Below are 114,128 nucleotides of genomic sequence, written 5' to 3'. Positions count from 1 at the left end.
TCCAGTTGATGGCGTCTTTCAAGCACAACAGTACAAAAACAACAACAATATACAATCTAGTCTAATATCTCATATACAGAGAATACAAGATTACAGAAATTATATATACACACACACACACACACTTGGGCCCAGTGACACAGTTTGGACAGTGACACAATCTTCATGATTTGCCACAATGCATGCCACTGCATTGGATTTGAAAAAACTACAATAGAATTGAAGTGCAGACTTTAAGATTTATTTCAAGAGTTTAAACATGTAGGAATAGTAGCTATTTTTATACAAACAAGTAAATGTAATGTAATCAGAAGGTTGCCGGTTCAAATCCTGATCCTCCAAGGTGCCACTGAGCAAAGTACCATCCCCACACACTGCTCCCCGGCGCCTTTCATGCCGACTGCTCACCAATGGTTGGCTTCTTCAGGTGTTTTTTGGCAAAGTCAATTCTGGCCTTTCTATTTTTGAGGCTGATTAATGGTTTGCACTTTGTGGTGAATCATTTGTATTTATTCTCATGAAGCCTTCTATTTATGGTAGACTGATACTGATATACCTACTTCCTGGAGAGTGTTCTTCACTTTATGTTGAGTGAAGGGGTTTCATTTCACCATGGAAAGGATTCTGTGATCATCCTCCACTGTTGTTTTCCCTGGATGCCTTTTTGACAGTCCAAGCTCACCAGTGCACTCTTTTTTTCTCACAATCTACAAAACTGTTCATTTGGCCACTTCTAACATTTCTGCTATCTCTCTGACAGATTTTTATTTTTTTTTTCCAACTTCAGGATGTTCTGTTTCACCTCCTTTCGAGACCTCCTTTCACTGCATGTTGTGTGTTCACAGCAACAGCTTTCAAATGCAAACACCACACCTGGAATCAACTAGGGTGGTAGGGTAGTAGTAGCCTATGAACCAGAAGACCCAGGTTCAAATCCCATTACTACCTTTCTGTCCCTGAGCAAGACACTTAACCCTAAGGTGCTCCAGGGGGACTGTCCCTGTAACTACTGATAAGTCGCTCTGGATAAGGCCGTCTGATAAATGCTGTAAATGTAAATTTAAATGAATGTAAATCAACTCCAGACCCTTTAACTGCTTAATTGATGACAGATTAATGAGGGAAGAGTCCATGCAGGCTGTTTTTTTTTATTTTTATTTTGTCCAATTACTTTTGGTCCCTTGAAAGAGGCAGCTACTTAAAAAGCTGTACTTCCTAAACCCTTGCTCAAATTTGGATGTGAATACTCTCATATTACAACTGAGAGTCTGCACTTTAAGCCCATATATATAATGGTATCCTGAATATTCAAGATTCAAGAGAGGTATATTGTCAGTACAACAGTTGACACAGTACACCGTGTATTGAAGTGCTGTTTCACACAGACCCCCCATAGTGCAATCGTAAAAGAAAGAAAAATATACATTTATATACACACTAAACTGTACTAACTAAAACTTTAATAGTGTACAGGACTATAAAAGAAAAGTAAAGTGAAGGTGAAGTCATTGTGATACACTGCAGCACAGCACATGGTGCACACAACGAAATGTGTCCTCTGCTTTTAACCCATCACCCTTGGTGAGCAGTGGGCAGCCATGACAGGTGCCTGGGGAGCAGTGTGTGGGGACAGTGCTTTACTCAGTGGAACCTCGGCAGATCAGGATTCAAACCGGCCGCTTCCTTAACCGCCAGGCCACCACTGCCCCTAAAAATGGGAGACCAGCTAATCAGGTAACTGAGAAGCTCCACATGTTGCAGTCCATGAGCATCATGTCCCTGGCTACACTCCTGGACCCACAATTAATAGGATTTTTCAGCCAAACAAAAGTCACTGAGGCAATAAAACGACTAACTTCCGAGTGTGCTACTGTTATACGGTCCAAACAAAGCAGAGGAATTCCCCCAGGCTTCCACCTCTCATGATGTCACTGGAGTTATTATTTTAGATTTTGAGATCAATTATTCCTATTAGAACACTTACTAACATGATCTGTGGTTTCCTCTTAGGTAACAATCTGTGGCATTGTTTAAACACCAGCGTCATGGAGGCACGGGAGACACAGAATGTAACAGCAGACGCCACTGTGGAGGTCCAGCGCTGCTTATCAGAGCCAATTATAAGCAGGCTGGAGTACTCTGGAGTACTGGGAGAGGCAAAAAGGACCCCAATTTGTATAATCTTGCTCTTGCGTTTTTCTTCTGTGCCATATGAAAGGCTCTTTTTTTCAAAGGCCGGAGAGGAATTGCTTAAAACCAAAAATTTTTATTTCTGAATAAAATGTAATAAAAATTCCCCTGTTCTGTACATCATTGTCCAAGTTACACGACTTGCCATATCATTTAATACTACCATTTTGTGAAAATATCAACACAGATTACACTGAAACATACGTGATCATTTATTTAGAACAATTAAAGCATTTCACTGTATATCATACCGTGTATGACTGTGTATGATACAAATAAAATTAGAATTTATTTGGTCATACATGGTTTGTAATTATACACCTGGCCTTTAGGTGGTGTCGTGTGCACATGAAGCTTCGAGAAATTAACCCTTTCTCGAACCATTTGGCTCAGGTGGTGCGATGCCTCGTTAGGCTTCATCTCACCTTTACTAGTAAATTGCTTTTAGTTTAGTCTTTACATTACAAATGTTTTTTTATAAGTTATCATTTTCGTCCCTGTACAGGTTTCCTGCCGTCTCCTGTCGCTAGATGGCGGCAACGTGGTGCTTCTTCTCTCACAACTAGAAAAACAGAAGAAGAAACTGCGTCAGAACGTAACTGCGCATGCGCTGCCGCGTCTTCTCCAGTCGTCACGTATAGACAGAAGGAAGGTGAGAGCTACCGCTTTGATCAAATTGGCTTTTTGACGTTATTATTTTATTTGAAACCTTTGTTAAACGGCACATGCAGTAGCGTTAGTGTCCAGAGCCGTGGGAATGCTGGTTCTGCGGTTGTAACGGGGTAGTTACGTTAACCCTGGTGTAGAGTAAAAGTACACGTAAGCATAGCTGCAGCGCTGGACTTGGTTTTGTATGAGATCTTGTCGGCTGCTGAGATGTAAGATGTAGAGATGTAAATATCTCTAATAAATAGTAGATGTTAGAGTTGAACATTAAAAAGTCGTTTTTACAGCGCTGCCGCTGTATTATGAATTATTATAACAGCCAAGCGGGTTTTTATTTCATATGCGGGTACAGGCAAAATGTCTGATATTTCTGTTGATTTCTCCAGAAAAGAGGTTGATAGATATTCTACTGTACTGAATGATTAACCCCCTGCTTCCCTCCCTGCTTCCCTCTGCCAGATGAGACTGCTTTGTTGGTGGGCTCTGGTGGGTCTGGTGGGTCTGGTAGCTGGAGAGGACGGCGCTCGCTTGCTGGCCTCCAAGTCGCTGCTGAATCGCTACGCTGTGGAGGGGAGAGACCTGACCCTGCAGTACAACATCTTCAATGTGGGAACCAGGTACATTCCATCCTCCTCCACACTGCAGAGGCCTTCACTGGCCAGGACCAGACTGAGAAGAAGCGTGTAATACTCTTTCTGTCTTTGTCCCTGTTTTAGTGCCGCTCTTGAGGTTGAACTCTCAGATGACTCCTTCCCCCCAGAAGACTTTGGCATTGTCTCTGGAATGCTGAATGTCAAATGGGACCGTATCGCCCCGTATCCTCTAAAACTTTCCCAGCTGTGCCCAAACTGATCCTTTTTTGTTTAGAAGATCTAAATGCAACATTTTACTTAGTTATTGATTTGAACAAGGTCCAAGTCCTGATGTCTTTCCCTAACGCCTGCCTCAGTGCCAGTAACGTCTCGCACACTGTGGTGTTGCGCCCCCTGAAGGCCGGCTACTTCAACTTCACCTCAGCGACCGTCAGCTATCTGGCTCAGGAGGGTGGCCAGGTCGTGGTGAGTCCATCGTCCTCCAGGACACAGTAATCAAGATCTGCCTGCTAGCAGAATGTGTGACAGGCGCTGCTGTTCCCTCCCAGGTGGGTTACACCAGCGCACCAGGTCAGGGAGGAATTCTTGCCCAGAGGGAGTTTGACAGACGTTTCTCGCCTCACTACGTGAGTATGAGCTCACCTGAAAAGTCTGAATCCTGTGAAGGTTGAACTTTGAGCTGAATTCTCCTCCTCATCTTCATGCAGCTGGACTGGGCTGCGTTTGGAGTTATGACCCTCCCCTCCATTGGAATTCCACTGCTCCTGTGGTACTCGAGCAAGAGGAAGTACGACACGCCCAAGGGGAAGAAGAACTGAAGATGGAGCCCACAGTTCTCTCAGGGGTTGGGGCAGGTCAAAAGTGGCAGCGTTTTTTTTTTTTTTTATTATTATATATATATATATGTATAATGGAATTACCCATATTGGGGTAAAATGATTGCAATGCTATAATAAGTTTGGTGTCAGAATCATGTTTGTTCAGTTCAGACTGTAACAGAATGACCTGATTTCACTTCTGACCATTGTTTCCTCGAAATAAACTGTGGTTTTTATTAACATTGTGTCTTTGAGCTAATCCTGAGCAGTAGAAAGTGGTCGTTGAAATATATAAGCCGTGTACTTGAGTTAAAGTTGAGATACACAGTTTAATTTTACTGCAGTAGAAAGATTTTTTTCCACCTCAGAATTCTACACACAACACCCCATAATGACAAAAGTTTACTTGCGGTTTGGTAGATTTATTAAAAATTAGAAAATCACATGTATATAAGTATTTTCAGCCTTTGCCATAAAACTCAAAATTGAGCTCCTGTTTCCCCTGATCATCCTTGAGTCCACCTGTGGGGAAAAAAACAGTTGACTGGACACAAAGACAGAAGCCACTCCTTAGTAAAAGGCACATGGCAGCCTGCCTGGAGTTTGTCAAAAGGCGCCTGAAGGACTCTCAGACCATGATGAATACAATTCTCTGGTACGATGAGACGAAGATTGAACTCTTTGGTGTGAAATACACCCATGTTACACCTCTTCTTACCTCCCTCCACTGGCTCCCGGTAGCTGCTCGCATTGAGTTCAAATCCTTGATGCTTGCCTACAGGGCTGTAAATGGAACTGCGCCCTCCTACATCAACACACTACTACCTAGATACACTCCTACACGCTCTCTCAGATCAGCAAACGAAAGGAGACTAAAAATTCCTTCTTCACGGGGTCTCCGATTCCAATCATGTCTGTTCTCCGTTGTTGTCCCTGGCTGGTGGAACAACCTGCCCTCCTCCACACGACTAGCCGAGACTATCACCACTTTTAAGAAGAAGGTGAAAACCCTCTTATTCCAAAAATATTACAGACAAATCTAACACTTACACAAGCACATGCGTACACATTGCACAAACAATACAAAAATGTATAAATACATTATAATTTTTCTTAGTCTAGCACCCAACAATCTCCGAGCATGCTCTTCAATGACAAGTCTAAGCCTTATCAGGGCTCTTAGTTTGTAGACTCGATATTCTATAGAAATCGAACGAGAATTGCTGGTGTCTTCCTATTGTAAGTCGCTTTGGATAAAAGCGTCTGCTAAATAAAGTAAAGTAAAAAAAGTAAAGTAAAGTGAATGCCAGGTGTCACATTTGGAGGAAAGCAGGCACTGCTCATCACCAGGTCAATACCAACCCTACGGTGAAACATGGTGGCAGCATCATGCTCTTTCAGCAGGAAAAGGACCCTAAACACACAGCCAAGATATCAAAGGAGTGGCTTCAGGACAACTTCTGAATGTGAATGTGAATTGGACTTAAATCCGATTGAACATCACTGGAGAAATCTTAAAATGGCTGAGCACCAACACTTCCCGTCCAACCTGATGGAGCTTGAAAACTGGCCTGTGCCAAGCTTGTGGCATCATATTCAAAAAGACTTGAGGCTGTAATTGCTGACAAAGTATTGAGCAAAGGCTGTGAATACTTATGTACATGTGAGTTCTCTTCAATTAAATTCTCTGTAGTTGAGTGGTTATCTCACCAGCTGCATTGTCACCTCCTGGTGAAGATTTTTGGCCAGTGCTGGCCTAGCATGTAAGGATGCACCTTTCATGGCTGCCCACTGCTCACTAAGGATGATGGTAAAATGCAGAGGACACCTTTTGTTGTGCATCACAATGACAAAATCAGTCACTTCCTCTTGAAATGTACTGGAGTTAAAGTAAAAAGTTTCTCCAGATCGAAATAGTTTAGTAAAGTACAGTAGCAAATTACAATGACTTCATTACTGTCCACCTCTGAGAACAGTACAGCAATTTGATAATGCAAGTGTGTTGTGTGGAAGGTTAAAACAGCTCTGATCAAGGTTGCTTTCTTATTTTTATAAATCAATTATTTATCAACCTAAATTTTATATTGTTTCAGTTCTACAGAAACTCCACTTTGCTTCATGTATATAAATGTCCCTGACTGAATAACAAGCATTCTTTCTGAAGAATGCATTAAAAAAACACAAATCCTTTATTTAAAATGAACATCCATCTAAATCAATCTTTTGTACATTCATCTGAAACAATCAAATACAAATATATAATGATAAAACTCATTTTTCTCACGTCAATATTTTCTCCTTCAAAACCACAAAAAGTACAGGCAATATTAATTTTTCATATCAGTCACCAAGACAGGAAAAGCTCCAGTATCCCGATGAAATCATAATAGAAATTTGTATTCTGTAGAGCTGTAATGAGCAAGCAATATTGAATAGGTTAAAGAAACTCATTGATTTGTTTAAGTATTTCCTAGGTTCTGTTTAATATTAGTGTTAACCAGATAATAACTTTATAAGTTTATAGATAATGCTTTTCTGATCACTTGATAATTTGACACTAACTCTCACAGGTTCAGAATTTTCTGCTATTTTCTGCAGAAATTTTTTTAATTCAGCTATGACTTAGTTGTATGAATATGATTTAAATCATAAAGCATGAAAAATGTTGATTCATTCTAATCTAATAATTATAATATAAAGCATGTTAATTTATGATGATAAATAAATGATAAAATGTTTCTTCACAGGCTGTAACCTGGTCAATGTTTGGGGTTGTGGGAGGGTAAAGGTGGTCGAACTCTTGACCTCTCTGGAATCTGTTCATAGATGCCTGAGGGATCATAGGTCGTCGAATGCTGCCAGTGGGGATTTTGGAGGGGTACTGAACTCTAGAGAGAAGGAAAGTATTTTTTCAAAACTCACATCAAGTGTTGAAGAAGGACTAATGAGGATGAAGATTACCTGCATGCTGAGATCCCGTGGGTACCCACAGGCATACCGGGGGGGTGGCTGGAATGGCAGGTTTGATGTGAACCTGGCTGAAGCAGGTCGTGTTTGGTTGAGGGTGTTCATGACGGGTAGAGACTCAGGGGCGCAGCTTGGGGTGTGTCTGCTTCCTCTGAGGTTGATTTCTGAGTACAAGTGATGTCCTGTACTGTCACCTGAACACATGAAACATCAGATCAGAACTTTGCATCTGAGGTAGGAACTCAAATAAACAGAAACGACTTGGTCGGAAGACATCTTAGAGGCACAGATCCAGGCTCCTCTCTTCTCCTCACCTCTTACTCCTTCCACTTCTCTTCGTCTCCCTATGGCATAAAAGTCGGCCTCCTGTCGTGAAGCTGTGAAAAGCATCTCCTCGTATGTGTGCAGGGGCTCCAGTTGCCAGTATTTCTGCTCTGCTGAGGAGCGTAGAGATGAAGGTGCAGCATGGTCCATCGACTGCTGGTCAGAGCTAGTCACTGTGGTGGTGGCGAAAGGTGCTGGAGCGGTGTGGGGGGTGGAGCGAGGAGGTTTGTTCACACGGGCGTAGGGAGCATCGGTCAACTCCGTGTCCAGTGTGGAAGCTGCACCACTACTTCCAACCTTCAGTATGGAGGCACCTGGATTCAGAACCTGGTGATAAAATCACACCAGTGCTCCTCAGCACACATTTGTTTGATGATGCTTCTATAGGAGTGTAGCTTTAATGTCAAATTTACCATCAGTGATCAACAATTGCTTATTTAATGAGAGAAATAAAATAGACTGACGGATTCTGAGTTTTTAAGTGAATGTTATCTACAGATTGGTTCCTAGTGAACCAAATGAGGGATGGCAGAAAACTGTTAAAACTGTTAAATTTCTAACCAGGTCCAGCTCAAAGGTTTGCTATTTGGGAAGAATTCATTTGAATATTATGTTACCTGATCACATGCTTGAAGACCACACATCATGGTTGTACATGTGATTCATTGAATTTGAATTATTTGGCAATAGATCTTATGCAGAAAATAAATAAAAAACGTGTTCCTGTCTGATTTGATTTGAAATGGAACATTTACAGCTTGCAGTAGTTTCTAGATGTTCTTTTGTTAGTAAATAAGTGAAAATGGTGGATTCTTTTTCAATAAAACCAAAAAAAGGCCAGTTTACAGCATGTTCATGTGGTAGGCGTGAGAACATGATCCTCACCTCCACACTAGGGCTCCTTGTTTCAGCAGTCTGCTGACTCTCAGTCAGGGAAAGGCTGGTCTTCAGCACCTTTTTCACCACGGCATAGTCTGCTGTTGCTGTGGCAGTGAGCACCTGAGTGGAGCCGGGAGCCTGCATTAGTACAGGAATCACCTTGTTGATGGGTGGAGCTGGATCAAGGCCCAGACCTTTCTGTCCATCTCTGCTGTCTCTCCCTCCCAGACTGGCATTGCCATTGCTGAATACAGTACTCTGCACAGGGTGGAGTCATCGTTAGTAAAATTACACATACTTAAAATCCTTCTTCCCTCAGCTTCCACTGAAACGGACAGTAAATGTAAACAGCGGATTGTCTTTTCAGCCGGAAATAATTTGTGATGTCTAGGATGTCTAGGAGTCCCTACATATGTACACACACACCTCCCCACAGGGCACAGTCAGCTTTTCATTGAAGGGACCCACAGGATTGTGGGTGTAATAGGTGATGAGTTCATCCAGGGTGCTGTGGCGAATGTCCTCTCCGGTGATGAGGTACCTACCATCCTCCTCCTGCTCAATGATGAAGTGGCGACAGCGGTCCTCACCTCTGTACACAGAAGTGTCAGTGATGGAGAAGGTTCTGAACTGACCAAATTGTCGAGTGGGACCTCCTACCTGTATGACAGCACAAAGCCGATCTTGGACTCACTGAGTCGGAGGAGGAATGATCCCAGAGGATGATCTTTCAGCATCTGCTCCGCTTCCCTGTGTGTGTGTGCAGATAAGCATGAAGAATATAGAAAGTGTGTGAACAGGATTCACCGGGTGCCTGTATTTGACTTGTTTTACCTGCGTGTGGTGAAGCCGTGAAGCCAGCTGGGTAGTGTGTGTGTGTGTGTGTGTAGTTGGGGCAACTGACTCCTCTGGAACCACAGCAGAGTTTGAACCTGGAGTGATGAGGGGAGGGACTCCACTGACAGCTGCGTCACCTCCATCTGACAGACAGAAAGAACAAATGGTGAAACGGTGCTCACAGTTAAATGTGTCCTCTGCTTTTAACCATCACCGTTAGTGAGCAGTGGGCAGCCATGACAGGTTCAGTGCGTGGGGACCTTGATCAAGGGGACCTCAGTGACACCTTGGTGATTCATGACCCAAACCCACAACCTTCCAATTATGGGTTCTTACTCATTAGGCAACCATTGCCCAAATAAGAGAGTTAGAGAGGAGACAGAAGACCAGATACAACATGAATAATTATACAATGAATAAAAAACAGGAAATATAGTCTTCAAGAGGATGTGGAGAAGTTGATGACAGGGGTGTGTGTGTGTATCTTTGAGAGGAAATGGGACTGTGTTTAAAGGTTGAGGTGGAAATGTACATCAGCAGCTGCTCCTACATCCTCCATTTTATGATGTGAGAAAAGAGTTTAATTCTCCATCATCTCACTTCATCTTGTCTAATCCCTGGTTAGGAAAAATTTGTTCATCACTGCTGGCCTTATATTCTGGGTTCTCAAATTTCTCATGGTCCTAACTGGCCCTCAATGTTTACCATGTTTTTCAGTCTGACAACTGGCAAGTATGTGTAAAAGTGCTGATGAAATGCTAATATCTGGCAATTTAATGGTTAGCCTAAAAATGATTTTAGATTTTTGGAAGCAATCAATCAGTGAGTTAATCAATCAGTCTGCTGTATTCTGTCTGTCTGTAAACTACAAACCAGCAGACTCTGAGCAAATAGCAGAAGTAGTGGTTCAGCTGAAAGCAGTGAGAAAGGCGAGGCCACGAGGGATAATCTGACACTCTGGGCATTGTTTCAGTTTTAGAAGTAGCAGTTTAGCACAGTGTGTATGGGGTAAAGTGCATGACATTCAGCATCTTGTATACATGAATTGCAAAAACCGTAAGACTTTTTTAAAGCACATCTGTTCTTAGCACAAAGGTTGCTCAAAAATTATCCAGCAGACAGAACTGAACATTAACATGTTCCTTTCTAAGATGCAAGACATTGGGATCAGGGCCCTAATAGAAAATAAGCAGGCTCACCATGGTCTGAACCCATCTGAACCTGAATCTGGTTTACTGTGTGGCCTCAGATGAACTCAATATTTAGACTGACTGTTGATGGTTGGCATCCATTTATTTCAGATCAGTGTTTTGTGTGAAACCTTTGTGGCCTTTACCTCCAGTGTGTTTGGTTTGGCTGCTGGATTTGGGGTCTGTGTCCTCTGCTGGGCTGTCGGCCGGCATTTAATGCTGCGTCTGGGTTTGACTGGAGGTTTGTTGGTGTGTTCTGGATTAGCCAGGATGCATGGCATTGGAAGGGGTGTCAAGCCCATCTGCTCCTCAGCATCTGCAGCAGGACAAAACACCACGCAGGAATATAGGTGTCTAGGTGACCATCAATATGGAATATCATTAAAAAAGCATTTCATGAAATAAATCCTGGGATATTTCTAGGTTCTGAGCAACATGAACACTTTGCTTCCATCTGTCTCTGTCTTCATCTCTGGCCAGCTGCTTGTGAGTCACAGCAGGAAGGAGTGATGGGAGCTCTAGATGATTTCTACTCTCAGTAAATGTTTCTGTTACTTGCTCCAAACTGCTTAAATGTTCTCTTGTCTTGTTTTCTCTGTGATGTGTGGCATGTGTGTGTATAATATATGCATACAAATATTTGAAATATTCCATGAGGGAACTATGAAAAACTGAGATGTTGCCATGATGAGGAGAACGTTTCACAAAATCAGCTGATCTGCTTCTACAGTATCAGACATACATTTATCTGTTTCAGAAGAGGAAAGCCTGCTTTCATGAGCATGTTCTCCAAAGTTAGAACATGTTTACCTGATGATGTTAATGTGAAGTATAAACAGAAAATTTGCTCACCTTTCATCATTTGGTTATCAAAATCCATCATAAAGCATGCGTTTCAACAGGTTCTTCAGCAGGTTCACTGTGTCTTTGTTTTCTGAGTGTGTGTGTCTCTGACAGAGAGAGTGCATCTGTGTTCCCTTAAGTGACTTATTTTTCACGCCTCTTCACTAAATATCCACCACTTCCTCATTTCTGCACTTCTGAGGTTGTACAAGCGTCATGTTTTCAACTGTCTTCCAATAGAAGAAGAAGGCAATAGTTAAATGATTTTCAGCCGCAGAAATTAAACTTGATACATTTTTACCATTTATAAAATGGGACACAGCTTCTCTTAGCTTCTCTGTTCACAGTTAGTTATCATAAGATGAAAACTAGTACGTTCTGTATGTGAGAGTCTGGTCATATGAACACACCCCGGAAGAAAGATCTCAACCACAGAGAATGTGAAGAGATTAATAAATGAATAGCTGGAGAGACATTTTATTTTAAATTGATCAATATTATTTTTATATTCAGAATCAACTAACTGACGAGGCAGCCCTATTCTCCATGTCTTCAAGGGAAACCGGGGCTTTCTGACATTTCTAGTTTATTCAGGGAAATGTAGCTGAACACAGGAAGCTGACTGAGGCAGATATCATCTCTCACCAGGGCTTACAGTCTCACTGGCAAAAAGCATAAACATAATAATGTAATAATTACACCGTTATATAGTTAATAACATGTCATTATATTGTTGGTCTGTTCATTAAACTCTGGGTGATATTGGTGCATATGGTGGCATTGTACAACTGGTACAGAAATATGTGGTAATACTTTTGTGTAATAGTGGCCTGGTACCCTAACTAGGGCATTCTGAATTAGCTGGAGTTTACTCATGCAGTGATTCATTGAAGTAATCTAACCTTAAAGTAATACATGTACGGACCAACTTGTCTGCATCGTGCATTTAGATCATATTTCTTTGTAATATTTTGAAGGTGAAAAAATGATATCTTAGTGATATCATCTACATGCGAATCGAATAAGAGCTGCGTCAATAAGGACATCTAGATCCTTTAAATCTGTACTTGGTGAGATAGATAGGCTAGGCTAGATAGGCTATCCAGAGTTATAATGTAGTCAGATGACTTACGTCTGGTTGCATGAGGCCCAAGTACAAGAGTACAAACTCTATTTTACCATGTGAAGCTGAATCCACAAACTGATACCGATCAGTCAAATATGACGTGAACCAGGAGAGGGCTCTTCCCTTAATCCCAACAACATTCTCGAACCTGTTGATGAGAAAAGCATGATCAATAGTATCAAATGCTGCTGCGAGATGTGGCCCTGATCATATACATTATATAACATGCAAGTGTTATGGACAATGTTAAAAGTTTGAAAAGATTTAATTATTATGGGTTGCATGGTTTATGATTATTGTTTAAATTAATTTTTGTTTGAAATCCAATGTATACATTTATACGTGATTTATAGTTAATCTCGAATGTAAGGATTTATTAGACTGGGCTAAAGCGCTAATTTCAGGCAAAACCAGAAGGAGCTCTACCACAAAGATGACCTTAATGTGGTGTGAGAAGTGGTTAAACTTGGAAATTACAATTAAGGACTCTGCTGGTTGTGTTAATGTAGAGATTAATCTAACCTGTTTGCATTTATTTTTGTTGTCACAAGGTTTGAAATATCATAAATGATTAATTGATATTGAACCAAAAGTTTTAGTTTTGCAATATTGTTTAGTGTTTAATAGTGTTTAGAAGATTCATCCAGGTTTCTGAACCTTTGGCCATTCAAATTGAGCCTATTGTAACTTTCACTTGCACATAAAACAGAAAAAAATCCAATTTAAGTTTAATAGCTGCACAATCATATTAATTTTATTTCAACATGTCTGACATAAGCACTGAAACCTGCCGTAATGCGCAACCACCTTCTCAAGCTGAAGCTACGGATACTGAATCCGCAGCAGAAGGGCCACGAAGAAGTGAAAGAGTGCGAACCCTGACAGAGAAGGGAAGAAAGCTTCACGAAGAAAGACAGAAGCACATTCAATTTAGATATAAAATTGTCTATGAAAAGTGGAGGTGTCATGCTCGGTGTCATGCTCGAATAGGCAAAGAATTATTAAGAGATGGTGCTTCTGAGGATCAATTAAGTGATCTTACTGAGAACATAAAATGTACCTGTGCTGATGTAGAAGCCATTTATGAAGAACTGCGCCAAGTACAAACCCCTCATCCAGACCTGCGGCGCATAGTTGATTCATGCATATCATTCTCAGCTTAAAGGACATAAAGTGGATATAGATGAAGAACCTTGGCCTGATGTTGGATCAATCCTAGACTCCACAGGTTCTGTCTCTAGGCCAGTGTCTCGTCGATCAAAATGTAGTTCTACCCACTCTAGCATCCATTCTGTCAAAGGAATAGAGGCTGTTGCTGAAGTTGCTGCAACTCTAGAGGTCTTGGCAGTATTGGAGGAACAAGAAAGGGAAGAAATAGAACTTCAAATGCTTGAGGCTGAAAACCTAACCAGACAGCAAGCAATCCAAGACAAACGGAGACAACTTGCATGTCTGGAAGAAGTAAAGAAGCTTGAGTGAGAGTCTATGAAGGAGTTGAAGAGAATGTTGAAACCACTGATTTGTTGAATGGTATTGAAGTATCAAGCCCCTCGTTTATTCCTCAATCTCCAGCAGTGATGAGTCAAGTCCCTTGTCACAATCAACTACCACAATCTCCTCCAGCCCGAGTGTTCAGGCCTGAAGAGCTGAACAACTCAGATCTGGTTGCTGTATTAGCAGAACATTTACATTTATGGCATTTATCAGACGCTCTTATCCAGAGCGACTTACAATCAGTAGTTACAGGGACAGTCCCCCTGGAGCAACTTAGGGTTAAGTGTCTTGCTCAGGGACACAATGGTAGTAAGTGGGATTTGAACCTGTGACTCTGTAGTCTTCTGGTTCATAGGCAAGTGTGTTACTACCATCCCTAGTGGGTAACACACAGAAGCTATAAGTGCTAATCGTCTCCCAACACCAGAGCCTGCAGTATTTAGTGGAGATCCCTTGAAATTCAAGTACTGGCAACTATCCTTCGAAACATTAATAGATTGGAAAAATATTCTGTTAGAAAAATGTTTTGGAGACCCATTCTTAATTGGGAAGTCCCTCAGAGACAAGCTGCATGCATGGCCAAAGATAAACGTTAAGGAAGCTGGCGAGCTAAGAGAGTTTATGCAATGTCCCAGATTAAGACACTGGAAGTTCTTAATGACTGTATTGAAAGTCAAAGAATTCTGCTGAAGTTGCCAGATTAGTTAGTTTCCAGCTGGAATCGTAAAGTAATGGAAGTTAGACAGACAACAGCTGAGTACCCTCCATTCAAAGTGTTTGCTGATTTCCTGTCAACGGAAGCAGACCTCGCTTGTGACCCTATATCCTCAATACAAGCACTGAAGGTGAGAGACCAAAACATCCACAAAGCAGAATAATTCAAACGAAGACTCTGACCACAAGTGCAATGCAGAACAGTGTTCCATCATGTGTGTTCTGCAAAAGGATAGGACACATCCTTGATAAGTGCCGAATGTTCGCTGAAAAGACAGTTCAGGAACGTGTTAAGCTGTGCGCACAGAGAAGCTGTGTTTTGGATGTTTGAAGACTGGCCATCACTCAAGAAGGTGTGATATCAAAAGCACATGTGAAAATTGTCAAAAGAGACATCCGACATGTTTGCATGATGACAAGTTTAAAGAACGCCATATGGCATTTATCAGACGCTCTTATCCAGAGCGACTTACAATCAGTAGTTACAGGGACAGTCCCCCTGGAGCAACTTAGGGTTAAGTGTCTTGCTCAGGGACACAATGGTAGTAAGTGGGATTTGAACCTGTGACTCTCACATCCCAACTTCTGAAACAGCTCTAAAATGGCCACATCTAAAGCAGAAAGGATTCCACCACAGTTGGACTGCAAAGTTGGCCTTCTCATTGGCTACAACTGTCAGCAAGCTCTTCTTCCAAGAGAGATACTGTCTGGTGAAGACAATCTCGAACTTTGTACAGAATCTACAACAGAGTGAATAAAATAGATGTATTCATAGTTGGGGTCCTAGTGAACCGGAATTGATCTCTTCATCGATGGTAACTTGAAAGCACGTTGTAAGTCGCTCTGGATAAGGGCGTCTGGCAAATGCCGTAAATGTAAATGTAAATCATCCATATGCGCAGTGAACTGATCTTGGCTGGAGCATTGTTGGCTGCTCACATCTAGTAAGTGATGATAGTGATACAATAAGGATCAGTCATAGAACTATAGTGCAACAATTGACACCAGCTGTGCATCCATCAGTTCAGCTAAAGAAAGAAGTACACTTTGTGAGCAGAACTCAAGTTAAATAGATCAATCCATCTGCATAATTAAAACTCTTGAGTCAGATTTTACAGATCATTCTACAGATGATGATCAAGTTTCTCAGGAAGATCTGCTCTTCTTGTCTAAAGTAAAGGCAGAAATAAAGCAGAAGGAAGATGACAACTATGAAATACCCCTTCATTTCAAAACAGATAAACCTAATCTTCCTGACAATAAATAGTGCGCAATTCATAGGCTCATCTCATTAGTGTCGACTAAAGAGAAGTGGGCAATATTACAAGGATTATGTAAACTTCATGAACAACATCATAATCAGAGGAGATGTTGAGAAGGTGTCACAGTTTGAACTGGATAGCCAACCAGCATGATATATTCCACACAGTGGTGTTTACCATCCCCTCAAACCCAGGAAAATCCGTGTAGTTTTTGATTGTTCAGCATGCTATCAAGGAACTTCTCTAAATGATCATCTCTTGACTGGTCCAGATCTAACTAACACATTAGTTGGAGTGCTGTGTCGATTTAGAAAAGGTCCAATAGCCATAATGTGCGACATTGAAAAAATGTTTCACCAGTTCCATGTTGTGAAAGAACATCAAAACTATCTGAGGTTCCTCTGGTGGGATGAAGGTGATTTAGACTCCAAACCCTCGGTGTACAGAATGAGGGTACCCCTCTTCCAACTTTGGACTCAAGCATCTAGCCTTACAGGGTCATGGCAAGTTCAGTGAAGAAGTGATCAAGTTCATACAGAGAAGCTTCTATGTGGATGATGGCCTAATTAGTGTAAAGACACCTGCTGAAGCCATACACTTGGTGGAAGAGTCAAGAGCTCTGTGCAAAACGGGAAACTTATGGCTGCACAAGTTCATATCTAATGATAAAGGTGTGATTGCAGCAATTCCACCACAGGAACATGCTCAAACCAAAGATCTAGACATGGCTCTAGTAGAACTCCACATCGAGCGAGCACGTGGAGTTCAATGATGTGTCGAAGCAGAAGAATTTCAATTTAGGATTGTGGTAAAGGAAAACGCACTGACAAGGAGAGGGGTTCTCTCAACTGTTGCCTCAGTCTATGATCCACTAGGATTTGTGGCTCCATTCATATTGGTTGGCAAACAGATTCTTCAAACACTGTGCAGAGATAAGGTAAGCTGGGATGAGCCTCTCCCTGAGCATGTTCAGCCACAATGGGAGTTGTGGCTTAAGGAACTGCCTCATTTAGCAGCTCTAAAAATTCTAAGAAGCTACTTTCAATCAAACATGGGCAAAGTAACACAATATGAGCTTCACAATTTTTCTGCAAGTTTCAAAGGCTACGGTGCATGCTCATACCTTAGAGTGAGGAGTGAAACAGGACAGACAAGCTGTTCACTTGTCATGGGAAAAGCAAGAGTAGCTCCTACCAAGCTAAAAACTGTCCCAAGACTTGAGCTATCATCAGGTGTGACTTCAGTTTGTATAGGTGATATCATCAGAAGGGAACTTGAGATTAAAACCTGAACAGTGGAGACATATCAGCACTGAAAATAATCCTGCTGATTGTGCCTCCAGAGGATTGAGTGTACTTCAAATGCAAGAATCTAACTGGCTGAATGGTTCCAATTTTCTTTGGCAGTAAAATCTTCCACTGGAAGAAGGAATGGTGGGAGAGGTTGAAGTGGCTGATCCTGAGCTCCGCAAGGCACACATTCACGTGGTAGAGACAAGAAATTTGAATTCAATGGTCAACCATTTCACTAAATTCTCTTACTGGTCTAGAGTGGTGAGAGCTGTTGGCAGACTGAAGAGATTCATCAGAGAGTTTAAGGGACTTCAGTTAAGAACTAATGAGTCAACCAATTTTGAAGAACGAAAAGAAACTGAAATCTTCATTATCAAATCCGTGCAAGAAGATGAATTCGCCGAAGACATAAGGAAAATCAAAAACCAAAAGGAACACACTCTGAGCAAGCACAATAGGATACGCCAGTTGAATGCTTTCTTGGATAAAAACAATGTCCTCAGGGTGGGAGGACGGCTATCTCAGTCAGCCTTGCATCACAACGTCAAGCATGCTGTGATACTTTTTTTGAAGAAATCTCATGTGTCAGCCCTGCTCATCAAACATCATAATGAGCACCATGAAGGAGTTACGTGCAAACGGAATATGGATTCTAGGATGTGGAAATATGGTCTCTTCACACATTTACAATTGTGTAAAATGTAGGCGATACCAAAAAACAACAAAGGTTCAACACATGGGAAACCTACCCGACGAGAGAACATCTCCTCCTTTTACCTATTGTGGACTTGAATGTTTTGGCCCCTTTATAGTAAAGGAAGGAAGAAAGGAAATGAAACGATACGGATTGTTATTCACTTGCTTATGCTGTAGAGCAATGCATATAGAGACACTCGAAGATTTGACAACAGACGCATTTCTGAACGCACTTCGATCATTTATAGCTACTCGAGGACCAGTGCGTCAGTTAAGATGTGATAGAGGAACAAACTTTATTGGTGCCAAAAGGGAGCTTTCTGAGTTGCTCAAAGGAATGGATCAAGAACGTCAGAGGGCACTTGGTTGTGAATTTGTGTTTAATGTTCCCTCAGCTAGCTAGATGGGTGGAGTCTGGGAGCGCCAGATTCGAACAATCCGAAGCATCCTGATATCTATGCTCGACAAGTCTGCTAGCAGACTTGACACAACGACTCCAAGAACATTTCTCTATGAAACAATGGCCATAATTAAGGCCACTAAGTGTTGAGCATCTTCACGATCCTACTGGCCCAGAACCCCTTACTCCCAACAATATTTTGACCATGAAATCATCGATTATTCTGCCACCTCCTCTATCTGCACAAAAGGTGGAGAAGAGTGCAGTTCTTGGCCAATGAATTCTGGCAATGATGGAAACGAGAATACCTGCTAAACCTCCAACAGAGACAGAAATGGCAGAAGACATCACGAAACATACAAATAAATGATATTGTAATGTTACAAAATGACAGTGCACCAAGAAATGAGTGAAAGCTTGCAAGGGTCATAGAAGTCCAACCCAGTGCGAAAAATGAAACTTCTGCTCTGTGAGACTACATTTGATAAGGGCAAACCAATCACTAGATCAGTACACATTGAGAGGCCTGTTCATAAAGTAGTTACCTTACTTGAGGCCAACTAAGTCGTACACATAAGGCTACATGAGCTACATTTAAAACAGTCTCACATTTCATTTATTTCACTTCCTTCTTTTTGTTATTTGTTTGGGTTTGAGGAATATCTCTCATTTTTATGTCAATGATTGATTTGGTGGGAGCGTAAGTGTTATGGACAATGTTAAAAGTTTGAAAAGATTGAATTATTATGGGTTGCATGGTTTATGATTATTGTTTAAATTTAATCCAATGCATACATTTATATGTGATTTATAGTTAATTTCAAATGTAAGGATTTATGGGTAAACCAAGTCTCGCAAGAAAAGACACGAGATCCCTCACATGGACTGCAGGTGGGCAGATGTCTTGCACGAGGCTCTGCTAAAATACAAGGTTAAGTTAGAGCGAAGCTGCAAGGTCTTATCTCTTTTCAGGACAAGTGGCCAATTAAGTACTTATGTTCGTATTGAATATTTGTATCATGTAATTGTTAACGTGTTCTACTGTTTATTTAAATACAGTTCTCACGGCACAAGGTGCATGGCGCAAGATACAGGAACATCACACAATAAGAGAGCCGACCTGTGTCTGTGTTGTTTTGAAGAGAGTAACATAACAATTAAAACATGACCACTCCCTACTTTCAGTACATGTGTTTTATTAAAGAGCTTAATGCATTACTGAATCATCATATTTACATTTTTCATTGATTACATAACACCAACATTTCATGCAGCTCACAAATATATTCTAATGAATACATAAAACATTCACTCATTCACTCACACACATGCAGTGCTTGTTTAGTTTTCTCCAGCTGATTCGTCATGTTATGTGCCTGAATGTAAGTAGTCTCAGTAACACTGATCACAGCAGGTTGTTCCTCCTCACAGGTTGATGGTTTTCAGCGTGATAGCTCCCGTAGATACTGCAAGTTCCTGTTTCCTTGATGACGTCTCAGGAAACCACAGCAGTCATATCCCAGAGCTGAGAACATACATCCATATATCAGACAGACATCTCAACTTTCTGCATGATATGAGAATACATGAGCCACACTAACCTTAAGGATTTTGTCAAGCCCAGAGGTCAGCAGCCAGCTGCGTGTGGGCTCGTAGTGCACATGTACCACACTGTGCTTACTGTCATGGAATGTAGCCGTGGGTGCACGTCTGGTCAACAGGCAGAAAATCGACAAGTTCACCAGTCAACCCTTACACACAATAAAGCTAATCATTGTTTTGTGTTATTACCATTTGCCATAAACCAGCAACATTTCTACACATGTACGGAGGCAATGATTTTGTAGGATTATATTAAGGTGGACGATCGATCAACTATACAAACAGGTGCTAATGATAATCAATTTTAATCTAGTTGAAATAAAGTCATTTCTGAAACAGAAAAAGCTGTGCAGGAGGCATAAACCAGCCAAACTGCTACCAAGTGAGGTTGTGGAAGACTGGTTCATGACATCAGGTCATACATCATGGCAACAAGACGCAAGCCAGATACTGCAAATCAAGACTAGACTGGAGATCCAGGACAAGAAGATGGACATCTGATTTAATCCAAGGTCTGGAACTGATGTGAACTGATGTTTTGTGAACTACCCTTGCCATCCATCCCCAAACAATGGGATTTAGATCGGGAACACACGACAACGACGTGGCTCTCCTGCACAAAGTCCTTCATCAGTTGGGGCATTCGTGGCCTAGCTGTTAATGAAACGGACCGATAATCAGGTTGCAGGTTCGAATGGGAAGGGAAGATAACTGATATGTATTGAGGTGTACCATTGAGGTGCAACTGAGCAAAGCACAGTCCCCACGCACTGCTCCCCGGACGCCTGTCATGGCTGCTCACTGCTCACTAAGGGTGATGGGTTAATCATAGAGGAGACATTTCAATGTGTCTCCGTGTGCTGTGCTGCAGTATATCACAATGACAATCACTTCACTTTTTTTTCATCAGGTGGCCAGTTGTCAACATTAAAATTCCCACTGATTTTTCGAACAGACAACACTGCTGCTACATCTCTATATAGCCAGCTGTCTTTTGACACTCATACACAACCTTCAGATCATGATTGAGGCTCCTCCATGATGCTATTCATCAGGATCTTCTTGCCGTGCTACTAAGGCTGGAAACTATTTCAGCATTTTCATAAAATTAGACTTAACTTTACATCAGTACTTATTCAAGCCTCCTTTTATATGGTTGGGAGTTATACAAATGTAACAGCCTCTAGATGCAACCTATAGCCTTTTATGAGTGTCTGGACTATTAATTTGACCTCTCTTCAATACACAAATCTGTCCAGAACAGTTAAATTTGATGGCTGCTGTGTGTAGACAGCCTGTTTCAATAAAAAAAAAAAAGTAAGAAGACAGTGACGGCCATTCTTGAACATTGATTGTACTTCTCCCTCTGCATGAATGTCTTTGTAGATTTAGTACTGTGTTTTGTGTTGTTGTCTTGTTGGTGATGACAACGGTGTACCCAATTTTTTCAAATTTAAAATCACCTTGCTTGTGAGAGACTTTGCACATTCAAAGAAAAAGCCTTTTTGCCTTTGGTTTCAGGAGGTCATTGCATTTTTGAATAAAATGCTGTTTGAGACTACAACCATTCTCCCACATGCTCCCTTCCACTGGCTTCCTGTAGCTACTGCGACTGCCATCTCTAATTCATATACTCTTTTATGTCTTGGCTACACGGTAGCGGAATGAACTTGTGGAATGATTTTTTGAAGAGCTGAGACACTAAAGATCTTCAAACGTTTCCTTCTTCAAAAATACAATTTACCAGGATGAAAGTACAGTATATGGATGCTACACTGAGAAAAGAAAAAAAAAAAGATTTTGATACGTTACAAATGTCAAAAGTTGCTAAAGTCACATGACGGTTTGCCTACTTGTTGTGGCAGTGGTGGTGGGGCAGTTGGGGCAGAGGTCACATTTCGTGTGTGCTGTGCTGCAGTGTTTCACAATGAAAAATAAAAGATGATTTGATTAATGAACCGGTTGATGTGTGTACTTACTCCTGGTCAGTGATGGAGTCATTGCAGCGGTCACACACTCGGACAGGGAACTCAAAACCCATTAAAGGAATGCTGGAGCGTTTAGACGAGCATTTGCCACATACTGCCTTCCCACAGCGCCGACAATGGTGCTGCAAACCACACAGACACACACACACACTATTTCAAAATCCTCATTTTTGGCATCTAGGATGTAACTGCAGCACTGATGCTTGCAGGTATGTGTGTATACCTGTCTAAGACCAATCTTCTTACTGTCCCACATCTGTTTGAAGTTCCAGAAGAACGGCTGCTCACACTTCTGACACAAGTCACTGTCCAGCCACTCAGGAGTCTAAAGTTACAGAGACTGATCAAACTGGGAAGACAACAGCAATGCAAAGATCCTCATTCCTTGCCTGACCCACCAATTATTAATAAAAACTATTATAACTATTATAACATCTGGAAGGAATTCTGCAAGTGCTCTGTGAACCAATAAAACCCTCTGTGTCTGTGTATGTATTTCCCATTTATACCAACTAACAGAATCATTTCACTTTTTGCTCTATAGTTCCACCTATTGCACCAGTTGGACCAGCTGTTTCAGCCCACCTCCTGTCTGTTCACATCCATGTTCCAGACGACGATTCTTCCATCTGAGCCACAGGAGATGAGCTGCCGGGTGTGTGGAGCATAACACAGGCCCTGTACTTTATCACTGCAACAAACACATGTGTGCACTGTACTCAATTTCTGAGGACCTGATGAAATAAGTGTCATAACATGTATTTTATAAAACATTGAAGAGCCTATATACAATTTCAGACTTTCATTCTTTTAACTCCACATCAGGAACATGAAAAAAATCTTTATATATTATCTCATACACTAGCTTATTTCCTAGTGGACACCAGACAAATGTCCTCACACTTACAAAATGTTGAATGGTTTGTTCCTGTGAAAACACACCTGTGTCCCTGCAGCTCGATGGCTGTGCCCTTGCGTCCTCCAATGTCCCACATGATGATGGAGTGATCAGAGCTGCCGGAGAAGAGAACCCTCTGTACCGGGTCCCAACAGAGAGCCGTCACACTTCCTGGAGAGAAACGCACGCACACACACAGAATACAAGTGAATATGTCTGTTTCCCACTCTCACACACTACTGCGAGCATAAACTGAGTTTACCTGTGTGACCTCTGAACGTAGTGACGAGGGTGCAGACACCTTGTTCCAATTTCAGTACAGTCACCTGACCAGACTGATCCCCCACAAACACATGCCTTGTCTCCACGTCAAATCTTATACACACACACACACACTCAGGAAACATCACACCACTTATGTGTATGAGGGTGGCTGCCCTGCGGGTCCCCTATTATGAAAATGTCACAGATTATTTAGCTTTACATTTACATTACATTATATTTACAGCATTTATCAGACGCCCTTATCCAGAGTGACTTACAATCAGTAGTTACAGGGACATCCCCCTAGAGTGTCTTGCTCAGGGACACAATGGCAGTAAGTGGGGTTTAAACCTGGGTCTTGTGGTTCATAGGCGAGTGTGTTACCCACTAGGCTACTACCACCCAGGCTACTACCCCCACTTTAATTTTCGCCACAGAACCTCATGGCTGCCAAACAAGCAAAGCATTGCAGTTGCTCAGTGAATGGATGTAAAAATGAGCACAAATGTTTTTTTTTTTTTTTTTTTTAGGTCTGTCACGCGACATATTATGACTCATGTGACAACAAAAGTAGAATCATGAATCACTGACTACATTCTGATGCTCAACTGGAGTAAATGGATGCTCAGCTATCCACATAACATATAATGTCCAGTGGTTGGCAAAGCAGGGCAGTGGTGGCATAGCGAGTATGGAAACGGGCCTATAATTGGAAGGTTGCAGGTTCAAATGCCAAGGTGCCACTGGGGTCCTTTGATCAAAGGCACCGTCCCCACACACTGCTCCCCAGGCGCCTTTCATGAATACCCACTGCTCACTAAGGGGAAGGTTAAATGCAGAGGACACATTTCATTGTGTCACCGTCTGCTGCGCTGCAGCGTTTCAAAATGAATCACTTCACTTTTTCATTTAAAACTCAGTGGTGTAATAACAGGTTATAGTTTATATTACTTTGTCCCTTCATGTTTTTGCTACAAACTGTATGTGTGTGTGTGTGTGAGAGAGAGAGAGAGAGGCTGTAAAGGATACTCTAGTCCCGACACCCATGCTGCCATGCGGTAGGTGCCCTGCAGATGCCCACTTTCAGTGCAGTGCCAGCTCAGGAGCTTGTCCTGGGCGGTGCTGAGCAGCCATTCCATCTCCAGCACAAACAGCACCACTGTCACCCGGGCATGGTGGGCTGGCAGGGTTGAAATTTTACATAAATTATATACTGGTTTCACATAATAGGATGCTTCTAAATCAATGCAAGCTTCACATTCCACTTACACCATTTATATTTCTATATGTGTTTAAATCTCAGAAAGGAACACAACTCTATGAACATAAGAATCATGTGTCAACCAGCGAGTGACATTGCAGAATCTTACCTTGATAGGTCTGAGCAGGGGTCATCTTGTTGTAATCCTCTGATAAGATGAACTCCTAAAGAAAACAAACACAGACCATGACCTCAGAATGTGGTGTTATGACCCCGACCGGCGCAAAATATAACGAATACACCTCAAGGATCAATAGAGCCCGTAATAATGCTGGCAATAATTCAGACAGGTTTGCAGACTCACAGAGACAACGCCGTTGTCCATCCCCACGGACAGCCGGCGAGTCTCGGGATTAAAGCACATGCAGGTGCACGGCGCTGAGAGGGAGGACAAGAAAGCGCGACCGAGTGAGCAGTAACAGTGACATCCACGTTATCGTGATTGTATTCAAATATGGGAAAGCTGACCTGGCATCGACTGGTACACACTGGGCCAGTACTGCCCACTGTCCCTCTTCAGCCAGACACGGACGGTCCTGTGCGTCACGTGCAACATGTCACATCAGTTTAAATGATTTGTTATTATTCCTCCGTCAAACAGTGCAGTGTTTACAGTCGTGACCTGTCCTCGGAGACGCTGATGACTCCGTCCTCCTTCGGTATGATCACTGCCATGGTCACCAGCTCCTGTGAGCCCTCCAGCCTGCTCAGCAGCAGCGGGGTGCGCGCCTGGGCTCTCGGCTGCCCCTCTGTCGCCATGACGGACTGGTGTCGCGAACCCCTGGTGCCCGGTCGGCGGCGGCGCTACACCTGGCGGGGACGCGCTGTCACGCCGTGTCATCTGACTCCTGACTCCTCCTTCTTCTTCGTCTGATTGGAGAATTACGCCAAAACAGAACCGTGTGACAGCGACATCTACTGACTGGAGGTGTAAAATAATATGAAATTACACAATATATTGACCTGAAATGAAAAATGATATTCAATCACACAATCATTGACTAACATGAACCTGAAAAAATACATTAAATGACTCCAACCTTCTAATAGCCTTAAAATAAAAACAATTATTCAATTACACCACCATCTATTAACCTGGAAAATATTTTAAGCGAAATATTTTTTAATTACACAGCAGAGCACAGCAGACGGTGAAATGTGTCTTCTGCATTTAAGTATCACCTTTGGTGAGCAGTGGGCAGCAGTGTGTGGGGATGGTACCTCAGTGGTCCAGGAGACCTCAGTGGCACATTGGCGGTTCGGGATTTTAACCTTCTTTATCCACTAGGCCACAACCGGGATCACAAACAGTAAACTGGAGAAATATATTTCAGGTGAACAAAAAATGGCTGTTTACGAGTTCCAGACACGCACCTGCAGAAGGGGGCGCTAATGCGCCAAGCGTCAAGGCTACGCGGTGACGTAGAGCGTCTGAGGGCGGGGTAAATCCTAGTGCTCAGTTTAAAAGCAGGGCAGCAGGCTTCTTTTCTTCAGATCCAGTAACAGAGTAACCCGGCGAAGTAGATAGTGTCACCATAGAAAAAAATGTGTGCGACAGACTTTATTTAAAAAGCCCAGTGAGATTAGTAACACAATGCCCGTCATAGTGTTCTTAATAGATACGTCCGCTTCTATGAACCAGCGCTCGTACTTGGGCACCACCTATCTGGACGTAGCGAAGGGAGCAGTTGAGACGTTTCTAAAGGTACAGTACCCACTCACACGCTGTTCTTGTCCTCATCTGCTTGAAAGTATATTGACAACGTGTCCCTCGTTTCTGGCCACAGCTCAGATCCCGGGACTCCACCAGCCGCGGAGACCGGTACATGCTAGTGACTTTTGAGGACCCCCCGGCGGCAATAAAGGTAAGAATTTACAGCCATCCTCCATGGAAGTCGTGTCATGTTTGTCGCCTGAGGCCTGTAGCGCTCGATTTAGAAGAATGGGAAAGCGCTGGTGTTTTTTCTGAAACATGGCCGACGTTTTCTCCACATCTTGAGCAGCACAGCACCACCTAGATGAAGTTCAGCGGCGTTAATACAAATCGATGCACTCAGCTCCTCTGTAGGTGGCAGTCCCTGCTGGTTCTTTGTCGTGGTTGCACTGTGTCTGTAGATAAGCCGTGTAAGGAAACCAATCACTGCACCTCCAGCATCGCAGTCCTTAAACTACTGTTAAAGGTTTGCAGACGACACCGTTGTCACTGAACTCATTCAGGATGGGGACGAATCTGCATACCGGGAGGAGCTTGAGTGGCTGCTACTGTGGTGCAGTCAGCATAACCTGGAACATGCTCAAGACTGTAAAGATGACAGTGGACTTCAGGAGATGTCCTTCAACACTGCTCACAATCACTATATCAGACAGCTCAGTCTTCTGTGGGGATCTTCAAGTTCCTCGATACTGCCATCTCCCAGGACCTGAAGTGGGAGCTCAACATCTCCTCCATCCTCAAAAAGACCCGGCAGATGATGTACTTTCTGAGGCAACTGAGGAAGTCCAGTCTTCCACTCCACCCTCTTACACAGCTGAACTGTCATGATGCAGTTTATGTACACTTGTGGTATTATTTCAGTATAAGATAATATTTTATATATATATATATATATATATATATAAAATAAAAATACACACACACCATCAACTGGAATCAAATTCCTTGTGATTTTACTCACATTTTTGCCCAATTAACTTGATTTTGACCTTATTTGTGCTCGTCTCTGCTCTCCCAGGCTGGATGGAAGGAGACCCACAACACATTCATGGAGAAGCTGAGAAACCTGCAGGCTGCTGGTTTGACCACAGCTGGCCCAGCATTGAGGACCGTGTTTGATTTGCTCAATCTCAATAGATTAGTGTCTGGAATAGACAACTATGGACAGGTATGTCTGGGCGCTGCCCCCTGACCTCACAGTGCTCCAAGCATCCTGCCAACACCGATCCCTCAGTCCCTGTCCTGTCCTGTACTGTACTGCACCACATGTTCACAAGCACCTGGTCCCTCATAAACCTCCAGGGAGCGCTACCTGCCGGACACGTACCAAATATCCACCTCCCGCAAATTCCCTCTGCTGAATCCAGTCGAGGTTGTGGAAATCACAGAGGATCCCATCATATGAAATAATATCAATATATTATGAGGATGATATCACAATACTGCAGATTTGGTAACATTTGATAGATTACAAGATCATATCTTAAACATCAATCGTGATATGTGCTGTCCTGAAAAGGAAATGGCTTTATACAGCCTACCGCAACACTGATCGTTGCCTGTCGTTCCTCTCTTTGTAACACAGGGGATTAATAATTAAACTTCACACACTGGGATTCAGTAACAACATACCACCAAAGAAAGAATAAGCCAACCATTACATAGAACATCTGCCAGCATAATGCTGGATTGTGATTATTAAGAGCTTTATATTTCTGTTTGGTACAGAGGTTAACACGAGCTGGGTGTGTGTGTGTGTGTGTGCAGGCCTGCTCCTGCCCATTCCCTAAATGCTCATAAAGTAGTTCCAACTTGGATTTTGTTTACAATATTGTGTGTGTGCGTGTACGTACATACCTAGGGGCGGATCCCGTTCTTCCTGGAGCCAGCAATCGTTGTGGCAATCACCGATGGCAACAAGCTGGCCAGTACCGGTGGAGTTCAGGATGAGGTCAGGATGAGGGCAAGACCTGTTTTATGATCTGTCACCCCTACCTTTCGCTGCTTAAAGTTTCTTCATGCTCCCAGCTGCACCTGCCCCTCACCACGCCACTGCCAGGCAGTGAGCTGACAAAGGAACCGTTCCGCTGGGATCAGCGCCTCTTCTCGCTAGTGCTCCGCATTCCAGGCCATGCGCCCCTAGGGCCAGAAGCATTAGGAAGTGTCCCATCAGATGACTCTCCGATCACAGCAATGTGTGAGGTAACTGGAGGTGAGAAGGTCAGCACATTTTTTTATTGGATTTATTCATCTAATTGAGGTCACAATCTCTGATTTTACGCTTTCAGCCATATGAGTGAATGTGTGGTGGGTGATTGATGCGAAACCCCCTTCCCTCTACAGGCCATATTTCAGCCAGACGCTAGCCTGCATGCTGTTCCTCTGCAGTTCCTTGTCTATCTCCTGCTTGTATTTAATTATTTAATGTCTGACTTTGACCATCGTTTGCTGTCTTTCACTCTCTCTCAGGGCGTTCTTACAGTGTGTTTTCACACAGGATGCTGAACCAGTGTCTGGAGTCTCTTGTGCAGAAGATCCAAAGTGGGGTGGTCATCCACTTTGAGAAGACTGGCCCAGACCCCCTCCCAACAGAGGGTGAGGGCAGAGGAGATGGCACATGTTTAAAATAAGTAGAATTATTGTTGTGTGTGTGAGTGTATAATCATTCATTGTATCTTTGTGCTGACAAATCATTACACATCAACAAAAATGGTTTTGTTTTTCTTCTTTAAGGTCCAGATAAATACCAAATGCATGGCAAATGCTTGCTCTGAAATCGTATACCCATTGTGTGCTCCACTGGGTGAACAAGTTGTGTTCATTTGTCTTTTCCTGCCCTTTCTCTCTCTTGCTGTATTTTGTAGAGGGAGTGTTGGAAGCCAAGCTGGGACCTCAGCCATGGCACTGCTGTCGTAGACTGATCTATGTGCGCCCTAATCCTAAAACAGGCGTTCCTGTCGGACATTGGCCAATACCTGAGAGCTTTTGGCCCGACCAGAATTCCCCTACACTGGTAAGTGTGCATGTGTATGTGTCTGTGCACTGCCATGTTCATTACATCGGTGTTCAGAATAAATTATATTTAAAAGGGTTTCTGCACCCTATCACTGCAGAAAATGTTGAGGCTCCATCGTTGATTATATTTTTGTGTATTCTTTATAAAGAATGATTATTAAAATTTGTACCTGACCATATATATATAAGTAACCGATATTATGATCACTTCCTTCATCTATCTGGTATTTGAACATGTTTATTTGCATTTTAATTAGGGGTAGGACTTGATAAAAAATGATCAAACTTAATTAATTGCACAAGAGCATTTGCGACAAAGTGCACAAAGGGTTTTAGTGGGTGACAGAATCAATAATAGACATGGACATTAATATGGAAAAAGACAAGCACTATTAATTTCTGGTAATGCATTTAAACTGAAAAAAAAAGTCCCTGGCTAAAATTGTGCAAACTTAAAAATAACTTTATATTGAACTACCCAGTAGTAAGGTACTACATACATATCACACTTGTTTATAGTTCTGACCAATTATGGGGATAAAGTAATTTGGCTTATCAAAATGTCCCCAGCATTACATAGAGAATTGTCCTGTAGTTTGTGTTAAGGCTTTCGTTAGCTAGCTTTTTTTTTTTTTATGAAATTTGCCTCAATGCATTGACAAAAGTTTTTTTCTTTTCAAATTAATTAACTGCAATTAAAGCATTAGATTGCCACTCACCACTAATTTTATTACATTATTACCAGTTATGGGAATTAATGGTACAGATCATATGAAGTATTGTACCGTGTCCTTTTTGTGTAGCCCTCCCGTATAGCCCATCCGCAGATCCTGTTTTCCTGTGTCGATTCTGAGCCTGTGGTGGTGGATAAAGTTCCCTTTGACAAATATGAGCTGGAGCCATCACCCTTAACCCAGTACATACTGGAGAGGAAGTCGCCACACATCTGCTGGCAGGTACATACATGCAGAGATATACACACCCAGGCAGAAATAAATGAAATTATATGTTGCTCTGTACAGGTATTTGTTGGGAACCGTAGTAAATGTGGCAACCTGGGTCTTATTGAAATGTGGTTCTCTGTGCAGGTGTTTGTGAGGAACAGTAGTAAATATGGTGACCTGGGTCTACCGTTTGGATATCTAAAGGCCAGTACTGCACTCAGCTGTGTCAACCTGTTTGTTATGCCATACAATTATCCTGTTCTGCTGCCATTGCTTGGTGGGTAAACAAACACACACTCACACACGCACTCTTGCTCTCATTCACAAAATAAGCACAATAAGAGTTACAGTTTCCTATTATGTAAAAAAGAGAGCATCACTGAACGTGACATGAAAAACTTTTCTTCACTAGAGAATGTAGTGTAGTTCACATGAAGTTTTTAGTCAGGCATAGAAGCAGAATTCTATGTGAGGTTAGGTTATATAGTACAGTCATGGTCAAAGGTTTGAAATGACACAGAGTTCTCTCCTTCAGTGTTTTCAGTTGTTTCTGTGGTGTATTGAACTATATTTACCAGCATTTCTAATGACAATTACATCAAGTTCATGCAAAAATTCAAATGCTGTCAGTCAACCTCTGGGCCTATTCCTTTATAATCAGTGCTTGGGAGTTTGTCCAAATTTGTGGGTTTTGTTTGTCTCTTGAGAATTGACCACAAGTTCTCAATTGGATTAAAGTCAGGGGAGTTTCCTGGCCAAGGACTCAAAATTTCAATATGTTGAATGGTCTCAGGATACTTTACTGTTGGCACGAGACAGGACTGTTTGAAGCACTCACCTTTTCTTCTCCGGAAAATAATTTTTCCCAATGCCCCAAACAATCGGAAAACGACTTAACCCCAGTCCTCAGCAGTCCAATCCCTGTACTTTTTGTAGAATATCAGTTTGTCCTTGATTGTTTTCTTGGAGAGAAGTGGCTTCTTTGCTGCCCCTCTTGACACCAGGCCATCCTCCAAAAGTCTTTGCCTCACTGTGCATTCCTGAGCAAGCTCTGCACTGGTAAAAACCCCAATCCTTCATCTGAAACATCTTTTGGAGATGGTCCTGGCACTTGCTGGACTTTCTTGGCACCCTGAAGCCTTTTTCAAAACTTTAACCTCTCTCCTTTAAGTTTTTGATGATGTGATAAATGGTTGCTTTAGGTGCAATCTTAGTAGCGGCAATATCCTTGCCTGTAAAGCCCCTTTACGCAATGATGACTGCACATGTTTCCTTGCAGGTAACCTAGTGGTGGCCTAGCGATTAAGGAGGTGGCCCCGTAATCAGAAGGTTGCCGGTTCAAATCCCGATCCGCCAAGGTGCCACTGAGGTGCCACTGAGCAAAGCACCGTCCCCACACACTGCTCCCCGGGCGCCTGTCATGGCTGCCCACTGTTCACTCAGGGTGATGGGTTAATTTCACTGTGTCCACCGTGTGCTGTGCTGCTGTGTATCACATGTGACAATCACTTCACTTTAAGGTAACCATGGTTAACAGAGGAAGAAGAATGATTTTAAGAATCACCCTCCTTTTAAAGCATCCAGTTTGCTATTCTAGCTCAATCAGCATGACAGAATGATCTCCTTAATTGCGCTGGTCAACACTCTCACTTGTGATCCTCTAAGTAACACTGAATGATCTCAGCAGGTCCTTTTGTGTCAGGGCTGAAATGCAGAGGAAATTTGGTATTAAGTTCATTTTCATGGCAAAGAGTAACTTCTAAATCATCTGATCACTCTTCTTAACATTCTGGAATATATGCAAATTGACAGAAAAAATGGAAGCACTGAGCTTTGTGAAAACCCGTATTTGTATCATTCTCAAAACCTTTGGTCATGACTATATCATAAACACAATATTGAATTTGCTGAGGATACATAACATTCATATTTCTATCCACACACCTACCCAAACGCACTTACTGGTTTTACTGTGTGTGTTCCTAGATGATCTGAGTAAAGTTCACAAGCTGAAGCCCTCACTGCAGTGGAGACAAAGCTTTGAGAGCTATCTGAAGACCATGCCCCTCTATTACAGTGGGGTGAGAGACTTCATACACTGTGTTGGGAGGGTGTTATAATCATAATCAGCTCTCTGAACCATCAATACTGTTTTTGTGCAGCCACTGCGTAAGGCGCTGAGGATGATCGGGGCTCTGAATCTATTGCCTGACCATCAGGAGTATGGCCTGAGCTACAGTGTGGGTTCCTACCTCAAAAAACTCAGCCAGCAGGTAGAAAGTACTGCCGTGTACAAGATTAATTATGAAGTGAAAGCAGTAACAGCTGCTTTTATGTTTATTAATATGGTATTTTGTAGACTTCATGATATACAAGTTATCTGAGGTCACTGAGGTGTGCTTGTATTGTCTGTAGACAAAAGTAGAAGTGGACAGGGTAAACTCTGCTGTGGGTCAGAAGACACATCTGGAGGTGCACATCAGACTTCGCCACCGATGGAGAACCTCCTCAACCTGCAGCTGGAATCATATTAGTCAGCGCATGCAGAGTTTTATGGGCAGAGCAACATTGCCATCCGAACTCACCACAGACGAGTTCAGCAACTTCCAGCTTAGTACAAACAACAAGGTGTGTATGAACATTGATTCAATATCTATTTGAACCTTGTTTACTGCATTTGTCACTACTGAACTCCTCCCAAAAAAATTTTTTTTTGTTATTTATTTTTTTACTGGTTATTGGGACTTTCAGTTTATTTCTTTCAATTTGGCTTAATTTTCTCTTCTCCAGAGTGTAATACTGCAGATGATGAGCAACCCCTACGATGTTCCTAGAAGGCATCTGCTGGACCAGTTGAGTCGAATGAGGCGTAACCTTCTACATGGCACCGCTTGTGTTCTTGATCAAGGTGATTCTTCTGTTGATCTCAGCTTGTTCTGCTGGGGTTTTAGACTCCACCTCCCCAACCCCACTGTGATCAGTTCTCACTGTTCACTATAGTTGTTTTTGGCAGCCTGTTTTAATTTTAGTTTTAGTTTATTCTTTGCATCAAGCTGCAATTTTAGTCCTTATTAGTCTAGTCCAGACTCATTTTAGTCTAGTCAAGTTTCAGTCGACTAAAAGTCTGAGCATTCAATCCCAGTCAATATACAAGTAGAAAAGACAAAAACCTTTTCTTTTAGTCAAAACCATTTGATAACTAAAACAAGGTTATCTTATTATATAATTACATAATACAGATGATTTTCTGATTTTGTTCCATGTTTTTTGGCTACTTCCACTTTTCTTCCTTTCTTTACAATGTGGAAGTGGAAAAGAAAACTGAATTTGTGGGTCAAATGGGATACAGGAAAGAGAAACCATGATGTAATAACGTAATTAAACAAGAGGAAATAACATCTCATCACATTTTCGTCAATAACATATATTTTGTTATCGTTATCGTCATATGATGCTCATTTATGTCACATCTTAGTCACGTCAAAAAGGTTTGTTGACAAAGATATTTTGTCATTAATTTCATTTATTAAAACAACACTACTGTTCACATAATTTAATATTCCTCTACTCATATTTTATTGCAGCCAACTGGTGAACTGTGAGGTCTTTGACACACACTGTGTTATTCCGTCATCTCTGATTATTAGGTCAGGTTGGCTTATATCATCTCTCCAGCTTGCAGGGTCACTGCAGACTCTTCCATCGACAATTCCATCTTCTCTCCTCCTCTATTTAATTTAATCCTGTACCACCTTGTCTTCCTCCCCCCAGATCAGATCCACAGTGTTCCCATAGCTCAAATGGGGAACTACCAGGATTTCCTGAAACACAGTACCGCCCTCCTGAGAGAGGTAGACTCTGACCAGCCCAAACGCTTGCACACCTTTGGAAACCCCTTCAAACTGGACAAGAAGGTACAAACGAATGTGGCTTCTAAAGTAGTGGCATCACTGTGCCATTTAAAAAAAAAAAAAAAAAAAAAAAAAAAAAAACCTTAATACTGAAAGTGTTTTAAAAATGCTTTTAGTGTAGGTACTAGGCTTAATACATGAATGGTAAACTGTCCCCATATGGTTTTTAAATGTATAAAGGAAAAAAAATGCTGATAATGATATTTTGAAAACTCCTCAATAGATATGTGATAAATAGTATAACCCCAGAAGACCTGCTGAATACCTATTTTTTCTCTGTCTGTGTGTGTGTGTGTGTGTAGGGCATGATGATTGATGAAGCTGATGAGTTTGTCTCAGGTCCTCAAAAGGGAAAACGTGCTGCAGATCATAACCTGCCACCAGGTGGTGGCCCCAAACGCAGAAGATGCATGAGCCCACTCCTTCACGGACGCACTTACATGTTTCCCAGAGGTATATAAGACACATGCACATAGGGATGGGTTAACCGATCTGTGCACTATAGAGTTCAAAATTACCACCAATCACCTCTCCATAGCTCAAGAGGGCAACCATGCTGAGGCTCCACATGTCACAGTTTACTCTACACTGAATGAGCCATCAACTGGTTCAGAACATCTGGAAGAATACGTTGCAGTCCAGCAGCATCAGCTGGGAGCTGAGGTTTATGATGAGTCTGAAGATGAACGAAGTGAGGATGAACTCTGCCTGGCCATTGAGGAGCCAGTGGTCCCACTGCGCTTCCCATCCCCCACCAGGTTGAAGAAACAGAGGAACCGAGAGAACCAGGAGATCAACAATGAGCTTCAAGTATTAATCACACGAGAGATACGCAAACCTGGCAGATGTGAGATGCCACACACACACACACACACACACACACACACAGTGTATTTTTTTGGTTTAAATGCCATTTTTTCTGTTGCTTAATAGAAAGGGGTGGTAGTAGCCTGGTGAGTCCACAAAGACCACAAAGTCGCAGGCTTTTAAATCCCTCTTACTACCATTGTGTCCCAAGACACTTAACCCTGAGTGTCTCCAGGGGACTGTCCCTGTCATTACTGATTGTAAGGCGCTGTGGATAAGGGCATCTGGTAAATGTTGTATTTTATTTCCTGGCCACATTAAATTATAATTAACAATTTTTGCAATGTAATAGAATACATATATTTATTGTGATTTTTCCAAGAGAAAGTTGCTCATGAATTTCAGGCTAGTCAGGATATAACGGCTGGTTCATGCCTGTTGTTTCTGTGGTGAAGGTTACCTAGTAACGCACAGCTGATGGTGACTGAATGCTTTGGACTAGAAACTATGAATGGGTGAACTGAATACCTGATATTGTCTGGACAGCAGGTCCTCTGATGCCAACCAGAAGACACAAAATGATGTGCTTTGTGTGTGTGTGTAGGTTATGGGAAGATCTTCCACCTCCTGCAGCAGTTGAGAGGAGGTCTAGACACACAGCTATTCTTCTTGCACAGCATCATTAAAGAGGCTGCCAGGTACTCACGCTCACCAATGAACTGTTTAGTTTGTAAAAGACATTTGATGTGAGAAAATGCACAACTAAAAGGTTTTTCTGTAACCCTACGTGTCATATACGTCCATTAATGCAGTAATGTCTGGTCTAGCCCGTAATCTGAAGGTTGCCGGTTCACTGAGGTGACACAAGTACTGTCCCCACACGCTGCTCCCTGGGTGCCTGTAATGGCTGCCCACTGTTCACTCAGGTGATGGTTAAATGCGGATTCATCTCACTGTGCTGTGCTGAGTCACATGTGACAACTAATCACTTTCACTTCCCAGAAGTACATGGTTTGAGACACGTGGGTCCTTCTGTCATGGAGCACATAAGCCTGTGTAAATGTCCTTTATTCTGTGAAAGTAGTGAAGAATGAGGAAAATGTCAGGTCTGGAAATGTGTCTAGTGATGTGTTTTCAGAGGAGATGCTTGTCTGGATGTGGTACGTACTTAAATGCAGAATAGTCATTTAATGGTACTTATATGCTCTGTGTGTGTGTGTGTGTGTGTGTGTGTGTGTGTGTGTGTGTGTGTGTGTGTGTGTGTGTGTGTGTGTGTAGGTTTAAGAAGCGAGTTCTGATTGAGAAGCTGGAACTGTTTATGGAAGAGATCCACACTCGGGCCACCAGCATCTCTCACCTTGAGGCAGTGTGATATGGGCCTCGACCACACCCATTTCACATAATCATATGCCCTTGTCCTCCAACTGGAACAGAGCCGAGTGTCCAGTCAGGTCCGCAGGATTCACGTTCAGGAAAAAGTCAGGGATTTTTCCTACTTTACTAAATTCAACAAATCAGCCCATGTGCACATTGAATGGAATTATTATTTAATGGTGCCAATGTGGCCATTTTGTATGTACACTACAACAATAAACTTTATTTTACCTTGTTCTCTGCTGCATGTCAATATCAGTATCAGAAAATGAACATTTTGTACAGTTCTAGTGAGAAAGTAATGTTCTGTCTGGCAACTGGCATTTCATCAGGCTTTCTTAACCCACTCCATTTTAGACCTTGAATTTAATATTTATCACTTAAAACATTCAAGTGTATTAGTGTTATAAGTAGGGCTGCACGATATATCGGAAAATTATCGTTATTGCGATAATAGTATACGCGATATCTGTATTGCAAAGAGTTGCAATAAATTTATGCTACATCCACAATCGCATACAATATACTATTGTGACGAGCCGTCGCCGCGAGGTCAGGAAAGGAGAAATCGGCTCAATCATGAGGGTTTCGGAATAAAGTTTTTTATTGAACGGAAGCCAGTAGGTGGCACCAACAGCCAATGCCTACTCCGGCGTTATAGTCGAAACATGGCCAATCAGATTGGCCTTTACTATCTTTATACCCGCCTCCCAAGGAGGTGATATAATGCTATTGGCTAGAACGGGCCATGTAATGTTTACATGTTAATATGATTTTTTTATTTATGTGAATGTTGACTATGTGTTTCCATTACATACCAATTTATTTGAGGCCTGTACACTTTGTTTAATAGTATTTTCTTATTTCATTTTTGTTTAATAATTTTTTTATATATATAAAAAAACAGGCAAGGCAAGGAAATATTTTGTTTAAAAGATGCTCTTGTTTTAAGACACTCTTGATGAGTGTATGGTTACATGTAAATAAAAAAATAATCTTTGAAAGCAATTCATATTGTGTTGGCAGGTCTATGGTAACAGCAAACCAGAAATCAGAATATCTGCTATAAGTCATTCATAATGTTTTGAAGTCTAAATATTTGCAACTTCCTTGACATATTGTTTCTTTTTAGCCTGAATTAGATTTAATTAGACCAGATGAATATATATTACCTGTTTATTTTTGAATGGTCATTACATATATAAATGTTTTTTTTAAATGGTTAATAATAATAATTTAAAAAGCATTTCTCTAGGGAAATGTTATATCGCAAGAAATATTGTTATTGCAATATTCAACAACAATATTGCTTTTTTTTCCCAATATCGTGCAGCCCTAGTTATAAGTGAGTGATTGTGATACTCTGCAGCTCAGCACACAGTGACACAAGGAAATATGTCCTGCTTTTAACAATCACCCTTAGTGAGCAGAGCCTGGGGAGCAGTGTGGGGACGGTGTTTTGTTTAGTGGAACATTGGCGGTTTGGGATTAAAATCAGCAATCTGGTCCACTTCCTTACCCACTAGACAAACCAGTAAACTAGAATATACACTAGACCTAGTATGCACAGAGCACACTATGAATGTTTTAAATGATTTTCATTTCCACTGTAGTTAATATATTAAAGTAAAACCTGATAGAATAATAAATTAGTTCAGAATTGTAATCGTTTTCTGTAATATATTCTTGCAATTGTTGTAAAACAGGTCAGGTGTGGCCGTATCTGTGTGTATGGCCAGCAGCAAAAAAGCAGACAAACAGCAGTGCAAAACAAAACTCTGTATTAAAACATTTTTACAGATATGTACAGATTCAGAGCAGAACCAGGTATAAGTGAGAACTGGTGATGTGGTATTTTCATTGGACTCATACCGGCTGGGCTACTGGATTCACCATTCGGCCCATGAACAAGATGAGGCCTACAAGGGACGAAGAGACAATCTGAATAGTCACCACAGCCCAGTTAGACTGTCAGAGACACACAAGTGTCCTCTGCTGCTCACCTGTTCGCAGCTGGCGCAGCAGGAAAATGAAGGGCCTGTCAGCTTTAAACAGCGGGGATCTGGAGCGCTTTAATAAAACCATGGCTAAGAAGAGGAGCATGTAAGACACCGGTGAAATACACATATTTACACAGTTGCATATTTATTCATCTAGGTCCTTCATCAGATGTGTGTGTTTTACCTGCTGCTGCTGTACCTTTGCTGCCTTCTTCTGTCACCTCTATGCGGGCCTGGTGTAAAGCTTGCGTCACATACAGACCCTGTTCTACACACACACACACACAAACACACATACACACACACACACACACAGAACGACTGTGTTATTAATCTCAGCTTGACACTCTCAGTGTTGGATGGAATGGCTTCTGTTTGTATAACCATGGTTGTAACCAGTATAATACTATCCTGCTATTACTACTGCTCCAAAATACCGAATTGATTATCTTCAGTCACACAACACATAAATGAGGAGTTCTGCAGATCATTTCGGTGCATGCTACACATGGACTCTAAAACACAGAATTTCTCTTCTAATAGAATCTAATGAGTGAATAAACATACATATTTCACCTACAAAATATGGGCTCCTGCTAAAACTCCTGTATGTATTTATAGATTGTTTATAAAATATTTTGCTATAAAAGTAACAAAAGAACATGAATGCATCAAGCATTTAGTTCTACTGTTATCCGTATGAATTCTAAGGTTTCTTTTGGGTGCGTGTGTGTACCTGAGATTCCCCTGAAGTCAGCTGCCGTGGGATCGAAGGCATCCAAAATCCCCAGTGACATCAACAGAGCTTTCAGGTCAAATTTCTGCTGCAGCCTGAATCTGAAAGACAGTAAGTAGTTGTACATCCAGAACCAGTTTAGCAGGTCAGCTCCCATCAGGCCCAGCTTCACTCACCTGGGCAAAAACACATCCATTTTCGTACGCCGTAGTCCACCCTCCCACAGTGCTATGGTGTGACTGCTAAGATGGGACTCCAACATAGAGAGCGGTGTTTTGCGGTCATTTGGCAACACCAGCGTGAGGCTTACACTGTGGCTGTGGTAGGGCATCTCCAGGACACTGTAGGTCTGTTCTGAGTTCAGCTGAAATTGACCTGAGGAGGAACAAATTCCATGAGATTCCCTCCATAATGGACATTTACCAAACACGCTGCATCAGGAAAGCCACCAGCATTGTGAGGGACTCTACACAACCCTCACCCCATTCACTTTTCACCCTCCTACCATGTGGAAAAAGGTACTGATGCATTCGTCACTCACTGTCAGACTGTGCAACAGCTTCATCCCACAGGCCATCAAACACCGGAACAGTCAGGGACTTTCTACTCCGAACCGTCAAACACACTACCTCTTATGTTCAGAATGTATCTCTTTTACATTTCTATTATAGCAGTATTTTACTGGTTTAAAGTACTGTCTGTCTGTTCTTTGTTGCCTACATTTTTGTCTTTAATTGAATGTTACGCTTGCACTGCCAGTGTCCCCTGTTTATATAGCCCAATTTGTCGATGTCACTCTTTCTGTCAGTATGTAACTTTGTTTAAATGTAGCAAAAGGTTTAAGAGAAACGTTGTTTTGTTTTACTATGTACTGTCTAACATGTATGTTGCTGAAATGACAATAAAGCTAAATTTAAAGACTGTAAAACTCAGAAAATCATCATGGGCAGAGGTTCTGGACCCAAACGTCTCTATAGGGGCTGGTCTCTGTAAGGGCAGTGGTGGCCTAGTGGTTAAGGAAGCGACCCTGTAATCAGAAGGTTGCCGGTTCAAATCCTGATCCGCCAAGGTGCCACCGAGGTGCCACTGAGCAAAGCACCGTCCCCACACACTGCCCCTGTCATGACTGCCCACTGCTTACTCAGGGTGATGGGTTAAATGCAGAGGGCAAATTTCACTGTGTGCATCGTGTGCTGTGCTGCTGTGTATCACATGCTGTGTATCACATGTTACAACTTCACTTTAATCTGGAGTCCCTGCTGGAGTCAGGAGGGTGTGTACAGCAGTACAGTTGGGGTGTGTAGAATTGGGCAAGACGTTATGCTTAGTACTCAGCCTTCTTAAAATGTCAACCATTGACTCCAAGGTCCTACTGGGAAAGAATGATGGAGAAACCTGGAGGAACGGTCTACAATCCATAAGACCACAAAGTCACAGGTTCAAACCCCACTCACTACCATTGTGTCCCTGAGTAAGACACTTAACCCTGAGTGTCTCCAGGGGAACTGTCCCTGTAAATACTGATTGTAAGTCACTATGGATAAAGGCGTCTGATAAATGCTGTAAATATAAATGCCTCAGGAAGAGGTTTGCCCAGAGATTAAAGCACCTGACAATGTAGGAGTTGTGTGGTTAACACTATTCTTCAGTGTTCCATGGAAATTGGGTTGCTCCACATACTTAGAAAAGTTGACCAGAGTGTGTGCTTCTCAGCCTCAGCAATTGTGGAGACTTCACCCAACCTCTAATGCAGGAGGAACAATGCGGTTGTCATCCTCATCAGGAAACAGTGGACCAACTCTTCACTCTTGCACATGATGTGTTTTTTAACAATTCATGAGGAGAAATTCATGAGGAGGAATTCATATCTGTAAACTATCTATAAGTTTACCTTTAAACACAATTTCAACATATACTATATAATTATATAACTTGTATATACATATACAATTTGTCTATCTTGTGAAAGTGTTTTTTTTTTTATCATTGTGAAACACTGAAGATCAGCACACAAACAAAATGTGTCCTCTGCTTTTAATCCATCACCCTTATGGGTTAGTAGTGGGCATTCATGAAAGGTGCCCTGAGAGCAGTGTGTGGGGACGTTTGAGCAGTTTGGGTGTGTGTATGAGTGTGTGATAATGAAATGTGGTCATACCGAAGTTTACATCAGTGGCCTGGTACATCATGGGCACCTTGGTGTGTGTTCCATGGGGCAGGCTGAACGGCAGTGTGTGTGTGTCGCTGTGCAGGAACTGTTTCTGCCACACACCACGGAAACCCAGCAAACTGAGGAAGACCAGTCCAGAGTCCGTCAGTCCACGTCCCAACTCAGGCCAGGGCTCTGCACCTTTTTATACACACACAGACACACACACACGCACACACAAACAGCAATGACAAACAAGAAATAACATGTTTAGAAAATACACACACTGATATACATGTATACACACTGAAACACAAACAGAATACTCATACTAACATGTGTTCACAAAATGCACACATTAATGTTAATGAGCTACACACACAAATACATACTGACAGAAAAGTTCTTCATTTGGATTAAAGAGAATGACTGATCCTTCTGAGCACTGAAATACTACACATCCTGTGTGTGTGTGTGTGTGTGTGTGTGTGTATGTGTGTGTGTTACTGCCTTACTTACTCTCACTGCTGTGATTTGTCGAGTTTACACTCAGGGGGCCGGTGTTTCCCCATTTCAAAGCACGCTGGATAAACTCTGGGTGGAGCTGCAGTCCTTCCTGGACCAGTAGGGTGCTGCTCATCTCCACTTTCACACCCTGGCTGGAATTGCCCATATCTGATTGTGACTGGAAGAGGTCTTGCAGCTGAGCATCTAAGAAGACCGGGGGAATCATCAATATGTGGCTCCACATGAACATTTCCAGAATTTCCATGGCCAAAACTCACTATTAGCATCATATCCCAGGAGTCCTTGCAGCTGAGATAGAGTGTTTCCTCGAGCAGCAAGCTGAAGTAGGCCCAGGCCCAACCAGATGTTTGCTGGAGACACAACCAAGTTGGAGTTGTTGTCCGTCTCCATAAGCGAATGGTAGAGGTTCACTGCAAACTCTGTGTGCAGCTCACCCAGACTGCTGCTGCTTTGGCTGCCATCAACCAACCACAGACACACCAAGAGCGGCATTACCACTATGCACCGCATTGCCTCCCTGTGGCACGTGGGATCAGAGGTCAAAGTTATGCTGCAGAAACAAAGTAGAGGAAAGTGAAACTGAAGTGATTGTCATTGTGATACACAGTACAGCACACAGTGCACACAGCGAAATGTGTCCTCTGCTTTTAACCCATCACCCTTAATGAGCAGTGGGCAGCTATGACAGGTGCCCAGGGAATTCGAACCAGCAACCTTCTGATTACAGGGCCACTTCCTTAACCGCTAGGCCACCATGGGTGGGCCATCACCAATTGGTGAGACAAATATGGCAATTGTCTAGGGCCTCGAGAAGGTCTGAGAAAGTTCTTATGATGCAAGGTTGAAACCATGCGTTCTGCATTTTAACTGGTACAGATTAAGGTGGGACACCCACCGTCTGAGAATCTTTACTAAAGGTCACAAACTACTGCAAACATTTACAGAGAAGAAAGACATCCAGTCATCATTCTGAGCCAACTGAACTTTACTGATACAGTCAAATATGTTGTTTCTACCAGCAAATCATTCAAATAAATCTCCTCAAACATGACACGTATGACCACATTAATATCTCTCATTCTTTTTTGTTATTTAGGCAAATGAATTTCTCTGTAACAAACCCAAATGAATACCACAGCCTGGAGCCGGTCCTAATTTGGTTAGGTCCCCAACAGTGTCCCAGGCGCTGGGTCCCGGGTGTCCGCTCCGTGCGCCGTCGTGCGGGTGTGTGTGAGTGTGTGTGAGTGTGTGTGCCTGCAGGCTGAGCAGCAGTGCGGGTCATGGGACCGCGTTTAAAAGCGCGATCCCCGAGTGCGCGGACTCCGGCGGCGATGTCCGTACCACTCGGTCAGGAATCCTGCAGCGCGGCGCTGTGAGGAGCCAGGCAGAGGGAGGCAAAATCCGCGCTCGCTCGCACGCACGCGCGCACGCGCGCGGTCGGTGGGTGACTCGGTCACACAAACTGTCTGTCGCGGTGTCATCCCCCCAGCAATACTCGCGTCATAAACTTTGTAAAGTCACCTTCTGGATACAAGAACACAGATGATCCAATGCATCTAGGAATAGAGAACATCATTTCTGTGTGTGTGTGTGTGTGTGTGTGTGTGTGTGTGTGTGTGTGTGTGCTAGAATGCTAGAAACAGCACTGTTATGCCAGGACCATGCTGATGTATTTAATGACTGCACATTGTTGTAGGAGAAAAAAAGTGAGGCAGAGAGGATTCTATGCAGGATAAAAGAGGGAGATTCAGATTTGGAGCTGATGAGAGGGATGAGTATCAGGGATGAGTATCAGCCAGGGATAGAGGAAGGTATTGATGAAGAAGGAGAGGAAGAAGATGCAGGAGAATCTGATGAGACAGGCTCAGAGCCAGGGAGGGAGCAGGAAGGTCGTACTATGTGTAACTCCCATTAAATATGCAAGTTACCTAAAGATATGCTTATGAAGTTGGTCAATAGAAAGTCATTAATTATTGCATTAATCCAAACTTATATGAAAAAATTAACTGTTCCTCTGTTTGTTAACTTGAATTTCTTTGGGATTTTCTTCATCCATCATAATAGATTACACCAGTGCTACCTGGGATTCTGGGATCTATCAAGATGACCCTAAACCCGTGAATACAGTAGTCTAACCCAATACCTTCCACAGTACATTGATGACAAGCTCTTTGAAGATCTGGCAGCTTTTACAAAGACAGCTGCAACCTACAGGAGTGTCACTGAATACTACTGGCCAGGAAATCAAGATAAGATTTTCTTTGGCATATCAGTACACAGGGCCTGCATTGGCTAAAATGTTTTGGGCTAAAAAAAACTTTAGTTCCAGTTATTAGCAGGAAAATGACAAGGGATAGGTTCTACAAGCTGAGAAGCTCACTCAAGATTGTCAATGACCTGGATGTAACTGAAGAATCAGACATTCTTTGGAGTCAGACCATTGCTTGACCGTGTGAGGCAAGGTTGTCTCAGCCTTCCAAGGTGTGACAAAGTGTGCGTTGATGAGCAAATCATCCCGTTCACAGGCCGCTGCCCAGTCAGGCAGTATGTGCCAGGAAAGCCAAACCCTACTGGCCTAAAGGATTTTGTGCTTTCCTCGCCAAACGGTCTGGTCCTGGTCCATGCATTTCATGCATTGAAATATAATTTCAATGCATGATGCAGAAAAGTTGGTCCATGCATTTATTACATCAAGGTTAGATTACTGCAATGCATTACTGTCTGGATGCTCTAGTAGGTGCATGAGTAAACACCAGCTAGTACAGAATGCTGCAGCCAGAGTTCTAACTAGAACTAGGAAATTTGACCACATCACCCCAGTCTTACAATCACTGCACTGGTTACCCATCAAATTTAGGATTGACTAATAAATCCTACTTTAGACCTATAAAGCTCTAAATGGTCTCGCCCCGCAGTACCTGAGTGAACTTTTGGTTCTTTACGAACCGCCACGCCCCCTTCGATCAATGGGTGCGGAGTCACTATTGGTACCAAAAGTGCAGAAGGTCACAGCTGGGAGCAGATCCTTCTCCTATAGAGCTCCGCAGTTGTGGAACGGCTTGCCTGTCAGCGTCCGGGACTCAGACACAGTCTCGGTGTTTAAATCCAATCTCAAAACCTATCTGTTTTCTCTGGCTTTTGTTAAAAAAATAGACCCTCATTTCACTTCACTTTGACGCAGTGTCAATTATAAAGTCCAGTTTGTCACAGAGTCCCCCTGTTAGACACAGACAAAGTTAAATTCACCCACTATAACCACATATTTTAGTATTGGTCGTACAGTGCAACCGTCTGCCGCTGCTTCTGTTTGTTCTCTCCGAGACACGGTATCAAGCGCCCAGACTACTGGCAGACCCCAGTGAAGAGACCAGCAAATAAATCCTGGTTCCTGACAACTGCTTAACAAGGACATATCATTCTAAAGATATAATCTGCTACTTTTTTTCATTTTCTAAATTCAGTTCTATTTTCGCATGGAAATCGTATTGTTGTCCTCTACAGTGGACATGCTGTGAAATTAAAATAAAAAATATATTAAAAAAAAAAAAGTTTAGGCCCAAATAGATAGGAAACCACACATAAAAAAGAAATTGTAAGACATTTTTTTCTTGGGATCCTTTCTTTGGGATGGAGTGCATCTGGAAAGTATTCACAGTGTATCACTTTTTTCACAACCTTATTCAAAAATTGATTAAATTAATGTTCTTCCTCAGAATTCTATACACCGTAAACACCCCATAATGACAACATGAAAAAAGTTTACTTGAGGTTTTGGCAAATGTATTAAAACTAAAAAAAAATTCATAAGTATTCACAGCCCTTGCCAAAAGGCAAAATTGAGCCCAGGTGCCTACTCTTTCCCCTGATCATTCTGTAACATAGCAAAATGTGGAAAAACTGATGCACTATGAATACTTTCTGGATGTACTGTAAATACAGTAATACAATATCAGGGTGTAGACAGGATATATTGACCTGGTGGTATAGGACCTGAGATGTGTGAAGACCTTTTGTGTGCTATTCTGTAAAATAGACAATCATTGTGTATTTGTGTTTGTGTTTTTTTTTTATAAATTCACCTGAAAATGTATTTTTATTTGGAGCAAATAAAACAGTTCCCTTAAACCGTTAACTCAGACATGCATCGTTGTTCTTAAAGAAGACCAGACTCACCCACTTACAACCAGGCAAATAAGAGAGACCTTCCTCCAGGTAGATTTAGATACAACAGGCCAGGTATTAAGTAGTCCAAGAAACAAACATATAAAAATATATTTTGAAGATTCCTCTAGGCTTTCATGACCGAGGGGGAATGGAAAAGATGGACACAGAGGGTAGGGGAAAAAGGAACACAGTTTATTGTGGTACAGGGAAAATCAATGGGGTTAAACAATCAACCACGCCTTGCACTGAAACAGGGTACCCTCTGGTTCTGCTGACACTGTTGCTTGCTTGCCCTCCTTCACAAGTCCTACGCCTTCCACGTGGTAACGAGAACTTTCCAGGTCTCCTGCAAGTGAGCTGTCCAAGACACACAAAAGATCCTGTATATACCAGACAGAGGGAGACATGGGGAACGGGGAACCCTCTGGCTGCGTGTTGGAATACCGCTCTGCCCCATCCACGGCACAGCCTGGTTAAATTGAAGTCCCAATCACGCAGGTGGAATCAGCATCAGACTGGCGTGGTCACTCCCCAGTGATCCCCAGGGGAAGCCGAACATCACACAGGTAGAAGAATGTAAGTGATTCTTCTTCAATTTCCCTGTTTCTCTTGATAATGGGCCCAATTCTGTGGAGCTTTCTTGGTTATTTCTGACAGGCATGATTGACAGCTGTTATACACCCAACTGATTTAAACTGAATCTTACACCCTCACTTCCCTTACACCCTTGTTCACAGCAGCATTAGTGGACATCAGAAATCTCATCTCAGGACCAGACATGCAAATAGATTAATGAAGCCTTCTCATGGGCAAAAGAACGAAAGTGATATTTACAGAACATTCCCACTGCACTGTCATGTATGTAATGCCACATAAATATCCTCACAGTATCAGCTTTGTGTGATTCATGTGGTTTATGTGACCAAAACAATTCTTAATAATTTTATGTGAACTTTAATAATTCAAATGTTACATGTGTGTTATGATTGACATGTGTACTTCAGTCCATTAACATGCATTTCTAATTGTAAATAAACTGAAATAGAAGACGCATGGTGACTGTGATCAGATTACAAATCTGATTAAGTCACTGGCCAATGAACATATTTGTACTGAAATTGGATGAACATGTTTCAGGTCAAGTCACATTTGCAACCAATTTCAACAATTCTCTGTTTTCACAAGAAACGTTTAGCCAGCCTTGCACACCACTGTAATTCCCTTTATTTGCTGATTCTCTACTCTCATCGTGCATCCTGAATGCCAGCTCCTGACAGCCAAGCACAGAAGTCTTGATTGATTATATGTCTAACCCCGCCCCTGCCCAGACAACTTAAACTTGCACATGAACTCACATGTTCTTTGCATTTTTCAGGTCTATTGTATGTCCTGTCAAAGTTACCCAGAAGGTTTCATCAATAGTCATGATTACCAGATCATTTCCACAGTCAGTCAGTTCACCTTGTCATACAAGAGAGCACCATCATGCACAGCTTGCTATTTTTTTTTTTTCATTTAAAGAATTATTATAACACCAGAAAACAACACAGACTGAAGCAGTTTGTTTTGTGACTGCAAATCCGCATAAGACTGAACTCAAATCTCCATAGCGTTGGCCCATACTTAACACATGCTGTCAATCAAAAAATGGGTTCTACCCTTTAGGCAGCTCCTCCAATCATCATGCAGCAGCCCTGCGTCATGGCCCGCCCACAGACGACGATTTTTATTGCATTTATCGAATAACCGTCCAGCTTTTCTTCAGAGCCATGCCAGGAAGGTCCAGTGACGCTGTGATACAGGTTGTTTTAATGTCCTGTATAAAACACGACAGTACATATATGAGTATTTATTTTCCGATGCTGTGTGCTGTGCTGCTGTGTTTCACAATGACAATCACTTCACAACAACATTAGAGGAAGCGGCACTTCGCTTGCAGAGCAACCACCACTGGTCTGAACTGCCACTTAATTTAGCTGCTGGTGTGTATTTTGTTGCATGGGCAGATGTTGCCACCTAGAGGCAAACAACATTCCATAATGAGCAAGTTTTTTATCTCACCTGAACAGAATTTCATTCCATAAACCCAACCCTGCACTGAATCTGCTGTTTCTTTAGATAAAGTGCATTTACATTACATTTTTACGGCTTTTATCAGACGCCCTTATCCAGAGCGACAATCAGTAGTTACAGGCACAGTCCCCCTGGAGCAACTTAGGGTTAAGTGTCTTGCTCAGGGACACAATGGTAGTAAGTGGGATTTGAACCTGTGACTCTGTAGTCTTCTGGTTCATAGGCAAGTATGTTACATACTAGGCTACTACCATAAAAGTTCATACTTCAGAACCAATCTGCCACATTGCTGAGGATGATCAAGTGTTTATAAATACCAGTGACCATTAACAAATATTATGCAGATATCATGTGCAAATAACAAATACATTTTTGTTTATTAAATTGTGTGTATTTCAAAATGCCTTTGTGTATTTCACTATGTTAATAAGGTAGGCAGTGTGTGTGTGTATGTCCATGCATGAGATCTGTACGGGCCTAAAACTATTTCAGTACAATTATACTTGAGTCCAAGACTAATTTACTCATCAGTTATTGACCAGTCAAGAGCTTCTGATCTAAACATGAAGTTCAGACAGCAGAGCACTGAGCACATATAGAACCTTATTGGGTGGTAGTAGCCTAGTGGGTAACACACTCACCTATGAACCAGAAGACCCAGGTTCAAATCCCACTTACTACCATTGTGTCCCTGCTGTATGCTGAATGCTGTAAATATAGATCCTTCATCCCTCATTTCTGCTGTCTCAGTTTGTGTGTGTGTGTGTTTGTGTTTGTCCAGACAGATCAAAACTGAACAAATTTTTATTGTGAATTTACAACTGGGTTGTGTGTAAATTTTATTAAAATACTCGGACCTCGGACCTTGTGTGTGAATATCTGATGTCAAATATAAAACTCTGGTTCCTCATCCTCAGCAGCTGCGTGTCCCTGTTTCCCTGAGTGAGTGTGTGTGTCCACAGCACTATCCTGCAGGTGTGAGTGTGTGAATGGGTGAGTATCAGTTTTTTTTGTGTCTGGATGTGTAAGTGTGTATGTGCTGCTGAGTCCGTTGCTTCCTGTGATCTCTGATCCACTGCTGTTTATGGGTGGAGCTGAGTAGAGGCTGGGACTTTGTCCCTTGGGGAGGAAGCTGATTCCGGTTTTGGAACAGAGCGGTTGTGAGTACGCAGAAACCACGGACAAGTCCAGGTTGCCCCCGCCCACATGCTCTCCAGTGTCCACGTCTGTTTCCACGGCACCCACCAGTGTAGCCAGGTCGAGGCGGAAGCTCGAAGCTTCACCCACTGAAGGTAGTGAGCAGAGTGACTGAGAGCGATGTCCGGCTAACCCAAGCAGACAGGACTCCACCTCCGGCTCGGTATTCTGAGAGAGGGGGCGGGGTCTGGTCAGGGGGAGGGTATGCATATGGGGATGGGAGGATGAGTTGCGGTTGTATCTACGCATACGATAGGAGAGAGGGCCTCGGCCATAGTGCGGGACAGCCGGTGCGCACAACGCGAATGGAGGGGAGGAGTTTTGTGAAGGGGAGGAGTCAGCAGATAGTTGTGCGATGGTGTGTCTGCGGCCACATCTTGCATCCTGTACCTAACAGGTATAAAAACAGAAATCAGATGGGAAAGTGGCATTTACAACATTCATATCCTACATACACTTAAACTAATTGGCTGTACATTCATTTAGTCATATATTGCTACTGAATATCATTCATTGTACACAGTGCACCTCAGCTCAGTTTGTTCCAGTATAATGTCTGCATGGACAGTGTGAGTATCAGTATTGGTCGTACAGTGCCACCATACGCTGCTTCTGTTTGTTTTCTCTGAGACACGGAATCAAGTGCCCAGACTACTAGCAGACCCAGTGAAGAGACCAGCAAATAAATCCTGGTTCCTGACAACTGCTAAACGAGGACATAGCATGAAACAAACCAGAGGGTCACCACAGCCACCACCACCATTACAACTACAGCTTCAGGGATCTTCAAGTGGACCAGTAACATCATTATGGACACGTAATCTAGACCATGGCACTGGACTACATTCAACCCTACAACTGTAGGACTTATTATTATATCATCCCCAACCCTGCACTGACACCATTTGCAGGCTCACTCTACCCTGGAAGGGGGTCCCTCTCTGTATCACTCCTTCCCAAGGTTTCTTCCTTTCTTTTTTTTCCTCTCTCCTAGAGTTTTTCCTTGTGTGCAGAAGGGTCAAGTGTGGGGGGTGTCAACTGTAGGGCCTGTCAAAGCCCATTGAGACATACTGTATGTGATTTTGGGCTATATAAGAAATAAATGTTGTTGTTGTTGTTGAACACACACACACATATCTGTAGACTTGAAGCACAACTGAGCAGAGCTCTCCTTCCTTCTAACTCAGCAGGGCACACTTGTAATGAGGGTGTTGCCTTAGCAACTAACACTTCGGTGATCTTGGTAATCTGTGTCAAACAGACCTGACCTCTGTGTGTCTGTGTGTGTCCACGAAAGTGAGTCATGTGGAATTAATCAGTGTCTACTAGTGTTAGCTGATTGCAGCTAAGCTCCAATCAGAATAATGGACCCGTTCTGCCTGTCTCTAGGAGAAACAAAGCAACTGACCATTCTACATTCAAAGGCATTACAAAGTCCTAATGTGTTATAAACTACTGATGCAGGGTCTTTCCTGAGCTATTTACAAGATTGCGTAGCTTCTTGTATGAAAGTTATCTGAGCTGTCATTTTGTTATTTTGCCTATGATTATCCTGGAAAATGTACAAATCCTTTAGTACTATGAACCAAGTACAGATCCTAGTCTTGGTTTGATCTGACTGGGTGTTAAATCCAATAAGAAGAGAAAATGGGATTCAGAGGATTTGCAAAGAGGATCTACACCTTTTCCCCTACCTGATCACTAGCATGGAATCTGGAATCCTGACAAAGAATCCTTCAAGAACTATGCAAACCATTACTGTCAGGATAACCTTCTGACCTTTGAACTGTTTGAACTGAACATCCAGCACATTTAACCATGCTGTTTTGAGAACCTGTGGAGGTTTTGACGACAGTGCATCACAACAGCAGTCTTGCCAGATACCTGATTGTTTCAGATCATCATGACATCCTGAAGACAATGTTTCACAATTTCAGAAATGATACAGCAATATGTGCATTATGTGTGATAATACTTACTATGCAACCCTTGGACAACATGTTCAAGTTACCACTGCAGAGAATAACAGTGGATCCGACATTGGTATGACCCAGTTTTCCGTGCTAGAGGCCAAGCAATCACCTACTTACTTTATTCATCATTATAGTGCCATGTTGACAGCTACCAATCTGTCAAATAGCATCTTGCTAAGTGACATTCAACCAAATTTTACCTTGGATGCATGTATATATAATTAACATCCAATTTTATGATGAGTCTATGTAAACATCTGACCTTCTTATGGAGTTTTTAGTTTTATTCATTTTTCAGTGCCTTGTGACTTCAGTCAGTAAATAAGTTCTACTTTCGTACTAGTGGGCTAAATTCTAGACTTTAGACAAGAAAACCTAAAACCATAAGAGTCCATCATCTCTGGTGTGGATAAAGGTAGTGAGGTTGGGGCTGTGTTCAGTCGCACTCTGACCTGCAGGAGAATTTTGTTGTGATCGTAGTCCTCTGTCTGCCAGCGCTGGGGGCTGATGGGAGTGCATGGGCGTGGCAGAAGGGGCACAAGCCTGCCTACATCCCCCACTCGGAACTCCATTACTGCATTCTCGGTGGCTACAGGGTTGTGTCCCCTTGGTAGCTGTTTGAGTGATAGCTGGATCTCAGTGTCTGGATTGGAGTAGACCACACAGAAGCAGAAGTCTTCCTTGCGCTGCGCAAGTCGACGTCTCCGTAACAACAGCTGGTAGAAGCGCACCATGTCTTTGAAGGTCTCATAGCGGCAGTACACAGTGAAACGTACAATCTCCTTCCCATAATGCACCTGCCGGACAGCCCACAGGGGTGTTCCTGGTGCCAGTGTATAAAAGTCCTGGCAGGCTGGGGAAACAGGGCTCATGCCCCAGCATCCAATTGGCTCGCTGTGATGGTAGCACCACGGCGCCCGGCACAGGATTCGGCGGAGACGCTGCAGGCTGTCCTTCCCCTCTTCCTGCAGGAAGACAATAACAGCCAGTGCTGGCTGTCCAGTGAGGTGCGTGGCCGGTGGATGAGGGCGGGGGCCCCTCTCCGATACCCGAAAGAGAGACAGATCCGGATGAACCCAGGCCAGCAGCTGGTCTGCTGCATGCTGGAGAGAAGAAGCCTTTCCCGGATCCGCAATGATGTGGACCGAAACCAGAAACGGGTCCTGTTGCTCCACCACTGACAAGATGATAAATACACAAACTTTACAATTGGCGAATTTACTATATTTAACATATTTATTTTTGACAGAAATATACCAGTTATGAAATGCTGCTGGGGCCATACCATGAATTTTATTATTATTATTATTTTTTTTTTTACTTATTGTGACCATGTGACCATGTACTGTTCTTTGTGACCACTGTTTCATTGCACTAAAAAGCCAGAATGTAATATGGCACTTAAACAGAGAACCAAAGTAACCATCTCAGAGTCCAATACTGTCCACTTTTGTAGACTTTCTCCATGGTCTGTCAATGAGTGCAGCCAAATCTGAGTTCAGCCTTGTGTCTGATATATGGACCTTTGGAGAGGAAACTAGGTAGGTCTCTTATATCCTGTCATACGTGTTTTACAACACATTACAGTAAGGGGAGATTATTGCACTACAGTATGTGAGGGCAGAAAATGCTGAAAAGATGTTTTTTGCAGGACTGACATGACCAGGTGGAGGATGGCAGAGGTTTCTTTTCAGAGGACCAGGAGAGGGAGGATGTGAATTTGGTTATCTGGTGAGTAATGGAACACCAGCAAATCTTTAGAGGGATAAATACTGTCACAACAACTGACCACATGCTCAAATAGCACAAGTTCACAAGTAGAGTGGTAGTAGCCTAGAGGGTAACACGCTCGCCTATGAACCAGAAGACCCAGGTTCAAACCCCAATTACTACCATTGTGTCCCTGAGCACGATACTTAACCCTAAGTTGCTCCAGGGGGGGACTGTCCATGAAAACTACTGATTGTGAGTCGCTCTGCATAAAGTCAAAGTGAAAAAAGTCAAAGTGAAGTGATTGTCACATGTGATACACAGCAGCACAGCACACGATGCACACAGTGAAATTTGCCCTCTGCATTTAACCCATCACCCTGAGTGAGCAGTGGGCAGCCATGACAGGCGCCCAGGGAGCAGTGTGTGGGGACGGTGCTTTGCTCAGTGGCACCTCAGTGGCACCTTGGCAGATCGGGATTCGAACCGGCAACCTTCTGATTACATGGCCGCTTCCTTAACCGCTAGGCCACCACTGCCCCTGAGGGCTGACAAATGCCGTAAATGTAAATGTAAGTTCTCATTTTGTATTATGTTTCTCTTGGAGTATTCTGAAGTTCCAGTGTATTTCTACAGGGTATTCTTGAAGTTGAAGCTTGACCTGTACTTCTTGAGCTCATCTTTGAACCAAACTAAGGAAAAGGGAATATCATTGGCTAATGGATGATAATTAAGAAGAGGAGGGAATGTGCTGCCATCATGCTTGGCCATTCCAGCACCTTCACCCTCAGTTCAGTAGCAAGGCAGTGTGGTCGTCTTGGAAGCTTGTTTATCATGTGTAGTTTCTGCTTCAGTACATCACAGTACAATAAGTTGGACTTCTGTTGTCAGCAGTTTAGACATTAATGTCTGAGTGTTTAGCTATTTTGAATTGACAGTAAATTAACACAAGCTTTACACTGACTACTTTACATTGTATCAAAGTGTTATTTCTACAGTGTTGTCCCAATGAAAGATGTAATAAAATATTTAGAAAAAATGTGAAGGGTGTACTCACTTTTGCTAGATACAGCCCCAGGGAACAGTAGATTGTACCAGGGTTAAAGCTTCTTGTGAGTAAAGGAAGAGGGATCTCATCCATCCTACGTTCTGCCTCTCTCTGGGGGTGAGTCTGGTTTCATTTGTTGTTGAAGGTCAGCAGCTCCGCTGCAATGGTAAGAGAAAACTGTGTCCTTATCGCTCTCACACGTCCTTATTACTAAATCTGGCACAAACCAAAGTCACTCAACAGGGAACAGAGCAGCATTATGGGACTGAAACAAGGACTTCCTTAGTCCTCTGTGTTCACCCCTTTACCTGGGCAGGAACTAGCAGAGACACTAATGGAGACCAGAGGCAGTGTGTGTGTGTGTGTGTATGTGTGTGTGTGTGATTGCACTGCCTGCGGTACATTTGGGATCAGTGCTGCAGGATTAACGATCTAATATTGGACATAATCCTACTGAACGAACACACACACACACACTATAATGTATAGCTGTGCTAATGGAATATCACTTGGCTGATGACTGTTACCATGGTTACTGCTGTGCTAGTGACATGGACCAGCTTGAAACATGCTGGGTATCAATATCTTAAATGTCATCTGTATAAACAATATAACTTAAGGTTCTAATTAATTTATTAAACTTATGGATCATAATCAAGACATCATACCTTCATAGGTTCATTACTTACGGCTAATTGATGTCACCAAAAATGAACTCCATTCTTGTAGAAGAGGAGTGGACCCCGGATCTACCCCTGGGGATCCAACACAGAACCTGTTGCAGTCTGAAACGCTGCATAATGTCTGTATGTCCTCCTCAATTCAACGCAATTCTCCACAACATTCTGCCGAGCTGCTTCTAATGCCGCACACACACACACACACACACACACACACACACACACACACACACACACACACAATCACTGATGTTACTGCTTGCTAATCTGCTCATTGGCTGTAAGGCCAGCTATCTGCATGATGTTGGCTGACATAAATCTCCATGCCAGATGCTCCAAGACTTAACACCAAATGAGTGAATTAAACACAACGAGTCCCAAACCCAACTTTTGCCAGTGTGACCGACAGCAGGGGACAGGTGACAAGTATACAGCCATCTGCCCCCTGCCTGCTACTGTGGTAAGGAGGTGTGTGTCTTGTGTATAAAACGTATCGAAAAACAAAGTCTCACCACTGAACCTAACCAACTCAACATTTTAAACGTTAAATCTGCGTCTGCTCGAACAACCATCACAAACACACATACACACACACTGCTGAATGAGAGACGGGGAGTTTCTACTCACCCCGCTGTCTGCTGCCGCGACGCCCTCTGCTTCGTGTGTGAGCGAGGGAGAAGGATGGGAGGAAAGTGGTAGGCTGCGTCACGGTGACGTCACTGGACAGGACACGCGGGTGTACCTCTCATACTGCACTGCAGAACCAGTTCCACGGCCCACGCTGGTCCAAGTCATTTTTATTACGGCAGTGATTGACAATTAGTCTTCGACGTTCACCTTTGTTTGCATGGATTAAAACTACAGAATAAACTGAATAAAGTACAGTTTTTGCGTGCATGTTTGTGACCAAGTTTAGAGAGTGATTAATAAAGCATTTACACACAGGAAAAAGCTGAGAAGTTTCTGGAAAATGCATTTCATAAACCAAACTGAAAAAGTGAATAAAAAAACACGTGACAGCTGACTTTTTTTAAACTGCAAATACTACTAAAGAAAATATCCTGTGGAAATTCTTGTTGAAACACTGGATGTTTGCTCCCAATCTTGCATTTATGTGGCTAATTCCACAATTGTGGTGTTGAAAATGTCACTTTTGAATATATTTCATTGGCAGTACAATTTAACAGTGATCAAACACTGGTGTTTTCTTATCTTATTATATTTTTATGTGATACTGCTAAAATGAACATTGCCCAGTTGGTCTTACAAATGAAATAAATGACACCAAATAGACTCATTACTCTGGATTTAAGCAATATTTACTTTGACTCTTCTTTAAATTACCCACTATGGAAACTCCATAATTCTCCGACAATATTTTGAGTCGTTGTGCTTAAATCTTAAAATGACTACGATCATACATGAAAATGTCTCATTATACAAAATGTTGGCCTGTTGTTCCTCGTGTGACCCAAGTGTGTTTCTGTTTGATTGTTGAATAATTAATTTGTCGTAGCATCTCCAAAAATATACATCATGAAAACAATATGAATCAATATTATATGAAACAATATTCTTAGCATGCAGTCAGCTGAACTAATAAATGAGAGAGTATGCCTGTGCGTGTGTGCGCGTGTGTGTGACAGTCATTCAGGAAATTCTCCCCGTGACGCACGGTGAACGCGCTTCTGTCCCAGGCGCCTATTGGTCGGGGAGGGTGACGCCTCCTGCCCGGGGCTCCACCCACGTCATCCGTATAAATCCCGTGAGCGGCGTGGTGGAGCTCAGACCGGGTGTAGGATGGCGCTCACCTGTCACACCAACTTCAGTGTTCCGCTCGTGGGGGCCATCGACCAAGGCACGAGCTCCACCCGCTTCCTGGTGAGTGACCGATGACATTTAACCCAAGGAGTTCCCCCAATTCACTAAACTGTAGTACTATGGCACTTTAATAAAGTTTAGTAAAGATAACATGATTCAAATTGAGTAAAAATTAATAATGCTAATGTAATGCTAGTTTCATACAAATGAACAACCATGCATGTTATGTCACATGTTAATGGGTCTGTCAGATGCACACACCATAAACTTTGATTTTGAAAATGTTGCTTTGTTGAATTGGAGGTAGAATGTAAAACACACAGTGATGTGAGTGAGAATGTGTACACACAAAATAAAACAGAGTGACTCACACACAAACACACACACACCCATGCTGACACTCTCATTCTCAGGAAAGAAGCTGTTCAGTAATTAAATGTCTAAACAACAGAACACACACACACATAAACTCACCTACACATTAACATTTGCAGCATTTATCAGATGCCCTTATCCAGAGCGACTTACAATCAGTAGTTACAGGGACAGTCCCCCCTGGAGCAACTCAGGGTTAAGTGTCTTGCTCAGGGACACAATGGTAGTAAGTGGGATTTGAACCCGGGTCTTCTCGTTCAGAGGCAAGTGTGTTACCCACTAGGCTACTACCACCCTCATTAACACACACACACTCTCGCCACACAAAAAAAGTGTGTGTCTCATGCTCTATACACTACAGAGTCAGTTTAAAAAAAGTTTTTCATACTCTTCTATAAAAGATCTGTTCCTGTCAGAACTCACTATTTATCCAGTACAAATACCCATCCAGAGGTATACATGTGTGTGATAATTCAGCTATGTGTGATACGAGGTATCTTTGTGTGGACCTGTTGAAAAACTCTTGTATGTGTTTGTATATGGTTTGTTCATTAACAACAGCCCCTCTGTGTGTGTGTGTCTAAAGACAAAGTCCAGTGGTGGAGATAAAACTTTATTAACCTTTGACCTCATAGACCATTTGCAGGTGAGAACAGCAAACAAATTCTATTATTAAAAGGGTAATATCAGTTTGTCCGAGTCTTTTTCACGACGGTGGGTAAATTAGGAGCAATTCTTGCTCCTTACCTGGGTTAATCTCCCATTCATTTCTGTAAGTCTGATGGTGTGATGTTGCGTATGTTTACTCTTTGCGTCTTCTGTAATTGCAACCCTGCCATGCAAATCTGCGCTTAAACAACTCATTAATATGTTACATCTGGGGTGTCAAACTCAATTACACAAGGGGCCAAAACTTTTGGAATAACGTTCGGCAAGACAACTGAAGCGCTGCATTATGGGATCTGTAGTTTGTGTGTTATCAGGGCTTCATATCACCAGGCCATAATAATAGATCTATATTAAATGACCTTGCGAGACGGATGTGGCCTGTGTCACCTATGTTTGTCACCTATGTGTTACATTGTGCATTGACTGGCTATAAAGGCACATGAGACAACTGCACATAAACATATGACATACATATGTACTCTGTTATAAAACAAAGGGGTAAAATTATTGTACATGTACATTGTACATCATGCAGAGGGTAAAGTTATAGTACAAATACGATAATTGTTGGACATCTGGAAACACCTTGGTGATTGGATATTTGTAGCTGCATAAAAAGACAGATGAGATTGAATAAGGCATATGGGCTGAGTCAGTGACAGTAATAGTCATTTAAAATCCAGAAACAAGCACACAGATCTCACTAATGGTGACTTAATGGACCCAGTTGTCCTGGCCTGAAAAGGTGAGTAGAATTCTATTATTGCCCCCCTAAATTAAAATACCTCATGTCATTTTGGAACTGTAGATTTTATGGTTCTGAATTTTTGTTGCCAGTTGTCTGTAGCTGTGCAAATCAGTCATTCAACACATTGGGCACAGACATATTGAAGGAGCACCTGTGTAAATGCTTATTCACATGTGTATGTATGTGTGTTTCAGGTGTTTAATGCTCAGACATCTGAGGTGGTTTGTCAGTACCAAGTAGAGATCAGACAGAGTTTCCCAAAGGAGGGGTGAGTGTTTCCGGGTCAGTAGATTTCTGTTGGACAGCATCCATCACTTCACACCATCTAGTCACCACTGCTGTTATTATTATTGTGGGACACATATAGCATATCAAAATATACCAATTCTGTGACCATCACTATATTGTAAAACAATCATATACATCATAAAACAAAATATGCGCAAAACGTTAAAATGAAGGAATTCTTTATTTATCACACACAATCTGAGAGGAAAGTATGAAAAATATGTGCAAAGTCTTAGCATTTTCATACTTAGTCATTTACATCATAACTGAGTGCCATTAATAAGCAAAAAAAAAATGTTGGTGAGTCAAATTTGCAGGGACTAAATTAATTGAGTTACCAATTTTAGCGTTGGCATATTGATTACCATTTTGCCAGAGCAAGTACAATGACTTACTAACAAACACATTTATGTTCGCCCATCACCACGTGCCAGTTCTTGTGTATGTACGTGAACAGTGTGTGACCCCCAAATGTTTACATAAACTCGAATCCGCGACACGACAGTCAGAACAACACTACACATCAGACTCCACAAACACTGCACATACATACACACAAGTTCTCTAAGTTCTGATAGCTGCCTTTAGGTCACGGTGAAGATGTGACACTGAAAAAATCCAGTTTAAAAAAATTAAGTTTACATACCTGTATATAATATAATAAGCATTCATACAGATCACATAACATGGAAACATATTCTGGAAGCCATGTGTGAACTTACCTTGGCTCTATCTTGCTGTGTGTGGCTAAATAAAATCTCACACACACACACACACACAGAAAAAGTGACCATTTTTGTAAATTAAATTTTTCAATTGATTTACTTATTTTTTTTTTACAAACTGCCTTTCCTTCCCCATCATCCCAGGGTACATAAGTTTATTTACATAAGCTGCCATGAATCCCCACCAACCTTTGAAAAACAAACGTGTCAAAGGTGACATGAAAGAAATAAAGTAAGCTGTGCTGTGAGTAATTAGGCTGTACAACAAAAGCAAAAACCATCCTGTTCTAGGTTTCAGGGCTCTCCTGATCAAATCTGAGGTATATATAATCATCCTAAATGGAACTGTTTATCCAAATGTAAAATCCTGTTACCAGTAGGTGACTCTTTGAGTATTCTGGGTAAACTTTGCACATACATCAATCCTGTGAAGTTTGGTGCAGACTGGGTATTGTATGATTGACAGCAACTTCCTCTTCTATGGCAAGTCATCAAAATTCCCTGCCATTCCACGGTCAATCCATACCATGAAAACTCACAACTTTTACACACCATCATTGTCAAGGCCTTAAGACTCTTCACAACAAATTTCAGGTATACACTAGTGAGGATCAATGCAGCGTAGAGTAAAGTGTAGCATTTCCTGTTGCCACTAAGTGATGCTTTGACTATTCAAGAAACTTCAAACATACTTATTTATGACCACACCATTATCATACATGTAAAGTTTGGTCTAGATTGCATTTTGCATGTGCGAATGACAGCAACCTCCTGTTATATGGTGAAATTTGCCGCAATGCTACAGACATGCCGTCCAACAAAAACTAAAATCCTTCACAATTTAACCATGGCCATGGCCTTAAGATAAGTCACCAAAAATGATGGTTCTGATAAAAACTCTAAGAGGAGTTTATTAAATTCTGATGCATGGAAATGAAAAATAATGACAAGTGGCACCTTTAAATCTAAATGATGAACTTCCTGTTGGGTTTAGGACACCAAGAAGCTCTGACATAAGCATGTCGAATTTCACATATCTGCTAGGCCTGTTTGAACCCTCAAAATTCTTTTCAGGTAAAAATAATATTAAGAAGAATTCAAATGGTTTCTATAGGGTCCTGTCGGACCCTAATAAACACAAAAGCTTCCAATAGAAATGTAAGTTTACATTAGAAAATGAACCCACAATGAAGAAATGTATGTAAATATGAAAATAAAATAAATATAAAAATAAGTTATTCATGGCTACATCAGCTACATTCAGTTTTAAAATTGTCATGCTTAAACCTGTATGTAGTGAGTCCTTCAAATGTAATGAGGTGTCATCAGGCTGCAGGGACTGGTATCTAGGAGAAGCAGTTTATTTCCAGCCTGATCAGGATGAAACATTTTCCATCTTTTCTATCTGTTCTGTTTCTGAGGCCCATTACTATGAAACTGTGTAAAGGGGTTTAAATCCACCCCATAAACACCAGTACTCTGCGTCTGTGTGACTGAAGTGGCAGCAACTGGCATGATTTACTCATTTTCTAATGATCTAATTAACTGCTTCTAGCTGGGTGGAGGAAGACCCACAGGAGATCCTGCAATCGGTGTGTGAGTGTGTGGAGAAAGTATGTGAGATGCTCACACACATGAACATCTCTACTGATCTCATTAAAGGTATGTTTATTGGTATTTGTGATGGTATTCATTTGTTTTTTTGATTTGTGTTTGTATGTTGACTCTTGCTTCCAAATTCATAATCTCTAGAGTGGCATGAATACAGAAAAAATAATTTATGTCACTTCCTGTTAACTACCTCTTATAGCTGAGACAGAAATTTCACAAAAACTCATTTGAATTTCTTTTAATCACCGTAAACTAGTATATCATTAAAGCAGATAAGAGCAACAACAATTAAAGTGAAAAGAGAAAAAGTCAGTGAGTCTATTTCATGATGGAGGGCAATTCTTACTTCTCATCTGGGTTCTTGTGTTCATATTAAGATGGGGCTGATATAGACCATCTCTCCTATACCTGTGTACCACCCATATGGGCTTGTGACCAAGTGAGGGTGGAGTTATTCTTAAACTGAAATAAATTAATATTGCAAACTCAGGAGAGATAAAATGGGTGAACTCAATTTTTTTTAAGTGGATAGAAATCTATAATACAGTGAATGTGTTCTTGTGAAGATTTGGAAAATATGGTCTTAAAAACATAACCTAATCTATACATTTTCTGTTTGATCGTTCCATGGATGTTGATTTTTCCATTTTCATTATCAAACATATTTCTTGTTTCCTTTTTGTAATTTTAGCCATTGGAGTGACAAATCAGAGGGAGACCACTTTAGTTTGGGACAAAGAGACTGGACTGCCTCTCTACAATGCTATTGGTGTGTACCTGAGACATCATTCTGGGTGGGATCCAGTCAGTTCATGTTTCATGTTTCTCATAATCACACATGTCTGAATAAGGGCTCTCAGCCATGCACATCAGACTTTTCCAGGTAAAACACGTGGAAGTGTTAAATGAGGCAGGATGAGTGGCCTTTATAAATTAGGTCTGCATGTCAGTTTGAAGGTTTTAAAAAAGTTCTCTCTGCTCTTTCAGTCTGGATGGACCTGCGGACACAGTCAACAGTAGACAGACTAATTAGTAAAACCCCTGGAGGGAACAAGAACCATCTGAAGGTGAGAATAGTGAACAGTGAAAAATGTATATACATATTATTTGTGTTCATGATAGCAATATTTACTAAAGATTTAGGCTGAGGTTTTTAAGGACATGTCTTCCATGACAGGCTGGTAGTATGTTTAAGATGCGTGGACACCAAATGCATTGGTGACATTGGTCGGGACAGATGAAGTCCATTTACCTTGAAACCTGTGCTAGATCCAGTTGCTGCCATTTCATGGTCATACCATTTCTACACCCTTTGGTGGACACCCTTGTTAACTGCTTGTCTCTGATCTGGTTCTCTCTATCTGTCCATTTGTGTCTCACCCAGAGTCAGACCGGTCTCCCCATCAGCACATACTTCAGTGCCGTCAAGCTGAGGTGGCTGATGGATCACATTGAGGAAGTTGCCCATGCAGTTGATACCCACACCGCCATGTTTGGCACTGTGGACTCCTGGCTTGTCTGGGTATACACCAACATACACACCAAATGCTTGCTAAAGTTGTCTGATATTGAGTATTACTTGTAATTCATGTTAGTCTGTGTGTGTGTTCTCCTCCAGTGTTTGACGGGGGGTGTGGATGGGGGAATTCACTGCACTGATGTTTCTAATGCCAGTCGAACCCTTCTATTTAACATTAACACTTTACAGTGGGACCTGGAGCTGTGCTCGTAAGTTCTCTCTCTCTCTCTCTGTCTGTCTCTCTCTCTCTCACACACACACAAACACTCAGACACACAAGCCTTCATCACATACACCCAATGTAAAGTCAGGCAGGTGGGTGGTGTTCGATGGCAGTTTGGGGACGAACCTACTTCAGTAGCTGCTGCCTTCTCCAGCCCAGGTGAATGACCAATGGGAAGTCATTGCCAGCACGGGAGAACATGCTGAAACACACACACTCACACACATACACAGGAATAAAGAATTGATTATTCCACATTTATACTTCCCTTGTCAAATATCTCAATCATCCATAATCTGAGAGTTGCTCTAACTGCACATCACACACAATTTAGAAAAAAAAACATCAGGAAATTCATTTAGTAGGAGATGTCTTCATCAAAGTGGAAGTGTTTAAGAAGAACATAAACTCTGGTATGAAGTGGCAGAGCATGATGTGTGAAAATGTTGGCTGTGTGTTTGTGGGGCAGGTTTTTTGAAATCCCAGTGGAGATCCTGCCTGAAGTGAAAAGCTCTTCAGAAATATATGGCTACTTGGTAGGTATTCCTATGAACCGATGTGAATTAGAACAACTTTTTGAAATGGAGAATGTTGAAATGTTCTCTCACCTAGGCATCAGGATCTCTGACTGGGACCCCCATCTCTGGGGTCAGTATTCATTCATGTTAAATATTCATTCATTAGCAAAACCTGTACATTGGGTGTGATTGTCTGACACTCTGTCTGTGTGTTTCTGCTGAAGTGTTTAGGAGACCAGTCAGCTGCTTTGGTTGGACAGATGTGTTTAAAAGATGGTCAAGCAAAAAACACGTAAGGACAACTTTCACTTCACTTCAAAGCTATGAAATTCTTCATGCTGTCATTCAGTTTTTGTCATGTCATTTTCAGTCAGCTGATTGACCTCCAGTCTTTGTGTCCATGAAGACACAACTATCCCAACTCTGAACAGTTCACGTGAAACCAGGGCTTCATAGTGAGGGCTATTAAACATGCATAGAGGGTCTGAAACGGGTGTGTGTGAGAGGCTGAAATAGTTTGACTGGTGGAACAACGCTCCCAGGAAACATTCACAGCTTTCACTGTTTTCCTCTCCTACAGCTACGGAACAGGCTGCTTCCTGCTGAGGAACACTGGAACAAAGGTAGATGGATAACACACACACACACACACACACACACACACATACATAATCTGGGTAACCAACAACGTCACTGCCTACTGACAATTTAGCAGCATCTGCTCTAATTCAGCTTTGACACATTTGTTAATGTGCATTATCTTAGTTTCTTTCAAATTACCTGAAATATAAGAATGTAGATGTTTACAAAAAAAGTCATTAAAATATTCTGTAGACATCTTTATGCTTTCAAGCATTCTGATGGGTGAACTAAATAATGTGACAACAAGGAAAAACTTTGGCCCTTAACAGCTAAAGCTGAACAATAAGAGCTTGAATGCTTGTGAGCTATATTTAAAAACTGAAAAAGAAGCTAAGAGAAGAATTCTGTCCCAGTCTGGTAGCCACATTAATCCTTCACCTCAGGATTATCCATGGAGGGGTTGTCTTTGGCGTGATATAGGGCTAAACATTCTGAAAAAGGTTCATTTTCCTCCAGGTTCTGGAATAATCTTCTTTACATATGGTGGCTTTGTTCCGTGCATTCTTTTTCTCAGCCTGTGATGTCAGACCACGGTCTCCTCACCACTGTTGCCTACAAACTGGGTCCAGACAGACCAGCCTGCTACGCTCTAGAGGTGATCACCCACATCTCACTCATCTTCTTGGTGCTATGGGCTGTGATGTAAATGCGGAACTGGGACTGACTGCCTCTGCAGGGTTCTGTGGCTATAGCAGGGGCAGTAGTGAGGTGGCTGAAGGACAATATGGGAATAATCCAGTCATCTGCAGAGATTGGTAAGAACATAAATTTAGCATAAATGCATTGTTTTACATTACATACATACATTACATTTACATTTTTAATACTAATTTGATTATTTGACACTGACTGCTCATTAATCATATGGGTCATTCTGACTAAACTCAATGCACCAATGCACACAACAATTTCAATTGAAAAACTATAAACTGTATGAGCTTGGCCAGAAGAAATATGATGAACTAATAAGATGTCCACTAGGGCTGAATGAATTACAAAATCTAATTGTGATTTATTTGACATATATTTAAAAAAATGATTATGTTTTCAAAACATGTTTATAATATGCATTAATAAATGTGTTTGTCTCTTTAGAGAAGCTTGCAGCATCTGTAGGAACATCATACGGCTGTTATTTTGTTCCAGCGTTTTCTGGGTTATACGCCCCATATTGGGAACCCAATGCAAGAGGGTGGGTCTCTCTCCCACACACACACACACACACTCTCTCTCTCTCTCTCTCTCTGTCTGTCTGCTGTATTAAATATGTATATGTGTGTGTGTGTGTGTGAGTTTCAGTATTATCTGTGGTTTGACTCAGTTCACCACTCGTAACCACCTGGCCTTTGCTGCTCTTGAAGCCGTCTGCTTCCAGACTAAAGAGGTAAACATGAAATTAAAATATATAAACTAAATACTGAATACATACAAACATATACACATACAAAATACATATAAACTCCCAACACATTTCCTTCTCATACACAACTCAACTCAACGCTTTGTGAAAGGGAGAAGTAGTAGTTACAGGGAGACTGTCCCTGTAACTACTGATTGTAAGTCGCTCTGGATAAGGGCGTCTGGTAAATGCTGCTGTAAATGTAAAAGACTCAGGGGGACTCACCAAGGGTGGGGGACCAGCCCACCGCAGGGTAGACATACACACATACAACATTCATTCCCTCACTCACACCTATGGATTCATAGTTGCCAAGTCACCAAGTGTATATGCCTTTTGATGACTGGAGGAAACCAGAGAACCCTGAGCAACCCACGGCAATATGGGGAGAGCATATAAACTCCACACATATAAGGTTTCTTGATTTCTGTAGGTTCATTTTCCCTGGAGAGGGGTGGAGTAATTTAATCTTTATTTTTATATCTGATTTGGGAATATATATTGTGTGCTAGATGAAGACCAGTAGAGGGAGCTTTAGTCCTGTTCTTAAATATGTTTGTGTCTGTTCTTTGATTCGTTTGGTCACATAGGAACCAAGACACAAAAAAGACAAATTATCCTGCTCTGGTCAGCACTGATTAATATTTAAAAAGTGTTGCCTGCATTATTGAACATATTGCAGACTGCATTGTTTAGCTATTAAGAAATCCAGTTTCATACATCTATTAAGTGTTTAGTAGAGAACATGGTGCAGCACTCAACAGGTCCAAGTGGGTAGATATTAGCTTGTGAGGATGTAGAATTTAGTGTAGATGATTAGCATAGTCAGACCTGATGCTCTTGTGCTCTTATGTTTTTCTCTCTGTCACATGTTCACACTGAAAGATTCTGGATGCCATGAACCAGGACAGTGGTGTTCCTCTCACACAGCTCCAGGTGGATGGCGGCATGACCTGCAACCAGCTGCTGATGCAGCTGCAGGCTGACATCCTCTGCATCCCAGTGGGTAGGAAACTATATGTACATGTGTAAAGTATGTGTTGTTGGTAACACTATGGCCACCATTTTCAAACTTTTTTGCTAGTGTAAGGTCAAAGACAAAACCAGAACGAATGGCTTGGTAGCTATTAGTCTTGTAGTCAAGACCTAAAACGAGACCAAGACTATGCTGAGGGCCACAGAATTGAATTCATATTACTTTCATGGCTGCCCATTGTTCACTAAGGGTGATGTTTAAATGCAAAGGACATTTCATTGTGTCACCGTGTGCTGTGCTGCAGTGTTTCACTATGACAACAGTGTCACGGGGGTTCCACAAAACACAACCAGGCACAAATGGGCAATTGAAAACCACACACGCGTGCAATAGAAAAATTATTACTTTGCCAATGCTCATGACGCTGTCCTGGGCCACAGCCCATGTCAAAACTGAGTTTGCGGACATTTTTGGACATAGCTGACTTTGCTATGATGAAATGTGTAATGTGTGTGGACATTGTCAGTTGAGAAAATGTATACAATGTAACATTTTAAAAATTGCAGCATCTGGGGCAGTGGTGGCCTAGTGAGTAAGGAAGCGAACCCGTGAGTGGAATTGAATCCCAAGTCACCAAGGTGCCACTGAGGTGCCTCTGTGCAAAGCACCGTCCCCACTGCTTGTCATAGCTGCCTACTGGTCACTAAGAGTGAGTGGGTTAAATGTAGAGGACACATTTGGTTGTGTGCTTGCTGTGTTTCTCTCTGACTGGTTGCATTTGAATTTAGGTGCGTAATAAATAATGATACTGCTCTGCGAGGATGAGCTGTTTTCTCTTTTTTTCCTCATCCCATCGAGACCGCTATGTCTGAGACCAAGACTAAACCCAGACCAAATAGAGTTTAGACCAAGACAATGCCGAGCCCAAATAGATTTGAGATCAAGACAAGACTGAAACAAAATAGAGCCATGATCAAGCCAAGACCGAGACCACAAATACACTTGAGAACTACATCACTAGTATCTGTACCTTGAAGTAGAGAAATTAACTTCCTTTGAGTTGGTGTCTTTCATTAAAAATGTGAGGAGCCTGATGATTTATGACTAATACAAGCTACTTCCTCATTCTGGATTTAAACTTGAAAATGTCACATGCACAGACATCAGTAGAAGCCATCTATAGTGGTTAAATGTCAGGTCATTTCAAATTGATTTCTCTAACACTTATTGTGACCAATAACCTGTAAATCCAAGGACACCATCTATAGATGGCCTTAAGGCCAGTGTTCTAAGGCAACACAGCATTTCAGAATAAGAATATGATACCAAGTCTCAGACATGATGCTAGTAGTGTGATGGTCTGGGACTGCTTTGCTGTGTCAGGACCTGGGGCATGTTACAGAAAGCAGGTTTAGGAAACTCTGGGAAGAGTTTTCAGTAAACCTGCTTTCTGAAATAGCTTGCTGTTTATAACCTCAAGCTGAAGCACACTTGGGTTCTGCAGCAGGAAAATTATCCAGAATGCACCAGCAAGTCCAATTAAAGGGTTAGAAGGTGTAAAAGGTTTTGTCTAGTCAAAGACTTGAATCCAATTGAGATGCTATGGCATGATCTTAAAATTAAACCTTTGAATGAGACGGAACTAAAACAATTCTTGATAGAAGAGTTGGTCAGAATCCCCCCCACAGTGACGTGAAAGACTCCGAAAGAATGCAATTTGTTGCAAATGCTTAATTGTAGACGTTGCTGCTAAGGGTGTTGAAACAAGTTATTAGGTTTATTTACTTTTGTTTATTTGAAATTCTGAAAGTTGTGAATTTATTTAGAGATGTCTTTTGCAGAAATATTTTTTTATATTTTCTGTGTATTTGCTGATTTGATGTCCCTCTGACTCCTGTCTGCATTGCAGTAAAGCCAACTATGTCTGAGACAACAGCACTGGGAGCAGCCATGGCAGCAGGCTCCGCTGATGGAGTGTCTGTGTGGAACATAAACACAGAGCATAGTGTCACCACAGAGAGATACCAGCCACAAATCAACCCTAACGGTACACATTCAAATACACCAATACAGGAAAGTGTTTAAAACTTTAGATAATGCTTTCATTAAACATGAATTCTCTTAGATTTTCATGTTTGTGTGTGTGTGTGTGTGTGTGTGTGTGCACCAGAGACTGAATTCCGCTATGCCAGGTGGAAGAAGGCTGTACAGAAAGCCATGAACTGGGAAACTGCAGAGAGTGGTAACGGAATGGTATTTACACAAAAATACATTTTTTTACACACACGCACACACACCACATTCTGTCACTGAAAAATGACAAAGTACATTTTGGAGAAATTCTGGAAGTGTACTGTCAGAATTAGTGGAACTGCCTAAGTAGCTAGACAGCTAAGTTCTTTTATTCTATAGTTGTCTACAGTTACTCCAAGGTTGCAGCTGCAGAAGGAGATCTGTGACTTTTTCAGGTAGATAGCAAAAAAAAAAACATTTGCAGTTATTTAATAATTATTGAGTGCCATTTATCATATTGCAATCACATATCACAATATGACTTTTTTTTTCCACCAAATCGTGCAGAAACCAAAAAACATTGCAAACGCCCCATAGTGGTGGGAATAGTGAAAAAGTTAAATACATTTACATTTACAGCATTTATCAGACGCCCTTATCCAGAGCGACGTACAATCAGTAGTTACAGGGACAGTCTTAGGGTTAGGTGTCTTTCTCAGGGACACAATGGTAGTAAGCGGGATTTGAACCTGGGTCTTCTGGTTCATAGGTGAGTGTGTTACCCACTAGGCTACTAACATCCCATATCTAAAATTTTCACTTTATAAATAGTGAAAAAATGGATAAAATCTACACTGTAATTGTAATGAATTATGTTTATGTATTTGTATATGAATTAAGAACAATACATATACAAATTTGATCTGTTTATTAACTTAACCAGAAAAAAAAAAAATCTGACATTTAAAAATTGCTTTTAAAAAATTCTAAAAGTTTTCATTTAGAGGTTTGTTAAAAAAGTAACATTTAGAAAATTTGTTTAAGATTATATTTTCCATACATTAAAAATAGTATTACTATAGCAATGTTATGTTTACTACACTTCTCTCCCAGGGCAGTGTGAATGATCCCGTAATTCACTGCTGCAGAAGGAATTCCTCATGAAATTATGGTGTTCTGTGTTAGAAGATGGTAAAACACTGACATCCTACCTTCCACCAAATGAGCGCAATCTGGAATTGAGTGCTGGTGTGGACATCTGCTGTGAGGTCAGAGGTCAGAGGCCTCTGAAATGTGTAGGGCTTGTAGCCAGATGAATAATGATAACTGTTTTGTATTTCAACTTAAGAAATTGCATGTTTTGTAAAGCTACTGATTTGTCAGTATTGGAGTGTGATTGGACTACTGCGGTTGATTGTCATCATTCATGCCATTAAACAAAATGTTTTATTACAAATATAATTTTTCTTTTTGCACAAATAGTTATTCATACTTACCTAAATAACATTATTACCTTATGTTAATTTTGGGAATAATTTAGCTTTTACATTTCTTTCAGTGTTTCTTCAGTGTAAGTCGTGAATAGTTGAAGATCAAATGTGAAATTGTTGCTGAACGGCTTGTCTTTTTTAAGTTATAAAATAAGTATTACATTTGAATCAACCCCATTCTCACTAATCAGTCTAAAATAAAATATATGCAACACCAGGGCGATTAACTGTGATGCCCTGTGCAGGGCAGGATGTCAACTCGTCCTCAGCTTGGTGGACTGGTGCTCACGCTGCCATCAATGTCTTTTCAGCAGACAGACAACACAGGAGAGTCAAAAACCTTCCCTCCATTGTATTTTAATTACCATTTCTTTAAGATAATCATCATTCTAGATTATCCTTAGCCTGACCTCATATTACGGTTTCATAATACCAAGGTGAGTAAACCAAATGAATGATAAATAATAAATAAATAAAGTGAAGTGATTGTCACATGTGATACACAGCAGCACAGCACACGGTGCACACAGTGAAATTTGTCCTCTGCATTTAACCCATCACCCTGAGTGAGCAGTGGGCAGCCATGACCGGCGCCCGGGGAGCAGTGTGTGGGGACGGTGCTTTGCTCAGTGGCACCTCAGTGGTACCTTGGCGGATCGGGATTCGAACCGGCAACCTTCTGATTACGGGGCCGCTTCCTTAACCGCTAGGCCACCACTGCCCCTAACTCACACAGTTATCTGGGAGAATGAGTTAGTTCCCTGTCCAGGCTGTCCGTGTCCCTTCTTACACCAGGTGGGCATCCCCATTCTTGGTCTGCTGGAGTCAAGACTCCCTGGTGTGCCTTCCAGGACCAGTGATCTATGTGTGTGGATCCACTCCAGTTTGTTAAATAAACACTCTTTAAAACTGCAGATATTAACTGCAGATATTAATGACGTTCATAAAGCCTTAAGGGTGTTTGTCCTTTTTTTTTTTTTTGTAGCGCTGTATGTAACATACTTTCTAGGTATTTTCCAGGATGATCTCATCTACAAGATGAATTAGTAATTGAAACGATCCTTTCATAAAATGTGTGTTAAATTACACTAATTCAATGCGTTCCTATATGTGTGTCTCGAACCCTTTGTGGCGGTGTGTCTTCAATTTGAAGCTCCAGCATTCTGTCATTGACGTCTTGCACGCTCTGCAGTTGAGTCAGTCGCCATTGCGCAACTGTCTCTCACTCCCATGTAACATCTTCTTCTGCCTCTTGTAGCAGATGTCTGAAGCATCCTTGGAACTCCCTCTGCTCCTCTCTTTTGGCATCACCACTTTCTTTTTTGTCTGCGTAGTTTCTCCTTTCTCTTCAATTGTTTCTTAAACAATAAGCATAAACACCTTTCACAAAGCTAACCAATAATGTTTAATCTTTTAATAAAAATTCCACAACACCATCCAGCACGGCAACCTGTTGCTCACACAAGGTCACATCCACAGACAGGAGAACTTGGATTCTATCTTGTGCCATTGTTCAAGAAGAAGAAAATTCACCTCAACAGAAGGAACAGAAAAGAGGATGACAGGATTGTGGGGTCGAGGGAGCACTTGCATCAGATTCAGGACGCAAATTTGTATTAAAAGCGCATTCTCAGGAAGGTCTGAAAATAACTAAAAACAATATTACTTGGAACAGACTAAAAAGTGCTATAATGTGATCCCACCGTGTTCTTAACACTCTTAACATCCACCTGGTGTAGCTTGAAAGAAGGGACAAGGACAGTCTGGACAGGGAACTAACTCATCCTCCCAGTTCACTGGTCCAGTTCATGTCAAGTTGCTGATCACAACTTGTCCAGTTCATGTGGAGCTGCTGTTTATTTCCATGCTGGTGAGAATAATGTGAGTGCTGGTAAACCTCAATGCAGGCTGGAGAACATCCTCCTTGCGTGGTACGAGGTGTTGCACACATACCATAAAAGGACAAAAATAAAAGGTTTTAATAAAAAGTGGGTTTTGTGTTTATAAGATAGAGATTTTACAATCTACAAAAAGTAAAGATGTCTGACAGGTTTTCTGTGGTGCAATGGTGATTGTACGGATGAAGTACTACACAAACAGCATTCAGTGTACAATATACACCAGTATTATGCAAATTGCATTTAAGTGTTTTTTATTATAATTAAATTCATGGATCACGGGTCACTAAAATTAGTCTTGGAATCCTGTGTTAATTAGTTTTAGATTAGTAATTAGTGATCCTAGGTAAGGAAAATGTACTGAAGGAAAATGGGCTGTTTCTAAAGCAGCCCATTTTGTCGCCCTGCCCACAGACACAGCCGAGGAACCAGTACTATAAGTAAACCAGGATACGTGACAACTGCAAAATACCTCGGCCCACGTCCAGCAAGCACTGGACCTCGGATTCCATGAAGGGACAAGCTGACAGATGACCCCGATCTGCCAAAGTGCCACTGAGGTGCCACTGAGCAAAGCACTGTCCCCACACACTGCTCACTAAGGGTGATGGGTTAAATGCAAAGGACAAATTTCACTGTGTGCTGTGCTGCAGTGTATCACAATGACAATCACTTCACATTCACTTCATCACAATCACTTCACTTTCACTTCACTTCATCACAATCACTTCACTGTACCACCCGTATTGCAGTCTGCAGAGGAGTTTTAAGGTAGAACAGACAATTCGAATAATTGGATAACTTCATCGCCACGTTAAAACGAGCGAACTTCAAACATGAATTCCAAGCTCGCCATCACTGCAGAATCCCGAGCTGCTGGCTGCGCGGTGTTGAGAAGGCGTCTGGGTGGAGACGGGCGGGAAATGGAAAGTGAAAGTCTGCTCTTGTTAGTCAAGATGTCCGCGGCGTCGGTCCGCTGTGTTCTATGCAAAATCGCCGAGGAGAACGATGTGACCGGAGCTCTGGCCACCAAAGAGGACGTGACGGCGCATCAGAATTGTCTGGTGAGTGGATCTGCTCTGAACGCAAAGACACCAGATCTGGTCACCAAAACCCTCATAGCAGCGTGGGAGCTCGGTACATAACGCAGATCAGATCAGCCGTAGGTTAGAACCAGTATGGGGTTTTAGTAGCCCGGTGGGTTCAAGATTCAGGATTTTTATTAGTCACATGCATAGTTATAGCAGTACAACATGCATTTTATTGCAGTACAACACGCAGTGAAGTGCATCATGAAATTGAAAGTGAACGTGATTGTCATTATGATTCACTACTGTCACTACTGCTTTTAACCCATCACCCATAGTGAGAAGTGGGCAGCCAGAACAGACACCTGCTTCCTTAACAGCTAGCCCAACACTGCCCTACTGAACTGCTCTACTTTGAAAGTAGTAGTTATTTAAATAAATAAAGTAGAATAAAGTGAAATATTATTGTATATTGTAATGTCACAGTGCAGCGCTTTGAAATGAATAGTTATTGTTCAAATGTGCCTTATGATGTTCTATACTAATCACAACCCTGTTTCACATTCCCCTGAGAACAGGTAACATGAACCTTGGTCTGGTTACTACGCAGGTAACTTACCCAGTAGAGCATTTCATTAATTCTCTGAAACAACATTCACCGTGACAGGTGACAGATTTACACTTGGATTATACTTTGTAGGGCTTGTGCACCGAAGGTGCTCACATCCCAAACTTTCCTGCTCTTCTCATTAACACATCCAATTCACCCAAAATGCGTCCTCCTTCATCGCCATGTCCAGCCCACCCGTGACATTGAGTCATTTGGTGGTGGTCCACAGCCCTCACAGTCTGTTGCTAAATTTTCATGCAATTGTGCTGCTCATATGTGGAGATTTGCAAGGATCCAGCTGAAGTGCTGCAAAAACCTTGGTTTGATTACCGACTAGTTCCCATACATTGACAAGGTGAGAATTAATATACTGAAATGTCAATTTGAAAAGTGTATTATGAAATTTGTTTTTTGTAATGATGACCATAGTGTTCTATAGCTAAAAATCATGTAACATACTATCACCTGCTGGTTAACATTAGTTGCATTCTTTTATTAAGACAGCTGCACCTTCAAAGACAGACCACTATATTCAGGAAACCAGTGCCTGTGGACCAACGTGTTGCAATAAGCATATGGAGACTGGCCACAAATGTTGAGTTCAGAACCATCTCCCATTTATTTGGGATTGGTCAGTCAGTTGCATTGTTAGTATTACCAACCAAGTAGCCTTTTCATCAGAACCCCCTGAGCAGGAATTTGAAAGCATTATCCAGGGTTTCAGAGACAGGTGGGGCTTCCCACAATGTGGAGGAGCTGTTAATGGCACTCATATTGGGATTTTAGCTCCGACTGTAAACTTTGCAGACTACAACCGGAAGGGTTTCTTCTCTGTTCTGCAAGGTGTGGTTGTTCATTGACTTTTGTTCTGGGACATTAATGTGGGTTGGCCGGGCAAGATTCAAGGTGCAAGAATTTTTCAAATTCATCCTTGTTTGAGAGGGCTCAGAATATTACCTTGTTCCCTCAGAGAGGTTTGAAGGAGTGGCTGTGCCAGTGGTGATTTTGGACGATGCTGCATATCCATTACTGCCATGGTTGATGAAACCATATCCAGAAAATCAGCAAATAACCCCTGCACAGACTACCTTCAACAACCGCTTCGGCAAGGCATGAATGACTGTGGAAAGGGCTTTTGGCCTCCTAAAAAAAGGTGGAAATTCTTAATGGAGAGGTGTGAGTGCCACATAGACAACATAAACACAGTAATTGGCACCTGTTGTGTGCTTCGCAATTTTTGTCAAGTTAATAGTGAGAAATGTGAGGACAATGCTGCTGAAGAGGAAAATGTGAACAGTGGATGGAATCCTCTTAATTAAGCCACTAGGTGAAATGCCACCAGAGATGCATGGTTCATATTTCTCAAATCTGTAGAGCGATTTCAGGAGGTTTTCATTTCATACTTTTGTGTCATGCTGCTACTATATTCAGTGATATGTATTTATTCTATGTACTTATTGGTTTATTGTGACCTATTTTTGTGCGGTTGTCATATTGTTAATTTCAAGAACAGTGCAGGAGTTATTTGCTAATAACACACAAAATATAAGATAATGCACAAAATTCAAAAACAGACACACTTTCCACAGAAAAAAAACAGTACTTCACAGAACACAACCATGTGCAGTGGTGAAACAAAACAAGAAAACAAATAAAATACAAAGTGCTATATATCAAGGGGATAAAGGTTCTCTCAAAATGCTTGCAGTATACTTTCCTTCAATTTGCAGACATACCTGAGTGTCATTATTCAATTATTCAATGTTATCATGCTCAGGGTAGGGTCATGATGTCTCAGCATGGTATGAATACTGCAGATGAGGAGGTGTAGGAGGAGGAGATGGATTCAAACAGTCTGTTCATGGTTTGCATGAACATCATATTTGTTTCTTGGTCTTCATCCAGTTATCAAGCATTTCTTTTTCTTGCTGGTAACACAGGCTTGCTGCACACATTCTTTATGATGTTGTTTCTGCATGCCTAGAAAGGCAGTCATCATGTCACTTCTACCTTTCGCTTCCTCTTTTTGCCTTGTTCTGAAGGTATTAGCTCAGGTTCAGTCTTATCTGTTATGTTCTGTGTCTCATCACCACGGTTTGAATTGAATCTGAATTGAGTGATGTAACTGTTGAAATAAAAGCAAAATATTCATAAATTTAAACATTTTAATAATAACAGCAATTTAACATCCCTTATGAAAATGTCACTTTTGTCAATTTGTGGAAACCAAGTAACCATGGTTTCTTGGTTGGATTCATAGTAAAACCTTGTATAATGTACTTTATGGACATGCACATACTAAATCAACACAATAGCTATTAATTGGAACTGGTATGTATGTTAACGTTATGAATCCAGCGATCTTTGCGGATGGGATTCCAGCACATTTGGTTGGGTAGATGGTTTACTGCCGATTATGCTGTTGGCAGCGTCATATCATTGGAGTTTTTTTTCGTCTGCAGAGCTGCCAGATTTACGGAGTGCATCCAGTACCTTTAAATGCTGGCCCCACAGTTTTTTAACCTAGTCTTGACACTGCTGTTCTGATATCCACGATGAAGAAGATAATCCTGGATTTTTTGTGCTCTCATCTGCCCAAATTTCCAACAAACATTGCACCTCACGTCGTGTTCCACGCTCCATAATTTTGCACACTTTCATTGTTGTACAATAACATCACGGAACCATTTTGCGAAGGTCTGTTAATCACTGATTGTGATTATATATTTTACTGGTTTTCACTTTAAGGTGAACCAAAATGTTATGTTTGTACTTGAGAGCTGATCTTACGGAATATGTTACAAATTACATTGAAAGCCTCCCAACACATTAGACTACTGTGCTTTTTGAAATGTATTTGATCGTACACTTGTATTCTTTGATTTTGCACTGTTCAAAGACTCATTGATTTATTCAAATTATCACAACACTATCTGCCTTTGTGTGTGTAGCTTTTTGCTTCAGGTACATATTGTAGGAACACACCAGATTTTGATGACCTGTTTGGCTTTTCTGTGGAGGATGTGAAGCGTGAGGAACAAAGAGGCAGACGGCTGGTAAGACACAAATACACACACACACACACACACACACACACACACACACTCTCACAGTCATAACTCAGACATGATTATTAGGTAAGGCAAAATGTGAGTTTAGTTTAGAGGTCAGTGTCACCACATAAGCTTGTTTATTTTTATTGTTCAACATTTATATGAAATGAAGAATTGGGTTAACTTTCTGATCTTGAGTTGTAGTTGTCATTATGTAGGAAGGTAATATATGTGTGTATAATTGTGTGTGTGTGCCGCCGTGACATGACATGTTCTGTACAAATGTATGCAGATGCATGTTTTCGATGTTTTGAGATCACTCTCTTGAGGGCAGTATTTGCATGTCCTGTTTTTGGGTGATTCAGAAATGTACATACATTTTCTAAAACATAATCTGAATGCATGATTCTTTCCATATACAATATTAAAATACTAGGAATAATAAATGTTGATTAGCTTGCAAGGTTTTTTTTTTCCAACCACAGCTACTTCTGTGATGCAGAAGTGCCTGTTTCATTAAATGTCTTCACATGCTGCTAAGCTTGGTCACTTGCATGACACCGTCTCTGCTGTCTCTTCCAGGGTTAGCTTAGCATTTCGTAACAGGCTCTCCCTGATCCTCTTATCATGGATACCACAAACTTTCAGATGTCCAAAATTACAGTGTTACAAGTTTTTTAAAACTGTCGCAAGGCAATCTGAGGCCTCTCATGAAATCACACAAAGAGTGGTGCAGACAATGATTTAGGCATGCAGTGCAGTGGGTAAAGAAACCATAAAACCAAGGAAGGCCCTTACCTGTAAGCCTGGGGAGTACAACTATACATCCAAAACCAGGAGGCAATTACGGTTTGCTTCAGCCTCTCCAAATTGGACAATGCGGCATCACCCTTCTTTAAGAAATAGAACTACCATGGCCCAGAGCCCCTGGCTGCATATATATGGTGTTTTTCTTCAGTGAGCACTCACTCAGTCATGCACTCATACTTCTCTTTGTTTGCAGCTTCATCAAACTCAAACGTGTTAAAGGCTTTCTGTTTGCTGTACAGTCCTTAAAAGATCCCCAGTTGCCATCTATATTTTCCCACCAGTTTCAGTGCCTCAGTTGGCTCCTTAGTTCTTTTACTCCTGGTAACATGTACTTTTTACTGACCTGTTTAGGTAATGTCCATTTCCTGTCAGGAGAGGACAGCCCACAGTGCACATTTGGGGGCAGTGGTGGCCTAGCAGTTAAGGAAGCAGTCCCGTAATCAGAAGGTTGCCGGTTCGGATTCTGGTCCGCCAAGGTGCCACTGAGCAAACCACCATCCCCACACACTGCTCCCTGGGCGCCTGTCATGCCTGCCCATTGCTCACTAAGGGTGATGGGTTAAAAGCAGAGGACACATTTCGTTGCAGTATTTCACAATGACAATCACTTCACTTTCAGTTTCATCAAAGCACAAACTAAGCAATGAGGTTGAAGGAACTGCCTGAAGAGCTCAGAGACGGAATTGTGACAAGGCACAATTATAATTTAATATTTGTTGGTAGTGTAACTGACTTAACAAACTAATTAATAATTTGGGCCTGTCAGCATGACAGACCATTCACTATTGTGCTGGGAATATGCTTTTGGCTCCCCGAGGATAAAAAGGCCAAAGGCCTCGCTGAGTCCTACGATCTGACATATGGGACGAGTTGGTGCCGCCAACGGGGGTTTGTAAAACCCGGAAAACTGGTAAAAAGGCAAAAAAGGACATGTGTTACATTCAAGGCTGCCACGCTAAGAATGTGAAATGCACAGAAACAACGGAGAGGTCAGGCTGAAGGCCTGTTTGTTTTGGTAGGTCGTACCACAAAATCGGGTTCAAAGTGTCTTCTATGTATTATGTTCTATGTAGTGCTGCATGATTAATCGCAATCGTAATCGCGATGTCAGTCTGTGCGATTACATGAACGCAAAAAGCTGCGATTTAAATGATTAGTACATGGATTGGATCGCCAACGTTTCACTCATTCTCTCAAAGTTTGGGAGCTGACTGAAGTCTCACGTCAGTCGAATGTGACGTGTTTGGTCACATGACTTTCGGTTCAGTTCAATGGAGACCTCAGATTCGTGACTCGCATAGACATCTGGGTAGACGCCGCATGACGAGCTGCATCGTACGTCAACGTCTCCGCCATATTGCGATAGGCTCTGCTATGGAGAGAAGTGCATAAAAATGCCTCACTCTTGTGCTGCTTGGGGCTGTACAAACCGCTGTACGCTCCAAACCAGATCCCGGGGATTACATTTCATAGTTAAGGCTGGACAATTGTTTTGAATATATTTGGCATTATAAAATCACGTTTTATAAGTCTTAACCTTAGCTAAGCTAGGCTAAACTAGCGAAGTTATGCATTCCTGTGTTCAAGTCAGCCTCAACAATGTTTTGGTTAAACGTAAGAACTATAATACGGGATTTTATAATGGCCAAATATAATCAAAACAGTTGTTTAGCCTTACCAGGGTTTGTCGTTCGACAGTAATGTAAAGAGTTTTTTGTGATTATTTAATTTTGTAGAATATTGTATGAAAGCACTGGGCATTTCAAGTTGTTATAAGTAGTTTGTATGTTTCACTTTGAAATTAAACATTTCACTATTAGTAATTTGTATGCGACTTTTCATTGATATACAAGCAAGTGTCCTTTATCATATCGCAATCGCAATATTGATCTCAATAATTGCAATGTCTTTTTCCCCAAATCGTGCAGCCCTAGTTCTATGTTCTGTCTACGTGGGAGAGGTTTTCAGGTAAGAATTTCATTGTGCTCTGTACACTGTACTTCGTACATATGACAAACTTGAACCTCAAAGTACGGTTTACTATTGTGCTGAGGAAGAAGTTTTCCGCTCTCTGTGACCAGCCGTAAAAGCTAGTGACACAAGATTCGAGGCGAGGCCAAATGTTTTTGATGTTGTCTCGTAGATCTCGCCAAGACCAACGTTTTGACATATGAGTTGTCTCTGTCTGATTTACAGATCACGCACAATTTTGGGAAAAGTTTATTTATTTATTTATAAATTTATATTATTTCAGACTTTTTTCGGCACTTAATGCAGTTTGCACCGAAGCACGCACACCGGTGAGTTATATATAAAAAATTTGTACTTTATTGTGTGAGGTGTGCTATTACTTTTATAAGCGATCGGAGTGGGCGTGGCCGAGCTATATACGTATTAGCATGCTAACATGCTTATTTTTCAACATTATCCAAACATCACCAAATTTAACGTGATGCATCTTAGCCACCCCCTGTTTTTGATATTAACATGTTAGCATAATCATGTCATTGGTGAACTTGATGTGGAGCTGTGCGTTGCTGCATGGTCATGGGTCAGCAGGGTGAACAGCATTGGACTAAGCACACAGCCCTGAGGAGCTCCAGTGCTCAGTGTGGTGCTGTTCCTGATCCGGTGGGGATTGCATCATCTATTGAGCAGTTCAGACGATGGGCTAATATCAGTGGGTCCAGGGTGGAAGCACTTTATCATGATTGGTGTGAGTGCAACGGTCACTAAGACATGACACACTGAAGGCTTCTTCGGCACAGACACGTTGTTAAAGATGTTGGGGATGTTGTCAGGTCCAGCAAACTTTCATTAGTTAACTCTGCAAAGTTTTCCTCACATTTACCATGGTAAGGACCTGATCACTAGGAGGTGGGTTGGATTCCATGTGTCGAATCGTGCACATGTCATTTAGCGCATCTGGTAGGGAGGGGTAACTGTCATAGGCAGAGGTTTTAGTCCTGTAGTTTGTGACGGCCTGGATGCCCTGCCACATGCCTGCATGCACATTTTGCTGCTCTAATGGCTCGAGAGAGCTTGGTCTCTCGCTGATCTTAGAGCAACATTGTCACCATTCCTAAAAGTGAAGTTTTAGTTGGGAAGTGAAGCGATGGACTTGAAGACTGTGACGTCATCACATTTACATTTACATTTACATTTACATTTACATTTACATTTACATTTACATTTACATTTATGGCATTTGGCAGATGCCCTTATCCAGAGCGACTTACAACGTGCTACAATTTGCTTTACAATTTGCGTTACAATTTGCTGATGTAGCTGTTGACTGATGTCGTGTACTCCTCAAGTTGGTGTTGTTGGCGTTAATTGCGGCATCCCTGAACATGTTCCAGTCAGTGCGGTCAGAGCAGAAATGGCTTGACGTGAGTGCTGAAAAGCTATATTGAGCGAGAGAACGTAGTGGTAGAGGACGAAGTATGGGGTCAGTCTACCCCATGCAAATTCATAGAGCCGGAGTTAAAACTGCCACCAGAGCCTCAAGAAGAAATCAAGGAACTGCCAAAAGATCCAAATGTACCTGATCCTCACTTGCCATCAGTAAAGCAAATTCTAGTTTTAAAAGTTGCAGATCACATTAAGTGTTTCAATATGATGACCCTCACTTCACCAAAAAACTGTAAACAAGCTATTGGAGACATTTTGTGTGCATTTATATATTGGTGTCTTTCATGTTTTGTAGGTGGTATATTGCACAATTTGATATTTGAATGGTACAAATGGAGAAAGGGTTTACTCACTGAACTGCTCTTGAAGAACATAGATGCGTCATCTCCAACAACGAGTGGAAGTCCTCTCAGGACAAGGCATCTAATGGCTGTTGGCTCTGTGCTCTGCAAAGCGGTATAAAACACACTTGAATGTAGAACAAAGGAAATATATCTTATATTAGTTTATTTGTCCATATATAGAAATACCACAAGGGAAGGTGGGAGATTATTGGTCCGTTAGTCTGCATGAACGTATCAGTTAGACACTTACGGTTTGCAGTATCTCGTAGAGAGGTGTGTTGTGTAATATCTGCTGGTGTCTGAAGCCTCCAGCGATTAGCCTAGCCTCTTAGCTCCATGCTCGGACACAGGCCTGGCGTACGAATTTGCCGTCCACCGCGGCGGGGAGAGGAGAGGACGAGCACCCAGATAGCAGTCTGCGCTACCGGCAACGCGCAGGCTTCCTCTGGCTACGTTGGAGAACGCATTGTTTCCAGGTTCATCCTGTCATCCCGAGGAGCACAGCAGCTGACTATTTACCAAAAGGTAAATTTACCAGTAAATTTTGGGTTTCTTGGTTAAATATATAGAGAAGAAAGACATATTTTGTACATATTCTTCTCTGTGTGTCTGTCATACCCATTTATATAATTCATTAGTAATATAAATCCACTAGTAATATATAAAACATTAAGTCATATGAGTAAAAGGTCACATTTATTGATATGAAGCCAGAGCCGAGTTCTCATAGTTGTTGGGGAAAAAAGGGCTACAGTGGCTTTAAACAAAACTAGTAGTGCAAAAAAAAAAAATTGGCATATGTTGAAAGGGGGTATTTACTTTTTCAAACCTACACTGAAATAATTTGAATTCTACATTTTTCAACTTTTGCAAAACTGTATGTAGAGAACACACAAGTAGAGACCTACTCAAAAAATGCACTGCTGCAAGTATCAAATGCTCGCTGTTCACTTAAGACGGCCTCATAATTTACACACATTCAAATGCACGTTTCAAACTACAAATGTTCCAGCAGTTTCTAGTACTTGAATAGTACTTGAATAGAGAAAACAACTCATCTTGTTCATCCACAAAATGGTTTCCTCGTTACAGCAAGCAAAATTCCTTTAAAAGGGTCCAAACTTGAGAAAAACAGACAAATATAGAGAGAAAATGTATTGTCCAAGGAACATGCAAAGTGCTCACTTAAAGTGTGCACTTAAATTGCTTTGTAATGATAAGAAAATGGCACAACTTTCAGCCAATCACAACAGGGCAGCACTGTGGCCTGAGGTAAAACTTGATCATTTAAGTTAGTTAAACTTTTAAATATGAGTACACCCAGTGACTGTTTCATACATTCTTCATATGCTCATACAGTTTTAAGTAATGCAATAAAACAAATTTTATAGTGATATTTACTCAAACTGTTTGCATAGAAAGAACTTTTGGGTTAATCAGATTGTTAAATGTCTGGTCATGCAGTTTATATTTGTGTATGCCGCACTCGGACCAAACCTTTTGGATGTTTTTTAGTAGATCTTTAAGAGACAAATGTTTCCAGATCATTCTCATTTGTAATTCAACCTTGTAAGCAGCACTGGACTGAACATGGGCCCTGCTGTAATACAGTGCATGTCTGTGCTGATTTAAATCAGTCCGCATGTAAACTATCGAATATTTTGTCGATGTCGTTTTTTTTCATCGATTGAGTAATCGGATAAATCATAGTTTTGCATTTTTAAATAACTCTAAAATGAGCAAGCAATTGGCTGTTGTTTCTCACAAAAAATGTTTTTATTCAAACTGAACACTTTTATTAGATCAAATCTTAAAATCTTTGGGTTACTGACTCCAGAATTAAGCCCATTTAATCAATCTTTCTGTGAAACATTCATGATGTACATGAAAAAACAAAGGTTAGCCTATTTTTCCTCAGTTTTATTTTAATAAAAAAGAAAAAAGGGGTGTACCCCCTGCTATAGCCCATCTGAGAATAACGAAAAAATAAAAAGTATAAAGGTACAAAAATAGTTAAAAGAAAATATAAATAAACAATTCAAGTATTACTAATAATCCAACTTAAACAATACAGTTCAGTTTCCAGTTGTATCCAGATGAGGTAGGTAGGTAGAATGTCTTTGTGCATTGTTATGTGCAAAATAGAGAGAGAATTTGTCTTAGTGGGTATGTTCCAAAAGTGGGGTGTTTATTTTTTAAATGCCTCCGCATGTTGGATGTGCTACCTCCATGGATTGATATCATATTCTTGCAAATATGACATTTTGCCTGTGTTGGATTTACCTTGTCAAAATGCATCCAAAAATTACTTTTCACGTGACTGCTCATGTTCAACAATGAAACAATGAAATCCTTAGATTTGCTGCTTACTCCTTCTCGTCACTTCCCTCTGAGGTTTTCGGAGAATCTTATGGGGGATGGGGTACAGGGAGGATGGGGGATGACGCCTTACCTGTAAGATTGGTCTAAAGGTGAGGGGCCGGTCAAATTACCATGGCAACCTGACCCAGCCTACATACACTCACACAAGTTTGTGAGAGAAATGACCAAGATAATCAAACCTAAAGCCCAAAGGCATGATTTAGGGTAATATTAAACCAACAAGATAATGTGGGTCTAATAATTAGCTGCCAAACTAACTCAAATCTCGGCAGGCTGTTCAGAAAAGCCAAATCACAAAGCGAGGCTGCTGTCAAGGCCAGTTTTATTTTGGCAGAAGAGATCGCTAAATCAGCCCGGCCATTCACCGAGGGGGATTTTATTAAAAACTGTATGCTAAAAGTTTGTGACGAAGTTTGCCCAGACAAAAGGCAACTCTTTTCGAAAGTGAGCCTGAGCAGAAACACCATTGCTGAGTGTGTGGACGAGCTGTCCAATTTAAAAGTGAAATATTTGTTTTCACACCACATGTGATTTTTCCTTGAAGAAAAAAATGTTTCATGTTAATAGATTTTTGCACTTTATTTTTGTATTTCAATCCAATTTGTTTTAAAAATATTTCAGTTGAGTGAATTATAGAAAATTATTTATATAGTTATATTATTTATAAAGTAAATTTAGGCCATTTTTGCTATTTCCCTGAGAAGTAATACTGATGGTGCCTTGAATAATATCGCTTCATTCATTTAATGTTCCATGTTTTGGGGATTTTTACATAAAGCTTTTGTCCCTGTTGAAAATTTAAATGTACTGACAGAGCCATAAGAAATTATTTATTTATTTGATCATAGTAATATATTTTTAGGTTTTCATGCGCTAATATTCCGCCATTGCCATAGAGCTCAAATTAAATCGCGCCTCCTTAAATCTTGCGCTTCCTTAAAAATGCGCTTCAGTTAAAACAGTCCGTGTAAATCAATGATTCCGGTGCTGCGCAGTTCCGCACTGCGTAGCTTCGCGGATACGATAATAGATGGACTTTGTGACGAAATAAACGAAGCCTCGAGGCAAAGAATTTTCCTCGGGAATATTTTTCATAATTGAATCATTCGAATCATCGTTTCAGCCCTGCCATGCTGCTAACAGTCTGGCCAGGATTTCTGTTTCTTTCCCTTCAGTTGACCTCTTAATGTGTAAACCCCTAACTACACCGTGCCTCTGACCATCAGTACGTGTGGGTAGTAGTGTAGTAGTTCGCGTGAAATAGCTTAGGTATGTGCCCCGGTCGCATGGGTTTGCCGTTTTCAAACCACACAATGTGTATGCTTATAGAGAACTGTTGCTAAGTGATCGGACTGTCGGCCAAGTGACGAGCGACTTAGGCGCGATCGTTCCAGTAGTTTATTAGTTTATTGAGTACAGTTAGTTTGGCAGCTGTACCTCTGGCCCGTGACCGTTATTCTCGACTCTGGTAGGGGATGAAGATGAAGGTTTTAGGAAAAAACATCCGGCGTACGGTGCTGCAGCACATCTGGTCCGTTTACGGAATAAAGATGAAGAACCGTAATAAAAGCAAGCCGAGTAGCAAGATGTCCGCAGCGCACTCGGTAAGCGTTTTAATGCATTTTAACCCAGGACAAAACGCGTGGTTCTGCAGGTGCGATCAGCCTGGCTTCAGAACCATTCATTAGTGCTGCGTGTTTTTCCCCATCTGCACAAACCTCGCCTGCCTGTCTGTCTGTATGTCGGACGGTAAGGAATTCAGAGCAGGGTTGCCACTGGCTGCACATTAGCTCGGGTTGAAATAAAAGTTTTGTGATTTCTGGAGGAATGATTTTAAATGTTTTTTCCCTCCCCTCCATGCCCCAGGTGAAGTTTTGGAACAGCCCTGGATGCTTTGCAGCACTGTTCTATGCAGGACTATGGCAACGTACCATGGTGAGTTCTTTTTTTTTTTTTTTTTTGCTAAGGAACCAGCCAAATTTTTGGACTTTGGTAAGGAACCAGACAAATTGAAAATGTTATGTGGGTTAAATTAGCTTGGTAAATTATACTTGCAGAGTGTGATTTAAAATAACTGACTCCCTGTTGACCTATTGTAAAAGTTCTGTTTTTGGGCTCACATGCTCTGTAAATGTGCACCCCATCACGTGTGGTCCCATCCATGTGGGGCTGTGAGGCTGGCCTCCTTTCCAGCCCAGCCAATGTTGTGGATGAGTCCTGCTCACACTCAGGTCTTAGGAGGAGTCACCGCAGAAGTTTAAGAGGTGAAACCCAAGCGGAGTTGGTGGTTTTGCTTTATTGTAGTCTTTTCAAATGAATTCATGGTTGTTCATTGGACTCTAATTGCTGAAGTGTTAATGGGGTTTTTGTCATGTGTTCCAGATGTCATTAACGGGGCTTTGAGCAAGTTATTTAATTGGACCCCCACAAACACACTCCAGTCTGAAACTGCAGGTGGGTTTTAAGGGTCTGAATTTTATATTGACAAAGTTCTGTGGATGCAGAATGAAATGTCTCTACATTAAAGAAAGAAAGTCCAGTTGCCATGACTCAACTTTCAGTGGTGGGGGCACCACTGGAGGGGCAGTCGTGGCCTAGTGGTTAAGGAATCGGCCCCGTAATCAGAAGGTTGCTGGTTCGAATCCCGATCCACCAAGGTGCCACCGAGGTGTCACTGAGCAAAGCACTGCTCCCCGGGCGCCTGTCATGGCTGCCCAATGCTCACTCAGGGTGATGGTTAAATGCAGAGGACAAATTTCACTGTGTGCACCGAGTGCTGTGCTGCTGTGTATAACATGTGACAATCACTTCACTTTCAGACAAATTCACCTGGATTACTGAGAATCTTCACATAAATTATTGGTTTTTATTTCACACTGGGAATGTTTGCTGTAAGTGAGACTGGGCTCACTCAATTCAGACATTTCACAACCCCTGGCTTGTATAACAACTTGAATGTTTTGTTGTAAGGTTTCTTAGTAAGAAGCAGGTCCTTCCATTTCAACAATGTAATTTCCTGTTCACTTCTGCTGGCAAAGGGTTCAGAGGCCATTGGCTGCCGACTGGCCACTCAAGATAGCACCAACAGTTTTCATCTCACCACCAAGCCCAGCCTTAGCCCTGCTGTATTGCACATCACAAATGCTCCCCAAGGTATGTATGTGTGTATATTTAAATATACTGTAACTGTATGTATGTTTGTAATGTATTTTTATTTTTCCCCCCCAGGTACCAAATTCTTCAGTAGGCTTGAAGTTCTTTTATTGACTTGAGTAGTGGAATGTAAAGAATTACTGTAGGTGGAGCGGCTTTATTACCTATAAAAAAATGTATTTTAAATTTCAAGTGTCTGCGTCTTCATTTTTAACTTTTGTCTTTGGTCAGAAGGGGGTGCACTAGCCTTGACATTTTATTCATCGCTGCAGTGGTCTAGTCCTACTATGTGGATGTTGAGAAGAGATACTGTTCAACAGACTTAATATTTTCCTAGTCCTAATATAAATACACGTGACATTCACTTATTTGCCCATCTGAATGTTTTCTGGAATGAAAAAAGGCTATAATTAACGGACATGCCCCTTTTAAACTCCACTTATAAAAACCTCATTAGGGAATGTCTGGATTTTGAGAGGTAATTCATTAAGATAAGAGCTGGTTTGCTTTTATTCTACTTTCCAATATACAGATAAGAAATATAGCTTATATCTTTGTGTCTTTTTCTGTAATATCACTGAACAGTAACCTTGCATTAAGCCTTGTGTTTCTCTGCAGGGCCCTCTGCAGGGCCCTGAATGCACACATTCAGGGCCCTTTGTTTTATTATATTATACTACAATATGTTACATTATATGTGAGACTAGGAAGAATGGTGTCATGGAAAACTACACTTACTGTCAACAATCGAAAATGGTCATGATTACCTGTTTTTTTGGCATGTGATATTTACATGGATGTACATCCTTGTGGACCAGAGATTTGAGGGGGCACACTACCACAGGTCCAGACTGAATGATTGATTGGCATATTCTTGTTGACTTCACGCAACTCCAAATCTTCAGAGCAATTTTGGCCGGAGATTGTGTACATCATTCCATGCACATCCAGCCCGTCGTAATGGGGCCTCACTCCTGCATTACTTGTATTCCGGTTGTAATGGAACAATCTGATAGTTTATTTATTTAAACCATAGTTTCCAGAGAGATGCTATTTTTTAACTTCTGCTAAAGCCACCACACTGTAAATCTGGATAAATTGGTTGTACTTAAATCATTTTTGTCAAGTGATTGCCTCAAACAGGACTCGCTGAGTCCCACAATCTGACATATGGGACGAGTTGGTGCCACCAACGGGAGTTTGGATAACCCGGAAAAACATGGAAGTCTGATAAAGGATATGTGTTGCATTCAAGGCTGCCACGCTAAGACCATAAAACGCACAAAAACAATGGAGAGGTCAGGTCGAAGGCCTCGTTGGGCACTACAGGACGCCCACAATTCGGGTCAAACGTTAAAAGTGAAAAAAATTTGGTTTCTTAGAATTTGCGATGACAGTACACAGCACACACACAACATTCATGTTAGGTCGTGCAGCTTTTCATTCTGCACAGTTTGACATATGGCTTGGCTCGGTCAGATTTACAGTCTGCGCACAATTCCTCAAAAAGCGTTTTCGGAACGCGTTTATTATCCTCTCTTTTTCTCCAGAGGACTCTGCATATTTCATATGTATTTTTTATATGTATATATTCTGAGGTGGTGCAAGTTTTGCTCCCACATCTGCACCCTTCCCCCTGCACTGAGCAGACATTACGAGCAGTAATGGAGACAGCAGAAAGAGTAAAAAGTGGCTTTGTACACCTCCAGCATCCAGCACATCTTGCTTTTTGGACACTTGCTCCTGCAGTCTCGTCAACTACACATATTTTCTTTTAGTCAAGGGTGTGAGGGATCTGTGATGATGTTGACCGATGATCTTTTCTGCAGTCTGTACAGTCTGTTTCTCTCCTGTTTAGTGGCCGCTCCATACAAGACTGTGATGGAGGAGCACAGGACCGACTCAATGACTGCAGAATAGAAATGGATCAGCAGTTCCTGTGGAAGACTGGACTTCCTCAGTTGCCTCAGGAAGTACATCCTCTGATGTTGGTTTCCAACTTTGATATGATGAGGAGTGAGTTTTGTTGAGGGACGTCTCCTGAAGTCCACTGTCAGCTCCACAGTGTACCAGAATTTCGGTCATCGGCAGTCAATTTTTTTATTTCAGAGCACAAAATTTTATTTAGTCAAATTAACTGGTGTAATAGATGTAAGACCCTATTTAATGCGTTAGTGAAGTGAAAAACCTGAAAAAAAACTTTCTTCAAATTCCATACGACCAAAGAAGGCGCGTGTACTGATCAAATCAAGCAGTTATTTCAAGTTAGTTTGTGTTTGTGACTCCAGCGCTCACCTGCACGGCGCGCTCTGCGTCATCAGATGGGAGCTTCTCTCCGCCCGCAGAACCAGGAGGACGGCGTGCAGACAGTCAAGCAAACCGCTGGGGTGAGTTCTCTTTTTTCACGCTGCAAACCACAAGTTATGTAGCCCGAATTTAGTTTTGTGCAGGGTCTGCTTATAAAGTATTTTTCTTTAAAAGAGCGATATTACAAGTGGCTCTAATTAAACAACGTTCGCGATCTCGCGTGCTTTCAACGTGTGTCAAATATGGTTCTTCTGGACTACGTTGATTTATTTAAGTCTAGAGTTTTTGTTTTAGTGCTTTTACGGCTGCTTCCGTAGTCGCTTGGTGCTGGGAGTGGTCACTTCTGATAAGATCAACCACAACAGAGCAGAAATGTTACTTTCAGATTGTTACAGTCACAGTTTCACAGAATGTGTTTAGGAAACAAATCGAGGAAAGACTGAGATTCTGGTGATGGTGCGTTTAAATGCAGTTTATAGCCTCAGTTTTTCGATTAGACCGAACGTGACGTGGTCTTTAGCAACATTCCATCACCTCATCATGCTCTGTTAGGGCAAGTCGAGCGGTGGTGGTCTCGAGCAGCAGGAGACATGCCAGCTTTTTTTTTTTTTTTTTTGAAAAAAGGAACACCCACAGTAGAAACCTTACACCAGGCAACACCCATACAAACGTTTCATAGTCACTCTGCATTACAAAATGTGTCTGAAAAGTTTCTGATGTTAGTGAACCTCCATCTGAAACGTCACTACAATGTTTCAGTGCAAAGCAATAAAGACATTAGTATTTGTTTAAATGATAAAGGTCCGATTTACAAAAGATATGCAAAGTCTCCATGTTCACAGTGGAGGAACACCAGTGATGGTACTCAGAAACTCAAAAACTGGAAGAGTAAAAAGTGCCTAATATCTATTTTTGTAACTGCACTCAAATGTAATCATTTCGAAAATTATATTGAATTTCTATGCACCTTTAAAAATGCACACTACAAATCCCCTATCCCCAGCCAAAATACATGTTAACATTTCAAATATCAAATAAAATACAGAGGCTCAGATGCACCCAGTGTACAAAATTAACTCTCATTCAGTACTCAGTGAACTGAAACTGGTTGATCAGCCTTTTTTCCCAGTCTGTCCACTTTAAATTTGATTTATTATTCAATTACCGCTCTATTTATGATGGCAGTCACAAACTGTTATATTGTTATATTTTGAATATAAAAATCTTACTTAATTTTCTAATTTACTGATGTAGAATGTAGAATGAGTATCAAAACTGTGCAACTCTTCAATAAAACAATGTTTATGCAATACCAACATATGCAACTAAATTGACCAAGTGATTGTGATGTACAGGATGTGATACACGGGACAACAATCACTCAAAAAAGCTACACTGTTAAGTTTAATATATGATAGCCAGCACTAAGAGTTAAAATGTGGTGCATCGTATGAATATTTTAATTAAGCCTGATTCACTATTCAATATAACATGTTTAAACTGAACTTAGAATGTCTGTGCTATGATAATAATTTGCTTTTAATTCCAAATTAGTAAAAAAAAAAAAACACCAAGATTGATTAAAGGCAGATGACACATTTCGTTGTGTGCACCATGTGTGCTGTGTTTCACAATCACTTCACTTTCACATTTAATTTTTAGATTTATGTATTTCAATGACTCATTTGTTTGATATTTTTATTATTAGTCTGCCCTCGTTGATGTGTATCAATGTATAACATATGTAGCAAAGCTACTGAGAAACTGTGGCAGTGGGGGTTGTAGTAGCTTTGTGGGTGACTCTGTAACTAAATGTGGTATATGATTGTGAAGTGATTGTCACTTGTGATATACTGCAGCACAGCACACGGTGCACACAGTGAAATCTGTCCTCTGCATTTAACCCATCACCCAGAGTGAGCAGTGGGCAGCCATGACAAGCGCCTGGGGAGCACTTTGATCAGTGGCACCGTGGCAGATCGGGATTCAAACTGGCAACTTTCTGGTGCTGCGCCTAGAAATTGTCCATATAGGTTATGGACAGAACCGGTGACAAAGGGCAGCCCTGGCAGAGTCCAACCCTCATTGGAAACAGATCCGACTCACTTCCGGCTATGCGGACCAAACTCACGCTCCTCTGGTACAGGGACTGTATGGCCCTTAACAAAGGTCATCCACCCCATACTCCTGGAGCATCCCCCCATAGGTTGCCCCTGGGGACACGGTCATAAGCCTTCTCCAAATTAACAAAACACATATGGATTGGTTGCTTAACACCTCTGGGAACTCCTTCAAGACTGTTGGAAAAACATTTCAGGTTATTGAATGCCAAAAGTGTGCAAAGTAGTAATCAGAGCAAAAGGTGGCTATTTTGAAGAAACTAGAATACAAAACATGTTTTCAGTTATTTCACCTTTTTTTGTACATAACTCCACATGTGTTCATTCATAGTTTTGATGCCTTCAGTGAGAACCTACCAATGTAAATGGTCATGAAAAAAAGAAAAAAAAAGGTGTGTCCAAACATTTGGCCTGTACTGTATATATAACACAACGGGTCAGTGACATCAAATGAATAGTACCTTAGGTTCCTATGCCGACCTCCCCCCAGATGGAAAAACCCCAATACAGAAAAAACCTGCTATAGGTAGCCCACTGAAGTAGCTTGAAGTCTACATGAGAATGGATTAAAACTTACCTAAATTACTCAGGAGTAAATTTATCTAATTATCTTAAAAGCATGAGAACAAAGAAAATAACAAGAGAAGTAATATTAAATTAAATAGATTGCAAAAGTTGTTCTTATATAAAGAATGCGGAAAGGGGAAAAAAAACTCAGCAGTCCTCTAAACTTGCTACGTTTACCATCAGTCTTTGAGCGAACAATATGTTGCAAGATGTATATCTGGGCAATTCCAGGATCAGTGAAAAACTGTTCATCATCATTGAACATTATGCAGAGCCGGGCTTCCCACAGGTTTCCACACCAAACTCCCTGGACATCCATTAGCTGCCATCTCGTTAAATGTCCCCCACCACCTCAGCATGAAATGTACCACTCTAATATCTAAAGCTTCAGGGATCTTTAAATAGACCAGTAGCATTATAATGGACATTCAATGTACACCACAACACTGGACAATCTACTCTGCACTGTCTAGTACCTTGAAACATGGACATACACCTGTTGGACGTTTCTCTTTATTTTTATACCACTGGCAGGCTCACTCTACACTGAAAGGGGGTCCCTCTCTGTATCACTTTTGCCCAAGGTTTCTGCCTTTCTTTTTTCTCTCTCTCCTAGAGTCAAGTGTCAAGTGAAGGGTCAAGTGTGGGGAGTGTCAACTGTAGGGCCTGTCAAATGATGGGGTCTGTCATTGAGACATACTGTATGCGATTATGGGATATATAAGAAATAAATGTTGTTGTTGTTGTTGATCTCCATCTTAGTGAATAAGCTAGTGATCCACTGACAAGTAGTAGGTGACCCATTGAGCTGGGAGAGTTTGGAGGAGTGGAGATTTGGCACAATGGTGAGAACTAAATGGTGAGAACTAAAGTCCTCAAACAGGATTCTGGCGTTCCTGGACATCGAGATGTTCCAGGATATAATGCTGCCCCAAATTCACTGTATCATTCACCAACCTGTTTTCCCACTAGGAAAACTGCAGGGGGTTCAGTTATGTCCACGTAATACAATTAAGCATATTGTGATTATATTATTGTGAATGTAATTAAAGAAAGCATTATGAAGTGATAATGTGTAACTAATCATTGGCAAAGCAAGTTGGATGATCAGTGTTAGATCAACATTAGAATAAGACAAAGCAAAGTGGTTAGAAGAACATAAAAAAACTGTAAATTTATATCTACAAATTAAATATATTTTATATAACAATAAATGATCAAAATTTTAAAAAGTGTTTTATCAAAACAAGTATTTATTTTCACAGATCCCAAAAAACGTAGAAGTAATGATCAAAATTAAAAGTGTTTAGCGAAACAAGTATTAGTCTTTTCGGATCATGAAGATGCGGAAGATCTGCGTATTCATGTTTTTTTAGTTTTATATAGTATATTGAATTATTTGTCATGAATTAAAAGTTACAATCAGTTATAGTCATTTGATGTGAATTTACACATATATCATGCCATATATCATATAAATTATAGAAATATAAGTTTGTAAAATGTCTGAAGGAGATTAGTTGAACATTTTATTGCAAATTCATATCGGTTCCAAATATTGTTCATTGCACCCATAACTACACCCATTGACGCTACATTGGTTGATCTCTAGCTCATCCTTTTTTGGTGTTTGTATTCTACTTTAGGAGCCTTGCTGTGAGAATGATGTGGTAGCAGAGATTGGAGAACATCAGAGGACCATGGCTACATTCAAGCTGGAAAATGTAGAAGATCTGTATGAGATTGGAGAAGTACTGGGCAGGTAAGATGATTATGAGGTCCACAATTGACTTAAGGGTTATGTTCATGAGCTTTGAACGTAATGAACATAATTCATTTTTAATTATGAATATTATAATTTTAGCAATATTGTACTGACTGAATTTGTGATGAGCCACATGGTGATGCTGCATTTAGCGATATGGCCTCACAGTTTGTGAGTGTGAATCTGGGCTCCAGCATTGTATCAAGCATTGTGTTGTTTGCATGCTCTCCTTTCCAAATGGCCAGGATGGGCTCTAGCAGCCACGATCCTGATTAGAAATAAGTGGTTATGGAAAGGTTTTATTCAAATTATGTTTATTCACCAGTGGCTAGAGGTTGCGAGTGTCCATTTTGACTGTAATGTAAATTTGACTGTAGAGGACAGGTTTGCAGGTTGATGTAGTATTACTATAAAAATACAACAGTAATACATTTCTATGATGCTTCTCAAAACAAGAACAATTAAAAAAAAGTTATTTGAATAAGCTCAAGTTAATATTTTTTGTATTTCTTTTTGTGTTTTAAATTTGCAATGTTTTTTTTTTAAATAAAGGGATTTCTAAGACAAAGCTATTCAGTTTCTTATGAGTAAATCTACACTAGCAGTTTCAAATTACTGGGATGCAAGTGGGCGCCACCTAAGATCTTTCCTAGGGATCCAAATTGGTTAGGACCAGCTCTGAATAATATAATAATAAGTTACCCTTGTTTTAATTATGAAATGTGTTTCACTAAAAAAAATGTTGTTTTTGTCTGTTCTACTAGGTACCTGTACTATATTGACTGGATTAAATAACTAATAATAACTAAAATGACATCTTGACTCAAAATATAGATTAAATCTGCCAAAAACAACTATAAATCCAATGAGCATAAAAAAGGGTCTGCATTAAGTCTGCACTCACTTGACTGCACAGGTGTTTTTCTGGTGTTTATGGTATCAGGTGAGCATGGACAGAACACTGCTCATTGTAGAAAATTAAATTGTCCACACGGGTGAACAAGACCTTAACTCTTGTATTTGAAAACATCATGTGAAAGAATGTAGAACTTGTATGGGATGCATCACGATGCATTGATAATCTAAATCGAATCGTGAGAGGAGTGAAGGTTCACACCTCTAGACCAAACATGCAACAAATCACCCACAACACATTCTTGTACCATTCATAATATTACCAAGTTAATTGTTCTGTCCTGTAACTGTGGACCTGTCACTTTACTTTGCTGTTGATGTCTACTTATGCAACAACCCCACTTACTGAACTATATGAACTATTCTGGTGGATTAGTGATCATGGGATTGACAAAATCTTTCATTATTACAATTTGCTGCGCTCTCATTTGGGTTAAGTTTTGTTTGACCTCCTCTTTCCTGCTGCAGTGGTCACTTTGGGCAAGTGCGGGAGGTGCGGGAGCGCACCACAGGGCAGCGCTGGGCGGGGAAGTTCCTGAAGGTGCGTCGTGGAGCAGGGAGCTGGCTTGGTGTGGAGAGAAAGAATGTGGAGAAGGAGGTGGAGGTCTTGCAGTCTCTCCAGCACCCCAACATCATGGCCCTCAGAGACGTTTTTGAGAGCAAGGCTGAGGTCGTCCTCATCGTTGAGCTGTGAGTGTGTGTATGTTTGATGTATACCGATTCTTATTTAACTGACAATTGGCTACCAAGAGGATATGAGAAAGTTACAAGTGAGAGTAGGATGTTTGGCCCATTCCATTGTTACTTCAATGTGTGAATGATTCTTTCATGAATAATTAAACTATTTGCAGGGGCAATTTGAATTGAAACTGTCCTGATATCACTTGGACATCACTGTTGCAAATAATATGGTGTTACAAGGGACACCCCCACACTCATACCCCTACCTCCAAGCTGACCCACACATTCAACATTGACATTTGTGGTTGTCCTGCAGCAGCTGCAAAACCTCGAAATCAACTACAAGAAATCAACTACAAATTAACTACAAGAAATCCTCTCTAAGGTGCACATAATGAACAGACAAGGCTGGAGAACATCAATGTGTTTATTTCACTGTTGAGGAGAACTAGACATCAAACCTGTGCGAACAGGGCCTTTCTGAACAAACAAAGAAACCTGAAGGAGCACAGAGTGACCCCCTCTCCATGGTAGAATGAACTATGGATTTAAAACAGCTTATCATATACATAACAGCTTAGGTGTGGACTCTAAATGGCTGAAGCAGAGATGTCACGATTATAAATTATGGTGGTACAATTGTTGTTCACATCAAGTGTCAACTGTAGGGACTGTCAAAGCCCATTGTGGTTTTGGGCTATAAAAGAAATAACTTGTTTTTTCTTTATTGCATTCTTTCAAAAACTATAACTAAAAAACTATGCATATGAAAGTGAAGCAATTGCCATTATGATACACAGCACAGCACACACAAGAAAATGTGTCCTCTGCTTTTAACCCATAACCCTTGGTGAGCAGTGGGCAGCCATGAAATGCGCCCGGGGAGCAGTGTGTGGGGAGAGTGCTTTGCTCAGTGGCACCTTGGTGGATCGGGATTCGAACCGGCAACCTTCTGATTACAGGGCCGCTTCCAGAACCTCTAGGCCACCACTGCCCCATATGAATAAAGTGCTCTAAATACAAAAAAAGTGCTATGAATAAAATCTCTACCCTGTAAACATCAATACCAGTATTTGAATAAAGGCAAATACAGTATAGTCTCTTCCACAAAACAAATAAATCAATTAGTGCCACTGTGACACCGCAGGGGCATGCTAATGTCCAAGGGGATGTTGACCTGGAAGCAGATGTGGCTGGGGTCGGCGTTCCATATAAAATACTAGTTGCCATCTTGAACATCACGTGGTGCAGCAGACATGGCCTCAGCCATCTCATCGCGTCGATGCAGCTCCAACAGCAGTCTCTGCAGCAGCAGGACACACAGCCTCACGTACAGCTTGGCTCAGTGGTCTCCAGCCTCACCGCAAGGCTTCCAGTCCCAGCCCAGCCGGTGCCTTATCTGTCCCCGCAGGGGTCGCTGCTGCGGTTGCCATTCCAGTGTCCACTGGACTGCCAGCCTCCCAGGCCTTGGCGATCATTCTTTGTATGACGGCAACTCGGCTGGCTGCCAGGGTTTATAAATGCAGTGCCGCCTCCTGTTGCATTTTAAGATGCCCAATTTCCAGACAAGGAAACAGTGGTGGCATACATAATCATGCACCTCACCTGTGCCCTAGATTGGGCAACCCCACTCCTGGATCAATGCAGTCCCCACAGCTGTTCTGTCTCCACCCCTGCATTGACTTCCGAAGAATGGCTACCGCTTACCTTTACGGAACACCGCCTTCAGTTCATTAAATTCCACCTTAGGCATGCCTATCTCTTCTCTCTGCTGGAAAGTGGGTGGGGTCAGGAGCATGGGCTAGTGGCTACTGGTGGAGACGTGGGTTACGGAGGTGATTAGTCAGTTGAGTTATGCAGTTAAGCGTGAAATCGGTTAATTGTGACATCCTTAGTGTGAAAGGTTATATTACTGGGCTGATCAGTAGGGCTGTGCAATATGGACAAAAGAATCATATTGCAATTTTTTTAACGAATATTGCGATTGTGATTTTGGCAACTGTTTTTGCTTTTTCAAACAACCTACATACATTCTAAATGTATTCAGTGCACAAGAAGTGCATAACAAAACATTTCACAATGAAATAACATAGTATTGTGGTTAATAAACAAAACTGTAGTAAAATTGTCTTTAAAACAGACAACATAAAATAAATTAAGATTAACTAACTCAACTCTATTTAATAACATACTGTACACAGTAGTACTAACTGCTTGATAAACAAAACTGTAATAAATTGTCTTAAAAACAGACAACATGGGAAAAAATAAAGATTAACCTCAATTCCAGTCCTAACAATAAATAAAATTTAACATAAATCAAAACCAAAAAACAGATTTCTCTCTTATAGGTTTTTGCAAGAAATGAGTGCGAGATGGCAGCTGGTAACTTTTGTGAAGTGTTTGAATTAGTCTTTGGAAGCCGTCTTTACTGACGATGTGCATGATATATTTGCATATATGATAGGTGATCGCGTAGGTAATTTTTTTGTGCTGTTTTGATCCGTTCTCATAAGGCATGGCACTTGCACATGCTTGAACAATGGATACTTGTTCACTCTGTTCGGGCTGTCTTTGTGTGCTTTTGTTTTTTCTATGGTTTTTGTCGACATGCATTGATCATGCAGTTTTTTATGACGCGGTTTTAAGTGTGTACTCACACTAGGCACGGTTGCCGTGAACCGGGCCCGAGTAGGATTGTCCCCCCTCCCCACTCCCCCTCTGGCCTGCACTCACATATGCTTTCAGCATTCGTGCCGGAGCACGCTTACGTCATTATGGTGGGCGGGGTTTCTCTCGCTGATCGCAATGGAGTCCATCGCTCTGGTCACTTTGTGGCTACTACTGATACTGACTACTGTGCCCGCAGTTTTTTAACATTGTCTCGGCACTGTTCTGTGGTTCTTTGGTATCCACGATGAAGAAGATAATCCCGGATTTTGTGTGTTTTGTCCAGCTGTTTTTTTTATGCTCTCATCTGGCCGAATTTCCAACAAACATTGCACCTCTGCAGTAGACCAAAGCGACCCTTTCCCCGCCGTGTTGGTTTTGGAACGTCGCAAAAACGTGACATCACGCGTACTGTTCCGTGCTTCAGCACGGTTAGCGCTCACACTTTATGCGAACCACGCCCGAGTCCAACTGAACCGCGCCCGGTCGCACCTCTTCCAACCGGGCCAGGGCCGGCTAAACGAACGGCGCCCGGGCACGGCTCGGGGCACTCACACTAGTAAAACGAACCGCGCTTTGGCGGTCAAACGCACTCGGGCACGGTTCAAACTGCCTAGTGTGAGTACACCCTACGTGTTGGAACAGATTTGTAGTATTGCTCCGTTGCGTTGGAATAAGTCTTGCAATTTACCTTGCTCTGTGACAGATCCTCTCTCCTGAATCCAAAATACTCCCAAACGACTGACGTTGAATTTCTCTTTTGCACCAAATCATTTTTATTTTGACCTGCATCCATATTTTATGTTCTTTCCTCCCGCTCGCCTATTCAATTCTCCCGATCAGCTTCGTCCTACGCTCTGATTGGTTAACATCTTTCTCCCGCTCAGTTTAGCTGTAATGGTAATACATATTAAATATTAATTACATATTAATATCATGCGCACAAGAATGTGTTCTGAATAAAAATCTAAATAAATTAATGGACAAAATCGCAGCCTTAAGCGGTTTAGAAATCGCATGTGCTAAAATCGTTATTTTTTTTGCCATTGCGATTAATTGCACAGCACTATTGATCAGCATCTTTGTTAGCAGTTTGTCATGGGGTAAACTCTTCCTCTGTATTTCTGGTGTTTAGGATTAGTGGAGGAGAGCTGTTTGACTTCATTGCAGAGAAGGAAAGTTTGTCTGAGTCAGAGGGCATAGATTTCCTGAAGCAGATCCTGCATGGTGTGAGCTACATGCACAGCAAGAACATCGGACACTTTGACCTCAAGGTAGCCTTTCACACCTGTCACTCATTTGTATATGGTCACTATAGAACATAGAACTAGAAAATCTTTTTTTTTTTTTTAATCACACAAACAGTAAAGTCTTGAGCCCAATATATGAATTGACAAAACACATGTCCTGGCCAATCAAAATAAAATATTAAATGTGTCACAATGCAAGTGTTTTAAAGTGAACCCAGCAGCCCTGTGTTTTATTGAAGGGGCAAATAATACTAAACGGCAGGCACAGATTGCCTCTAGTAACCCAGATTTTGGAGAACAAAGGTCAAGATCATACTGATGTCTGTCTGCAGTGTAAGGATGCTTGAAATTTAACTGAATGGAGGCAGCATAATGTGATTATACTTTTGAGAGTTATTTAAATAAATAAATCATGCATTAAGATATTCCAGACCAACATTAAATTCACCCTAATTTTATCAGAAGTGATTGATTCTTTCAAAATCATTTTAGCAGTGTAATGTCAAGAAAAATCTTCCTTAAACATGATGAACCTCAATGGCTTAAAACATTTATTTACATTACAGCATTCATTAGATGCCCTTATCCAGAGCACTTTACAATTAGTAGTTACAGAAACAGTCCTCCTGGGACTGAACACTCAGGGTAAAGTGTCTTGTTCAGTCTTCTGGCTCATAGGCAAGTGTGTTACCCACTAGGCCATTAGCATCAAAAAAGGCATGTTTTTTTATTACATTGTTGAATCTCTAACATTTCCCTCTCAGCCAGAGAACATAATGTTGTCAGCACGAGGAGAGCCGCTCCCTGACATAAAGATTATAGACTTTGGCATGGCTCACCACTTCATACAGGGGGAGGAGTACAAGAGCATGGGTGGAACCCCTCAGTATATTGGTGAGTGGAACATTAATCAGCTAACCAATTATGAATTGGTTCTGGGATGGGATTGGTTCATGCCCTGGGGACTGCAAAGCTGTCAGGGACACAACAAGCTGAGGTGAATGTTGAAGTCAGGTGAAAGTTTTGAAACGTGAGACAACTCAAGCGGGAGATGGGGGTGGTGTGAAGTAGTGAGAAAGAATAATGCATCCTTGTATGATTTACATATTTTATCCTCTCTGAGGTCCACACTTCTGGAAACACCAGTTTTAAATGCTTGATTTTACTAAATTTTGGGCAAGCTTGATTACTTAGGTCAGGCAATGTTATCAAGTAATAAAATTCATAGAAATCAACCATACAAACTGAAATACAGTACAAGCCAAAAGTTGACACACCTTCTCATTCAATGTGTGTTCTTTATTTTCATGACCATTTACATTGGTAGATTGTCACTGAAGGCATCAAAACTATGAATGAACACATGTGGAGTTATGTACTTAACAAAAAAAGGTGAAATATCTGAAAACGTGTTATATTCTTTTTTTTTCAAAATAGCCACCTTTTGCTCTGATTACTGCTTTGCACACTCTTGGCATTCTCTCGATGAGATGTAGTCACCTGAAATGGTTTTCCAACAGTCTTGAAGGAGTTCCCAGTGGTGTTTAACACTTGTTGGCCCCTTTGACTTCACTCTGCTGTCCAGCTCACCCCAAACCATCTCGATTGGGTTCAGGTCCGGTGTCTGTGGAGGCCAGGTCATCTGCCGCAGCTCTCAGTCACTCTCCTTCTTGGTCAGATAGCCCTTACACAGCCTGGAGGTGTGTTTGGGGACTTTGTCCTGTTGAAAAATTAATGATCGTCCAACTAAACACAAACCTGGATGGGATGGCATGTCGCTGCAGGATGCTGTGGTAGCCATGCTGGTTCAGTGTGCCTTCAAATTTTAATAATCCCCAACAGTGTCACCAGCAAAACACCCCCACACAATCACACCTCTTCCTCCATGCTTCACAGTGAGAACCAGGCATGTGGAATATATCTGTTCACCTTTTCTGTATCTCACAAAGACACGGCGGTTGGAACCAAATATCTCAAATTTGGACTCATCAGACCAAAGCACAGATGTCCGCTGGTATAATGTCCATTCCTTGTGTTTCTTGACCCAAACAAAATCTCTGCTGCTTGTTGCATCCGCTTAGCAGTGGTTTCCTGGCAGCTATTTGATCATGAAGGCCTGATTCGCGCAGTCTCATTTTAACAGTTGTTCAAGAGATGGGTCTGCTGCTAGAACTCTGTGTGGCATTTATCTTGGCTCTGATCTGAGCTGCTGATAAATTGCAAATTCTGAGGCTGGTGACTCGGTTTAACTTGTCTTCAGAAGCAGAGGTTACTCTTGGTCTTCCTTTCCTGGGTCGGTCCTCATGTGTGCCAGTTTTGTTGTAACGCTTGATGGTTTTTGCGAATCCACTTGGGGACACAATTAAAAGTTTTTGCAATTTTCTGGACTGACTGACATTCATTTCTTAAAGTAATGATGGTCACTTGTTTTTCTTTAGTTAGCTGATTTGGTTCTTGCCAAAATATGAATTTTAACAGTTGTCCAATAGGCTTGTTGGCTGTGTAGTAACCTGACCTCTGCACAACACAACTGATGGTCCCAACCCCATTGACAAAGCAAGAAATTTCACTAATTAACCCTGATAAGGCATACCTGTGAAGTGAAAACCATTTCAGGTCACTACCTCTTGAAGCTCATTGAGAGAATGCCAAGAGTGTGTAAAGCAGTAATCAGAGCAAAGGGTGGCTATTTTGAAGAAACTACAATATCAAACATGTTGTCAGTTATTTCACCTTTTTTTTTTTAAGTACATAACTCCACGTGATCAAGTTTTGATGCTTTCAGTGAGAATCTACCAACGTAAATGGTCATGACAATAAAGAAAACACATTGAATGAGAAGGGGTGTCCAAACGTTTGGCTTGTACCGTATGTCATTTTTCATTCAAACAAAAAAAGATTGGAGGACACTACTTTTGTTGGTGTCCAACAAGTCCAATATGTCCATTGGTTAGTGAGAGTCATTATTGATTTCAGAGATGAGAGATGTATTCCCTGTTCTGTTTCTGGTGGGAAGGAGAGGAGATGTTTGCCTTCTTGGGTCCACTCAATTTACATTTGTGGTCATTGACCCTCGCCATAGTTTTGGAAATTAAATTTGGCCAAATAATGGATTTATCAGAAATATTAAAAAGAAGCCAAATATGGTTGTGAAAGGGTTCATTTAATTAGGGTATTTTCTCCTGCAACAAAGAAATGGAGTATTGATAGTAATTTGATAGCCTAAACTGGAGAGAGATTTACTATGTTTCCTTACATTTCGATCTCAAAATAAACCTTTATTTTATTCTGGACTATTCTCAAGGGCTTATCCACTCACATTACAGTGTGTATAGAGAAGAAGACATGATAAGGTCAGGAATTCAGATGCAGCTCTGTACTTGCATGGACAGGAAAAAGGTCAGTAGAGTAAAGCTCATGACTACAGTGCTCCACTAAGCTCTTGTTTTTTTTCTGCTCCACCCACAGCACCTGAGGTGATAAACTACGAACCCTTGGGCACTGCAACAGATATGTGGTGAGTTTCTTGACAACAGATAGCATTTAAACTCTAGACCATCTAGACATGATCTGACTTGCCCTCAAACATCATAAAATATTCCTCCGTTTCTGTGTGTGCATTTTTGGGCCTTAAAGTGACAGTCAGGTGCACATTCTTGCTTTGGTCTTTTGCAGCTGGTCTGTGTTTATAGCTCTTGAGCTAGGATCTGGAATCCGATGTTCTGAATGAACTGCTCAGCTCCATATGTCCTTAATCCTGTACAGTTCTCTGTATATCACTTAGGTGTGATCACTGTCTGTTTGTCTTGCAGGAGCATCGGAGTTATCACCTATATTCTGTGAGTCTCTCTCCCTGTCTGTGTGTGTCCATGGTCTGGTTCCTGTGAGAATGCATTCCTTTAAGAGACTGAGATCATTTTAAATAATGGAGACTGGTTTGGAATGTGTATAAGTGTGCATTCAGACCAGGTCAAATCTTGGCATCAGAAGAGTCTGTGTGTTGTGGATGGGGAAGAAGAAACTGTAGGTACAATATGTATAAGGTACAATTTGAAAAGAGAACATTCCAGGCCTTGAAAAGTTTTGGACTACAAAATATACATATAAAGATTTGGAAAAGTCATTGAAATCTGATTGACACATGAATGTGTAACATGAAGTACATAGTTCCTGTAAGACTGTGCAAGAAACATTTTTCTATGTTTACTACTACAATGTTTAAAACTAACACAGGTTCATAGTATCTTTTCTAGCTTTACATAGTGAACCACGTTTCATAATACAATGTGCGTTGGTTCCATATTCCAGAACTTTCTCAGGGCTTTCTTCATTGCGCGAACTTGGAGGAAGAAACAACGTTGTTTAAGTTAAACTTTTCAAGTGTTTAACAAATTTCTGGTAAATTTGACATTTGCACAGAAATTTCTGAGATCATATGGTTATGAAAATTGGCCTTAGAGTAATTGAAAAGTCATGGGAATATTTTTTTTTTAAATGTATAAGAACCATGATAGCTATTCTATCAATTTGTATTGCAAATTGAATCAGATGACAATAACCCGCCCTCCAGGGCTGACCGCTGATGGCCCCAGTGCAGAGTCAATACGCCGCCAGTACTCAGTGACCAGGGAAGGGTCCAAGGGTGGGGATCCAAGAACGTTCCTCCGGTCTGTAGCAAGCCCAGTGGACCACGACCTCGGCGACGATAGTCCAGGATCCTGTTGACCATGTAAGACGGCCTCTGTCAATGATCCATGGCAGCAGTGGATCCGGAGCCGGCAGGTGCAGAGGTGAGGTGAGGAAGGGTTTGAGACGACTGACGTGGAACACCGGATGGACATGGATGGACGGAGGGAGTTGGAGCCGGTAGGTGACCCATGCTCTTGTCTGGAGGTGGAGGTCATGGGTGGAGAGCCACACTTGCTGGCCTACCCGGAAGTGCAGTCTGAACACCTTCCAAACAGCTGAGACAAGATGCTGTCCTGGGGGAACCTATGAAGAGCAACAACATTTTGGAGAACCAGGTCAGCAGTTGTGGCTGAGGATGGGAGGCCGGGCAGGGCGACCAAGTGAACATCCTTTGAGTAGTGATCCACTATGGTCAGGATGTTGTTAAGGCCCTTTGATTCAGGGAGACCAGTGACTAAATCCAGGGCAAGCTGGGTCCAGGGGCGTCGAGGAACCGTGAGAGGACAGAGTGGACCAATACCCAGTGTAGAAGGGTTATTTGCCCGGGCACAAAATACACAGGCATCCACGAAGGCTGGTACATCTCTGGCCAGCGACGGCCACCAGAACACCCGGTGAATAAAGGAGATGATCCATTGGCATCCTCATGGCTGAAGATTGCGGAGGAATGGAGGACATTTGGCCGCCAGGGTTTCCAGGGACGACTGGAGGGGTCCCACAATGTGGTCTGGTGGCAGGATGGGTGTGGGTTCAGGTGGTTGGCAATCTTCGGCTGTGCCAGCAGGCCACGAAGACCATGTAGGACAGTGATGCTGAGTTGGGTGATGAGACACACACTGCTACCCATTCTGCAGCCTGTCCGGTTAGCAGTGAGAACAGGAAGGTGATTTGGAATCTTGAAGAAGGGTAGTGGCTGTTTTGCAACTCGAAAATGAGAGAGAGTAATGCTTTGCCAGTCCCCTCGGTACCACTCCAGTGCTCCAGGAGAGCCAAGCTGGGCTCCAGAACCAAGGGAAGCAGAGGCCAACCTTGTGTCACAGCCATGGCTCCGTGTGCCTGGCAACCAGCAGCCACTTCATGTAAACGCTGCCGCAGGTGAGTAATTGTGGCCTGACATGTAACCCGACCACATAAAGCCACTAACTCCGCAAGGTTAATGTGCGGCTCAGTCATTCTTTCACAAAGACAAGGCTAGACAGTACAGTGAGCACCTGTATGTGATAATGAATAGCCCCGGTGCAGAGAACACACAAGGAGGCTGGTGAATTATTACGACATTAATCTGCGAGTGTAACCTCAGCCGAAGCTGGAACATCCACAGATGTTGCTTGGAAAAGTGGTAGTGAGTAGAGCTGAGTCAGGCAGTCCAAATAAAGGATTTCAATGACTAAGTGACCTGGGAGCGGCCATCTTGTCCTATTTGAAGGAGTCGTGTCACCTCGTTTCCGCTGCGCTCCCGGTCACGTGAGCAGAATCTTGTGTCACTTTTTCCATACCTACCTGTGAAGTAGCCAATAATCAACCAGCCACATTATATAAAAATACTAAAATGATTCAAATTTATTGCCAATGCCTAGGTTCCACCATTATCTCGTTGTGACTGTAAAAGACAAGGTGGGTCCCTGAGTTCTACTCTGGAATGTCATTCTGGAAGTGAATGTAGAAGCAGCACAGCCAGAATTAGACCCAATATAAAAAGTAGCCATCCCTTGGAGGATGTGATAAGAGCATTGCCTCTTACCAGTATTCCCTGTGTTTCCAGGCTCAGTGGCCTTTCCCCATTCCAGGGCAACACAGATGAGGAGACACTCCGCAACATTGTGGACATGATCTACGAGTTTGATGACCATCACTTCAGACGAACCAGCACCATGGCCAAAGATTTCATCCAGCAACTTCTGGTGAAGGACCAGATGTATGTCTCCCATAAGTTCAATGTTCAATTGAGTTCAAATGAGGGGTGTTGCAGATGATGGAGAAGGGTGTAGACAGTTGTTTGTTTACTATACTAAGGTAAACATGAGAACGTGTTGGTAGTACTGCCTGGTGGAAGTAATGGTATCCTACAACATTTCTCAATGAACTCCTTAAGTAAATTCTAACAGTTTTGTGGAACACTCCCTTAGTTCTTTTCTTGAGCCTCAGTCCTCACATGAGACAGTTACTATGTGGCTATATGTTCCTAATTTGTCCTGTGCTTCGTCTTCTCCACTGTCAATTGTCAACTTTGCTGATCTGGACCCATTAACCTGTTATGCCAGTGATGCAACTCAGCAAAATTATAAAAAAGAACAAAAATTTAGTTGTTTGGTCTGCGGAAGAAATAAATGCATTTTCCACAACACCAGCAACAGTATAGTGTAAAGGGGCAATTAGGGACTTGTGTCTTTGTACCAAAGTTGAATTGATCATGCTACCAGGCATGAATTTGTACACATACAGGCCTCATTGTTCATTGTAATGAGGGCATTGTTGTCCTATACTGTCAAAATGTTTAAGGTCTGTTTTAATATAATATGCAGCTCAAAACATTTTGTAGGTATGTGAAGAGATATCATACCATGATTATATTTAATTCATATTCTATTCAGACTCGTTAGAACAGGTGGTCTTCTCCAATGGTATCTGCTGCCCTGTTGAGAGAGCGTCCCTGGTTTCTAGAGACTTCACTACCGCTGTTGAAGGGTGGCCTCAGATTATTTCAAAACAACATTCATAGGCTCTCAGTCTGCACTGGCTTCACACATACAACCCCTTCAGTTCACTCTGAGAGAGTTAAATGTGAGATTGCATGACTGAGTGGGATGACTTATCTTTTTTTGTTTTGAATCTGATTTATTCTAACTGCACCAACCTGTGTGTGTGTTTGTATGTGTGTACATGCACAGTAAAAGGATGACCGCAGATGAGAGTCTTCTCCACCCTTGGATTAAGGTGATGCCCAGAGGATTAATGGATCAGGACAGAAAAATTACACTGTGCTCTTCCCATTTACACTTTCTCTCTTTTCCTCTCTCAGCCTCTCACACGAACACAGGTTGCTAATAGGAACCACTCATCTATCAACATGAAGAATTTTAAGAAATTCAATGCTAAGAGAAAATGGAAGGTAAATGCAGGCATATGAGCTGTTATACAGCTGCATTCAAGAGTAAAGTCAAAGTACCATGTGTCTAGTTGATTAGGGTAGTGGGGGTACCATCTTCACAATGTCTGGTCAAGGGCTGGTCTTGGTTTTTGCCATCTGCAGATGTCCTACAACATGGTCTTTGCATGTAACCGGCTGTTCAGGCTGCAGCTTCTGTGCAAACACAGCACCCTGGAGGACCAAGAGCTGGTAAGACTTGCTGATGACTGTAGAGAAATCTGACACTGTACATTTTTTTTAACTTGCAGGTCACAATCCATAAATAAGTGTGATTCAGAAATACAGGGAGTGCAGAATTATTAGGCAAATGAGTATTTTGTCCACAACGTCCTCTTCATGCATGTTGTCTTACTCCAAGCTGTATAGGCTCGAAAGCCTACTACCAATTAAGCATATTAGGTGATGTGCATCTCTGTAATGAGAAGGGGTGTGCATAATTATTATGCACACCCCTAATGACATCAACACCCTATATCAGGTGTGCATAATTATTAGGCAACTTCCTTTCCTTTGGCAAAATGGGTCAAAAGAAGGACTTGACTGGCTCAGAAAAGTCAAAAATAGTGAGATATCTTGCAGAGGGATGCAGCACTCTTAAAATTGCAAAGCTTCTGAAGCGTGATCATCGAACAATCAAGCGTTTCATTCAAAATAGTCAACAGGGTCGCAAGAAGCGTGTGGAAAAACCAAGGCGCAAAATAACTGCCCATGAACTGAGAAAAGTCAAGCGTGCAGCTGCCAAGATGCCACTTGCCACCAGTTTGGCCATATTTCAGAGCTGCAACATCACTGTAGTGCCCAAAAGCACAAGGTGTGCAATACTCAGAGACATGGCCAAGGTAAGAAAAGCTGAAAGTCGACCACCACTGACCAAGACACACAAGCTGAAACGTCAAGACTGGGCCAAGAAATATCTCAAGACTGATTTTTCTAAGGTTTTATGGACTGATGAATGGACTGAGAGTGAGTCTTGATGGACCAGATGGATGGGCCCGTGGCTGGATTGGTAAAGGGCAGAGAGCTCCAGTCCGACTCAGACGCCAGCAAGGTGGAGGTGGAGTACTGGTTTGGCCTGGTATCATTAAAGATGAGCTTGTGGAGCCTTTTCGGGTTGAGGATGGAGTCAAGCTCAACTCCCAGTCCTACTGCCAGTTTCTGGAAGACACCTTCTTCAAGCAGTGGCACCGGAGAAGTCTGCATCCTTCAAGAAAAACATGATTTTCATGCAGGACAATGCTCCATCACACGCGTCCAAGTACTCCACAGCGTGGCTGGCAAAAAAGGGTATAAAAGAAGAAAAACTAATGACATGGCCCCCTTGTTCACCTGATCTGAACCCCATTGAGAACCTGTGGTCCATCATCAAATGTGAGATTTACAAGGAGGGAAAACAGTACACCTCTCTGAACAGTGTCTGGGAGGCTGTGGTTGCTGCTGTACGCAATGTTGATGGTGAACAGATCAAAACACTGACAGAATCCATGGATGGCAGGCTTTTGAGTGTCCTTGCAAAGAAAGGTGGCTATATTGGTCGCTGATTTGTTTTTGTTTTGTTTTTGAATGTCAGAAATGTATATTTGTGAATGTGGAGATGTTATATTGGTTTCACTGGTAAAAAATAATTAATTGAAATGGGTATATATTTGTTTTTTGTTAAGTTGCCTAATAATTATGCACAGTAATAGTCACCTGCAGACACAGACTAAAATAAACTAAAAACTACTTCCAAAAACATTCAGCTTTGATATTAATGAGTTTTTGGGTTCATTGAGAACATGGTTGTTGTTCAATAATAAAATTATTCCTCAAAAATACAACTTGCCTAATAATTCTGCACTCCCTGTATTTCATGTATTGTTATATTTGTTTTTTGAAATCATATTCATAAACACATTTTGTGGATAATTTTGTGAATCGCATCACATTTGTGATTTCCTCCCTGTGGAATTTTGTAAAATTAGTAAAGTCCTTAAGTTAATTAATATCCAAAAATATGAATTTTGTATGTGTTGAAAGTCATAAATGAAAACAAAAACACCCATTTTGTTGCTTTACAGAAAAACAAAAAATAAAAACTGTGAAATCACATGTACATTCGTATTCACAGCCTTTGCCATGAAGCTCTAAATTGAGCTCAGGGGCATCCTGTGTCCCCTCATCATCCTTGAGATGTTTCTGTAGATTAACAGTTGATTGGACATGATTTGGAAAGGCACACACCTGTCTATATGATCCCACAGTATGAACTCTGGTTCTTGAAGCATGAAGTCAAAGGAATTGTCTGTAGACTTCTGAGACAGGATTGTCTCGAGGCACAAATCTGGGGAAGGTTACAGAAAAAAATCTGTTTTGAAGGTCCCAATGAGCACAATGGCCTCCATCATCCATAAGTGGAAGAAGTTCAAAACCACCAGGACTCTTCGTAGAGCGATCGGGGGAGAATGGCCTTAGTCAGGGAGGTGACAAGAACTCAATGGTCACTCTGTGGACAGAGGAATACAGTCTAGAAGGCCAACCATCTTTGCAGCAATCCACCAATCAGGCCGGTGTAAAGAGCCACTCCTTAGTCAAAGGCACATTTTTTTGCACACCAAAAGGCATTTTAATGACTCTCAGACTATGAGAAACAGAATTCTTTGATCTGATGAGACAAAGATTAAATTCTTTGGTGTGAATTCCAGGTGTCATGTTTGGGGAAAACCAGGCACTGCTCATCACGAGGCCAATACCGTCCCTACAGTGAAGCATGGTGGTGGCAGCATCATGCTGTGGGGACGTTTTTCATCTGGAACTGGGAGACTAGTCAGGATAGAGGGAAAGATGACTGCATCAATATACAGAGACATCCTGGATGAAAACTCCTTCCAGAGCGCTCCAGAACTGAAACTGGTGACTGTTCATCTTTCAGCAGGACAACGACCCTAAGCACCCAGCAAATATATTAAATGAACAGGGACAGTGGTGGCCTAGCGGGTAAGGAAATCAAGTCCCGAACTGCCAAGGTGCCACTGAGCAAAGTACCATCCTCATACTCTGCTCCCTAGGCACTTTTCATGGCTGCCCACTGCTCACCAAGGGTGATTGGTTACAAGCAGAGGACATATTTTGTTGTGTGCACCTTGTGCTGTGCTGCAGTGTTTCACAATGACAATCACTTCACTTAAAAAAAGTGAGTGGCTTCATGACAATGTCCTTGAGTGGCCCAGCCAGAACACTAGACTTTAATATGAGAATATGATTGAACTTGGACTGCTACTAACAATAATTTAAATAATCGATTAATCTGTTGATTATATCTTATTTATCAGAGGATCAGAAATCTTTAGAAAATGTACAAACATGCTACTCCTAGAGCTTTGATAATAATAATAAAATAAAAATTGACTAACACAAAAACATACATGTATGGTTTACATCTGCTAAATATAGACTTTTTTCAAATAAAGTGCCACCTGAGCTGCCAGAACACTAAATAATAAAAAAATAATAATACAAACAAGAAAATGTAACAGGATTTGTTTAAATGGCAGAACTAGCTCTCTACACACTTTTGCCAACGAACACACTCACTTCTGGCTCAGGCTTGCTATTTTCTTTGAGGCTATGTTGCCTGCTGCAGAAAACAGCCGCTTTGATGCCATGTTGATGTGGCAGGGATGCAGAGGTAAGAAGTCAAGTGATTGTCATAGTGAAACACTGCAGCACAACACAAGGTGACCCAACGAAATGTCCTCTGCTTTTAACCATCACCCTTGGTGAAACACAGTGTGAAAGGGGAGAGTGCACGAGAGAGACAGAGTATGTTCACTCCACTCCGCGCTCAACTAAACTTTTTTTTCATTATCTCCACGTCGCACGACACAACAAATCGATTATGAAATTAGTTGCCGACTCTTTTAGTAATAGATTTTTATCAGTTTAATTGATGCGTTGTTGCAGCCCTAGATAGAACATCTCTGAAGAATTCTTAAAATGGCTCTGTCCCGACGCTTCCCATCCAACCTGATGAAACTTGAGAGGTGCTGCAAAGAAGAATGAGCCAAACAGGACCAAACCAAGGAAAGGTGTCCACATAACTTGTGGCATTGTATCCAAAAAGACTTGAGACTGTAATTGCTGCTAAAGATGCACCAACACAGTATTGAGCAAAGGCTGTGAATACTTTTGTACATGTAATTTCTCTCTTTTTTTAATAAATAAGATACATTTTAATAACTTTTTCACATTGGTTGAGATTGAGACAAATACTGAATTTTACGAGGTTTGCTGCTTCTGTGTTTTTAGATATTTTTTCAGTTGTTTCTGTGGTGTATTTATGTATAATTATAAGCATTTTTACAAGCAATTTTTTTAATTTTATTTTTTATTGACTTTTATTGACAATTATTCCCAATTAAGGGAATGAAGCGCAGAGGCGGGACATACTGGGAATGGGATTTTATTTATAAAAACACAAATAAAATGGCATGAGGGCTAATAACAGGGGGGAAAACGGGGAGAACAAAAACAAACCTGCAGTCATGTGGCGATTGCCAGAACTGAAAACAACACTACTCATACCTTGCACGGTCCACATAAAAATGTCTCAGCCTCGCTGGGCTGCTCAACAAATCCTTAATAACCGCCCTGCTGTCATGCAGATTGGTGCCAGGTGCGTCTCCAGGTGCACCCAATCGAGACCCAGCAGTAACATCAGCAGAGGAGGTGGGGTGGACTGTGGCAAACACAGGGCTCCTGCCCTGCTGTGTCTTCCCACTGGGGGACCCGGACCCTCTGGCTGGCTCCCTGATGTTTTACTGCGTCCCTCCAACCTGCACACAAAAGTCAGGGCCGAACCTTCCGGTTACGTGTGGGCCCTGTCTCCACACATCCCCTATGACGCTTCCCCCTTGGCTTTGGCCTTAAGGCACGGTGCTTCACCTTGATGGAAAAGGCATTGTTCTTTGCCAAACTGTTCTTGGATGGTTGGGAGAAGTTGCTGTCAGAGGATGTTTTCTTTATTAAAGTTCTCGGAGAAAATTACTTAACTCCAGTGCACAGCAGTCCAATTCTTGTAGTTTTTGCAGAATTTCAGTCTGTCCTTGATGTTTTTCTTGGAGAGAAGTGGCTTCTTTGCTGCCCTTCTTGACAACAGGCCATCCTCCAAAAGTCTTCACCTCACTGTGCGTCAATATGCACTCACACCTGTCTGCTGCCATTCCTGAGCAAGCACTGCACTAGTGACACAACAATCTCACTGCTGAATCATCTTAAGGAGACAATCCAGGCACTTGCTTGACTTACTTGTGCACCCTGAAGCCTTCTTCATAACACTTGTACCTCACTCCTTAAAGTTTTTGATGATCCGATAAATGGTTTATTTAGGTGCAATCTTAGTAGCAGCAATATCCTTGCATGTGAAGCCGTTTTGAGAGTGAGCTTCAGCATTGCTCTCCTTTTAAGTCAAGTCAAAGTCAGCTTTATTGTCTGCCACATGTACAGGACATGCAGAGAATTGAAATTGCGTTACTCTCAGACCCATGGTGCTTACAAGTAACATTAAATACAAACAGTAACATTAAATACAAAGGTATAAATACAATTTAAAAAACACAATATACAAATAAGGGCACATGGTGGAGAGTGCAAACCATGTAAACAATGTGAACATTGTAGTGCAACAGAGCTTATAAGTGTAAAAGTGACAAAGTGAGGTAGTTGGCAGACCAATGCTGCACAGAGTGACTGGTGCACAGTCAGTTTGTGTGTGTGTTTGTGTTAGAGTTCAGAAAGTTTGTGGAGTGGAAGAGGGGAGTGAGGTGAGTGGGGGCAAAGCCGGGAGAGATTTGAGCTTCCTGACCACCTGATGGGTGAAGCTGTCCTTCAGTCTGCTGGTCCTGGCCTGGAGACTCCGAAGTCTCCTCCCTGATGGCAGCAGGCTGAAGAAGGTTTGCATTGGGTGGATGGGATCGGCTGCTATGCAGAGGGCTTTTTTTGTGAGACGTGTGCTGTAGATGTCTTGGAGGGAGGGGAGAGGGACACCGATGATTCTCTCAGCTGCTCTGACTATGCGTTGGAGAGTTTTTTGGCAGGACGCATTGCAGGCTCCAAACCACACAGTGATGCAGCTAGACAGGATGCTCTCAATGGTTCCTCGGTAGAATGTGAACATGATGGGGGCTGGTGCTCTTGCTCTTCTTAGTTTGCGGAGGAAGTATAGACGCTGCTGTGCTTTCTTGGCCAGTGCAGTGGTGTTATTTGTCCAGGAGAGATCCTCAGTGATGTGCACACCCAGGAACTTGGTGCTGCTCACTCTCTCCACAGATGCACCGTTGATGGTCAGAGGAGCATGCTGAGTATTTCCTCTCCTGAAGTCAACAACAATCTCTTTCGTCTTCTCCACATTCAGAGAGAGATGATCCAATAAATGCTTTTAAAGCATCCAGCCTGCTATTCTGAATGATCTCCATCCTTGTTCTTGTCAACACTCACCTGTGTTAGTGAGAGGATCACTGAAATTATCTCAGCAGGTCTTTTTGTGGGAGGGCTGAAATGCAGTGCAATTTATTTTTATGGCAAAGAGGGACTTTGCAATTCATCTGATAACACTTCATAACATTCTGGAGTTTTTCCATAATAAAAACAGAAGCAGCAGACTTTGTTTGAACCAGTAATTGTGTCATTCTCAAAACGTTTGGCCAGTACTGTATAATTCTGAAAGAAAAAAAAAATTGGAATAAGGCTGTAAAAGTGAATACATTGAATACATTTACATTTACATTTACATTTAAAGCATTTATCAGACGCCCTCATCCAGACCGATTTACAATCAATTGGCTAATTTAAACCTTTGCAGCTACATCTGTCAACCATTAGGGGAAAACACTAGTTCCTTTTTTTACTTTTTTTAATTGAGCCATTGTGATCCAATTTTCATTTCCATCAACATAAGCAGATCACAAGAGAATTAAACATTTATAGCAGGTTATAGCCTAATTGCACAACGTACCTGTGACCTTAATTACTTGTCCATTTATCAGCAATGAGGCTGTCCTTTCTATATGTCTTTATATGTTTCTAATCAAACTCTAATTAGATTGAAACCAGTCTTGATGTTACATTGAAATGCAACGATATGGCTGGTGTCCTGCACCAAATGTGGGCTCCAGAAATTGCTATTAGCACAAAGTAATATATATATATTATGATCAAATTATATGAGATAATTTACTGTTATCTGGTTCTGTAGATCTTAATCATCGGTTCTTTTGTGTTCTGTCCTCAGAGGCAGTGTGAGAGCGATCAGGAGGACACAGAAACCAAACCAGCCTCACTCATCCGCCGCCGACCCAGCAACAGCTCCTAACAGTTACTGCCAAGATAATTTGTAAAAAATTATTGACAACACTAATGGCTGGAGCAGCTCATTTGTAGTTCTGTTTTGATTAAAAAAGTGATCCCTTTCAGGACCCCAGCACAGAAGCCAATGTCTGGGTGTCTCCTTATTTGTTGTGAGAGAACCCATTTGGTTTTGTCCTCACTATTACTGGAGCCTGAAATTAACAACTTAGTGTCTGGCCAGAGGAAGATTGTAAAACATGAAAGTTCTATTCATATTTTTTTCAGTCCTTTTTGAATAAAAATGTATTGGTTTGCTGCAGTTTGGGCTAAATTACGGAACCTGTGAGAAACAAAAACATGGATGTGAATTAGTCCATTGACTTGCTGTCATGCAGATATGATAAGCTTCTGAAGCAGCCACAAGGTCCAACATTTGGAATGTTGTCTGTTTAGAGGGTCTTAAACATTTGGATTTTCACTGACGTGGGCTCAGTTTCCATTCATTGATTGTCTAGGATAAGACTAGAATTAGTCTAGGATTTTGAATGGAGAACTTCACCAGCAATCTTTTTTAATCTATTCTGTGAGGAGGAAATTTGTCAAAAATGGTTTGACTGACTGATTACAGTATCACATTCAGCATTAATCTCTGATCTTTAT

At 41.6% G+C, this 114,128-nt stretch overlaps 9 protein-coding genes across 24 annotated transcripts; 5 read left to right on the top strand and 4 right to left on the bottom strand.

The window, feature by feature from the left end:
• The first annotated feature begins 2,717 nt into the window (after positions 1–2,717).
• Positions 2,718–4,507, top strand: ssr2 (signal sequence receptor, beta). The gene is made up of 6 exons (XM_028996704.1): positions 2,718–2,842; positions 3,316–3,473; positions 3,573–3,671; positions 3,806–3,914; positions 3,998–4,075; positions 4,157–4,507. The coding sequence occupies exons 2-6, from the start codon at positions 3,316–3,318 to the stop codon at positions 4,265–4,267; spliced, it is 555 nt and encodes a 184-aa protein (XP_028852537.1). The 5' UTR covers positions 2,718–2,842; the 3' UTR covers positions 4,268–4,507.
• Positions 4,508–6,437: 1,930 nt separating this feature from the next.
• On the bottom strand, positions 6,438–11,704 carry LOC114799761 (uncharacterized). The gene is made up of 9 exons (XM_028996602.1): positions 11,317–11,704; positions 10,611–10,780; positions 9,272–9,417; positions 9,098–9,187; positions 8,864–9,029; positions 8,444–8,695; positions 7,549–7,885; positions 7,229–7,428; positions 6,438–7,155 (listed from the first exon to the last, which is right to left on the bottom strand). The coding sequence occupies exons 1-9, from the start codon at positions 11,345–11,347 to the stop codon at positions 7,027–7,029; spliced, it is 1,521 nt and encodes a 506-aa protein (XP_028852435.1). The 5' UTR covers positions 11,348–11,704; the 3' UTR covers positions 6,438–7,026.
• A 7,763-nt stretch (positions 11,705–19,467) lies between these two features.
• wdfy2 (WD repeat and FYVE domain containing 2) lies at positions 19,468–25,063 on the bottom strand. Its single transcript, XM_028995934.1, has 12 exons — positions 24,927–25,063; positions 24,773–24,840; positions 24,609–24,682; positions 24,414–24,468; positions 24,073–24,223; positions 23,042–23,154; positions 22,824–22,950; positions 22,467–22,572; positions 22,105–22,206; positions 21,873–22,003; positions 19,893–20,001; positions 19,468–19,816 (listed from the first exon to the last, which is right to left on the bottom strand). Exons 1-12 carry the CDS (start codon positions 25,061–25,063, stop codon positions 19,787–19,789), a joined length of 1,203 nt encoding a protein of 400 aa, XP_028851767.1. The 3' UTR covers positions 19,468–19,786.
• Positions 25,064–25,749: 686 nt separating this feature from the next.
• ints6 (integrator complex subunit 6) lies at positions 25,750–36,304 on the top strand. 2 transcript variants are annotated; one of them, XM_028996676.1, is made up of 18 exons: positions 25,750–26,009; positions 26,092–26,169; positions 27,037–27,186; positions 27,880–27,969; positions 28,047–28,230; positions 28,488–28,613; positions 28,883–29,031; positions 29,837–29,989; positions 30,122–30,254; positions 31,964–32,058; positions 32,140–32,250; positions 32,393–32,605; positions 32,768–32,885; positions 33,749–33,891; positions 34,191–34,341; positions 34,427–34,735; positions 35,300–35,393; positions 35,974–36,304. In XM_028996676.1, the coding sequence occupies exons 1-18, from the start codon at positions 25,899–25,901 to the stop codon at positions 36,065–36,067; spliced, it is 2,502 nt and encodes an 833-aa protein (XP_028852509.1). In that variant the 5' UTR covers positions 25,750–25,898; the 3' UTR covers positions 36,068–36,304. The 2 variants fall into 2 exon arrangements, 1 of the variants encoding a protein (XP_028852509.1); XR_003751273.1 differs by lacking the exons at positions 29,837–29,989; positions 30,122–30,254; positions 31,964–32,058; ... (6 more) ...; positions 35,300–35,393; positions 35,974–36,304 and having other exon boundaries at positions 28,516–28,613; positions 28,883–28,911.
• Positions 36,305–37,865: 1,561 nt separating this feature from the next.
• On the bottom strand, positions 37,866–42,851 carry serpine3 (serpin peptidase inhibitor, clade E (nexin, plasminogen activator inhibitor type 1), member 3). The gene is made up of 9 exons (XM_028996775.1): positions 42,604–42,851; positions 41,740–42,032; positions 41,474–41,665; positions 40,964–41,155; positions 38,982–39,180; positions 38,806–38,906; positions 38,254–38,337; positions 38,073–38,156; positions 37,866–37,988 (listed from the first exon to the last, which is right to left on the bottom strand). The coding sequence occupies exons 1-9, from the start codon at positions 42,762–42,764 to the stop codon at positions 37,936–37,938; spliced, it is 1,359 nt and encodes a 452-aa protein (XP_028852608.1). The 5' UTR covers positions 42,765–42,851; the 3' UTR covers positions 37,866–37,935.
• A 2,966-nt stretch (positions 42,852–45,817) lies between these two features.
• Positions 45,818–55,036, bottom strand: fam124a (family with sequence similarity 124 member A). 7 transcript variants are annotated; one of them, XM_028997336.1, is made up of 5 exons: positions 54,955–55,036; positions 54,337–54,506; positions 53,657–53,805; positions 51,342–52,066; positions 45,818–49,306 (listed from the first exon to the last, which is right to left on the bottom strand). In XM_028997336.1, coding segments are annotated over exons 3-5 (1,428 nt in total). In that variant the 5' UTR covers positions 53,658–53,805; positions 54,337–54,506; positions 54,955–55,036; the 3' UTR covers positions 45,818–48,604. The 7 variants fall into 7 exon arrangements, with proteins under 7 accessions (XP_028853169.1, XP_028853172.1, XP_028853171.1 ...); XM_028997339.1 differs by having other exon boundaries at positions 54,337–54,402; positions 54,955–54,991; XM_028997338.1 differs by lacking the exon at positions 54,337–54,506 and having other exon boundaries at positions 54,955–54,996.
• Positions 55,037–56,112: 1,076 nt separating this feature from the next.
• Positions 56,113–69,310, top strand: LOC114799300 (glycerol kinase-like). 3 transcript variants are annotated; one of them, XM_028995815.1, is made up of 19 exons: positions 56,113–56,208; positions 58,135–58,208; positions 60,509–60,615; positions 61,256–61,333; positions 61,552–61,631; positions 61,949–62,086; positions 62,183–62,292; positions 62,776–62,842; positions 62,919–62,954; positions 63,049–63,116; positions 63,405–63,447; positions 63,981–64,061; positions 64,143–64,221; positions 64,562–64,658; positions 64,766–64,850; positions 65,751–65,871; positions 67,751–67,888; positions 68,012–68,094; positions 68,968–69,310. In XM_028995815.1, the coding sequence occupies exons 1-19, from the start codon at positions 56,128–56,130 to the stop codon at positions 69,016–69,018; spliced, it is 1,617 nt and encodes a 538-aa protein (XP_028851648.1). In that variant the 5' UTR covers positions 56,113–56,127; the 3' UTR covers positions 69,019–69,310. The 3 variants fall into 3 exon arrangements, with proteins under 3 accessions (XP_028851648.1, XP_028851647.1, XP_028851649.1); XM_028995816.1 differs by lacking the exon at positions 68,968–69,310 and adding an exon at positions 57,110–57,169 and having other exon boundaries at positions 56,125–56,208; positions 58,135–58,222; positions 68,012–68,960; XM_028995814.1 differs by lacking the exon at positions 68,968–69,310 and having other exon boundaries at positions 68,012–68,960.
• Positions 69,311–72,069: 2,759 nt separating this feature from the next.
• Positions 72,070–79,033, top strand: phf11 (PHD finger protein 11). Of its 2 annotated transcripts, none has more exons than XM_028996575.1 (3): positions 72,070–72,306; positions 75,832–75,936; positions 78,672–79,033. In XM_028996575.1, the coding sequence occupies exons 1-3, from the start codon at positions 72,079–72,081 to the stop codon at positions 78,675–78,677; spliced, it is 339 nt and encodes a 112-aa protein (XP_028852408.1). In that variant the 5' UTR covers positions 72,070–72,078; the 3' UTR covers positions 78,678–79,033. The 2 variants fall into 2 exon arrangements, with proteins under 2 accessions (XP_028852408.1, XP_028852407.1); XM_028996574.1 differs by lacking the exon at positions 78,672–79,033 and adding an exon at positions 77,095–77,912.
• A 4,499-nt stretch (positions 79,034–83,532) lies between these two features.
• LOC114799194 (death-associated protein kinase 2) lies at positions 83,533–113,787 on the top strand. Of its 6 annotated transcripts, XM_028995592.1 has the most exons (19): positions 83,533–84,152; positions 84,356–84,487; positions 84,750–84,818; positions 84,986–85,147; positions 85,266–85,337; positions 85,922–86,036; positions 87,895–88,009; positions 88,325–88,423; positions 92,677–92,792; positions 94,179–94,400; positions 98,197–98,335; positions 99,076–99,205; positions 101,780–101,828; positions 102,124–102,150; positions 104,763–104,915; positions 105,889–105,934; positions 106,020–106,109; positions 106,251–106,337; positions 113,413–113,787. In XM_028995592.1, the coding sequence occupies exons 7-19, from the start codon at positions 87,959–87,961 to the stop codon at positions 113,491–113,493; spliced, it is 1,290 nt and encodes a 429-aa protein (XP_028851425.1). In that variant the 5' UTR covers positions 83,533–84,152; positions 84,356–84,487; positions 84,750–84,818; positions 84,986–85,147; positions 85,266–85,337; positions 85,922–86,036; positions 87,895–87,958; the 3' UTR covers positions 113,494–113,787. The 6 variants fall into 6 exon arrangements, with proteins under 6 accessions (XP_028851425.1, XP_028851426.1, XP_028851424.1 ...); XM_028995593.1 differs by lacking the exon at positions 84,356–84,487; XM_028995591.1 differs by having other exon boundaries at positions 83,533–84,487; positions 84,756–84,818.
• Positions 113,788–114,128: the final 341 nt, after the last annotated feature.

Source organism: Denticeps clupeoides, chromosome 11 (assembly GCF_900700375.1).
Source record: "Denticeps clupeoides chromosome 11, fDenClu1.1, whole genome shotgun sequence".
NCBI lineage: Eukaryota > Metazoa > Chordata > Actinopteri > Clupeiformes > Denticipitidae > Denticeps > Denticeps clupeoides.
The sequence above is the reverse complement of the archived record's forward strand: the minus strand, read 5'-3'. Positions and strand labels throughout refer to the sequence as shown.

Coding starts and splice junctions, on each gene's coding strand:
- ints6 (XM_028996676.1), top strand. CDS start 25,899: ATGCCCGTCATAGTGTTCTTAATAGATACGTCCGCTTCTATGAACCAG. Junction 29,990..30,121: donor CGCCACACATCTGCTGGCAG/GTACATACATGC, acceptor TTCTCTGTGCAG/GTGTTTGTGAGGAACAGTAG. Junction 33,892..34,190: donor CCTTCAAACTGGACAAGAAG/GTACAAACGAAT, acceptor GTGTGTGTGTAG/GGCATGATGATTGATGAAGC.
- LOC114799300 (XM_028995814.1), top strand. CDS start 56,128: ATGGCGCTCACCTGTCACACCAACTTCAGTGTTCCGCTCGTGGGGGCC. Junction 62,293..62,775: donor TGGGACCTGGAGCTGTGCTC/GTAAGTTCTCTC, acceptor TTTGTGGGGCAG/GTTTTTTGAAATCCCAGTGG. Junction 64,851..65,750: donor TCTGCTTCCAGACTAAAGAG/GTAAACATGAAA, acceptor TCACACTGAAAG/ATTCTGGATGCCATGAACCA.
- phf11 (XM_028996574.1), top strand. CDS start 72,079: ATGAATTCCAAGCTCGCCATCACTGCAGAATCCCGAGCTGCTGGCTGC. Junction 72,307..75,831: donor CGGCGCATCAGAATTGTCTG/GTGAGTGGATCT, acceptor TTGTGTGTGTAG/CTTTTTGCTTCAGGTACATA. Junction 75,937..77,094: donor AACAAAGAGGCAGACGGCTG/GTAAGACACAAA, acceptor TGACCTGTTTAG/GTAATGTCCATTTCCTGTCA.
- serpine3 (XM_028996775.1), bottom strand. CDS start 42,764: ATGACCCGCACTGCTGCTCAGCCTGCAGGCACACACACTCACACACAC. Junction 41,666..41,739: donor CCTGGGATATGATGCTAATA/GTGAGTTTTGGC, acceptor CGGTCTTCTTAG/ATGCTCAGCTGCAAGACCTC. Junction 38,907..38,981: donor ATGGATGTGTTTTTGCCCAG/GTGAGTGAAGCT, acceptor ACTGTCTTTCAG/ATTCAGGCTGCAGCAGAAAT.
- wdfy2 (XM_028995934.1), bottom strand. CDS start 25,063: ATGGCGACAGAGGGGCAGCCGAGAGCCCAGGCGCGCACCCCGCTGCTG. Junction 24,841..24,926: donor ATCAGCGTCTCCGAGGACAG/GTCACGACTGTA, acceptor CGTGACGCACAG/GACCGTCCGTGTCTGGCTGA. Junction 22,951..23,041: donor TACGTTCAGAGGTCACACAG/GTAAACTCAGTT, acceptor GTTTCTCTCCAG/GAAGTGTGACGGCTCTCTGT.
- LOC114799761 (XM_028996602.1), bottom strand. CDS start 11,347: ATGATGGATTTTGATAACCAAATGATGAAAG. Junction 8,696..8,863: donor TGACTGTGCCCTGTGGGGAG/GTGTGTGTGTAC, acceptor CACCCTGTGCAG/AGTACTGTATTCAGCAATGG. Junction 7,429..7,548: donor AGAAGTGGAAGGAGTAAGAG/GTGAGGAGAAGA, acceptor TCATGTGTTCAG/GTGACAGTACAGGACATCAC.
- ssr2 (XM_028996704.1), top strand. CDS start 3,316: ATGAGACTGCTTTGTTGGTGGGCTCTGGTGGGTCTGGTGGGTCTGGTA. Junction 3,474..3,572: donor ATCTTCAATGTGGGAACCAG/GTACATTCCATC, acceptor TCCCTGTTTTAG/TGCCGCTCTTGAGGTTGAAC. Junction 3,672..3,805: donor AAATGGGACCGTATCGCCCC/GTATCCTCTAAA, acceptor CGCCTGCCTCAG/TGCCAGTAACGTCTCGCACA.
- LOC114799194 (XM_028995593.1), top strand. CDS start 87,959: ATGGATCAGCAGTTCCTGTGGAAGACTGGACTTCCTCAGTTGCCTCAG. Junction 92,793..94,178: donor ATTGGAGAAGTACTGGGCAG/GTAAGATGATTA, acceptor TTCCTGCTGCAG/TGGTCACTTTGGGCAAGTGC. Junction 106,338..113,412: donor CCCTGGAGGACCAAGAGCTG/GTAAGACTTGCT, acceptor TTCTGTCCTCAG/AGGCAGTGTGAGAGCGATCA.
- fam124a (XM_028997336.1), bottom strand. Junction 49,307..51,341: donor ACAACAAAATTCTCCTGCAG/GTCAGAGTGCGA, acceptor TATACCTGTTAG/GTACAGGATGCAAGATGTGG.